General features: G+C 40.3%; 2 protein-coding genes across 2 annotated transcripts in view; one reads left to right on the top strand and one right to left on the bottom strand.

Annotated features, from left to right (window-relative positions):
• The window catches only part of LOC128687516 (uncharacterized), a 29,833-nt gene extending 24,940 nt beyond the window's left edge, over positions 1 to 4,893 (top strand). The window contains exon 5 of the mRNA XM_053774979.2: positions 4,620 to 4,893. The gene's annotated coding sequence lies outside the window, so the exon portion shown is untranslated. The remainder of the gene's footprint in view (positions 1 to 4,619) is intronic.
• Positions 4,894 to 14,707: 9,814 nt separating this feature from the next.
• LOC128687594 (uncharacterized) lies at positions 14,708 to 120,136 on the bottom strand. Its single transcript, XM_053775135.2, has 5 exons — positions 119,354 to 120,136; positions 63,581 to 64,334; positions 41,944 to 42,074; positions 29,053 to 29,229; positions 14,708 to 20,598 (listed from the first exon to the last, which is right to left on the bottom strand). Exons 1-5 carry the CDS (start codon positions 119,843 to 119,845, stop codon positions 20,407 to 20,409), a joined length of 1,746 nt encoding a protein of 581 aa, XP_053631110.2. The 5' UTR covers positions 119,846 to 120,136; the 3' UTR covers positions 14,708 to 20,406.
• Between the last annotated feature and the right edge of the window lie 14,231 nt (positions 120,137 to 134,367).

Genomic DNA, 134,367 nt, shown 5'->3' with positions numbered 1-134,367 from the left:
TATCTAATCCTTTTGCTGTCCTCGGCTCAGACGTCCCTACTTCAACGCCTCAGTCTAATCTCGCTTCTTCGAGTTCTCTCTTACAAGCCTCAGTATCGACGAGACCTCGTACGACACCTCTTCCCAATCGTCCCTCTACTTCTCAAAAGTCAAAAAAAGGTCCGGTAACACCTCCTACCCATCTTCCACCTCCTCATTTTACCCTCCCTGTCTCTGTCCCTAGTTCTTCCCCTCTCACTGGCTCAGTTACAAGTGCAGAGGTTCACCCTCCTCCTCGTAATGTACCTTCCTCCCCTGTTCCCTCCCAAGTTTCTTCCTCTTCTGCCACCTCCCAGGTTCCTGTCTCTTCTGTCCCCTGCCACGCTTCTCCAGTTCCCTCCACCCTTTCGCCCCCCCCTACCTTGGTACAGTCCAATACAGTTCCAATCTTTACTCATCCTCCCCCTACCATTCCCAATATTGTCTCCCATACGACATCTCTGAATTCTGAAACACTTGAAGCAATCTCTGAATATATTGCAGAGACCAAACCATCAATGGACACTGATCCACCTTCCGCTCTTTCTCTCTCCTCTGCTCCATCTGCGCAACTCCTTTCTTCACAGCGCACCGTTCCTTCGCTGCTTGAACATTTTCCACTGCCTCCGCATGTGGACTTTTCTAACCCTCCTAGTCCGTAGGAACCCTTACCTGCGGATTTCAAGTATCTTTATCATTGCCATTCATGGCCTTTTTACAGTGGAATATACATGGCCTCAGGGGTAATCGGGGTGAGCTTCAGATGTTACTCTCCCAGTTTGCCCCTGTTGGTGTTTGCTTACAGGAACCAAAATTACACTCTGCTGTTATTTCTCACATCTCAGGCTATAATTTATTGTATTCTTCAGATCCTTTTCCTGATGGGACCTTTAATGAAAGTGCCCTTCTTCTCCGCACTGATATTCCGTACCATCAGCTATTTGTTCATACTTCGCTGCATTACACAGCAGCCCGTATCCACTTACATAGGTGGTATACGCTCTGTTCTTTATATCTCTCTCCTTCTCGGGCATTATCTATTCCGGATTTTGCCTTCCTTGTTTCGTCATTACCGCCACCAATTCTGTTACTTGGTGATTTTAATGCCCACCATTTCCTCTGGGGAGGGTCTCACTGTGATTCCCGTGGAATTCAGTTAGAGGCTTTTCTTGCCACCCACCCCCTCCATGTTTTAAATACAGGTACTCACACCCATTTTGATCCTCGGACTCATACTCTCTCTTGCATCGATCTCTCAGTTTGCTCTTCCTCCGCCGCATTAGACTTTACTTGGTCTGTTCTCCCGGACTTACATGACAGTGATCATTTCCCAATCATTCTTACTTCCCCTTCATATTCGCCACCTCTTTGCACCCCACGCTGGCAATTTAATCGGGCAAATTGGAACCTTTACTCACACCTGACTGTTTTTAAAGAGGTTCCTTCTTCGTCCTCCATCGATGAGCTTTCACACCTCTTCTCATCCTCCGTTTTCACCGCAGCTTCTCATTCTATACCCCAAACTTCGAGCAGGCATTCTCAGAAATGCGTGCCTTGGTGGTCTCCTGCTTGTGCTCGTGCAGTACGTTTGAAACGCGCTGCATGGGGCAGGTACCGGTACAATAGAACCACAGAGCGACTCCTTGATTTTAAACAGAAGCGTGCGATCGCTCGCCGTGTCATCCGTGACGCTAAACGCACTTGCTGGCGAGATTATGTCTCCACCATCACCTCTGCTTCCTCTATGAGTGCAGTCTGGAAAAAAGTACGAAAACTGAGTGGTAAATATTCTCCTGACCCGGCTCCTGTTCTGCGGGTTGCCGGTGTTGATATAGCAAACCCACTAGATGTTGCCAATGAAATTGGCAATCATCTGGTCCGTATTTCTCAGGGACTCCATCTATGCCCCTCATTTCTTTCCTCAAAGTCTGCCAGAGAGTTAGCACCCTTGGACTTTTCTTCTCTCAGAGAAGAACAGTATAATGTGCCTTTTACACTTCAAGAACTGGAGGCAACACTCTCAGCTTGTCGATCATCGGCAGCTGGGCCCGACGACATTCATATTCGTATGCTACAACATTTACATCAGTCAGCCCTTGCAGTCCTATTACGCCTTTACAATCTTATTTGGTCACAAGGAGTTCTTCCACAGCTGTGGAAATCCGCCATTGTTCTCCCTTTCCGCAAACCAGGCACTACGGGACATGAAACCTCCCACTATCGTCCCATTGCTCTTACCAGTGCAGTTTGCAAAGTAATGGAACGTCTAGTAAATAGACGTTTAGTGTGGTATTTAGAGACACACAACAGTCTCTCCACTCGTCAATATGGCTTTCGTAAGGGACGTTCTACCATAGACCCCTTACTGTGCTTGGATACGTATGTTCGTAATGCCTTTGCGAATAACCACTCAGTTATTGCCATATTTTTTGATCTTGAGAAGGCATATGACACAACTTGGAGGTATAATATTTTAGCCCAAGCCCACTCCTTAGGCCTTCGAGGCAATCTACCATCCTTCCTTAAGAACTTTTTAACTGACAGGCATTTCCGTGTTCGGGTTAATAATGTGCTCTCCCCGGACTTTATCCAAGCTGAAGGTGTCCCCCAGGGATGTGTTCTGAGCACAACACTTTTTCTCCTTGCTATTAATGATTTGGCCTCTAGTCTTCCATCAAATATTTGGTCATCACTCTATGTTGATGACTTCGCTATTGCCTGTGCAGGCGCTGACTGTCACCTCCTTACAGTTTCTCTCCAGCATGCAGTCGACCGTGTTTCCAATTGGGCCACCACACATGGGTTTAAATTTTCCAGCACTAAAACCCACCAAATCACTTTCACTAGACGCTCTGTCATCTCTGATCATCCTTTGTACCTCTATGGCTCACGTATCCCTGAACGTGATACAGTCAAGTTTCTGGGCCTCCTCTTTGATCGTAGGTTATCCTGGAAACCTCACATTACCTCTCTGAAGGCAACTTGTCACAGCCGGCTGAACCTTCTTAAAACCCTTGCTCATCTTTCGTGGGGAGCTGATCGTCGAACCCTCCTTCACCTACATTCCACCCTTATTTTATCGAAACTTGATTATGGTGACCAGATCTATTCAGCGGCATCTCCTGCTACTCTCTCTAGCCTTAACCCCATTCATCACCAAGGATTACGTTTATGCCTTGGTGCTTTTCGCTCTTCCCCTGTCGAAAGCCTCTATGCAGAAGCGAACGTTCCATCCTTATCCGATCGCCGTGATGCCCATTGCCTGCGCTACTATGTACGCTCTCATGATCTCCGCAATCCTTCCATTTATAGAATGGTCACTGATATTAGTAGACATTCTTTATTTGTTCGCCGCCCCTGCTTACTCCGTCCCTTCTCTCTTCGCCTTCATTCGCTCTTGTCTTCTCTTCAACTACCACCTTTCTATGTACATGTAGCATCACACTTTTCCCTACCCCCCTGGGAAGTTCCAGCTGTTTGAGTCTGTTCTTTCTCCCTCCCTTGCTCGAAAGCCCAACTGTCTACGGTCGCTTCCCGCTCTCTTTTTCTTGACCACTTTCACTCTCATTCTCATGCCATTGCTGTGTACACAGATGGCTCTAAGTCTTCTGACGGCGTAGGATTCGCAGCAGTGTTTCCGGACAGCGTCGTACAAGGGCATTTACTATCTTCAGCTAGTATTTTTACTGCTGAATTATATGCCATCCTTACAGCACTTATCCGTATTGCATCTATGCCTGTGTCATCATTTGTGGTTGTCTCAGACTCCCTTAGTGCTTTACAGGCTATACAAAAATTTGATACACCTCACCCCTTAGTCCTCCGTATCCAACTTTGGCTACGCCGCATCTTTACTAAGCATAAAGATATTGTTTTTTGTTGGGTCCCTGGTCATGTTGACGTACAGGGCAATGAACAGGCAGACACTGCTGCGCGGTCAGCAGTACATGACCTACCAGTTTCTTATAGAGGTATTCCATGTACGGACTATTTTGCTGTAATATCTTCCCACCTTCACACCCGTTGGCAACAACGTTGGTCTACTATGCTCGGCAACAAACTTCAGTCTATTAAACCGAGTATAGGTTACTGGCCGTCTTCTTATCACCAGTGTCGAGGTTGGGAGACTACTCTCTCCCGTCTTCGCATTGGCCATACTCGTCTTACTCATGGATATCTCATGGAGAGGCGTCTTGCTCCTCTCTGTGAGAATTGCCAAGCTCCATTATCAGTCAGCCACATTCTGTTGGACTGCCCACTTTATCAACGAGCACGCAGAATTTACCTCTGTCGTCGTCTTCGCCCCGCTGCTCTCTCTTTACCTTCCCTTCTCGCTGATGGACCCACCTTTCATCCGGACTCTCTCATTGACTTTTTGACAACGACTGACTTACTCCACAAATTTTGATACTTTCAGCCCTTTCTACTTGTATCTCTTGCTACCCTCTACCCCCGTACTATCCCCTGCCCCGCTGTTTTCTGTAACCTGCTGATCATCCCCCCTCCCTTCTGCCATCCAATTCCCTTGCTTCCTTCCCTACCCTGCAGCGCTGTATAGCCCTTGTGGCTTAGCGCTTCTTTTTGATTATAATAATAATGAGGCAAGAAATGATGGCATCTTGTGTACCGAAAGAATACCACCTCGGTAAGAAAGCTAGTGTCAGCGAGGACTGTTGAATGTTACACTGTTATGAAGTTCAGTAGATGTTCCCTGTAGACTACACGAAGGTCACAACTTTTAATTGGTATACATGCACTAAAATGGAAAAAACAGTAATTTCATAGGTTTTTTTACCATAAAAAAAATGATACTCTCATATAGTGCCTGTCCTGACCTATGCCGTTTTTCAAAGTTGTCAATATGTATGTATGTATATGTATGTATATATATATATATATATATATATATATATATATATATATATATATATATATATATATATAATCTATAAATAAATATAATTATATATATGCATGTCTAAGTAACCTTTTTGTCTCATATACCTATAATATTAATTTGAAGAATTTATAAATGTTAAGATACTGCACTTGCTTAGTTTTCTTATTCCCGGTTTGCTTGGCGCCCTCAGACCCCTGTTGTGCAATCTGCCAGTCACCCCCGAGTGTCCAACCCTTGTACAGGCATTACCTGGAGTTTACCTGGAGAGGGGTTTCGGGGGTCAATGCCCCCGTGACTCGGTCTGAGACCAGGCCCTGTGGTGGATCAGGGTCTGATCAACCAGGCTGTTGCTGCTGGCTGCACGCAAACTGATGTATGAACCACAGCCCGGTTGGCCAGGTTATGACTTTAGGTGCCTGTCCAGTGCCTTCTTGAAGACAGGCAGGGGTCTATTGGTAATCCCCCCTTATGTATGCTGGGAGGCATTCTAGTTTCTAGGTAGGGGAAAGGGTACCATGGTCCACCCCATTCCATTGAGGTCCTTAGTGGTGTAGTTTGCTGTGGAATCTGGATCAACTGGGGATGTCCCATTCTCTCCCCAGTTCTCGGAAAGCGGCTTTGGGTGTCTTTCGGGTGACGGGTGTATTTCTGGAGGCTGCCTGTTGGATTCTGGGAGCTGGTGGCCGAAGGAGGTATGCTGTGGTGGGTATCTGGCCGCCCTCTCTCTCGTCTATTGAGGTGGCTTGGTACAGGCGAGGCTGCAATCCCAGATTGCTGGTTTACTGGCATGAAGGCACGGGTTCCATGCCACTTCTACACTACTTGCTGTTCCAGGGTCCTCTTGGGTGCGGAGGAGGATTTATGGCCCTTTCATTCTTCCTAGGAGCTCTCTCCATGTCCCCCCCCCTTTTTTTTTGTTTTCTAAATAAACAAAAAGAAAGAAATGGCAACCATGGAGTCCCAAAACCAGGGCCAAGCTCCTCCTGGGCTCCTTTCTACTACCGCATCCTGTTCCAACCCTATCTCGTTATTTGACCATTTTTCAGACCTTTCTAATGCCCCTGTACCTTCTGCTGGTGCCGTTTCATCGTCAGCTCCAGGTGCCGAGGTTCCACCTGACTCCTTCGATACATCCAACCTCTGCACTTCTTTGACCATGCTTCCGGCTTCTCCATCTACGGTACGACAATTCTTGGAGAGGGCTTCGGGGTCAACGCCCCTGAGGCTCGGTCTGAAACCAGGCCTCGTGGTGGATCAGGGTATGATCATCCAGGCTGTTACTGCTGGCCACAAGTAAACTGACGTACGAACCACAGCCCGGCTGGTCAGGTACTGACCTTAGGGGCCTGTCCAGTGCTTTCTTGAAGACAGCCAGAGATCTATCGGTAATCCCCCTTATGTACATATGCTGGGAGGCAGTTGAACAGTCTTGGGCCCCTGACACTTATTGTGTTCTATGTACTGACCACATCAACTCAAGGCTGAGGGACTGATTACCTCAAACTACTACTGTTCTTCATTCTCCTTTGTATGGACTGAAGCTGCCACTGTGTGGTGAAACATTTCCTCATTAAAGATACCCAAGTGTTGCACATGTCTAATTTATCACCTTGTCGGTTCTCTGAACCATTCATCTACACCACAAGTAGTGCAGATGTGGCATGGAACTCGTGCCATACCCTACCCTTCATGCCAATAAACCAGCAATCCAGGATAGCAACCTCACATGTACCGAGCCACCTCGGTGGATGAAAGAGAGGGCGGCTGGATACCCGCCACAAAGCATACCTCCTTTGGCCACTAACTCCCAGAATCTGAAAGGCAGTCTCCAGAAATACACCCGTCACCCAAAAGACACCCAAAGCCTCTCCGAGAACCAGAAGGGGACTGGGACATCCCCAGTTGATCCAGATTCCACAGCAAACTGCACCACCATCAAGGACCTCAACGGAATGGGTTGGACCACGGTACCCTTACCCCTACCTAGGAACTAGAATGCCTGCAAGAACCCCAAAGGTTGAAAACAGGAAAAGGGATAGGGGAGGGATAGGAAGGAATGGGGAGGGGAGGATGGGATAGGGAAAGGAGGATGCGGGGTAATTAGGTTTGGTCTGAGGAGAGAGGGGAGAGAGACGTATTTTCATCATGAGGAAGCACTAAACCCGTAGGATTATACAGCACCTGTTCAGGGGGAGGGGTGGAAGATATTCAGGCTTAATTCAGGGAACTGGAGCACAGATCCAATTCCCTAGATCAAGAGCCCCTCACCAGCATCAAGGAATCTCCCTTTAGGGGACACACACACACACACACATTTTTTAACAGTAACTGATTTTATTTTAATTTTTGTATTCTTACTCTACCCCTCGCCTATCCACACTCCTGACCCCTGACTTGTTCCTAACCTCAGCATATTCCTCCTTTAGCACATCCCTCCCTGCAACACTGTAAAAGACTTCCAGTCTAGAGCTCAGTCTGATTACTTACTTAATGCTGCCCACATCTGTACATGTAGGGGAGGCAATGTTGCTTATTGTATTCATGGTGAAGCACTAAACTCATATGGGTCATACAGTGCCTAGGGAAATGAGGGGTAGGGGATGGTTTGATTCATGGAAAGGGAAGCTGCTGTATCAAGGTTTTTTCCCTAAGGGAAGGAGAAAACAGTGTTGCAGTTGTGCCCACAAAGCCAATGTTAGCATGGCCCACAAAATGAATAACATGTACATTTATTTTGCAAAAGTAAGTAGGCCTGCACTCTTTGACTTGTGCACCTGCTGCTGTTTAATCCCTGCTTGTAGGGTAGTGCCCATTGGATATACTACTAGCCCTAAGCCTTTGGGTGACCCATCTGAGTTTGTTGCCACTGGCTTCTCCTCCTGTGCACTTGTGTAAGTCTCCATGCATGACAACAGCTACAGTAATATGGGAAGCCAGATCCACTTCTGCCCAAGACATCAACACAGACTAAAACTTGCACAATGCAGAAGAATTTTCTCAAGTATAGCTTTTCTTGTGAATACACTACTATAATCTTTCATTTTTAGTGGTAATTCCATATTGTATGTGATATACATTTGCTGTGGTTCCCAAAACTAAGATTCTCATTACAGCATATAGAAATAAGCCTGACTGAGCTTAGTACAGCTATCGTACTAAGCAAGGTAGATCTGTATGGGAAATTCAAGTATACTTTGTCATCTAAACTTCAAATTTCCCCCCCTCACAAGAAGAGTATTATAGCAGAGCAACAAATGAGAACTGTTGATAAGAACATCACTATGGGAAAATGGTTGCCTATAACAGTGCTTGTTTAGCACTTATGATTATAATCCTCTTTAAGGGGGGCTCCTTGGCGTGGTGAAGAGGCTCTTGGTCTGAGGAATTAGACCTGTCGGTCTTCTTCCTCAGACCGAACCTAATTACCCCCCAATCTCCCCTCCCCTATCCCATCCTCCCCTTTTTCCTTTCCTCCTCCTCCCTTTTGCCCTTCCTCTTTTTGGCCTTTGGGATTTCTCCCACAGGCGCGCTAGTTCCTAGGTAGGGGAAAGGATACCGGGGTCCATCCCATTCTGTTGAGGTTCTTGGCGGTGGCGTAGTTTGCCGTGGAATCTGGATCGCCTGGGGATGTCCCGATCCCTCTCCGGTATCCCGGAGTAGCTTTGGGTGTCTTTCGGGCGATGGGTGTATCTCTGGAAGCCACCTTTCGGATTCCGGGGGTGGTGGCTGAAGGAGGTATGCTTTGTGGTGGATATCCGGCCGCCCTCTCTTTTGTCCACTGAGGTAGCTCGGCATTGCTGGTTTACTGGCATGAAGGGTAGGGTATGGCACGGGTTCCATGCTGCATCTGCGCTACTAGTGGTGCTGAGGTCCTCTTGGGCGCAGAGGGAGATTTCCGGCCCTTTCATTCCTCCTGGGAATTATTCCTCCCCGCTCCCCCCTTTTTTTATTCTTTTTTTATTTTTCTTTTCTTTTCTTTTTCTTAAAAACAAAAAGCAAAGGAGTAACCTAACCATGGAGAACCCAATCCATGAACCCACTACCCCCGGGCCCCCTCTTGATACCGCACCCCATTCTGACCCTGCCTTTTTAGACCACTCTTCGAACACTCCTGATGCCCCTGTACCTCTTGCTGGTGCTGTTTCCTCACCCGCTTCAGGTACTGGGGCTTCGACTGACTCCTTCGATTTGTCTAAACTCCGCTCTCCTTTGACTATGCTTCCGGCTTCTCCCTCTAGGGTACGGCAATTTTCGAATCGCCCGCCCATTTCACGCCGGACCAACTCCGGTCCTACTCCTAAATGCCAATGTCAATCTCCTGATGATGCTCCTTCGTTACCTTCCCATTCTACTCGGAAAAGACTGACACGTCATGCACTCCCTCTCCACGCTCAGTTTCAGACCACACAATGAACTAAATTCTTTACTTTAAGACTGACTTCTGCCTACCTTTCTGACCATAGTATGGGCAAAGCGCTCCTGCGTCATGTTGGTAGAGATATTTCATTTCGTGCTCTCAAGAGCGGTATGCGCATCGTCACTGTCCAGAATGCTACCCAAGCTCATGATCTTTCTCTCCTTTCGCATATAGATACTACTCCTATCACTGTTGAAAAACATCTTTCTCTCAATTCTTGTAGTGGTACTGTCATTCTGCCCCATACCATAGTCCAACAGAATTTCCAGTCATGTGGCAATGACATTCTTAAACAGCTGGAATTCCAGGATCTCCCAATCCTCAAAGTAGACACTTATGTCCTTCCTGCCCGTGGGCAGAGACATTACCCTTGCAATGTAGCTCGTTTAACTTTTGACAGCCAAGAACTCACGTCCTCTGTATATGTCGCGGGACATCGGTTACAAGTTCGAAAGGTGATACCTACACCGCAACAGTGTAGAAATTGCTGGCGTTTTGGTCACCCAGCGAAATATTGCAGATCTATTTCGCCTCCAAGGGAGACTACCCCGTGTTTCTTATTCTCGTGTTTCAAAACATCCCCCCACTTCTGGGGTCCCATCTTCTGCAGCCTCCTCTGTTGTTACCCCTCCCATAGCCACTCCGGCATCTAATCCTTTTGCTGTCCTTGGCTCTGATGTCCCGACTACAACTCAGTCTGTTCTCACATCTTCGCGTCCTTCCTCACAAGCCCCAGTATCGACAAGACTTCATAGGGCACCTAATACCAATCGCCCCTCTACTTCTCAGAAGTCCAAAAAATCCACATTGCTCAAATCTTCTTTGCCCCTTCCTTCCCTTCTTCCACCTCCACACTTTACCTTTCCAGTCTCTGCCTAGTTCTTCCCCTCTCTCTGGCTCTATTACAAGTGTGGAGATTCACCCTCCTCCTCGTACTATGCCTTCCACCCCCGTCCCCTCCCAAGTTTCTCCCTCTTCTGCCACCTCCCAGGTTTCTGCCTCTTCTGTCCCCCCCCCACACTTCATCTCCAGTCCCTTACACTCTTTCCTCCCCCTCTACTTTGGTACAGTCCATTACTGTCCCAATCTTTACTCACCCTCCCCCTTCTATCTCCAATATGGTCTCCCATACATCTTTGAATTCAGAAACACTTGAAGCCATTTCAGAATATATTGCAGAGACTAAACCTTCAATGGACACTGATTCACTTCCTGTTCCTTCTCTTTCCTTTCCTCCATCTTCACAACCCCATTCTTCGCAACGCTCCGTTCCTTCGCTGCTTGAACGTCTTCCAATGCCACCACACGTTGACTTTTCTAACTCCTCTAGTCCATAGGTGCCTTTCCCTACGGATTCCTGGTATTTTCTTCATCGCCAATCATGGCCTATTTACAGTGGAATATCCGCGGCCTCAGGGGTAATCGGGGTGAGCTTCAGATGTTGCTTTCCAGGTTTTCCCCTGTTGGTGCTTGCTTACAAGAACCAAAATTACACTCGGCTGTTTTCTAACCTATCTCAGGCTATAATTTATTGTATTCTTCAGATCCTTTCTCAGATGGGACCTTTAATGAAAGTGCCCTTCTTCTACTCAATGATATTCTGTACTGTCAACTATTTGTCCATACCTCGCTGCATTACACTGCAGCCCGTATCCACTTGAATAAGTGGTTTACAGTATGTTCTTTATATCTCTCTCCTTCTCGAGCATTTTCTATCCCAGACTTTACCTTTCTTGTTTCATCCTTACCACCACCACTTCTGTTACTTGGTGATTTTAACGCCCACCATTTCCTCTGGGGGGGGGGTCTCATTGTGACTCGTGTGGCATCCAGTTGGAGGCTTTTCTCGCCTCTCACCCCCTCCATGTTTTAAATACGGGTACTCCCACCCATTTTGATCCTCGTACTCATACTCTCTCTTGCATCGATCTATCAGTCTGCTCTTCCTCCACTGCACTAGACTTCACCTGGTCTGTTCTACCGGACTTACACGACAGCGATCATTTTCCAATCATTCTTACTTCTCCTTCCTATTCACCACCTTTCCGTAGCCCTCGCTGGCAATTTGATCGGGCAAATTGGGATCTTTACTCGCAACTCGCTGCTTTTAGTGAGGTTCCTTCTTCATCCTCCATTGATGAGCTCCTACACCTCTTCTCGACGTCAGTTTATACCGCAGCTTCTCATTCTATACCCCAAACCTCAGGCAGGCATTCTCAGAAGTGCGTGCCTTGGTGGTCTCCTGCTTGTGCTCGTGCAGTACGTTTGAAACGTGCTGCATGGGGCAGGTACCGGTACAATAGAACCGCTGAGAGACTTCTTGATTTTAAGCAGAAGCGTGCGATCGCTCGCCGTGTCATCCGTTAAGCTAAATGCACTTGCTGGCGAGACTGTTTCCACCATCACCTCTGCTTCTTCTATGAGTGCAGTCTGGAAAAAAGTGAGGAAATTGAGTGGTAAATACTCTCCTGACCCGGCTCCTGTTCTACGGGTCGCTGGTGTTGATGTAGCAAACCCTCTCGACGTTGCCATTGAACTTGGCACACATCTGGTCCGTATTTCCCGGGGGCTCCATCTATGCCCCTCGTTTCTTTCCTCAAAGTCTGCCAGAGAGTTAGTACACTTGGACTTTTCTTCTCTCAGAGAAGAACAGTATAATGTGCCTTTTACACTTCAAGAACTGGAGGCAACGCTCTCAGCTTGCCGATCATCGGCAGCTGGGCCTGACGACATTCATATTCGTATGTTACAACATTTACATCGGTCAGCCCTTGTAGTCCTCTTACACCTCTTCAATCTTATTTGGGCACAAGGAGTTCTTCCCCAGCTGTGGAAATCTGCCATTGTTCTCCCTTTCCGCAAACCAGGTACTACAGGACATGATGCCTCCCACTATCGTCCCATCGCTCTTACTAGTGCAGTTTGCAAAGTGATGGAACGTCTCGTAAATCAACGTTTAATGTGGTATTTAGAGACACACAACAGTCTCTCCGCTAGTCAATATGGCTTTCGTAAGGGCCGTTCTACCATAGACCCCTTACTACGCTTGGATACGTATGTTCGTAATGCCTTTGCGAATAATCACTCGGTTATTGCCATATTTTTTGACCTTGAGAAGGCATATGACACAACTTGGAGGTATAATATTTTGGCCCAGGCCCACTCCTTAGGCCTCTGAGGCAATCTACCATCCTTCCTTAAGAACTTTTAACTGACAGATATTTCCGTGTTCGAGTCAATAATGTTCTTTCCCCAGACTTCGTCCAAGCTGAAGGTGTCCCTCAGGGATGTGTTCTAAGCACAACACTTTTTCTCCTTGCTATAAATGATTTGGCCTCTGTTCTTCCACCCAATATTTGGTCATCACTCTATGTTGATGACTTCGCTATTGCTTGTGCAGGCGCTGACTGCCATCTCATTGCAGTTTCTCTCCAGCATGCGGTCGACCGTGTTTCCACTTGGGCCACCACGCATGAGTTTAAATTTTCCAGTACCAAAACTCGCCAAATTATTTTCACTAGACGCTCTGTCATCTCCGATCATCCTTCGTATCTCTATGGCTCCCGTATCCCAGAACGTGATACAGTCGGGTTTCTAGGCCTTCTCTTTGACCGTAGGTTAACCTGGAAACCTCTCATTACCTCTCTGAAGGCAACTTGTCACAGCTGGCTAAACCTTCTTAAAACCCTTGCTCATCTTTCCTGGGGAGCTGATCGTCGAACTCTGCTTCGCCTATATTCAGCCCTCGTTTTATCGAAACTCGATTATGGTGACCAGATTTATTCAGCGGCCTCTCCTGCTACTCTCTCTAGCCTTAACCCCATCCATCACCAAGGATTACGTTTGTGCCTTGGTGCTTTTCGCTCTTCCCCTGTTGAGAGCCTCTATGCAGAAGCGAATGCTCCATCCTTGTCTGATCACCGTGATGCCCATTGCCTTCGCTACTATGTACGCTCTCCCGATCTCCACAATCCTTCCATTTATAGAATGGTCACCGATATTAGTAGACATTCTTTATTCGTTCGCCGCCCGTTTGCTCCGTCCCTTTTCTCTTCGCCTACATTCACTCTTGTCTTCCCTTCAGTTACCACCTTTATATGTTCATGTAGCATCTCACTTTTCCCTACCCCCCCCCTGGGAAGTTCCAGCTGTTGGGGTCTGTTCTTTCTCACTCCCGTGCTCAAAAGCTCAACTGCCTATGGTGCCTTCCCGCTCTCTTTTTCTTGATCATTTCCACTCCCATTCTCATGCCATCGCTGTGTACACAGATGGCTCAAAGTCTTCAGACGGCGCCGGATTCGCAGCAGTGTTTCCGGACAGCGTCGTGCAGGGGCATTTACTATCTTCGGCTAGCATTTTTACTGCTGAATTGTATGCCATTCTTGCAGCACTTATTCGTATCGCATCTATGCCTGTGTCATCATTTGTGGTAGTCTCAGACTCCCTTAGTGCTCTACAGGCTATACGAAAATTTGATACATCTCACCCCCTAGTTCTCCGTATCCAACTTTGGCTACGCCATATCTCTACCAAGCATGAAGATATTATTTTTTGTTGGGTCCCTGGTCATGTCGACGTACAGGGCAATGAACAGGCAGACACTGCTGCGCGGTCAGCAGTACATGACCTACCAATTTCCTATAGAGGTGTTCCATTTCTGGACTATTTTGCTGCAATAGCTACCCACCTTCACACCTGTTGGCAACAACGTTGGTCAACTCTGCTTGGTAACAAACTTCATTCTATTAAACCGAGCATAGGTTACTGGCCGTCTTCTTGTCATCAGTGCCGTGGTTGAGAGACCACTCTCTCCCGCCTTCGCATTGGCCACACTCGTCTTACTCACGGGTATCTCATGGAGAGGCACCCTGTTCCTCTCTGTGAGCAGTGTCAAGTTCCAGTATCGATTGGCCACATTCTGTTAGACTGCCCTCTCTATCAACGAGCACGCAGAATTTACCTCCGTTGTCTTCGTTCTACTACTCTCTCTTTACCTTCCCTTCTTGCTGATGGACCCTCCTTTAATCCTGACTCTCTCATTGACTTCTTGACAACGACTGATTTACTCCACAAACTCTGATGATACCTTACGCACTCCCCTCAGCCCTTTCTAGCTCAGTCTCTTGCTGCCCTTTACCCTTTCACCATCCACTGCCCCGCTGTTATCCGTAACCTATTACTCGTCCATCTTCCTTTTGCCACCTGATGCCCTCGCTTCCTTCCTGCCCTGCAGTGCTGTATAGTCCTTGTGGCTTAGCGCTTCTTTTTGATTATAATAATAATAATGTGATTATAATAGAAATACATCAATGCTCGCTATATCACAGTCCAATTATCATTCTGGACTAAATTATCAGGATAAAAAAAAAATATTCACTATAATATTTTAATACAGATTGTATACTTTTACATGAAACAGGTGAAAAAAATAAGAAATTAAATATCCTACAATAACTATATCATCATGATTAATCGAAAAAACAAAATATCTACACCTAGGAATGATGCCATGAAAGTGTGTCATTGCACTAAAAGCAACAATGACTTGCAACTAAATTATGTGCAAGAGAATACAGGAATGGAAGTGTGAGCCAACAAACTGGTGGCAGATATAGTACAGAAAATACAATTTTTTTTCATTCTATACAATAAAATGAATACATAATGCCTTGTATACCTCTTAGCATTTTTGTATACAGCATATTTATAATTAAAGGGACTTTAAAATGAAATAAACACAAGTACTGCATTTTCAATTTTTGTGAATGAAATGTAAGGGATAGGCAAGATTACTTTGGCAGTTATTTTCACTTGCCCCCTCTCTTATTGCTCTCACACTTCTCTTAAGTCTTATCAATGCTCAATGTATATTGATAAAAGCACATTTACATAGTATGGGATGAAGAATGAAATTCTCAATACCATGGCAGGAGCAATTCACAACCAACCCAATCTATCCTGATCCTTCAAGGGAGGCTCCTCCTGGTGAGAGGCACTCAATCCAAAGAATCAGACTTCCTCGTATCGAACTTGTCTCCCATTCCTCAGGCACTTTTTTCAAAATATAATATTAGATTGATTCAATAGTGGTCCAGGATGGACCAAAATGTCATCCACTTTCATCTTTAATTTTTGCTTTGTGAATATTATACACAATTACACATGCAAAAAAGTATTAAAGAATTTTGAGTATAAAATTGAAACTGGCTAGGTATATTTCACTATGTGAACCTTCTGCAAATTATTTTTTGAGTCATTCAACACCAGTCATTTAACTTTATTTCGCTTTCATTTAGTCTACATAAAATACTTTATTATGCTTTGTTCATTAAATGTTTAAAATTTTTAGAAGCCATGATGCTATTATGAAATCAATACTATGGGCCTATGACAATTCCAGATTTTTAAAGAACATGTGTATTATTCACTTCACACTCACATTATTATTATAATCAAAACCTAACACTAAACCTACTGGGGTCATACAACACAAGAAAGCCCTGAACCCTGATAATGTAGCCACCATATGAAATTTCCATTGTATCCCAGTTCATATATATATCAGTACTGTAATTTTTAAATACTGTTTTTATCATGGGATTTCCACACATTTTCATTATGTATTATAACATGGAGGAGTACTTAACTCATATGGGTCATACAGCACCTGGGATGAAAGAATTAGACTTGATCTTAAAAGTGCAGGTCCAGTTTCTTGAATAAAAATCCCTTCACTGATATCAAGGAACTACCCCTAAGGGGTCTTTACCAGGGAATAAAGAAGTCATCTGGACATATACTGACTGATTTGGGATTAGTGCCTATATGAAAAAAAAAATAGGCACTATAAAACCCCCATGGGTTTAACACTTTCCTGTGAATGTAATAATCCAGGTACAGGGAAATACAGTGGAACCCAGAGTTTTGGCCGCCCTGAGTATTGGCTGCTTTGAGTTTCAACCTCTTTTTTCGGCTAAATTTTGTCCCGAGTTTCGGCCTGTGCCCCGTGTTTTGGCTGGTGTACCAGGCCTGTCCGCTTGCCCGTGCAGGCATCGTGAGCCAGTCTAGCTTTGTTTATCCTCGAGTGAACATTACCTGTGTGCTCATCCAAACATTTCACAATAAATTCATTCTTTAGTACTTGTTTATTGATTGTGACTGTGAAATAAGCCACCATGGGCCCAAAGAAACTTCATAGTGGCAGCCCTTTGGTACTTTGCTACAATTTCTTTCAATTCTATCATGTTTCGCACTTTCTTTACCAGAGTGGAGGAGGAAGAGAGAGGGGAGAATGTGCCTTCTTCAGTGATTCTACGATATGTATGATACTAAAGCAGCACGAGTTGATAAAGGCTATAGCGCCAGCCAGCGACAAAGTGTAGCATTAACAGTGTAGCAAGTAAGTTAAGCAATTAATTGATAGAAAAAGGACAGCATGAACCTGACTCCTCCAATGTTGTTGGAGCTATATAGGGTGACTGACAACACTTCCGTCTCTGCTGAACCATCACCACCACTATGTAAGGCTTATCTTGCAGTGGCCCTTATACACCCAACAACAAACACAGCAACACTCGTCGGTTAGGGGGAGAGACACATGACATACTTTATTCATTCTAGAGTATATATCATGTTTATCTGTTATTAATATTGTTGATTATGTCATACTAGATGAATTGTGCTAGATAAATAAGCCATAGAGTTGATATTTGTGTCATATTGAAGGACTATCTTGTCCTGCCTCCAAGCACTCCTGCCTCTCATACACCAAGTCTTCAATAAAGGTAAAACTGATAAAAAAAAAAATAACTACATCTGGTTGCCAATTATCTTCATAACCATTTACCCAGTTCCTCCAAATAAAAAGTTTTGTAAAGGACAACAGAATAAAAGAAATGCACTTCATCATCTAAACAGCATTGCTTCAACTCTGGAAGTAGGTGAATTTGATTGACAGCATTATTCATAATGAAAAGGTATGTTGCCAATTATATATAGTCAATTTACTGAAAACTGCACATTTGGGTTAATAATCACACAATTTCCCATGCTAAAAAGCATGTACTATATAGTATGAAACATTTAAGAGGCTACTGCTATCAACAGTTCCCTGCATATTAAATATACTTTATAATATGCATCACATGAACCTTGGTTCTCAATTAGTGTGCCAAATCTAGAGTACAGTGATGGTGTTCCAAGACTGGCTCGTAAAGTATGTACATGAAGACCTATATCACTGGAAATGTATTACACAATGAAAATGTGTTTCTAACTTGCATAACTAGTTTAAACATTACTTCATGCAGACTTGTCATTCATTGATATAACCAAGTTTGGACAACACTCCCTGGAGACATTTAATAATCACATGTTGAAAAAATTTGAAAAAACTTAATAAGAATAGATATAATTTAAAAGAAAAAAAATTAATATATATACCTGATTCATGTGCATAGTTTACATTAAATATTCAAAGGATTATTGACATACTGAAAAGAATCTCAAGCATTAACTTTAATGAAGATTTCTTTTATTAGATTTTAGTACTGTTTATAATCTGAAATATACAATCGAGCTATAGTCAATGTATATAAAAATGATTTAAATCGGAGAATCTTATCAAAACAAACTGAATCTTTTATTTAACAGAGATAATGCTGAATGACCCCTAATGGTTTAGTGCTTCATTCTGAATGTAATAATACCGACCAGCAAGTTTCTGCAAACACTAAAATCTAGAAATAGCTTTTCAGGGAAGAGAAACTTATGAAAATTAATGTTTTTGAATGACATTTGCACAAAAGACATACACCCATCCCCCTACCCTTTTGGATATGGATAAACTTGACAAGGGATGGCCATCATGAAAAGCAACTCTATTCAAGCTTTTTATAACAATAACCCATGAACACTCACATTTACACACACAGCCTTTATATCTTCATAAACAAACTTTAACTAATAGGTAATATTTCACCTTGATACATCTAAGCATGAGTAAATTAAGTGCCATATCAATTCTCACAATTGTCAGTTGGGACACTTTAAAGATGCAATGAGATCTAATGCATGACATTAACATGCTAAGCATTATAAGAAGTTTGCTGAGTCTTGGCACCTTTCTGAGCCTAAACATCTCAGGAAACTAAAACAGTTTGCCAGGTACACTAATCAGAAATGTTGACATTTCTCACCTGCTCTGAATACAAGCCTAGAGGACGGAACTTCTACCACAAATAGTTACTTGGACAGATTTTGCTTCTGATTTAATATGTTTTATATAGAGATCCATAATATCCAAAATTAAAAAAATAAAGTAAAACTTAAGATATAATAGTTTTCTAATATTATTATTTTGGGAAATGAAGAGTACCACCACATCTTTGGTCACGGTGCATAATAGTATTATAACTTAGTATATTATTGCCAATTCAAAACTTTGACTTGTACACTTAAGTAACATCATGATAATTGAAAACCTTCTTCTGTAACCTTCCATTATTCATAGTTTTATATCCATAAATGCATCAGCAGACTGTGAAACATGTATATCCTCACTTATCTTCTGCAAGCTAGACTAGCTTGGAGATGATAAACGAGGCTATACATGCAGACATGATGCATGCTTAGCCACAGATATATTATTATTATTGTATATTAAGAAACAAGTACTGCTACTATAATGGATCAGTAAGATACATTTGTCATGTGTCAACATGCCACCCTGTGTTATAGTAATTTATTTATTTCTGTGTACTACAGTAATGCAAAAGTACAAAATCTTACTAGATGTGCTTTTTGCCATCTTTACTGTCATTGCAGTCTTACTTTCAACTGTGGCAGAAAAACAGAGAGGAAACAATAGGGAAAGGAGTAGGAAGCTAAGAAGTCATGCAACACACACTTAACATTCAAAAGATGAATAAGTGAAATACACTGCGTAATTTGGGTGAGCAAGTACTACACTATTATCCCCCCCTCTTCCCTCCCTCCCTCTCTCATTTTCATTTAGTTTTTTAAATGCCTGTATATTAAGATTTCAAAATAAAAAATAATTGGCTTGATACACTTAAATTAAGTAAGCCTTTATAACAAGATAAATATAAATTAATTTGGGAGAACAAGTAACCTTCCTTCCTCAACTTTAACATTTACTTTTCTTAAGTATAAATACATGCTTTGAAGTGATAATTTACATTTCTGTTAATGACCCATTTTGTACTACAACAGATCCATAATAGTGCAAGGTTAGATTACTACTGTAATGTACTACAATGGATACAGGGGTTACATAGGTCTGAAACACTTTTTTTTTTTCCTTATTCTCATTTTAATATAAATTAGGTAACTACAAGCTTCCCGAGGAATGTATCCCTCATGAATATTGGGAGATTACAGTACAGTATATGGTACTGAATTTTCATGTCATTCAATATTTACATAGTTTTAATACATTTATCATGCTTATATCCTCAGGCTGTATAAGCTAAACAAATAAACATTATGACTAGTGTAACTAATCACTAAGAACACAAATCTCAATGCATGATCACCATGAGCTGCTCACCAAGTGACCAAGAATTATTCTACAATTTATTTATCATAATATTTGGAGTCTGAACATCTCACATTTGTTTTGGCAATACCACTAGAAGATGTAATGGTAAAATGGGTGTTTATATACAATGCCAGTGAGGTTTGGATGTGCATGATTATGACAGAAGTGAATCTGAATCTTTATAAATTTATATTTGTAAAAGACTTAAATTAATAAGAGTCTGTCACCATAAGGAATTTTCCCAAACCAAATTTAACTAACATTATATTCATATCCTAATATCACTGAATCCTTAAATCCAGTTTAAGGAAGGAAAATTTAAAGATTTATACGAATACTTTCTAATGGTTATCATAAACAATACTGTATAATAATTCACCTGGTAACATTAAGGTGCATTACTTGTATTGCTATACTTCATGAGAAGAGGGTTCCTTGCACTGACAAACTCAAGTCCTTTTCAAGTTCCCTGATAAACAAAAGGTTTATGCATTGTGTACATGTAAAATGTTACAGACACAACTTGTCAATATTGAGAATTGCTACAGTTATGTTATCCTGTGACCCACGATAATAAGCATGAAGTGTTAGGGACTTGGCTCCATAATCAGGTTCATGAATATGATCACGGATGTATGCTACTGCTTCCTCATTTGTTAACACATCCCAGAGTCCATCTGTGGCTAAGATAACAAAATGTGCCTGGAGAGAAAAATAGTTAAAATAATAAGTACAGTGCCTGCACTCTGAAGGAGGGGTGTTAATGTTGCAGTTTAAAAACTGTAGTGTAAAGCACCCTTCTGGCAAGACAGTGATGGAGTGAATGATGGTGAAAGTTTTTCTTTTTCGGGCCACCCTGCCTTGGTGGGAATCGGCCAGTGTGATAATAAAAAAAAATAATAAATAAATAATATAATATTATATAATATGTTCAACAATACTACACGTATACAGCATTGTATTGTCCAGGAATCCTTTACTATATCTGGGTTCTTCACTTTTAAGCAATGCCTTATTTCTACTAGTAATTCACCATGTGCAATATAATTTCTCTCCTACACTATTAGTGCAATATGTAACGAAGGCCTATGTCTAATCTTAAATAGTCTGTAATAATTAGCATTAGTCTGCATGCTAGTGGCTTTCTTTGTGCTTAACAATATTTTATTACATGTAAACTACACTTCGTATACTACACAAAGAAATCAAGTTGTTTGTTTATATATAAAGAATTGCCATAAGTACTGATAACCTGATTGAGTTCATTGTTGCTACCATGGACCTGGAATGCATTTACTGCTTTATGCAGTAAATGCCATTCTTCTTATTTATAACTGCCACTTTGGTATCTCTTTATATTTATTTTCCTTGAGGGAGGTTACTTGATGCCAGCAAGGGGCTCTTGATCCAAAAAAAAATGGATCTGCCCTCCCTCTCCTGGGATTGAACCCGAATGCTTCCCATTTTCTCAAGTGCTATATGAGCCCTATGGGTTTAGTACTTCCCCTTCAATATACGTACATAATATTCATCTTCAATAAATTATCTAAGTTATTTATTAATAAAAATTTAAAGTTTTCTTAAAAAAATAGCAATATTTAACACACAAAACTACACTGTATTTCTAAGAATAGTACTGTGTATAAAGGTATCAAAACTAGGAAATAAATGTAGACAGGTGAGATACTAAAAAACAAGTAAAAAACGTGTAACTGCTGACTTCTACAGCCACAAGGAGAATCAACATAAACTTTGTCTTGTCACAAAAACTAATGAGAAAATTCCTGATGTAATTATATAAGAAGAAAACCATGACAGAATACTTAGCCACTTTATGGCTCCTGCTGATGAACTTATAAAAACGTAATGAAATAAATTAACCAGTAAACTGTCAGTGACGTAGATTTATGTCAGTGGGATCAGCGTTGGTGCCACAGACCTGCGCATAATTCAAAGCACCTTAAAATTGGCTAAGCAGAAAATTTTGACTTAAGACATCACTCAATGGAGGATTCTTAATGCCTATGAAGGGCTCTTGATCCAAGGAAATGAGTCTGCCACCCTCTTCCTCAGACTGAACCTGAATGTCTCCTATTCCTTCCCCAGGAGCTATATGACCCCTATGGGTTTAGTACTCCCCATGAATATAACTGACCTAGACATGAGAGACGGACTATGCAATGGGTGTACACTATATTAAAAAAAGTCCTGCTCTACATGGTACATAATGAGAATGTCTAACGTTTGACCCTGTATTAGGGTTAACCTTTTTAACTAGTCTGCTATAATAGTACATATAATTTTTTGTGCCTTCAGATGTGCCACCTGTCAGCAATTTTGACCTCAGTGTCTTGGCCTAGTATCTCCACACCACCTCCAGATTTCCACACTATGAATTCTCTGCATAATATTTATGCCACACATTGCCCTTAGACAGGACATCTCCAATGTCTCCAGCCACCTCCTCCCTGCAGCATTTACATCCCAAGCTTCACACCCATATAAGATTGTTGGTACCACTATACTTTATCCATAGAGGCAAAGAAGGGAATGTACTAATGTTTTTTGTCTCCACAGATACCTCAATGCCCCACTCACCTTTTTTCCTTGATCAATTCTATGGTGACCCTCATCCTTCATAAACCCATCTGCTGACAAGTCAACTCCCAAGTATCTCAAAACCTTCACTTCTTCCATACTTCTTCTCTTCAATGTGATATCCAATTTTTATCTAAATTGTTTGATATCCTCATCACCTTACTCTTACCTATATTCACTTTCAACTTTCTACCTTTACACACCCTCCCAAAATCATATACAGTGGACCCCCGCTTTACGATCAGCTCCCAATGCGACCAATTATGTAAGTGTAAGTGTATTTATGTAAGTGCGTTTGTACGTCTATGTTTGGGGGTCTGAAATGGACTAATCTAATTCACAATATTCCTTATGGGAACAAATTCGTTCAGTACTGGCACCTGAACATACTTCTGGAATGAAATATCGTAAACCGGGGGTCCACTGTACTACTAGCCTTCGTAACTTTTCTTTAGAATCTCTCAAAAGCACAGTATTGCCAGCAAAAAGTAACTGTGTCAACTCCCATTTTGTATCTGATTCTCCATAATTTAATCCCACCCCTCTCCCCAACACCCTTGCATTTACTCTTCTACAACCCCATCTATAAGTACTGTATATTAAACAACCACGGCAACATTACACATCCCTGTCTAAGACCTACTTTTCCTGGGAAGTAGTCTCCCTCTCTTCTACACACCCTAACCTGAGCCTCACTATCCTCATAAAACCTCTTCACAGCATTTAGTAACTTACTACCTATTCCATATACTGTACTTGCAACATCTGCCACACTGCTTCCCTATCTACTCTATCATATACCTTTTCTAAATCCATAAATGCAATGAAAACTTCCCTACCTTTATCTAAATACTGTTCACATATATGCTTCAATGTAAACATGATCTACACATCCCCTACCCACTCTAAAGCCTCCTTGCTCATCTGCAATCCTGCTCTCTGACTTACCTCTAATTCTTTCAATAATAACCCTACCATACACTTTACCTGGTATACTGGTAAATTACTTCTTCTATAATTTTTACAATCTCTTTTGTCCCCCTTCCTTTTATATAAAGGAATTATACACTCTCTGCCAATCCCTAGGTAACCTCCCCTCTTTCATACATTTATTAAACAAAAATATCAACCACTCCAACACTATCTCCCCCTGCTTTTAACATTTCTGTCACAATTCCATCCGTTCCAGCTGCTTTACCCCCTTTCATCCTGCATAATGCCTCACACATTTCACCCACACTCACATCCTGCTCTTCTTCACTCCTAAAGGATGTTATACCTCCCTGACCAGTGCATGAAATTACTGCCTCCCTTTCTTCATTGACATCTGAAAGTTCCTCAAAATATTCCCGCCATCTACCCAATACCTTCAGCTCCCCATCAACTAACTCCTCCTACTCTGTTTTTAACTGACAAATCCATTTGTTCCCTAGTCTTTCTTAACTTGTTTATCTCACTCCAAATTTTTTTCTTATTCTCAGCAAAATTTCTTGACAGTGCCTCTCTCTCACTATCATTTGCTCTCCTTTTGCACTCTCTCACACCACTCTCTTCACCTTTCTTTTACTCTCCATAAACTGTCCTTCTTATATCACTTCTGCTTAATTATGATAACTATGCTTATGTGCACCTGTACCTAAGTAAACATACATACTGTGCTAGCGTGCAGGTACACATTAAAATCAACAAGTGTCTTATGTCTCGAGGATGCCATATTAATAATGATGATAATAATACTCAATAATAATCACTCTGTAGGTAGTAAGTTGGTAGACAGCAACCATCCAGGGGGATACTACCATTCTGCCAAGCGAGTGTAAAATGAAAGCCTGTAATTGTTTTACATGATGGTAGGATTGCTGGTGTCTTTTGTCTGTCTCATAAATATACAAGATTACAGGTATGTCTTCCTACTTCTTCTTACACTTAGGTCACACTACACATACATGTACAAGCATATATATACACACCCCTCTGGGTTTTCTTCTATTTTCTTTCTAGTTCTTGTTCTTGTTTATTTCCTCTTATCTCCATGGGGAAGTGGAACAGAATTCTTCCTCCGTAAGCAAGGGGCTAGTAACCCCTTCTCCTGTATATACTATTACTAAATGTAAAAGGAGAAGCTTTTGTTTTTCCTTTAGGGCCACCCCGCCTCGGTGGGATATGGCCGGTGTGTTGAAAGAAGAATAATCACTCTAAGGCACATTATATGTTGTATATTACATTAATACAGTGGACCAACGATGGCATCGTAGAACGTTAAATCCGACTAGCGATACATCTTAACGCAAAAATTTTGCCTCAACTAGTGCTAAAAAACTCGACCAACACGATTCGTTCCGCTCGAGATGCGTCCACGTGTGGCCTGCGCAGTGTTTACAAGCCAGCCACCGCGGTCGCATCCAAACATACAATCGGAACATTTCATATTATCACAGCGTCACCATGGGCCCCAAGAAAGCTTCTAGTGCCATCCCTGTGATAAAAAGGGTGAGAATTAGTATGGAAATTAAGAAAGTTTGAAGGGTTTGGAGCTAACCCTGAGATGCCTATGCCAGTTGTGGAATCCATGGTGCCTACTTCAAAAATTAAGGAAATGTGTGCAAAGTGGGTTGAACTGCAAACCTTTATGGATGAAAATCACCCTAACACAGCTATTGCAAGCCGTGCTGGTGACTATTACAATGACAACGTTGTGGCCCATTTTAGACAAATCGTAAAATAACGGGAGGTACAGAGCTCTATGGACAGATATGTTGTGCGACAGAGGTCCAATGACTCTCAAGCTGGTCCTAGTGGCATTAAAAGAAGAAGTGAAGTAACCCTGGAAAAGGACTTAACACCTCAAGTCCTAATGGAAGGGGATTCCCCTTCTAAACACTAACACCATCCACACACTCCCCTCCTCCCATCCCATCAATCACCACCAGATCTTCAATAAAGGTAAGTGCCATGCAATTTTACATGTCTTCTTCAGTTTGTGTGTATTAAAATTAACATTTCATGTGGTAAATTTTTTTTTTTTCAATACTTTGGGGTGTCAGGAACGGATTAATTTGATTTCCATTATTTTTTATGGGGAAAATTAACTCGAATAACAATAATTTTGACTAACGATGAGCTCTCAGGAACGGATTAATGTCGTTGGTCGAGGGTCCACTGTATACACATTTTCATTAATCCACCTATGATATTTTTTCAAAATTATATAAACACACTATGTAATTTTTTTTTTTTAACCCTTTCAGGGTCCATCCCGTAGATCTATGGCTTTACGTTCAGGGTCCAAACCGTAGGTCTACGGCATGAGCTCAGCTCACTCTGATAAACTGTAAGTGGTACATTTGGGCCTAGATATGAGAGAATACATCTATGAGGTATGTGTGCATCACATAAAACAGATCCTGCAGCACACTGTGTATAATGAGAGAAAAAAACTGAAATCATGATTTTTCGATTAAAACAGCGACTTTGCAGTGTTTTTTCGTATGTTTTTTATAGTTGTATTTGCGATTTCTTGGTCTCATTTGATAGAATGGAAGACATATTACAGAAATAGAGATGATTTTGATTGGATTTAGCACTGGAAATGGCTTGAAACTGAGCTCAAAGTAGCAGAAATGTTAAATTTTTGCCGATATTCAAGAGTAAACAAACGACCTCACACGTCTAATACACACCAACTGGTGGGTCTAATATGCATTCACAAATATGGTGATGATATTTATACAATTATTACAGTATTGCATAACAGTAAATCTTCTATTTTTTGGTGTGAATAAAAATTCATTATGTGAATAAAAAATCGAAATGGAATTTATTTGTAAAGCCTCAAAATGTAACTAATGAACAGAGGAAATGTTAGTTTAGTTCCAGGAATGCCTACATTGTTTATTCTGGACCCTATTTTGAAATTGGAATATTTTGAACTTTGTGTTAAATTGGCCAAATTAACAATTTCCTATCACTTTAATTTGTAGTTGAAACAGTTGACTTGGCGATTTCTTGTGCTCAATCGATAGAATAGAAGTAATACTAGTGAAATAGCTAAGAATTTGGTTGACTGGAATAATGTAATTGGCCTAAAATGGGAGTCATAGCTGGCAAAATCGCTGATTCGTAAATATCGCTGACACATCAAAATTCGCGAGAGCATAATTTCGTCAATTTTCCATCAAATTTCATACTTTTTTTTTTTCACAGTTGCTCTTTGCTGATGACACTGTGCTCTTGGGAAATTCTTAAGAGAAGTTGCAAAGGTTGGTAGATGAATTTGGTAGGGTATGTAAAAAAAAAAAATTAAAAGTGAATACAGGAAAAAGTAAGGTTATGAGGATAACAAAAAGATTAGGTGATGAAAGATTGAATATCAGATTGGAGGGAGAGAGTATGGAGGAGGTGAATGTATTCAGATATTTGGGAGTGGACGTGTCAGCGGATGGGTCTATGAAAGATGAGGTGAATCATAGAATTGATGAGGGGAAAAGGGTAAGCGGTGCACTTAGGAGTCTGTGGAGACAAAGAACTTTGTCCTTGGAGGCAAAGAGGGGAATGTACGAGAGTATAGTTTTACCAACACTCTTATATGGGTGTGAAGCATGGGTGATGAATGTTGCAGCGAGGAGAAGGCTGGAGGCAGTGGAGATGTCATGTCTGAGGGCAATGTGTGGTGTGAATATAATGCAGAGAATTCGTAGTTTGGAAGTTAGGAGGAGGTGCGGGATTGCCAAAACTGTTGTCCAGAGGGCTGAGGAAGGGTTGTTGAGGTGGTTCGGACATGTAGAGAGAATGGAGCGAAACAGAATGACTTCAAGAGTGTATCAGTCTGTAGTGGAAGGAAGGCGGGGTAGGGGTCGGCCTAGGAAAGGTTGGAGGGAGGGGGTAAAGGAGGTTTTGTGTGTGAGGGGCTTGGACTTCCAGCAGGCATGTGTGAGCATGTTTGATAGGAGTGAATTGAGACAAATGGTTTTTAATACTTGACGTGCTGTTGGAGTGTGAGCAAAGTAACATTTATGAAGGGATTCAAGGAAACTGGCAGGCTGGACTTGAGTCCTGGAGATGGGAAGTATAGTGCCTGCACTCTGAAGGAGGGGTGCTAATGTTGCAGTTTAAAAACTGTAGTGTAAAGCATCCTTCTGGCAAGACAGTGATGGAGTGAATGATGGTGAAAGTTTTCTTTTTCAGGCCACCCTGCCTTGGTGGGAATCGGCCAGTGTGCTAATAAAAATATAAAAAAATATGAGATGCTTTTCCAACTGTCTTGTCAGAGTGTTGGAAAGAATAACGTTTTCTATAGTTCAACACCAATGAAAATGTGTATACAATAATATTACTGAGAGTAACTGTAGAAAATTATTCCTTTTGTATGCCTTCACTTTGAGCATCATTTCTTCTAAAAATGGTGTTACATGAGAATGGGAGTATGTATTGCTCTTTATTTATTCTATACCAATGTGGAGACAACTTGTACACAATGTAAAGTGTTTGTATTATGGTATAATGCAAACATGTATGAACCAAAACCAGATGTGTTCGTCTGTTTGTTTACACACTCCGCATCTCTGTCCTTTCATTTACTCATTCTCTCTCTCTCTCTCTCTCTCTCGTTTATTTGTTTTATCTTGTTTACTCACGTCTTGCTCTACATTAAGACTACAAATATTTTAAGGTAAGTAATGAGTGAACTGTATATGCATTTTATTGCTCCGGGATGTTCTAAATGTCGTAGTATAATACGTGTGGGTGGAGTGGCCTGGCCTGGCTACCATACCTACCACATCTGGCATCTTACAATAAATACTACTCATCTCAACCTACATTAAGACTACAAATATTTTAAGATAAGTAATGAGTGTACTATATGTGTATTTTACTTTTTTATTGTTTTTAATGCCTGGTTCTATTGCTAACTTAATAAATGTTAGTGTAAACTTAAAATCCAGCATTTATAAGTGGAAAAAAAGGGCACCCCATTTTATGGTGATGTCCACTTTACGGCAATAGCCTGGAACCTAACCTGCCATGTAAGTGGGGCCCTACTGTATAGTACACACATCACTTATCTTAAAATATTTTCATCCCTAGCTTATAGTGAGTGGCAAATATATTTAATGTAGAAAGTCTGAATAAATGAAGAATGGGTATAACTGAAAACTGCTGCATTAGCAAAATGCTGTAAAGCAGGGCCCACCTGTTTAGAGGTCTGGTGGTATACTGCAACTTCATATTCTCAATGAGAGCCCCTTTGCTGCAGCAAGAGCCCCCCCCCCCCTTGAAGGGGCGAGATCCTATAGAGAATATTCTTTCCTTGCCTTGTATAGATGTAATGATCAAGCACTGCAGTGAACAATAAGTGACAAACCCAGAATATAAGTTGCAATAAGTGACACCCAGAATATAAGATGGAGATGAACCTTTGATGAGCTGATAGTTTATTGAAGGCTGGAGGCTGAAACTCAAATTGTGTAAAATCCAGAGGTGTTATCAAATTAAAAAAGGTGTAGAAAGACCAAAGGAGTTTAACTTTATTAGTTTCTGTAGTGCTACATTTCAACTTACCTTATGGTCCCGCAGACTGAACGTCAGAACATCAGGCTCAGCTGTAATTAATTTTCGAGGCTCTTTGAGGGGAAAGTCCCCAAGTGCTCGTGAGGTAGCGAGAATTCCTGCAACTCGCCAAACCCCTGTGAACGTGATAAAACCACCAGCTTCCTTAATCCTCCGACGCTCTTTTAGCTGTAAGAAATGCAAAGATTGATTAACAGCAAAAGCACATAATATTTATATCCATTTTGTAAGCAAGTGTTTAATGCTTTTAGTAACTTTATAGACTCAAATCACTTGTTTACTTAATTAAACAATAAATCGGTTTTTATTACCCAAGATTTTCCCCCAGACATTCTTTTCACACAGCTTTATCTACAGTACACAATACAAAAAAAGAATATTTTTTTTATTACTTGTGCATCAATCAACACACAGCATAGAGACCATAATGGAAGTACAGGTACATGTATATATAATGGCATTGTTGGGATATTCTAGACTAATTCATCATCAAATGATACCTTTGTACAGTGGACCCTCGGCTAGCACCTGCATTGGCTAATGCCAAATTTGGCTAACACCTCGATTTGGCGTAAAAAAATTGGCTTGGCTAACGCCAAAAAACTTGGTTAAGAGCTTTCGTCCCAAACGTGTCGGCACGGTGCCTTGAGCGGGCCCAGCCACTCACTTTGTGTACCAGCCAGTGTGCCATTATTTACAAAGCCAGTGATGATTATTCCGCGCATACATGCGATATATTTTGTATTATTCCATTGTTTTTGGTGCTTTTAACTGCTAAATAAGCCACCATGGGCCCCAAGAAAGCTTCTAGTGCCAGCCCTATGGTAAAGAATGTGAGAAACGCATATAATTTGAGAAAAAGTTTGTAGAAAAATACGAAAGTGGTGGTGGTAGAGGGTGGTAGTGGTTGTGGTGGTAGAGGGTGGTAGTGATGGTGGTAGAGGGTTGTAGTGGTGGTGGTAGAGGGTGGTAGCGATTGTGATGGTGGTAGAGGGTGGTAGTGTGTGGCAGTGATGGTGGTAGTGTGTGGCAGCAATGGTGGTAGAGGGTGGTAGTGGTGGTGGTGGAAGAGGGCAGTAGTGGTTGTGATGGTGGTATGGTATGATAGGCATGGTGAGGCTGCCAGCTGACAGAAAAGCGGCTGAAAAATATGTGCAGGACTTTAACCCTTTGAGGGTTTCGGCTGTACTAGTACGGCTAACGACCCAGGGTTTTTGACATACTAGTACGCCTAAATTCTAGCGCCCTCAAATCTAGTGGGAGAAAGCTGGTAGGACTACATATGAAAGAATGGGTCTATGTGGTCAGTGTGCACAGTATAAAAAAAATCCTGCAGCACACAGTGCATAATGAGAAAAAAAAAAAGACCGTTTTTTTTGGAATAAAACAGCGACTTTGCACTGTATTTTCGTATGGTATTTATAGTTGTATTCTAGTTTTCTTGGTCTCATTTTATAGAATGGAAGACATATTACAGAAATTGAGATGATTTTGACTGGTTTTACAATGAAAAGTACCTTGAAATTGAGCTCAAAGTAGCAGAAATGTTCGATTTTTACCAAAGTTCAAAAGTAAACAAATCATGCCAAGCGTCCAATACACGTCAACTGGCGAGTCTAATATTCTTTCACAAGTGCGCCAATATTATTTATACCATTCTTTTACACTAATGCAGTAGTCTGCATAACAGTAAATCTTCTATTTTTTGTGAGAATAAAAATTCAAAGTGGAAAGCAAAAGAATGTAAGAGGGGCCTTGAGACGTGACTAATGAACAGAGGAAATGTCATTTTAGTGCCAGGAATGTCTTTCTTGTTTATTCTGGACCCTATTCAGAAATTGGCATTTTTTGAAATTTGTGTGAAATTGGCAAAATTGCTAAATTCTGACCACTGTACTGGATAGTTGAAATTGATAAATGGGTGGTTTCTTGCACTCATTCGATAGAAAAAATGGAGTTCTAGCGAAATATTCATGTTTTTTGTCGAATAGTACAGTGGAATTGGCCGAAAATGGGGCTCAAAGTGGACAAGATCGCCGATGCATAAACATCGCCGAGACCGCTAACTTCGCGAGAGCCTTAAGTTTTCCATCAAATTTCAAACTTTTGGTGTCATTATGATTGGGAAAAGATTCTCTATCTTTTCATAAGAGAAATTATTATTTTTTTTTTTTTAATTTGGCCAACCCTGAGAACAAGTCTCGGAGAGGGCCTGTCGACCCTCAAAGGGTTAAGTGGTACATAGAGGCTGAAAAATTAAAACCCCAACGAGTGTTCAATTGTGACGAGACAGGCCTGTTTAGGAAGAAAATGACAAACAGGACCTACATTACTCAGGAGGAAAAGGCACTCCCAAGACAAAAGCCAGAAAAGGACTCGTTACTGAAGTCTTTATGGAAGGGGATTCCCCTTCCAAACAATAGAACACCTTCATCCTCTGCCCTCCTCAAGTCTCATCACTCATCAACAAGTCCACAATAAAGGTAAGTGTGATGTTATTATTGTTTTATTCTTCATGTATCATTGTTTTCTGTGTAGGGAAATGTATATTTCATGTAAAAAATTATTTTGTTTAATACTTTTGGGTGTCTGGAACGGATTAACTGGATTTCCATTGTTATGGGGAAAATTAACCCTTAAATGGTCCAAACGTATATATACGTTCTTACGCGTAGTGCCCCAAATGTATATGTACGTTTTATTTTTTCTGCCTTCAAATTTGGCACGATTGGCCTGAGATGCCTTGTCAGCATAGAATGGGTTCTAACACTCAGTGTGTGTGGTATTAAAAAAATCTGGGACCACTTAATACCTTGTGGGAGCACCAGCTAGAGAAAACAGTGCGGCAAACACCAAGGATTCACTGATGTAATGTCATATTAACCCTTTGAGGGTCGACAGGCCCTCTCCGAAACTCGTTCTCAGGGTCGGCCAAATTTCAAAAAAAAAAAAAATTATTTTTTCTTATGAAAAAATAGAGTATTTTTTTCTAAACATTATAGGCTAAACAAAAAAATTTTAACGTCAATACTTACCGAGATATGGAGGTGTGAAATTTGCCAAAATTGAACAACATATGGTAACATCGCCGACTGCCGTCACCCGGTATTTTTCTATTTACTTTTTTATGTACTATTTTCAATTTTTTTTCAATTTTTCTTTTTCTGAGTAACTTTTATGGCCTCTGAGGCCAACATGATCAGTATTTTGTAAGTTATTTCTTTTTCAATACTACACAATAAGGGCGTAAACACTGTTGTCATTATTTTGTTTACAGAAAATATTTACACAAACAAACAATATGAAATGTTGTTTATTACTATTTTTCTATATTTTATATACACATATACAGTCACAGGACATGTTTCTAGAAGTTCTGCAGCCTGTGGAACTCTTTGAAACATGGTGTCATGCACAGTGGAGTTTTGCACTCCTCACACATAAAACGAGTGTCTCTGCGTTGTCGTGGGCGTTTTTTTGTATGTGAACAGACGTAACACCTCTTCTGAGCCTTTTTCTTCAAAGCAGTAGCAGGCAGTTTTACCAGGAAGTGATCACCATGCTTCAGACGAGCAGGTAGTTGTTGATAATTTGGTGGGCGGTCAATTGCAGGTGCATTTCCTTGGTACTTGAATACTATTTGTCTGATGACAGACAAACAGAATTCGCCGTACTGTGGTTTGTTTCTGGTGCTCATCTTATACATATTATAAGCATTGAGCATGGAAATGTCCAGAAGATGGAAAAACAGTTTGATGTACCACTTATAACTCTTGCGAACACAATCAGCAAACCCAATCTGCATATCACATTTGTCCACTGAACGCATGTTGAAGGTGTAATCAATCACAGCTGCAGGTTTTAGAATGGGTTCATTTCTCTCTCTATGCTGCCTGCCACTGTCTGCCATTTCATTAGGGTGAATTGATGACAACAGTGTGACATCTCGTTTGTCATGCCACCGAAATGCCATGATGTCATTGGCAGCAAACGCCTGCACCTCACCTCTGCGAGTGCCAGCATCAAACCTGGGCATATGTTTTCGATTTGCACGCACTGTGCCACACACATCTGTCATGTTCACTCGCAAAAAATCACTGAGTGAGGGGCTTGTGTACCAGTTATCTGTATATAATATATGCCCCTTACCAAGGTATGGTTCTATCATTGTTCGAACCACATCACCTGAGATGCCCAATAACTTCCTGGTATTTTGCAATGTATAACTTCCAGTGTACACAATAATATCCAATACCAGACCACTGTAACAATCACAAAGCACAAACAACTTTATACCAAAGCGTTTCCTCTTGCTTGGTATGTACTGCTTGAAAGAGAGTCTTCCTTTGAACAGAATCAAAGACTCGTCAATTACAAGCTTCCTGAAGGGATAAAAATGAGTACTGAATTTCTGTTTCAGATACACAAACACATTCCTAATCTTATATAACCTGTCAGTTCTGTCAGGCCTGGTTTTATCTGAGAAGTGAAGCATACGTAACATTAGCACAAATCGATTCACTGGCATTATATCACTGAAACCTGGTGTTGCAATCATGGGGTCTGTTGACCAGTATGATTTCACTTTGTGCTTATACACATGTGGCATAAGCATTATTGTGGCAAAGAAAAGATACATCTCAGCCACAGTTGCCTCCTTCCATTGGTGTAGACGTGATTTTGGTGAAAGTATTGTGTTTGCCATGGTGTACTCGTAGTATGTGTTGCTTTCCATGACAATACTTTTCATCAGTGGTTCGTCAAAGAATAACTCGAAACATTCCAGTTCAGTGGCATTGTTCCCAAGTGCACAAGATGGCCGTATTCCACTTTGGCTGCCATCAAACTGGTGGGGATTTGGAACAAAATTGACAGCTTCCTGCCAATCCCAGGTGCGGTCTGCTGGTGGGTACTGGACAATGACAGGTGGTTGTGGTTGTGGAGGTTGTGGTTGTGGAGGCTGGTGTGGTGGGGGAGTGGGGGATGGTGGCCTTTGTTCTAGATCAGCTGAGGCAGCGGCGTGGCTGGCAGCGTGGGTGGCAGCATGGCCCACTGCTGGTGCCTCACCGCCGGCACCACTACCACCACGCACATTTTCCATCCCAATTGCAACAGTATCTTCGTCATTTTCACTGTCTGTTCCTGTTGTACAGCCACGGGATGTACTCCGAGATACACTCCTTCCCCTTGGTATAAGATATGGCACACTTCCAGAGCGCATATATCGTTGTATATACTGACGCTTCACTGGGGAATATTGCACTTCACTATCACTACTGGAACTAGTTTGAAGAGCTTGTAGTTCATATTCACTATCACTATCATCACCCATGCTCTCATCTGAGTCTGGGATTTGGGAAAATAGAAGTTTCCTCTTGGGTTCTGGAACAACTGAACGTGAACACGAGGGCCCAGCACCAGAGGTGGAAGGCTGAGGGTCGTCTGGGTTTTCTTCACTATTACCGATATTATGGTCATTAGTTTCGGTCAAAACCTCACTAAAACCACGAAACTCATCTTCACTGGCACTTCCATCACTATTAGAACTGTCACTGGGGAACAAAAGTGTCCCAATTCGCCGAGGAGTGAGGAGCTTCTTACCGCGAGGCATGGTGGACATTGTTTACTAAGAGGGCATTCCCACAATGCACCACTGGGTCCCAGATTTTTTTTCTACCGCGCACACTGACCACGCAGACCCATTCTCTCACACCTAGGCCTATCAGCCTTTTCGCGCGAGATTTGAGGCCGCTAGAATTTATGCGTACTAGTACGTCAAAAACCCCTACGCGTAAGACGTACTAGTACGACGAAAACCCTCAAAGGGTTAACACTCCTCTTTTAAGAGGAAAGTGATGTTAGCCCCAAGTTTAGGGTCTGTCTATCTCTGTCTTCCTCTGTCTACCTCTATCTCTGTTTGTGTGTGTGTGTGTGTGTGTGTGTGTCAATCTGTCTGTCTCTGTCTTTGTCTGTCTCTGTATCTCTTTCAATCTGTCTCCCTCTGTCTGTCTATCTCTGTCTCACAGGTACATATAAATACAAGTATACATCATGTAAATTACCTAGGATAACCCAAAAAATCCAGACAAAGTGCTATACTCTGCTTGAAGATGTGAGTAGACGTGATGACGACGCAGTCTTGTGGCTCTCTCTGAGACAGACCTATACGGATAGACAGACAGGGAGCTTGACAGACAGACAAATAGATAGACACGTTTGTGTACCAGCGAAAACAAAGTGAGGGTGATGCTCATCAAATATCATCTCTAATCTTTTCTTATCAGCTGCACCCTTCCCCACCCTCATGTATGCTCATCAAACATCAGCTCTTATCAGTTATCTCATCTTATCATGTCACTGTCAGGGGTGGACTTTGTTTTTCATGCTTCTAGGGAACTTCTTATTACCTATTATTATTATTACATATTATTCTTCTCCTCCTCCTCCTCCTCCTCCTCCTCCTCCTCCTCCTTCTCCTTCTCCTCCTCCTCCTCCTCCTTCTCCTTCTCCTCCTCCTCTTCCTCCCCCTCCTCCTCCTCCTCCTCCTCCTCCTCCTCCTCCTCCTCCTTTTCCTCCTCCTCTTCCTCCTTCTTTTCCTCCTCCTCTTCTTCCTCCTCCTCCTCCTCCTCCACCTCCTCTTCCTCCTCCTCCTCCTCCTCTTTGTCTTTCTCTTCCTCCTCCTCCTCTTTTCCTCCTTCTCCTCATTGTTATTATATACTTCCACATATCCAAAACATTGCTGGGACATATAAATACTTTGTATATATTCCAAGACAATAGTATATGGCTAAGGCAGGTGTAAATCTCCACCTGTCACTGTGTTTGTGATAATTTGAGTACAATTTCAGTACCTAATACTAGTGTCAGAACAAAGATTGGTTATAAAATGACAAGAACTACTACAAATTGTAATTATCAGAACATAAAAATTACATAAAATATGAAAAATAGAAAAAAAGGTATATCGGCAACACTTCTGCAAGCGGCAGGACTCGATGTTACTGTCACATGAGCATTCAGTGCCAACTTCTCGGCCTCATATCTCGGTAAGTACTGACCCTAAATTTTTTTTTCTAAAATACTTAAAAAAAAAGGGGTCTTTTTTCTATATAAAAAAAGATTTTTTTTTTTTTTAAAAATATTCGGGGCGCTGTGCGAGTCAACGTATATATACGTTTGGACCGTTTAAGGGTTAATTCAGTTAAAGGGTAGCTCTCTGGAACGGATTAAAGGCGTTAGCCGAGGGTCCACTGTATATTCACACATTAATAAATTAAAATATTGTGATTGTTTTGATTTACATTGGGTTTGATTACTCACCCAGAATACAGGTTTCCCTCAACATTCGCGAGGGTTAGGGGATCAAGAGCCTCGCGAATGTTGAAAAACCGTGAATGTTTGGTGCCCCAATATATTGTAGGGAAATATATTACAATACTGCTTCCTTAACTTGTTGAACCATGAATAATCATAAAATACATGAAAACATCATAAATTGTACTAAATATATACATGTTATGCTTTAATAACGTATGTTATTTAATAACATGTATGTTAATAACATGTATGTTATTAAATACCACAGACTCCGCCACTGCGAGTCCCTACTACCCTCCCTCCAACCCCCACAACTGGCAGCCAGCCCTCCCACCACTCAGTGTGGCGAGTGTTTTGTTTGTTCATTATTTGCTATTAAACTACAGAATAAATAATGTAAACCCATTCATGACTGCATATTGGAATGGCTATTACGAAAGGTATTAGACGGTGACATCATGTGTTTACTCTTGAACACAGCAAAGAATCGAACATTTCTGCTATTGCTAATAATAACAATAGTAATAATAATAATAATAATAATAATAATAATAATAATAATAATAATAATAATAATAAATACGATATAATTGAAGAAGGAAATTGTACAAAAATACGAGGGAGTGGTTGACACATCGTCAGTGTGACTTTGTTTATGCTGGAGTAAACATTAGTCTCCCTGCTCTTCCAAACATTTCACAATAATTCAGCGGTTGAGGCAGTGGTATTTAATAACATATATGTTATAAATAATAAGAGTACATGTTATTATTAATAACATGTATTATTATTAACGTGTATGTATTTAATAACATATATGTTATAAATAATAATAGTACATATTATTAATAACATGTATTATTATTAACATGCATGTTATTAAATACCATTGCCTCAATCACTGCCTCTACCACTCCAGTCACACTCAATCTACAAGCACCAAACACAATGAATTATTGTGAAATGTTTGGAAGAGCAGGGAGACTAATGTTCACTCCAGCATAAACAAAGTCACACTGACGATGTGTCAGCCACTCCCTCGTATTTTTGTACAATTTCCTTCTTCAATTATATCATATTTATTATTATTATTATTATTACTATTGTTATTATTAACTGTAGCAGAAATGTTTAATTCTCTGCAGTGTTCAAGAGTAAACACATGATGTCACCGTCTAATACCTGTCCGAATAGCCATTCCAATATGCAGTCATGAATGGGTTTACATTATTTATACTGTAGTTTAATAGCAAATAATGAACAAACAAAACACTCACCACACTGAGTGGTGGGAGGGCTGGCTGCCAGTTGCAGGGGTCGGAGGGAGGGTAGTAGGGACTCGCAGGTGGCGGGAAACTTAAATATGATTTGGCGGCTGGGAATTTGGTGGCTGGGAATTTGGCGGTTGGGAATTCGCGAATGTGTGAAGCCCGTGAAAGTTGAAAGCGTGAATGTTGAAGGAGACCTGTACACTTGGCTCCTATAGTTTCTTCACACTACAGTCTCTTAAAATTTCTTGTGCTGTGACAAGTCATGAGTAATGGTTCCTAAATTTCTGAGGTATGATTATTATATTCATTGGGCTATTGAAACTCTTCAGCCCTACTCTAACAATGACACTTTTGCTTCTCAGTACAGGCTGGCCGTCACTAATCCGGCAATCAGTTTATCCGGTTCTATCAGTAATCCGGCACTAATTTTGGCTAGCATAATTTAAAATTTCATCATTAAACTGACTCAGAAATTGTGCAGATGGTCGTAAATCCACAGCAGCAAGCCAGTGGAGGAGAAAGCAGTGATGAAAATGAGGAAGATGTAGCAGAAAGTCTCTCTATTGATAGGTTAACCCTTTCAAGGTCCGTGCCGTAGATCTACGCCAAAATTCTAGCGGCGTCAAATTTAGCGTGAGAAGGCTGGTAGGCCTACATCTGAGAGAACGGGTCTCCATGGTGTGTGTGCGCCATAACCAAAAATTCTAGGTGCTTGCATGGCATTGTGGGAACGCCACCTCAGTTACCTTTGTTCACCATGCCTCGTCGCAAGGCAGCTCTCAATCCAAGGTGAATTAGGACTCTCCTCTTCGTAACTGATAGTTCTGACTCTGACGGAAGTGGAAATGAAGAAGAATTCTATGGCTTTGATCAATTAGTGACCGAAAGGAATGACCAGGATATCAAAAATAGTGCAGAAAATCCTGACGATCCTCAATCTTCTACCCCTGGTGTGGGCACGTCTTAGTCATGTTAAATTGTACCTCGTCGCAAGAGAAAACTAATATTTTCACGTGGCCAGGCTTCAGACTTCAGTAATGATGATGGTAGTGATGTGGACTGTGATTTTATTGCTCTTGACGATCATTCGAATAGTGATAGAGAGGAATCATATTCACCAGTGAAGCGTTGGTATATACGCCGCCGCATGCGCTCAGGTAGTGATCTCTATGCAGTGCCCAGGGGACGGAGTACATCCCGTGGCCCTACACCAGGAATAGACAGTGAAAGTGAGGATGATGTGGCTACACTTGGCATGGATAGCCCACAGGCATCAGCAGGTGGTGGTATTGGTGGTGATAGTGGTAGTGGTGATGGTTGTGCCATGGCCATGAATGACTCACCAGCCCAGGCTGGGACCCACGCCGCTGGCTCCTCAGCTCAGGGAAAAAGTGGAGCGTCAGCCACCACCCCACCACAACCACAACCAGCTTATGATGTCCAGTATCCACCAGCAAACTGTATCTGGGATTGGCAGCAAAATCCCAATTTTGTTCCCAAGCTCCACCAATTTGATGACTCGCAAAGTGGAATCCTACCAACTTGTTCCCTTGGAAACACTGCAAATGAACTGGAATTCTTTGAACTATTCTTTGACAAGCCCTTGATGGAAACTATTGTCAGGGAAAGTAACAAGTATTTTGAGTACACCATGGCAAATACGATCATATCACCACAGCCAAGACTACACCGGTGGAAAGAGACAACTGTGGCTGAAATGTATTTCTTTCTGCAACAATAATGCTTATGCCTCGTGTCTATAAGCATAATATAAAATCATACTGGTCCACAGATCGGCTAATTTGTACCACGGCCTTCAGTGAAATCATCCCAGTGAACAGGGTTATCTTACTGTTACGTATGTTGCACTTCTCTGACAAAACCAGGCCTGACAGAAGTGACAGGTTATACAAGATTAGAAATGTTTTTATGTATCTGAAACAAAAGTTCAACATGTACTTTCATCCATTCAAGAATCTTGTAATTGACGAGTCTTTGATTTTGTTCAAAGGTAGATTGTCATTCAAGCAGTATATATGAAGCAAGAGGAAACGCTTTGGTATAAAACTGTTTGTACTGTGACTGTGACAGTGGCCTGGTATTGGATGTTATTGTATACACAGGAAGTAAAACATTGAAAGATACCAGGATGTTATTGGGTATCTCAGGTGACGTAGTGAGAAGCACGATGGCACCTTATCTTGGTAAGGGGCATACATTATATACTGATAACTGGTACACAAGCCCTTTACTCATTGATTTCTTGTGAGTGAACATGACAGATGTGTGTGGCACAGTGCATTCTAATCGTAAACATATGCCCAGGTTCAACGTAGGCACTCGTGCTGGTGAGGTGCAGGTGTTTACTGCCAATGACATCATGGTATTACGGTGGCATGACAAACAAGATGTCACATTGTTGACAACCATTCACCCTAACAAAATGCAAGACAGTGGCAAAGTTGATAGAGTGACTAATGAACATGTTTGAAAACCAGTGACATTGATTGATTATACACAAAACATGTGTTTGGTTGACAAATGTGACATGCAGATAGGCTTTGTTGATTGTGTTCAGAAGGGTTACAAGCGGTACATGAAACTTTTCTTCCATCTCATGGACATTTCAATGCTCAATGCATATAATATGTACCAAATGAAGACCGGCAACAGACCACCATATAGTGAATTTTGTTTGTCTGTTGTCAGACAACTCATGATGAAGTACCAGGTAACAACACCTATACAAAACCGTCTTTGAACTCCTTAGGAAATACCCAAGCGTTTGAGGAGAGAAGGTGATCATTTCATAATACAGCTTCCTGCAACTAAGAAGAAATTTGTTCAGAAGAGATGTGTTGTCTGTGCACAAACAAAACGACGGCAACAAAGACGCAAAGACACTCGCTTTATGTGTGAGGAATGTAAGGTACCTCTGTGCATGGTACCTTGTTTCAAGGAATTCCACAAGCTGCAGCAGTTCTAGAAACATGTCCAGTGACTGTACATATGTAAATATATAATAGAACATTAGTATTATACAACATTTGTGCATGTTGTATAATATTATAATAATAACCTTAGTAAGGTTATTGTGTTCAATACAGTGAGTGTATATATATACATTATATACAGTATTGGCCTCACAGGCCACAAATGTTACTAGAAAAAGAAAAAAATTAGAAAAGAAAAGATAAAAGTATAAAAAACGCAAAATAAAGAAATGTGATTCTGTGGAAATTGCTGATGTTGCCGCCACCCGGTCATTTTGGGTCAACTTCCCGCCTCTATATCTTGGTAAGTACTGATCAGAATTTTTTTTTTTGTTTTATTACCTTCACAAAAATATAATCTTTAATTCTGTAAGATTTTTTTTTTTTTTTTCAAAATTTCTTGGACATTGGGGCACCCTTTCAGATTTTGCCTTAAAACCCTGAAAGGGTTAATTAAGTGCATTCTAACCTAACCACTCTGTAATCCGGCAAACTCACTAATCCGGCACACCATAGATCCCAATGATGTGGGATTATTGATGGGTGACCTGTACAACACTTTTTCACAAAGAAAAAGATTATTCCCATCTGTGATGCTGCTTATGCAACTGAGAGAGTTTTTACTTTTTATTACCCTGGAGGTAGTTTTCTTAGTTGTGCACTACAACTGAAAATACTGGGGAACCTTTCAAGGAATTTTAAGGATGCCCAAAGAATACTGATTTTGTAATACATGATACAGTGATACAGATTATTTGCATGTACTGTAATAACCTCTTATGTTATTGACCTGAAGAAATGCACATTATTTAGTTTAATAAGTTTAGTTTAGTAAGCTATTTGAGAAGAAAACAGGGGTGAAGGTGTGTTCACTGGTAAAATCTGAATTAAAGTTTAATTTTCAACAACCTTTGATATACCTTTGAAGGTAAATGTTAAATTTTAAAAACTAATACTGTACAAAAATTTTATTTTTAGCAAAGCTAATACTGCACAAATTAAGTTCGAGTAGAATCTCTACATACACCTGACACCTTCTAGTTATCAAACCCTACTAAGCATAGAAAAATTTGTCTTTGATGAAAGGAAAGGATTTTTTATGAAGTTTTCTAGGAGGGAAAGTCATCAGGCCCACCAAAAAACTCATTTACCTAGTCAAAGGTAAATATTCTGTGGATTCCTAATTTCTAATGCTGTACTGTACTGAATGTACTTTTAGCCCATTAGATATTATATTTAGTGTCATTTACTCACTTCAAAATAGTATCTTGTTTCTACATACGAGTGTCTTTAGTCCTTACTTGATTTGGCTTATGATCAAATGAAAGTGGAATAGTTGATCCCTTGAGGTCGCCCATGACAGCTCTCGAGTCTCCTACATTGCCGATGATCAACAGTTCTCCATCTAAGACGGCGATCACGGCTGTAGTTCCTGATGGGATAAAGTACACTAAAGTGTAACAGTCATCCTCAACGTTTATACCTCCCCCCACTCCTAACCTTTCATGTGTGGGGAAGCACTTTTAAGATAAGCACAGACAATTACTGGAGAAAAACAAAGGTGTCAAGATATTCATTGACACCAAACCTTTCATAGTGTCATACATTACAGAGAAGTTCAACTAACAAACAACATGTGATCCTGGTGATTCAACTTGTGAACAAGTTGTTTGCAACTTGAGACTTATTTTTCTATAATAAACATTCATAAGTGCACATTGGTATTTGTAAATCAATTACAGTGGTACCCTGAGTTTCGGTCATAATTCGTTCCAGAAGGCTGTTAGAGTGATGTTACCGAACGAATTTGTTCCCATAAGGAATAACGTTAATTAGATTAGTCCATTTCAGACCCTCAAAAATACACTTACAAAAGCACTTACAATAATACACTTACATAATTGTTCGAGTTGGGAGCTGTATGAAACTCTGGGTACCAGTGCAGTTTTATAGGCCTCGTCAAATAAGTGCAGATGTTCGTTACTGGGGAGTGCATAAAACGGGACCCTGCTATGCAGTACAGGTCATTTTCAACTTACAAATGCTCAGATACACAAACTTACAAACTAGGCACTTAAGCACCAATTAAAGTTTCACAACTGTTGAACCACAGAACAAATGTGGGAAGTACAACCATCCTGTACATACATCTTTTTCTACACAAACAACTCGAGTGTAAGTTAAAAATTCAAGAACACAAATAGTTTATGAGCTGAAAGCCTCCTGTAATATACTACACACAAGTAAAGGCCTCAATCTGTCTCGCCCACACACAAACTTGAACTAAATAAAAGATTTTCCGATACAGGTACAACAATGATTATCTGGTAATGTATGGGCCAGCAACCTCTTTTGTTCCAGACAAAATTACAAGACTAGTTTTTTGTCAGACTAATTTACTGGGTGGCCACAGATGGCATTATATATAGCACATATTCACTTAGGCTGTTTACACTAAAGTTGTTGGTGGTGATCCCTGGATTTTGTGCAATTCTTAGGGTATTTTGATTACAATTAACCCTAGCTATGGTTAGGGTTAACTAAGTGTCACAAAAGAATAACGTTCCTTATTTATAAGCTCTTGTTCTGACACAAAGGAACAACATTCCCATGTGTCAGAACAAGAGCTAATAAATTTTTATTTGATGTACAACAAATTATACAGAGACAGATCAAAGCACCTGAAATTACTTCACTTGGATAAAATATTTAACTCTTTCAGGGTTCCCAACGTACTAGTACGGCTTACGCACCAAGGATATTGACGTACTAGTATGCCTAAATTCTAGCGCCTTGAAATCTAGCGAGAGAAAGCTGGTAGGCCTACATATGAAAGAATGGGTCTATTTGGTCAGTGTGCACAGTATAAAAAAAATCCTGCAGCACACAGTGCATAATGAGAAAAAAAAAATCTCCGACTGTGTTTTTGGTTTAAAACAGCGACTTTGCAGTGTATTTTCGTATGATATTTATGGTTGTATTTTAGTTTTCCTGGTCTCATTTTATAGAATGGAAGACATATTACAGAAATTGAGATGATTTTGATTGGTTTCATAATGAAAAGTACCTTGAAATTGAGCTCTAAGTAGCAGAAATGTTCGATTTTTACCAAAGATCAAAAGTTAACATATCATGCCAAGCTTCCAATAAACGTCAACTGGTGAGTCTAATATTCTTTCACAAGTGCGCTGATATTATTTATACCATTTCTACACTAATGCAGTAGTCTGCATAACAGTAAATCTTCTATTTTTTGTGAGAATAAAAATTCAAAGTGGAAAGCTAAAGAGATGTAAGAGGGGGATGGGGACGTGACTAATGAACAGAGGAAATATTATTTTAGTGCCAGGAATGTCTGTCTTGTTTATTCTGGACCCTATTTGGAAATTGGCATCTTCTGAAATTTGTGTGAAATTGGCAAAATTGCCAATTTCTGACCACTTTATTAGATAGTTGAAATCGGTGAATGGGTGGTTTCTTGTACTCATTCGATAGAGAAAATAAAGTTCTAGTGAAATAGATATGATTTCTGTCGGCTAGTACACTGGAATTGGCCAAAAATAGGGCTCAAAGTGGGTGAAATTGCTGATGCGTAAACACCTTCGAGACCGCTAACTTCGCGAGAGCATAATTCCATAAGTTTTCCATCAAATTTCATACTTTTGGTGTCATTATGATCGGGAAAAGATTCTCTATCATTTCATAAGAAGAAAATTTTTTTCCGAAAAATTTTCGACCCTGAGAACGAGTTTAGAAGAGGGCCTCTCGACTCTGAAAGATTTAAAAAGATACCCACCCAAGAAAAATGTGTGCCACAGCAGTAGGTCTTCATTTGAAAATCCTATGGCTTCAAATTCACCCTTATTATTAACAAAACCTACTACATGTTTGGAAAGAGAGCTTCAAAACTCCAACTAAATACAGTGGACCCCCGCATAACGATCACCTCCGAATGCGACCAATTATGTAAGTGTATTTATGTAAGTGCATTTGTACGTGTATGTTTGGGGGTCTGAAATGGACTAATCTACTTCACAACATTCCTTATGGGAACAAATTCGGTCAGTACTGGCACCTGAACATACTTCTGGAGTGAAAAAATATCGTTAACCGGGGGTCCACTGTATAATGATTAATGGTTTTCCAACTGTAAGACACACCATGAGGAAATTTTTTAGGTCTACACTTTGACTGCAACTTGAAATTTAAAAGCCACATCCAACACCTAACTAAAAGGCCTCCAAAACAGTAGGCATCCTCTCCAAGATACATTACTGTGTACCTCAAACAACACTACTTATATTGTACTCTCTAATCTATCCTTAACTCATCTATGGTATTTGTGCTTAAGGATCTACTACACCAAATCGCCTAAACCCATTAATAACCCAACAAAAAGCCGCTGTGTGGACAATCACCCACTCTGGTGATAGACAACACACTCCCCTACTCTTCAAAATCTTGAACTCAATATACAAAATATGCACTCATTCTACTGTGCCTATTGTATATATAGGACAGTCAATTCCAATATAACTCTTTCTCTGAAACTTTACCTTGACAGATGCAACAAAACACAAAGGCATAACATATGGCATAAAAACCTCTTTGACAGCCTCCATGTCTGACTCAACCTGTGTAAAACCTCAATGCACATAAAAGGCCCTAAGATTTAGAAACCTCCCTGCCTGAAGCATCAAAAGACCCCTTATCTGTCAACAGATTCAGAACTAATGGAGGATTAACAATAGACCCCCGGCTGTCTTCAAGAAAGCACTGGACAGGCACCTAAAGTCAGTACCTGACCAGCCAGGCTGTGGTTCATATGTCAGTTCGCGTGCAGCCAGCAGTAACAGCCTGCTTAATTAGATCCTGATCCACCACGATGCCTGGTCTCAGACAGGGCCGTGGGGGTGTTGGCCCCCCAAAACCCTCTCCAGGTATACTCCAGGTTATCTCCTTAATGCAATACCCTATGTCAAACAAAATCAGCTTTTGTCCAAGTTTGTCCTGGTTTTTCTTCTAGCTTTCCCTCAGCTCCCATACATAACTGGTAACACATCTTGTCCTACTCTATTTCTATTGTAACTTGCTGTATCTTCATCTTTATTCAATCACTCCACAAAACTGAAGATCACTGAATCAGTTGTTTGAAATATGTAATTCTTTGATATTTGACCATCTGCCATTAGCTACCTTTCTTATTGTACTTATGATTGTAGCTAACTGTATACAAAGTCCTACTAATAGTCTGTCTAGTTCTGATTCCTCAAACTGTCCAAACATAGATCTACGTTCGCTCACGTAGTGCTCCGAACGTAGATCTACATTAAATTTTATATGCTTTCTTATGTAAAAAACCTAGATCTATGTTCGGAGTGCTGCGCGAGTGAACGTAGATATACGTTTGGACAGTTTAAGGGTTAGGTAACATTTAAGCCTTATTATTAGTTTGCCCAAATTGCATTGCCTAATTAGTGGCTTTTTTGCCTACCAATGTACTGCATAAAGAAATAAAAGTTGTATTTTATTGTACAGTACTGTGCTTTGGGAAAGACAGTACTGCAACATTCTTTGTAAGTACAGTAATTAATAAACCTGTTTTATTTATACTAATGTTTAATTCATGTTTCTAGAAGACCATGGTGGGTCAGAGGTTCATTGCTTAATTATCATTATTATTTGACCTCCGTTGATGCGGCAAAATCGATATCTGGAAAGGCCTAGGAACCAAGAGTGCCAAAAAAAATCAGTTTTGTACCTGTATCAGAAAATATACAAGCAAGCAACAATGCTACAAATCTTAATTCTGCTTGATAAGCTTTTAATACCACATAAGGGCATCCCAAATGCATCTGTTATCAGTGTAGTCTTGTCACTAGCTCATGAAGTATCATTAATTACCAACTTAATAAAACCTTATTCTATACTATTTCACTGCAATGACCTTTGAAATGAACTGCTGAAAGTGTTGCAAATTAAAAAAAAATCTACAGTGGTAGAGTATCTTTTTCTGAAGGTAATGACACTAAGTATACAAAACTTAATGAAAAAGTTACTGAATTACACATTCACGAAGTTGGATGTCTGGTCGCAATTAACACATCAGCAATTTCACCCAATTTAAAGCCTATTTTCAACCAATTCCTCTGCTCAATTATACCCAAATCCTTGTATCCCTTCTGGCCATTCAACTATCAGAATTACCCTATAAACTGCATAGAATTTTGTAATTTGGCAAATTTTACACAAAATTCAACAAATTCTATTTAAAAAAGTCCAAAATAAATACTGTAGTCATTACAAACACTAAAGCAACATTTCTTTTGCTCATTAATCACATCCCCTCAAGCCTCTTCTATATAACACTTGCCCTCCATTTTGAATCTATCATTGCACAAAAAAAAAAGTTTTATCTTATTTCTTGGCTAATAAAATATAACGATGAATGATTGGCCATCCCAATAATTGAAGCAGACCTAATAAAAACCCATAAACAGACCAGTTATAGGAGGCTCTACCCTTCCTCATAAAAACTATGCAAAAATCAAATATTTCCACCACTTTGAGGCATATTTCAAGACACTTCCGGTATATAACCAAGCAAAATCATCTCTATTTCACCAACATGTCTTCCACTTTATCAGGTGATACCAAGAAACAGCCAATAAGACAACAAACCACCCTAGAAAATGCCTCAAATTTGCAATTTTAAACCAATCACAAGAACAGAGAGGAGTTGTTCAAATAATTCAATGTGTGGGGCAGAACTTTTTTTTATTTACATCATGTGCACCCACTGCACAGACCTATTCTCTTGTGTCTAGGCCAAAACTTACCACTCAGCTTATTTGAGGGCTCTGTAATTAAGACAGATCTACATAAATATCACTAATATAGATCTACATGGAAGACAGTGAAAACGTTAAGCTCTGCCCATTATATGAGTACACGTACTTCAATAAGCTCTCTGATTAAATTTTAATTTTTCAAAAATCTTCACAAAATGCAATATTGTATTGCCTAGAAAGGAAATTAACAATCGGACCGGGCCGCGGGGGCGTTGACCCCCGAAACTCTCTCCAGGTAAACTCCAGGTAAACAGTAGGGCCCTGCTTTACTGTGTTCTGCTAATACAGACATTTCAACTTACAGTGGACCTTCGGGTAACGATGCCATCGTATACCAATGCGTTTTTGCGTAAAAATATTGGCTTGGCCAACGATAAAAAACTTAGTTAAGAACATTCATCCCGAACGTGTCCGAGCAGCCTGAGCCCATGTGCAAGGTAGTGTGCCATTGTTTACAAACCAGGGATGACGATTCCATGTGTACATGCGATATACAGTGGAACCTCTACTTACGAGTTTAATCCGTTCCATGACCTTGCTCGCAACTGGATTTGCTCATTTGCAGAGTCAATTTTCCTCACTTAAATTAATTGAAATGGAATTAATTCATTCCAGTGGAATTCCAGGCACGAGAAAATACTTCAATAATTTCTTTAATATCATCTTTACAGCTTATTTATCTATCACAATTCAAGTAATGACATAATAAACAATATTAATAACATAGAAACATGATACAGGTCCGCCATCACAAATCCGGCAATCAGTTATTCGGTTCCTTCAGCTATTCAGCACTAATTTTGGCTAGCATAATTTCAAATTTCCAGGGTTGCCACACCAACCTGCTGGTACTGTTTAGTGGCCCTACTTGCTGCATAAGTGATTCCAATATCAACAATACAGCTTATTGCCTATCATAATTTATCTAATATGACATAATAAACAATATAAATAACATAAAACATGTTAAATACTCCAGAATAAATAATATTTGGCATAACACCAAGCAGTTCAACAGAGGTATGAAGAAGATATGGTATACAAATACCATTCTCCTATCCCTGTCTTGGGGCTTATATTAGAGAAAACGGAGTATAGCACAGGGCCGTGATATACACTCGTACTTCACCATAAACCTGAAACAAAAAAGTTATTTTCTCTATAGAGATTATCACACATAGCAGCATATGTGTAGAGAACCTAGGATAACCCAAAAAAGTTAACATGGCTTATTTTTAGTACCTGGCTTGGGTTAGCCAAATATGATTTTTGGTAAATATTCGATTCCCAGCCAGGGTAGAAACATTAGGCGTGTTTCTTTACACCTGTTGTCTATGTTTACCCATCAGTAAATGGGTACCTGGGTGTTAGCCGACTGGTGTGGGTGTTATCCTGGGACAATGACCTAATTTTCTTGAAATACTCTGCATAACAAGCAGCTTTCTATACAGTAGTAAGTCACTGATGTCAGCTAGGCCTGTATACCTTGTACGTGTAGTAAATAAAGATATTATTATTATTATATTATTTTCTCAGTTGTTTGTTGGGTTATCTTATTGAAACTTGGGCAATGTATGATGGAAAGATACTTCTTAACGAACACCAAAAATGAAAGAAATCAGACCATAAATAGCGGAGTTCACTTCTCAGCCATTAGCGGCCACTTAGCGGTATATTTTTGCATGTTTTTTTTTTGGTTATATTCTCATTTTTTTGGTCTCATTTGATAGAATGAAAGATATATTACAGAAATAGATATGATTTTGATTGCTTTCATGATGAAAAGTACCTTGAAATTGTGTTCACAGTAGCAAAAATGTTCTATTCTTTAGCGAAGCTCAAGAGTAAACAAATGACGTCACCGTCCAATACCTGTCTGCCTGCCAGTCCAAATTCCAATACGGAGTCAAGAATGGGTTGACATTATTTATACAATTATTACAATAATGCAGCAGTCTGCAGAACAGTAAATCTTCTATTTTTTTGTGAATAGAAATTCCAAATGCTAAGCAAGAGTAATATAAGAGGGGCCTGTAGCTGTGACTAATTAACAGAGAAAATGTTATTTTAGTGCCAGGAATGTCTGCATTGTTTATTCTGGACCCTATTTTGAAATTGGCATCTGTTGAAATTTGTGTGAAATCGGCCAAATTGCCAATTTCTGACCACTTTATTGGGTAGTTGAAATAAGTGAATGGGTGATTTCTTGTACTCAGTTGACAGACTAGAAGTAAGTAAGTTTATTCAGGTATACACAAATACAGTTACATAGATTATCGTACATAGCAGCGTAAGTATAGAGAACCTAGGATAACCCAAAAAAAGTCAGAAAAAGTGACTTATTTCCAGTACCTGGCTTGGGCTTGCCATATATGATTTTTGGTAAATATTTTTTTTTCTCGGTTGTTTGTTGGGCTATCTCATTGAAACTTGGGCAATGTGTGATGGAAAGATGCTTCTTAACGTACAACAAAAATAAAAAAGATGGATGATAAATAAGGGAGTTCACTTCTCAGCCATTAGCCGCCTCTTTGCAGTATATTTTCGTATGGTTTTTATGGTTGTATTCTCATCTTTTTGGACTCGTTTGATAGAATGGAAGATATATTACAGAAATAGACATGATTTTGATTGCTTTCATGATGAAAAGTACCTTGAAATTGAGCTCAAAGTAGCGGAAATGTTCGATTTTTGCCGATGTTCAATGAACTTTGTGCAAGTTGGTTAATTTTATTAAGTGTATTCTAACCTAACCACTCTGCAATCCGGCAAACTCAGTAATCCGGCACACTACAGGTCCCAATGATGCCGGATTTGTGATGGAGGACCTGTATATACACTAGAATGAATAAGATACATGTCATTACGTATGTGGCTAGTGGTGGTGACAGCAGCCATTGTTGTTGTTGAGGTTCATAGGCCCACCACAGCAGCCATTCCTGCTCCTGACTACATGTGTAGAGAACCTAGGACAACCCAAAAAAGTCAGACAGAGTGGCTTATAAGTGTTTCACTCTTAATGCTTCACTGAACTGCTACACTCTTAATGCTACACTTTGCCACTGCTGCTTCATGTTGCCTGCCACTGCTAATGAACAGAGGATATGTTATCTTAGCACCAAGAATGCCTACACTGTTTATTCTGGACCCTATTTTGAAATTGGCATCTTTTTTATTTTGTGCAAAATTGGACAAATTGCCAATTTCTGACCACTTTATTGGGTAGTTCAGATCGGTAAATGGGCGGTTTCTTGTACTCAACTGATAGGAAAAATGGAGTTCTAAAGAAATAGCTACGAGTTTGGTTAACTGGAACAATGGAACTGGTCAAAAACAGGGCTCAAAGTCAGTGAAGTCGCCGATGCGTTTATGTCGCTGAGACCGCTGCTAAATTCACGGGAGCGCAATTCCGTGAGTTTTCGACCAAATTTCATACTTTTGGTGTCATTACCATCGGGAATAGATTCTCTATCATTTCATAAGAAAAATAATTTTTTTTTTCAAAAAATTTCAAGACAGAATGACAGTTTCAGAAAGGGGCTTGCGACAGTCAGAGCGTTAATCTGTTCCATGACCTTGTTTGTATCCTGATTTGTTCGTATGCTGAGTCAATTTTCCTCATTTAAATTAATTGAAATGCAATTAATCTGTTCCCGCCTCTCAGGAGGCATGACCAAAATAATGCTAATATCAACTCTACAGCTGAGTTATCTATCACAATTCATCTAATATGACATAATAAACAATATTAATAACATAGAACTATGATATATACTCTAGAATGAATAAAATAGGCCATAATATCGCAAGTGATGGCGACGGCGGCAACGGTAGAAAGCATTCACCATTTGCTCTCCCACTCTAGTATCTTCCCAGTCCATAACACCACACCTAGCTTGTGTTTATCTATGATTAGTGGCGAGGTTGTCACATAGGTAACCACAGGTGTGGTCAAGACAGATATACGTATATATAGGTGAAGACATTATCACTGTGGCCAGTGGTGGTGGTGGCAGTGGCGGCCACAGTGGTGGTGGTAGTGGTGGCGACGGCCACAGTGGTGGTGGTGGTGATGGCAGCCAGCTACATTCTTCGTTTCTCTAGCTTTTTTCATAGTTTCTAATCGCTTCCTGAGCGTCTTGCTGATTGTACGTGAATACTGTCTCTTTGGGCGAGGCATTGTGTAAGATATTTGTACAATATAAGACAAAATTACACATCCCAAAGGTCTGCTGTGGTCGCTCAGAGCAGTACACCACCTCTTCCTTTTGAACATTGGCTGGCACTGAGATAGCTGTGGTCTAGAAGTACCTACAGCCCAGAGGGCTACCAATTTGTATTTTGAAGCATTTGGCACAAAAATATGAAAAAAATTATGAAAAATGTCTAAAATTGACAACATATTATTATTATTACTATATGTATTGTATTATTATTATAATTATTATTATTCTTAGTACGTACATTTTTTTTTTATTATCACACTGGCCGATTCCCACCAAGGCAGGGTGGCCCGATAAAGAAAAACTTTCACCATCAGTCACTCCATCACTGTCTTGCCAGAAGGGTGCTTTACACTACAGTTTTTAAACTGCAACATAAACACCCCTCCTTCAGAGTGCAGGCACTGTACTTCCCATCTCCAGGGCTCAAGTCCGGCCTGCCGGTTTCCCTGAACCCCTTCATAAATGTTACTTTGATCACACTCCAACAGCACGTCAAGTATTAAAAAACCATTTGTCTCCATTCACTCCTATCAAACACGCTCACGCATGCCTGCTGGAAGTCCAAGCCCCTCGCACACAAAACCTCCTTTACCCCTTCCCTCCAACCTTTCCTAGGCTGACCCCTACCCCGCCTTCCTTCCACTACAGACTGATACACTCTTGAAGTCACTCTGTTTTGCTCCATTCTCTCTACATGTCTGAACCACCTCAACAACCCTTCCTCAGCCCTCTGGACAACAGTTTTGGTAATCCTGCACCTCCTCCTAACTTCCAAACTACAAATTCTCTGCATTATATTCACACCACACATTGCCCTTCCGACATGACATCTCCACTGCCTCCAGCCTTCTCCTCGCTGCAACATTCATCACCCATGCTTCACACCCATATAAGAGCGTTGGTAAAACTATACTCTCATACATTCCCCTCTTTGCCTCCAAGGACAAAGTTCTTTGTCTCCACAGACTCCTAAGTGCACACTCACCCTTTTCCCCTCATCAATTCTATGATTCACCTCATCTTTCATAGATCCATCCACTGACACGTCCACTCCTAAATATCTGAATACATTCACCTCCTCCATACTCTCTCCCTCCAATCTGATATCCAATCTTTCATCACCTAATCTTTTTGTTATCCTCATAACCTTACTCTTCCCTGTATTCACTTTTAATTTTCTTCTTTTGCACACCCTACCAAATTCATCCACCAATCTCTGCAACTTCTCTTCAGAATTTCCCAAGAGCACAGTGTCATCAGCAAAGAGCAACTGTGACAACTCCCACTTTATGTGCGATTCTTTATCTTTTAACTCCACGCCTCTTGCCAAGACCCTAGCATTTACGTACATATTATTATTATTAATATAGGGAACTGGAGCACAGACCCAATTCCCTAGATCAAGAGCCCATCACTATGTGCATACTACTACTACTAACAACAACAACAACAGTAAGGAGAAATTTCAAAAGGCTGCCAGTAGTTGGCACCACCATCAGCTAAACATTGGTAACCACTACTAGTACACTTTTCACCTGTCTAGACTTAAGGAGTCTATTAGTATTAGGTTAAGTCTGCCCGAAATGCCTTGGCATGATAGTGGCTGTCTTTGCTCCAATCATATTATATGTAAATACACACTGTTTTTTTTTTTTTTTTTTCAACAAGTTGGCCGTCTCCCACCGAGGCAGGGTGACCCAAAAAAGAAAGAAAATCCCCAAAAAGAAAATACTTTCATCATCATTCAACACTTTCACCACACTCGCACATTATCACTGTTTTTGCAGAGGTGCTCAGAATACAACAGTCTAGAAGCATACACATATAAAGATACACAACATATCCCTCCAAACTGCCAATATCCCAAACCCCTCCTTTAAAGTGCAGGCATTGTACTTCCCATTTCCAGGACTCAAGTCCGACTATATGAAAATAACCGGTTTCCCTGAATCCCTTCACTAAATATTACCCTGCTCACACTCCAACAGATCGTCAGGTCCCAAGTACCATTCGTCTCCATTCACTCCTATCTAACACGCTCACGCACGCTTGCTGGAAGTCCAAGCCCCTTACCCACAAAACCTCCTTTACCCCCTCTCTCCAACCCTTTCGAGGACGACCCCTACCCCGCCTTCCTTCCCCTATAGATTTATATGCTTTCCATGTCATTCTACTTTGATCCATTCTCTCTAAATGACCAAACCACCTCAACAACCCCTCTTCTGCCCTCTGACTAATACTTTTATTAACTCCACACCTTCTCCTAATTTCCACACTCCGAATTTTCTGCATAATATTTACACCACACATTGCCCTTAAACAGGACATCTCCACTGCCTCCAACCGTCTCCTCGCTGCTGCATTTACCACCCAAGCTTCACACCCATATAAGAGTGTTGGTACTACTATACTTTCATACATTCCCTTCTTTGCCTCCATAGATAACGTTTTTTGACTCCACATATACCTCAACGCACCACTCACCTTTTTTCCCTCATCAATTCTATGATTAACCTCATCCTTCATAAATCCATCCGCCGACACGTCAACTCCCAAGTATCTGAAAACATTCACTTCTTCCATACTCCTCCTCCCCAATTTGATATCCAATTTTTCTTTATCTAAATCATTTGACACCCTCATCACCTTACTCTTTTCTATGTTCACTTTCAACTTTCTACCTTTACACACATTCCCAAACTCATCTACTAACCTTTGCAATTTTTCTTTAGAATCTCCCATAAGCACAGTATCATCAGCAAAAAGTAACTGTGTCAATTCCCATTTTGAATTTGATTCCCCATAATTTAATCCCACCCCTCTCCCAAACACCCTAGCATTTACTTCCTTTACAACCCCATCTATAAATATATTAAACAACCATGGTGACATTACACATCTCTGTCTAAGACCTACTTTTACCGGGAAGTAGTCTCCCTCTCTTCTACACACCCTAACCTGAGCCTCACTATCCTCATAAAAACTCGTTACAGCATTTAATAACTTACCACCTATTCCATATACTTGCAACATCTGCCACATTGCTCCTCTATCCACTCTATCATATGCCTTTTCTAAATCCATAAATGCAATAAAAACTTCCCTATCTTTATCTAAATACTGTTCACATATATGCTTCAATGTAAACACCTGATCTACACATCCCCTACCCACTCTAAAACCTCCTTGCTCATCCGCAATCCTACATTCTGTCTTACCTCTAATTCTTTCAATTATAACCCTACCGTACACTTTTCCTGGTATACTCAGTAAGCTTATTCCTCTATAATTTTTACAGTCTCTTTTGTCCCCTTTCCCTTTATATAAAGGGACTATACATGCTCTCTGCCAATCCCTAGGTACCTTCCCCTCTTTCATACATTTATTAAACAAAAGTACCAACCACTCCAACACTATATCCCCCCCTGCTTTTAACATTTCTGTCATGATCCCATCAGTTCCAGCTGCTTTACCCCCTTTCATTTTACGTAATGCCTCACGTACCTCCCCCACACTTACATTCTGCTCTTCTTCACTCCTAAAAGATGGTATACCTCCCTGACCAGTGCATGAAATTACTGCCTCTGTTTCTTCCTTAACATTTAAAAGTTCCTCAAAATATTCTCGCCATCTACCCAATACCTCCATCTCCCCATCTACTAACTCCCCTACTCTGTTTTTAACTGACAAATCCATATTTTCCCTAGGCTTTCTTAACTTGTTTAACTCACTCCAAAATTTTTTCTTATTTTCATTAAAATTTCTTGACAGTGCCTCTCCCACTCTATCATCTGCTCTCCTTTTGCACTCTCTCACCACTCTCTTTACCTTTCTTTTACTCTCCATATACTCTGCTCTTCTTATAACACTTCTGCTTTGTAAAAACCTCTCATAAGCTACCTTTTTCTCTTTTATCACACCCTTTACTTCATCATTCCACCAATCACTCCTCTTTCCTCCTGCCCCCACCCTCCTATAACCACAAACTTCTGCCCCACATTCTAATACTGCATTTTTAAAACTATTCCAACCCTCTTCAACCCCCCCACTACTCATCTTTGCACTAGCCCACCTTTCTGCCAATAGTCGCTCATATCTCACCCGAACTTCCTCCTCCCTTAGTTTATACACTTTCACCTCCCTCTTACTTGTTGTTGCCACCTTCCTCTTTTCCCATCTACCTCTTACTCTAACTGTAGCTACAACTAAATAATGATCCGATATATCAGTTGCCCCTCTATAAACATGTACATCCTGGAGCCTACCCATCAACCTTTTATCCACCAATACATAATCTAATAAACTACTTTCATTACGTGCTACATCATACCTTGTATATTTATTTATCCTCTTTTTCATAAAATATGTATTACTTATTACCAAATTTCTTTCTACACATAGCTCAATTAAAGGCTCCCCATTTACATTTACCCCTGGCACCCCAAATTTACCTACTACTCCTTCCATAACATTTTTACCCACTTTAGCATTGAAATCCCCAACCACCATTACTCTCACACTTGATTCAAAACTCCCCACGCATTCACTCAACATTTCCCAATATCTCTCTCTCTCCTCTACACTTCTCTCTTCTCCAGGTGCATACACGCTTATTATAACCCACTTTTCACATCCAATCTTTATTTTACTCCACATAATCCTTGAATTAATACATTTATAGTCCCTCTTTTCCTGCCATAGCTTATCCTTCAACATTATTGCTACTCCTTCTTTAGCTCTAACTCTATTTGAAACCCCTGACCTAATCCCATTTATTCCTCTCCACTGAAACTCTCCCACCCCCTTCAGCTTTGTTTCACTTAAAGCCAGGACATCCAGCTTCTTCTCATTCATAACATCCACAATCATCTCTTTCTTATCATCTGCACAACATCCACGCACATTCAGACTTCCCACTTTGACAATTTTCTTCTTCTTATTCTTTTTAGTAATCTTTACAGGAAAAGGGGTTACTAGCCCATTGTTTATTCATTTTATCTCCTTTACTCACCTCTGACCCTACATTAAGACTACAAATGTTTTAAGGTAAATGATGTGCGAACTGTACAGTGGGCCCCTGGATTACGTTGTCATTGGAATTCGTAATACAGTGGACCCCCGCATACCGTTGGCATCACATAACGATTAATCCGCATACCGATGCATTTCATCGCTAAAATTTTGCCTCGCATACCGCTTAAAAACCCGCTCACCGCTGTTTGTCCGAGATGCGTCCAATGTGCGCCTTAGCCAGCCTCACATGTTCCGCCGGTGGCATTGTTTACCAGCCAGCCTCCGCGGTAGAATCCAAGCATACAATCGTAACATTTCGTATTATTACAGTGTTTTTGGTGATTTTATCTGGAAAATAAGTGACCATGGGCCCCAAGAAAGCTTCTAGTGCCAACCCTACAGCAATAAGGGTGAGAATTACTATAGAGATGAAGAAAAAGATCATTGATAAGTATGAAAGTGGAGTGCGTGTCTCCGAGCTGGCCAGGTTGTATAATAAACCCCAATCAACCATCGCTACTATTGGTGGTACAGCTGCTGCTGCTGCTGTAGCATCGTCTGCTGCTGCTGTAGCACTGTCAGCTGCTGCTGCTGCTGTAGCATCGTCTGCTGCTGCTGTAGCATCGTCTGCTGCTGCTGTAGCATCGTCTGCTGCTGCTGTAGCATCGTCTGCTGCTGCTGCTGCTGTAGCATCGTCTGCTGCTGCTGCTGCTGCTGCTGTAGCATCATCTGCTGCTGCTGTAGCATTGTCTGCTGCTGCTGCTGCTGTAGCATCGTCTGCTGCTGCTGTAGCATCGTCTGCTGCTGCTGTAGCACTGTTGTTGGTGTGGCTTATTGAGAATATACCAAGAAACAATTAACCCCAGAGGATTTGCCACCCAGGATAACCCAAAAAAGTCAGTGTCATCGAAGACTGTCTAACTTATTTCCATTGGGGTCCTTAATCTTGTCTCCCAGGATGCAACCCACACCAGTCGACTAACACCCAGGTGAACAGGGAAAAATGCCTGGAACTAGTGCTCATATTGGTGAATTTAAAGCCAGCAAAGGTTGGTTTGAGAGATTTAAGAATCGTAGTGACATACACAGTGTGATAAGGCATGTTCTGGAAGAAAATACCAAACAGGACCTACAGTACTCAGGAGGAAAAGGCACTCCCAGGACACAGTGTCTCATCAGTCATTGCTGCATCTTCAATAAAGGTAAGTGTCATTTATTCTTCATTTAGTAGACTAGTACATGCACAATATATACTGTGCATGTACTACTCTACTATTGTGCATGTATCCTTCTCTTTGTGTGTAGGAAAATGTATATTTCACGTGGTAAAAATTTTTTTTTCATACTTTTGGGTGTCTTGCACGGATTAATTTGATTTCCATTATTTCTTATGGGGAAAATTCATTCACATACCGATTATTTCGCATACCAATGAGCCCTCTTGCACGGATTAAAATCGGTATGCGGGGGTCCACTGTATTCAGAATAAGTAACGTTTTTTCGTCAAAAATGTTGGCTCGATGATCGTCATTAAACTCGGTATTAGTTATTTGTCCTGAGCTTGTCCGCACAACCCGAGTGGTCCGACACACCATTTACAGCCAGTGTGCCATTGTTTATCAGCCAGTGAGGACAATCCCACTCCATTCTTTTTAGTGCTTGCAACTGCTAAATAAGCCACTATGGGCCCAAAAAAAGCTTCTAGTGCCAGCCCTTTGGTAAAGAGGGTGAGAAACACAATAGAATTCAAGAAAGACATCACTGCAAAATATGAAAGTGGAGCATGTGTTGCAAAGCTGGCCAGGTTGTATAACAAACCCCATACAACCATCGCTTTTATCGTGGCCAAGAGAAAGGAAATCAAGGATGTTGTTGTTGTGAAAGATGCAAATATGCTTACAAAACAGAGATTGCAAATACTGGAAGATGTGGAGACTTTGTTGTTGGTGTGGATCAACAAGAAACAATTATCAGGAGATAGTGTTATGCAGTCAATAATTTGTGAAAGGGCAAGGCAGTTGCATGATGATTTTTTAAAGAAAATGCCTGGAACTAATGCTGATATTGGTGAATTTAAGGCCAGCAAAGGCTGGTTTGAGAGATTTAAGAATTGTAGTGGCATACAGTGTGATAAGGCATGGTGAGGCTGCCAGTTCTGACAAAAAAGCAGCTGAAAAATATGTTCAGGACTTAAAGGGGTACATAGAGGATGAAAAATTTAAACCCCAACAAGTATTCAATTGTGACAAAACAGGCCTCTTTTGGAAGAAAATGCCAAAGAGGACCTACATTACTCAGGAGGAAAAGGCACTCCCAGGACACAAGCCTATGAAAGACAAGCAAGTGGGGACTTCAAAAGTGAAGCCTTTACTCGTGTATCACTCTGAATATCCCAGAGTGTTCAAGAAAAACAGTGTCGTCAAGAGTAAATTGTGTGTGATGTGGGAGGCAAACAGTAAGGCATGGGTCACGAGGGACATTTCCCCTGATTGGTTTAATGACGTGTTTGGCCCCAGTGTGAAGATATACTTCCCGGAAAATAAATTGGAACTCGAGTGCCTCCTGGTAATGGACAATGCTTCTGCTCATCCTCCAGACTTGGAAGAGCAAGTGGTGCAGGAGTTTCACTTCATCGAAGTGAAGTTCTTGCCCCCTAATACCACTCCTCCAGCCCATGAACCAGCAGGTTATTTCAAATTTCAAAAAACTGTACACCAAAGCAGTGTTTCAAAAGTGCTTTCAAGTGACCCCAGACACTGAATTGACCCTAAGAGAGTTCTGGAAAGACCACTTCAATATCTTCCATTGCATAAACCTTATAGGTAAGGCTTGGGAGGAAGTGACTTCCAGGACTTTGAACTCTGCTTGGAGAAAACTGTGGCCACAATGTGTACAAGAGAGGGATTTTGAAGGGTTTGGGGCTGATCCTGAGGAGCCTATGCTAGTTGTGGAAAGTTCTGTGGCATTAGGGAATTCCATGGGGGTTGGATGCAAGTGTCGAGGATGTGGAAGAGTTGGTGGAGGACCATGATGAAGAGCTAACCACCACAGAGCTGCAAGAGCTTCATCTGCAACAGCAACAGACCACAGCTCAGGAAATTGCTTCAGAGGAGGAGGAGGAGAGACGGAGGAAGGTGCCTTCTTCAAAGATTAAGGAGATTTGTACAATGTGGACAAAGGTGCAAATATTTATGGATGAACATCACCCTGACAAAGCTGTTGCAGGCCGTGTTGACAACATGTACAATGACAATGTTGTGTCCCATTTTAGGGAAGTTTTAAAGAAATGCCAGATACAGACCTCTCTGGAACACTTTTTTGAGCAACAGGGGTCCAGTGAGACTCAAGCTGGTCCTAGTGGCATTAAAAAACAAAAAAGGAAAGTAACCCCGGAAAAAGACTTGGTATCTGAAGTCGTTATGGAAAGGGATTACCTTTCCAAACAATAGTACACCTGCATCCTCTACCCTCCTCCTGTCTCATCACTCATCAATAAGGGCAAGCGTCATTTTAGTATTGTTTTATTTTGCATGCCTGTTTTCTGTGTAGGGAAATGTATATTTAATGTAAAAAAGATATTTTGTTTTGTAATACTTTTGGGAACGGATTAATTGGATTTCCATTATTTATGGGAAAAATTAATTCGGAATTCGTCAGATTCGGGTTTAGTCACCCTCTCTGGAATGGATTAATTATGAAAACCGGGGGTCCTCTGTACAGATGACCCTCGACCAACGTTGGCATCGTTTAACTTTAAATCCGACTAGCGATACATTTTAACAAAAATTTTGCCTCGACTAGCGCAAAAAAACCCGACCAACGCTATTTGTTCCGTTCGAGACGCGTCCACTTTGGCCTGAGCGTGCCTCACTTGTCCCGTGGGTGCCAGTGTTTACAAGCCAGCCAGCCACCATGGTCTCATCCAAACATACAATCGGAACATTTCATATTATCACAGCGTTTGTAGTGATTGCACCTGCAAAATAAGTCACCATGGGCCCCAACAAAAGCTTCTAGTGCCAACCCTACAGCAAAAAGGGTGAGAATTACTATGGATATGAAGAAAGAGATCATCGTTAAGTATGAAAGTGGAGTGCGTGTCTCGGAGCTGGCCAGGTTGTACACAAAACCCCAATCAACCATCGCTACTATTGTGGGCAAGAAAACGGCAATCAAGGAAGCTGTTCTTACCAAAGGTGCAACTATGTTTTCGAAACTGAGATCGCAAGTACTCGAAGATGTTGAGAGACTGTTATTGGTGTGGATAAATGAAAAACAGATAGCAGGAGATAGCATCTCTCAAGCGATCATATGTGAAAAGGCTAGGAAGTTGCATGACGATTTAATTAAAAAAATGCCAGCAACTAGTGGTGATGTGAGTGAATTTAAGGCCAGCAAAGGTTGGTTTGAGAGATTTAAGAATAGTAGTGGCATTCATAGTGTGATAAGGCATGGCGAGGCTGCCAGTTCGGACCACAAAGCGGCTGAAAAATATGTGCAGGAATTCAAGGAGTACATAGACAGTGAAGGACTGAAACCTGTGAACAAGTGTTTAATTGTGATGAAACAGGCCTGTTTTGGAAGAAAATGCCAAGCAGGACCTACATTACTCAGGAGGAAAAGGCACTCCCAGGACATAAGCCTATGAAAGACAGGCTTACTCTTTTATTCTGTGCTAATGCTAGTGGTAATTGCAAAGTGAAGCCTTTATTGGTGTATCACTCTGAAACTCCCAGAGTGTTCAGGAAAAACAATGATCTCAAGGCTAATTTGTGTGTGCTGTGGAGGGCAAACAGTAAGGCATGGGCCACTAGGGACTTTTTCTATGACTGGTTACACCATGCATTTGCCCCCACTGTGAAAAATTACCTAACTGAAAAGAAATTAGACCTTAAGTGCCTCCTGGTATTAGACAATGCTCCTGGTCATCCTTCAGACTTGGCAGAGCGACTTTCTAGGGACATGAGCTTCATTAAGGTGAAGTTTTTGCCTCCTAATACCACTCCTCTCCTGCAGCCCATGGACCAGCAGGTCATTGCAAACTTCAAGAAACTGTACACAAAAGCTATGTTTGAAAGGTGCTTTGTAGTGACCTCAGAAACTCAATTGACTCTAAGAGAGTTTTGGAGAGATCACTTTAGCATCCTCAATTGTGTAAACATTATAGGTAAGGCTTGGGAGGAAGTGACTAAGAGGACCTTGAACTCTGCTTGGAAAAAAACTGTGGCCAGAATGTGTAGACAAAAGGTATTTTGAAGAGTTTGAGGCTAACCCTGAGAATCCTATGCCAGTTGAGGAATCCATTGTGCCATTGGGGAACTCCTTGGGGTTGGAGGTTAGTGGGGAGGATGTGGAAGAGTTGGTGGAGGAGGACAATGAAGAACTAACCACTGGTGAGCTCCTAGATCATCTTCAACAGCAAGAGGCCACACCTGAGGAAACTGCTTCGGAGGAGGGGATAGAGAAATTGAAGGAATTGCCTACTTCTAAGATTAAGGAAATGTGTGCAATGTGGCTTAAAGTGCAAACCTTTTTTGATGAAAATCACCCTGACACAGCTACTGCAAGCCGTGTTGGCAACCTGTACACTGACAATGTTGTGAAACACTTTAGAAATGTCATAAAGGAATGGGAGGTACAGGCGTCTATGGACAGATATGTTGTGCGACAGAGGTCCAGTGACTCTCAAGCTGGTCCTAGTGGCATTAAAAGAAGAAGGGAAGTAACCCATTAGGACTTGCCACCTCAAGTCCTAATGGAAGAGGATTCCCCTTCTAAACACTAAGACCATCAACACTCTCCCCTCCTCCCATCCCATCAATCATCACCAGATCTTCAATAAAGGTAAGTGTCATGTAACTGTGCATGTCTTCTTCAGTTTGTGTGTATTAAAATTAATATTTCATGTGGTAAAAACAATTTTTTTTTCATACTTTGGGGTGTCCTGCACGGATTAATTTGATTTCCATTATTTCTTATGGGAAAATTAACTTGACTAATGATGAGCTCTCATGAACGGATTAATAGCGTTAGTCGAGGGTCCACTGTATATGCATTTTAACAGTCTGGGACACTTTCTATGTCATGGAATATTATGTGTGGGTGGGATGGCCTGCTATGGTAGCCTGATTGGCTACCATACATACCACACTTGATTTCTTACAATAAATACTACTCATCTCACCCTACATTTTAAGGACTACAAATATTTTGAGGTAAGTAATGAGTGTACTGTACTATATGTGTAATGCCTAGTTCTACTGCTAACTTAATGTATGTTAGTGTAAACTTGTCATCTAGTATTTATATGCATTCATAAGAAAAAAAAAAAAAAAAAAAAAAAAAGGGGGTGTTCCACTTTATGGTGGTAGCCTGGAACCTAACCTGCCATATAAGCAGGGCCCTACTGTATTCATCAAAAATTCCATAATTTTATTAGACTATATAAAACTTGCACTGTTCCTTAATTACTATACAATACAACAAATTGCATCTCTGAAAAATATGCCACCACAAATGAACAAGTGCTTTAAAATACTAAAAAAATAAATTGCCATATTTTTAGTAAAATATTGACGAGATAACTATGCCACAAAATAGGTTACATTTTTACACAAGTGAACATTAAAAAAAATGTGCAGGATTTGTGAATTATTATTTTGAAGACATCTACTTTAGAGATCCCATGACTATTTTCAGCAAATACTCTTGTGCTTTACTTAACAACAAAAATATGTTTGCTTAGTTCCTAAACTTTTTATTTCATTACTGTACATTTAATTAAAATGTTGAATCAGTGGAATCATATACAAGATTTAACTGCAGGAACTATTTAAGTATTTACTAACCTGACATGTCTGTTCTGCTCTTGCATTTTTCCACCACCTGCTTATCAACAGCAATGATCTGGTCAGTCAGCAGGCGAGTGTAGTTGATGTTTTTGTAAGTGTCTATATACACAGAATCAAAGGTACCTGTAGTTTCTTCTTTCTTCTCTTTGCTAATACCTGTATTTGCACCACCACTATTGGTGATTGAGTTGCGTTTCACAAGATTAATATTGGTGTAGGTGTCATCTTTTTTCATTGGCACATCAGAATCGGGTGAACTGTGGCTACTACATTGAGTGATATTTTCAAGGCCACTTCCTTTCTGTGAAATATCTTTGGAATCTTCCTTGTCAGATTTCGAATTTTCACTCTGACTTGACTCTACAATGCATTTCTCTAGAACCTCTTTTTCCTTGTCTGATTTTTCCTGATGATAATCAGATTCACTAGTTTTGCCGAAACTGCTGCTACTTTGCAAATCCTTGTTTTGAATCTTTTCATCACTTACCATATTTTGTTTTTCTTTATTGGCTCCATTCATTTGAGTTTTATCTTGGGTAACTGATCTATACTTTTCTGACTTTTTTCCACTTGCAGTGACAGTGCACCCACCACCACCACCACTGTTCTTGCTATTGTTTCGTACCACATTATTGTTATTGCCGTTTTCAAATTTTCTTTCTTGATCATTTGATGATATTTGACTTCGAAGTTGTTTAATCTTCTCTATAGTGTTACGGAAGAGGTTGTCCTTGACATATTCAGCAGTGTACTGTAAGGAAATGAAAGGACATGAATAAAGAAACAGAATATAACTTCATCGTTAGAAAATCCTGTGATAATCCCTTCACAGCGTGTGTAAGAATTATAGAGAAACAAGCCTATTGAGTATACCAGGTAAAGTGTATGGTAAAGATGATATTGAAAGTATTATGAGTAACACAGAATTACAGAGGAAAAGTGGAGGTTTTAGGAATGGTAGGGAATGTGTAGAACAATTGCTTACACTGAAGCATACCAGCAAACAGTATTTAAATGAACAAGCAAGCAATTACACTGAAATGTTGAAATATACAAGTGAACAGTACTTTGAACAAATGTTTACTTAGAAGCATACAAGTACAAAGTACCTAGATGAACAAGTGTGGCAAGTGCTGAGTGTGTTACACTTCATTCGACGTTCGTCACACAATCATGCGTATGCCCACTCAACCAGCAAACTGCTGTTTTTGTTGTCCAGTTCAACTCAAGGTGATGTAACACCTGCCTGCCCGGCTGGAAGGCCAACTTTCGCCTGCTCTGGTTGAAATCACTCGTTGTTACAAAAAACGCGATTCTAAAAGCTTAGAGATCTCCAGTGAATACTAGAAAGGACTGCCCTTCTAGCATCCAGCCTGTTACTGGGTTTTCGTAACAAGTAGTCAGTATCCTTGTCCAATTATCCATTAGAAATCAGTAATATTCAATAGAGCTTCAGGATTACAACTGGTAGGCTACTAACTAGAGAAATTAAAATTTAATAAATTTATTAAGTCTAGAGGTATATTGTCAAATTAAATTAATCACAGCAATGAAAATAAAATCAATCTCTCGAGTTCAATATTATTGTGCTGAAAGCACATATCACATTTATAATTCTTAAGTACCGTCTGGTACATTAACATTTAATAAGATATTACAAATATGTACAAGTAAGTGTGTATGTGTGTAAGTGCTCTAAGTAGTTCACTATGTCTCAAGACTCGACTAGACTTAAACTAGTGACTGACAAAGTCCTCACATAAACTAACTTCTTGACCGACTGGCAACCAGAACAGTCTGCTTGAACAATGAAAAGAATGCTAAGCCCAATAGCCATATATCAAGCGACAGCGACACAATCAGGATCAAGGAGATAATATAACGACACTAAGCAGGGACCATCAGCAGATCCTCCACAAAAGTTACAAAACTCCCATACTACTGAATCTAAGTTCAGCATAGGAAAAACCTTGACTGTGACAATACACAGAAACCAGTACAAAATTAGGTCAGAAGCTATAGCTCGGGACCTGAGATGTTCAGAGTGTCTATGTGACACACAACCTCAGTACAACGTCGAAAATCACTAAGTTTATACAATGTTCTCTGAACAGAGTTCTACAGAACTAACAAGAATAATGAGACAGACAATCTGTCCAACCATCAAGTGAGTCTAGAGCAGACTGAATACTTCACGAGAGGTGAGGACACCCCCCCTCGATCACGTGATAGCCCCGTGGACAACACAGCTCAAAAGCCGGCAGTATAACGAGCGACAAGCGATAATTACAGTAGTTAGACAATCAAGACTTGAACTGAGCACATATTATGTACATCCTAACAACATAAGTCAAATAACAATATAACAGTCAAATAATAATATAAAGTCATACATTTACGATTTAGCTATTATCGCAAATATAAGCAATATAAAATTAAATGAAAAGGTAATATACATTATATATACATAATAATCATTGTAACCCATTCAGGGGTTGCAACACTTGTTGCCTTGAGAGACTCTTGGCTCTCTCATCATTATACGTATTGCTAACTTAATATCCTAACCTTGTAAATATTGTAAATAAGCGGTGAAGGATTACTTGGGTAAAGAAATCTACCCCTGATGTGTTTACCTTGCCCTATTCTTACCCAGTTCATTGCTATATACAGTGGACCCCCGTGTAACGTTGGCATCGCATAGCGTTAAATCCACATAGCGATACATTTTATCGCTAAAATTTTGCCTCGCATAGCGCTAAAAAATTCACTCAACGCGATTCGTCCAAGACGCGTCCATGCGGCCTGAGCCAGCCTCACTTGTTCTGCCAGTGGCATTGTTTACAAGCCAGCCTCCGCGGTAACATTCAAGCATACAATCGGAACACTTTGAATTATTACAGCCTTTTTATAGTGATTTCACCTGAAAAATAAGTGACCATGGGCCCCAAGAAAGCTTCTAGTGCCAACCCTACAGGAATAAGGGTGAGAATTACTATGGAGATGAAGAAAGAGATCATTGCTAAGTATGAAAGTGGAGTGCGTGTCTCCGAGCTGGCCAGGTTGTATAGTAAACCCCAATCAACCATCGCTACTATTGTGTCCGAGAGAACGGCAATCAAGGAAGCTGTTCTTGCCAAAGGTTTAACTGTGCTTTCGAAACAGAGATCGCAAGTGACAGAAGATGTTGAGAGACTGTTATTGGTGTGGATAAATGAAAAGGACTTGACACCTCAAGTCCCCTCCCCTCCTCCCATCCCATCAATCATCACCACATCTTCAATAAAGGTAAGTGTCATGTAACTGTGCAAGTTTTCTTAAGTTTGTGTGTATTAAAATTAATATTTCATGTGGTAAAAAAATTTTTTTTTTCATACTTTTGGGTGTCTTGCACGGATTAATTTGATTTCCATTATTTCTTATGGGGAAAATTAATTTGCATAACGATAATTTCGCATAACATTGAGCTCTCAGGAACGGATTAATAGCGTTATGCGGGGGTCCACTGTATTGCTGACTTTTGTTTATGGCCAGGTGCTACAGGCCTTAAATTGCTACTTGTGTTTGTAATAACAAGAGGCTCGCTGTAACATTGAAACCATACAAGTGAACACTACTTAGAAAGTGAACAGAACCTAGATAAAGGTAAGGAACACTTCACTGCATTTTTTTTTTAACAAGTCGGCCGTCTCCCACCGAGGCAGGGTGACCCAAGAAAGAAAGAAAATCTCCAAAAAGAAAATACTTTCTTCATTCAACACTTTCACCTCACTCACACATAATCACTGTTTTTTGCAGAGGTGCTCAGAACACAACAGTTTAGAAGCATATACGTATAAAGATACACAACATATCCCTCCAAACTGCTAATATCCTGAAACCCCTCCTTTAGAGTGCAGGTATTGTACTTCCCATTTCCAGGACTCAAGTCTAGCTACATAAAAATAACCAGTTTCCCTGAATCCCTTCACTAAATATTACCCTCCTCACACTCCAACAGATTGTCAGGTCCCAAATACAATTCGTCTCCATTCACTCCTATCGAACACGCTCATGCACACCTGCTGGAAGTCCAAGCCCCTCACCCACAAAACCTCCCTTACCCCTTCCTTCCAACCTTTTTGAGGACGACCCCTACCCCGCGTTCCTTCCCCTACAGATTTAAATGCTCTCCACGTCATTCTACTTTGATCCATTCTCTCTAAATGGCCAAACCACCTCAACAACCCCTCTTCAGCCCTCTGACTAATACTTTTATTAACTCCACACCTTCTCCTAATTTCCACACTCCGAATTTTCTGCATAATATTTACACCACACATTGCCCTTAGACAGGACATCTCCACTGCCTCCAACTGCCTCCTCACTGCTGCATTCACAACCCAACCTTCACACCCATATAAGAGTGTTGGTACTACTATACTTTCATACATTCCCTTCTTTGCCTGCATAGATAACGTTTTTTGACTCCACATATACCTCAACGTACCACTCACCTTTTTTCCCTCATCAATTCTATGACTAACCTCATCCTTCATAAATCCATCTGCTGACACGTCAACTCCCAAATAGTATCTGAAAACATTCACTTCTTCTATACTACTACTCCCCAATTTGATATCCAGTTTTTCTTTATCTAAATCATTTGATACCCTCATCACCTTACTCTTTTCTATGTTCACTTTCAACTTTCTACTTTTACACACACTGCCAAACTCATCCACTAACCTTCGCAATTTTTCTTTAGAATCTCCCATAAGCACAGTATCACCAGCAAAAAGCAACTGTGTCACTTCCCATTTTGTATTTGATTCCCCATAATTTAATTCCACCCCTCTCCCAAACACCCTAGCATTTACTTCTTTTACAACCTCATCTATAAATATATTAAACAACCATGGTGACATTACACATCCCTGTCTAAGACCTACTTTTACTGGGAAGCAGTCACCCTCTCTTCTACACACCCTAACCTGAGCCTCACTATCCTCATAAAAACTCTTTACAACATTTAGTAACTTACCCCCTATTCCATATACAGTACTTGCAACATCTGCCACATTGCTCCCCTATCTACTCTATCATATACCTTTTCTAAATCCATAAAAGCAATAAAAACTTCCCTACCTTTATCTAAATACTGTTCACATATATGCTTCAATGTAAACACTTGATCTACACATCCCCTACCCACTCTGAAACCTCCTTGCTCATCCACAATCCTACATTCTGTCTTACCTCTAATTCTTTCAATTATAACCCTACCGTACACTTTTCCTGGTATACTCAGTAAACTTATTTCTCTACAATTTTTACAATCTCTTTTGTCCCCCTTCGCTTTATATAAAGGGACTATACATGCTCTCCGTCAATCCCTAGGTACCTTCCCCTCTTTCATACATTAAACAAAAATACCAACCACTCAAACACTATATCCCCCCTGCTTTTAACATTTCTGTCATGATCCCATCAGTTCCAGCTGCTTTACCCCCTTTCATTCTATGTAATGCCTCATGCACCTCCCCCACACTCACATCCTGTTCTTCTTCACTCTTAAAAGATGGTGTACCTCCCTGGCCAGTGCATGAAACTACCGCTTACCTTTCTTCATCGACATTTAAAAGTTCCTCCAAATATTCTTGCCATCTACCCAAAACCTCCATCTCCCCATCTACTAACTCCCCTACCCTATTTTTAACTGACAAATCCATTCGTTCTCTAGGCTTTCTTAACTTGTTTAACTCACTCCAAAATTTTTTCCTATTTTCATTAAAATTTCTTGACAGTGCCTCTACCACTCTATCATCTGCTCTCCTTTTGCACTCTCTCACCACTCTCTTTACCTTTCTTTTACTCTCCATATACTCTACTCTTCTTATAACACTTCTGCTTTGTAAAAACCTCTCATAAACATTTATGGACTTAAATAAGGCATATGATAGGGTGGATAGGGAAGCAATGTGGCAGATGTTGCAAATGTATGGAATAAGTGATAAGTTACTTAAAGCAGTAAAGAGTGAATAGCAAGGCTCAACTTAAAGTATATACAAGAGAGGGAGATTATTTTCCAGTAAAAGTAATCTTAGACAGGGATGTGTGTATATTATCATGGTTATTTAACATATTTATAGATGGGGCTGTAAAAGAAGCAAATGCTATCCACTATACCTGGAGTTTACCTGGAGAGAGTTCTGGGAGTCAACGCTCCCGTGGCCCGGTCTGTGACCAGGCCTCCTGGTGGATCAGTGCCTATATACAGTGAGGCGTTTGTAAGTTAAGGACCTCCTGCCACTGAAAATAATCAGTCCATACCTATGTATATAGTAAATATAAATGAAGAAAAATTCAAAAATTAATTAGATAGTATTACTATTGTGCACATACTGATGGTTCCGTAGGTCATAGCCCCTCCATGGCTGGGTCCCAGACCAGAGCTAAGTTCATTATTAGTCAAGGTTTTTAGCTGATGAAAATCTTGATTGTGAATATCATGTGTCTAATGGTACCATGTGATGTGTCCATGGCCAGCCACAAGTAATTGGTTATGTTGAAGATTCTCAGTTAACCACTACCCTCTGATGAGTCATGAACTAGAGTACAGTATTCCCTCTGTATCTGCGGGGGATACATTCCAAGACCTACCGTGGATACCTGAAACCTTGGATAGTAGCAAACAACCCTGTACACAACCTTATACAATGGAACCTCGACTTACAAGTGCCCAACATACGAGCAGTCACTCAGTCGATTTTTTGCTCTGAATTATGAGCCAAAATCCGAGTTACGAGTGAGCTTCAGAGTGCAGCTACTAGTTGGCGCAGAGAACGCCACAACATCTACTCAGCAATGCACATGTTTACCCTTACCTTTAACACAGACTTACATAAGTTTCAAACATACTATACCAATAAAAGGCTAACTCCAAACAGTTGTCAACTAGTAAGTGTATCTCATGACTTTATTCAAAAAGAACTAAGCAGGTTAAACCCAACTAAGAGCACCGGCCCTGATAACATCCCGTCTAAGTTCCTAAAAGTTGGTGCTTCTGAATTGTCAATCCCTATTGCGTACATAATAAATTTGTCCATCACCACTAATACCGTACTGGAGGGGTTCAAGGAGGCCAGAGTTCCTCCTCTCTTCAAGAAAAACAGTAGGTCTGATGTAAGCAACTATAGGCCTGTTAGTATACTCAGCATAATATCCAAAATTCTAGAGAGGGCAGTGTAATGTCAAGTAGTTAAGTACCTTAATGACAACAACATTCTGCACAGCTATCAATCAGGCTTTAGATCTTACTCAACCGACACCTCCCTAATTAATCTGATGGATTACATGAGAACTGAAATGTCAATGGGGAACCTCATAGGTACGGTAACCTTAGACCTGCAAAAGGCCTTCGATACTGTCAACCACAATACATTATGTAAGAAACTTTAAGCTATCGGTATAGGTTCTGTAGACTGGTTTAAGTCCTACCTTAGCAACAGAGACAAACAGAGCCCCTGCTGATAGCATGTGGAGTTTCCTAAGGTAGTATTCTGGGCCCTTTATTATTTCTATGTTATGTAAATGACATGCCTATCAGTGTCAAGTGCAAACTCCTACTGTATGCAGATGACAGTGCTCTGTTAGTGTCAGGTAAAGACCCACAAGATATAGCTAATGTATTAACACTGGAACTGGAGTCCTGCAGCAAATGGTTAGTAGACAACAAACTATTATTACACCTTGGAAAAATTGAGGTCATTCTCTTTGGCATGAAACATAAACTGAGAAGGGTAAATAATTTTAATGTCCAGTGTAATGGGGAGCCCATCACTTCAGTTTCCTCAGTAAAAATCTTAGAATCCCCTTTGACTCATGCATGTCAGGAGATTTGATAAGGAACAGTGTAATAAAGAAAGCAAATGCCAGACTGAAATTCCTCTATAGACAAGCACAGTATCTACCTACTGAGGCTCTAGCCCTTATACAATGTCATATGGATTACGCTTGCTCTTCTTGGTACTCTGGCTTGACAAAAAAAACTGAAAGACCACAAATCACCCAGAACAAAGTGGTAAGATTAATCCTGGACCTGGGTCCAAGAGAGCATGTGGGCCAGGATGAATTACAGCAGTTGGATATGCTGAATGCTGAAGACAGAGTAAAACAACTGAAGCTAAATCAATCATAGTACTAGGGGAAGAGAGCACAACTTTATAGCACCCACAGTCAGTGGCCAAGCTTCAAACACCTTTTATTGAACAGCAATAAACGATTGGAACAGACTGCCCGCACATGTCCAAGCCAGTCACAGCATGAACTAGTTAAAGAAGAGAGCCAAAAGGTGTCTGATGAATGTAGCTACAGAAAGGGAGGGGAATGATTTTTTATTTTTTTAGCTAACATACGTGTAATTTTACCTTATCCCTAGTCATGACCCTCATATTGTAGAAAGTCTTAATGACCCTCGTATAGTAGATAGTATTAATAGTATGATAATAAGATGTTATCTCCATTATAGAATAATAATATTATCACCGTTATATTATAATAAGATAAAAGGACCCCAATGGAAATAAGTTACTGTCTGACTTTTTTGGGTTATCCTAGATACTTTACACATATGCTGCTATGTATGATAATCTATGTAACTGTATTTGTGTATACCTGATTTAAACAAACTTACTTACCTCGCTGTGGAAGCATTTCTCTTGTGTTGTGCTTGCATTTTGTGCAGTTATTTTGCCAAATTTCTTTTTTCTAACCATGGGTCCTAAGAAAGTAAGTGCAAAGGACAGTGCTGAGAAGAAAAGGAGGATGATGTCCATTGAATTAAAGAATGAGATCACAGATAAACACGACCAAGGTGTGCGGGTTGTGGACTTGGCCATGCAGTACCAGCGTAGCACTTCTACGATGTGTACGATACTAAAGTATAAGGAGTCAATAAAGGCTATAGCGCCAGCCAAGCAATAAAATGTAGCATTAAGAGTGTAGCAATTAAGTTCAGCGATAAAGTGTAGCATGTAGCATTAAGAGTGTAGCAATTAAGTTCAGTGATAAAGTGTAGCATTAACCCTTTGAGGGTCCAGAGGCCAAATCTCAGAGTGACAGCCAAGGTCCAAGAATTAAAAAAAAAAAAAAAAAAAAAAAAAATCTTACAAAATGGTAAAGGATATTTTTCTGAAGGAAATGAAACAAAAAGTATGAAATTTGATGGAAAATTACGAAATTACAGTGAACCCTCGACCAACGATATTAATTCGTTCCAGAGAGCTTGTCCTTAGCCGAATTTATCATTAGCTGAATTAATTTTCCCCATAAGAAATAATGGAAATCCAATTAATCCGTTCCAGACACCCAAAAGTATTAAAAAAAAAAAAAAAAATTTTCATGGAATATACATTTCCCTACAAAGAAAACAATGAGACATGCACAATAACTACATAAATATGTAAATGCTAAGATGACACTTACCTTTATTGAAGAGTATTGATGAATGATGAGACACTTTTTCTTGAACACTCTGGGATTTTCAGCGATACATGAGTAAAGGCTTCACTTTGCAATCCCCACTAGCATTACAACAAAACATGAGAGTTAGCCTCTCTTTCATAGGCTTGTGTCCTGGGAGTGCCTTTTCCTCCTGAGTAATGTAGGTCCTGTTTGGCATTTTCTTCCAGAACAGGCCTGTTTTGTCACAACTGAACACTTGTTGGGGTTGGAATTTTTCAGCTTCACCATGCCTTATCACAATGTGTATGCCACTACGATTCTTAAATCTCTCAAATCAACCTTTGCTGGCCTTAAATTCGCCAATATGAGCACTAGTTCCCAGCATCTTTTCCTGTTCATCATGGTGTTAAGTTGATTGGTGTGGGTCGCATCTTGGGGGGTGGGCAAGATTAACCCTTTCAGGGTTTCGGACGTACTAGTACGGCTTACGCACAAGGGTTTTTGACTTACTAGTACTCATGAATTCTAACGCCTTCAAATCTAGTGAGAGAAAGTTGGTAGGCCTACATATGAAAGAATGGGTCTATGTGGTCAGTGTGCGCAGTATAAAAAAAATCCTGCAGCACACAGTGCGTAATGAGAAAAAAAAAATTTGACCGTGTTTTTGGATTAAAACAGCGACTTTGCACTGTATTTTCGTATGGTATTTATTGTTGTATTCTAGTTTTACTGGTCTCATTTTATAGAATGGAAGACATTAGAGAAATTGAGATGATTTTGAATGGTTTTACAATGAAAAGTACCTTGAAATTGAGCTCAATGTAGTAGAAATGTTCGATTTTTACCAAAGTTCAAAAGTAAACAAATCATGCTAAGCGTCCAATACACGTCAACTGGAGAGTCTAATATTCTTTCACAAATGCACCGATATTATTTATACCATTTCTACGCTAATGCAGTAGTCTGCATAACAGTAAATCTTCTACTTTTTGTGAGAAAAATTCAAAGTGGAAAGCAAAAGAATGTAAGAGGGGCGTGGGGACGTGACTAATGAACAGAGGAAATGTTATTTTAGTGCCAGGAATGTCTTTCTTGTTTATTCTGGACCTTATTTGGAAATTGGCATCTTTTGAAATTTGTGTGAAATTGGCAAAATTGCTAAATTCTGACCACTGTATTGGATAGTTGAAATCGGTAAATGGGTGGTTTCTTGTACTCATTCGATAGAAAAAATGGAGTTCTAGCAAAATAGTTATGATTTTTGTCGACTAGTACACTGGAATTGGCCGAAAATAGGGCTCAAAGTGGGCAAAATCGCCAATGCGTAAACAACGTCGAGACCGCTAACTTCGCGAGAGCATAATTTCGTAAGTTTTCCATCAAATTTCATACTTTTGGTGTCATTATGATCATGAAAAGATTCTCTATCTTTTCACAAGAAAAAATAATTTTTTTTTTTAAATTTGGGCAACCCGGAGGACAAGTCTGGGAGAGGGCCTGGGGACCCTGAAAGGGTTAAGGACCCCAATGGAAGTAAGTTAGACAGTTCTTGATGATGCACTGACTTTCTTGGGTTATCCTGAGTGGCTAACCCTCTGGGGTTAATCGTTTCTAGTTAGGCCACACCAACAACACTCTCTCCACATCTTCAAGTAGTACAGCTGACCGTGGTCAGCTGATGGTGGTGCAACAGCAGCTGACCGTGGTACAGCAGCAGCTGACGGTGGTGCAGCAGCAGCTGACGGTGGTGCAGCAGCAGCTGACGGTGGTGCAGCAGCAGCTGATGGTGGTGGTGCAGCAGCAGCTGACAGTGGTGCAGCAGCAGCTGACAGTGGTGCAGCAGCAGCTGACAGTGGTGCAGCAGCAGCTGACAGTGGTGCAGCAGCAGCTGACAGTGGTGCAGCAGCAGCTGACAGTGGTGCAGCAGCAGCTGACAGTGGTGCAGCAGCAGCTGACAGTGGTGCAGCAGCAGCTGACAGTGGTGCAGCAGCAGCTGACAGTGGTGCAGCAGCAGCTGACAGTGGTGCAGCAGCAGCTGACCGTGGTACGATAGTATTTCGATAGTATTTCTCACCCTTTTTATCACAGGGTTGGCACTAGAAGCTTTCTTTGGGCCCATGTTGGCTTATTTAACAGTTACAAGCACTAAAAACAATGGAATAATACAAAATGCATCGCATATATGCAAGGAACTGTCCACCCTGGCTTGTAAACAATGGCACACTAGCTGAAGGCAGGGCAGCTGAGGCACTCAGGCTGGACGGACAGGCTGATGTGTTCAGGACGATTGTTGTTACCCGAGTTTTTCACCGTTGGTGGAGCCAGTACATGTATTTTTATGCAGAAACGCATCATTAGGTGATTTTATCGTTAGACGATGCCAGCGTTGGTCGAGGGTCCACTGTACGCTCTCGCGAATTTTGATATGCCAGCGATATTTACGCATTGGCAATTTTGCCGACTGACCCCATTTCAGGCCAATTACATTATTCCAGTCGGCCAAATTTCTAGCTATTTTGCTAATATTGCTTCTGTTTTATTGACTGAGCACAAGAAATCGGCCAGTCAACTGTTTCAACTACGTACCCAATAAAGTGATCAGAAATTGGTAATTTGGCCACTTAACACACAGTTCAAAATACAGTGGACCCCCGCTTAACGATCACCTCCAAATGCGACCAATTATGTAAGTGTATTTATGTAAGTGCGTTTGTACGTGTATGTTTGGGGGTCTGAAATGGACTAATCTACTTCACAATATTCCTTATGGGAAAAAATTCGGTCAGTACTGGCACCTGAACATACTACTGGAATGAAAAAAGTTCGTTAACCGGGGGTCCACTGTACAGTGGACCCCCAGTTAACGATATTTTTTCATTCCAGAAGTATGTTCAGGTGCCAGTACTGACCGAATTTGTTCCCATAAGGAATATTGTGAAGTAGATTAGTCCATTTCAGACCCCCAAACATACACGTACAAACGCACTTACATAAATACACTTACATAATTGGTTGCATTGGGAGGTGATCGTTAAGCGGGGGTCCACTGTATTTCAATTTCAAAATTGGGCCTAGAATAAACAATGCAGGCATTCCTGGCACTAAACTAACATTTCCTCTGTTCATTAATTATGTTTCCAGGTTTAACAAATGAATTTCATTTTGATTTTTTATTCACATAATGAATTTTTATTCACACCAAAAAATAGAGGATTTACTGTTATGCAATATGTAATAATTGTACAGTGGACCCTTGACCAGCGATGGCATTGATTAACGATAAATCTGACTAGCGATACATTTTATCGCAAAAATTTTGCCTCGATTAGTGCTAAAAAACTCGACCAACACTATTCCTTCCGTCTGAGACACGTCCACTTCTGGCCAGTGTTTACAAGCCAGCCAGCCACCGCGGTCGCTTCCAAGCATACAATCGGAACATTTCATATTATCACAGCCTTTTTAGTGATTGCACCTGCAAAATAAGTCACCATGGGCCCCAAGAAAGCTTCTAGTGCCAACCCTACAGCAAAAAGGGTGAGAATTACTATGGATATTAAGAAAGAGATCATTGCTAAGTATGAAAGTGGAGTGCATGTCTCCGAGCTGGCCAGGCTGTACACAAAACCCCAATCAACCATCGCTACTACTGTGGCCAAGAAAACGGCAATCAAGGAAGCTGTTCTTGCCAAAGGTGCAACTATGTTTTCGAAACTGAGATCACAAGTGATAGAAGATGTTGAGAGACTGTTATTGGTATGGATAAACGAAAAACAGATAGCAGGAGATAGCATCTCTCAAGCGAACATATGTAAAAAGGCTAGGAAGTTGCATGACGATTTAATTAGAAAAATGCCAGCAACAAGTGGTGATATGAGTGAATTTAAGGCCAGCAAAGGTTGGTTTGAGAGATTTAAGAATCGTAGTGGCATACATAGTGTGATAAGGCATGGTGAGGCTGCCAGTTTGGACCAAAAAGCAGCTGAAAAATATGTGCAGGAATTCAAGGAGTACATAGACAGTGAAGGACTGAAACCTGAACAAGTGTTTAATGGTGACACTGACAATGTTGTGAAACACTTTAGGAATGTCATAAAGGAACAGGAGGTACAGGCCTCTATGGGCAGATATGTTGTGCGACAGAGGTCCAGTGACTCTCAAGCTGGTCCTAGTGGCATTAAAAGAAGAAGGGAAGTAACCCCGAAAAAGGACTTGCCACCTCAAGTCCTAATGGAAGGGGATTCCCCTTCTAAACACTAAGACCATCAACACACTCCCCTCTTCCCATCCCATCAATCATCACCAGATCTTCAATAAAGGTAAGTGTCATGTAACTGTGCATGTCTTCTTCAGTTTGTGTGTATTAAAATTAATATTTCATGTGTTAAAATTATTTTTTTTTCAATACTTTTGGGTGTCTTGCACGGATTAATTTGATTTCCATTATTTCTTATGGGGAAAATTAACTTGACTAACAATTATTTTGACTAACGATGACCTCTCAGGAACGGATTAATAGCGTTAGTCGAGGGTCCACTGTATAAATAATATCAGCACATTCGTAACGTATATTAGACCCACCAGCTGACGCGTATTAGACACGTGATGTCATTTGTTTACTCTTGAACATCGGCAAAAATTGAACATTTCCGCTAATTTGAGCAATTTCAAGTCATTTTCAGTACCAAAACCAATCAAAATCTGTAATATTTCTGTAATATATCTTTCATTCTATCAAATGAGACCAAGAAATCACGAATACAACTGTAAAAAGCATACAAAAAAAAAAAAAAAAAAAAAAAAAAATCGCTGTTTTAATCCAAAATTATAGTTTTTTTTTTCTCATTATGCACTGCGTGCTGCAGGATTTGTTTTATGTAGTGCACACTTACCACACAGATGCATTCTCTCATATCTAGGCCCAAATTTACAGCTCACAACTTATCTGAGCTGAGCTGAGCTCATGGCTTGGACCCTGGCTTCAAAGCCGTAGATCTACAGGATGGACCCTGAAAGGGTTAAGAGTGTAGCAAGTAGCCTATCTTTTCCACCCTCCACCTCTGTGAGTATCTCCAAGGTAAATACGTACACTTTATAAAACCAGTTTATTTCTTTATATTCTTTATTATGTTTTTATACAATATTTCTTATTCATACAGTGGACCCCCGACCAACGAAGGCATCGTCTAACGATAAAATCCCCTAATGAAGCGTTTTAGCGTAAAATTTTTGGCCTGACCAATGATGAAAAACTCGACAACATTCGTCCCAAATGCGTCCAAGTGTCCGTCTGGCCTGAGCGCGCCTTAGCTGCCCTGTCTTCAGTTAGTGTGCTAGTGTTTACAAGCCAGTGTAGTCGCTTCCACGCATACATTTGGTACATTTTACATTATTCCAGTGTTTTTAGTGCTTGTAACTGTTAAATAAGCCACCATGGGCCCAAAGAAAGCTTCTAGTGCCAACCCTGTGATAAAAAGGGTGAGAATTACAATCGAAATGAAGGAGATAATCACAAAGTATGAAAGTGGAGTGCGTGTCTCTGAGCTGGCCAGGTTGTATAACAAACCCCAATCAACCATCGCTACTATCTTGACTAACAGAAAGGCAATCAAGGAAGCTGTTGTTGTGAAAGGTGCAAATATGTTTTCGAAACAGAGATCACAAGTACTCGAAGATGTTGAGAGACTGTTGTTGTTGTTGTGGATAAACAAAAAACAGATATCAGGAGATAGTATCTCTCTCTCTCTCTTTCTCAATCAATCATATGTGAAACGGCAAGGCAGTTGCATGATGATTTAATTAAAAAAAATGCCTGCAACTAGTGGTGATGTTATTGAATTTAAGGCCAGCAAAGGTTGGTTTGAGAGATTTAAGAATCGTAGTGGCATACACAGTGTGGTAAGGCATGGAGAGGCTGCCAGTTCAGACCAAAAAATGGCTGAAAAATATGTGCAGGAATTCAAGGATTACATACACTGAAAAATTAAAACCCCAACAAGTGTTTAATTGTGATGAAACAGGTCTGTTTTGGAAGAAAATGCCAAACAGGACCTACATTACACAGGAGGAAAAAGCACTGCCAGGACACAAGCCTATGAAAGACAGGGTAACTCTCATGTTATGTAGTAATGCTAGTGGGGATTGCAAAGTGAAGTCTCTACTCGTGTATCACTCTGAAACTCCCGGAGTGTTCAAGAAAAACAATGTTGTCAAGGCTAATTTGTGTGTGATGTGGAGGGCAAACAGTAAGGCATGGGTCACTAGGGACATTTTCTATGATTGGTTTTATCATGTGTTTGGCCCCACTGTGAAAAATTACCTCCTGGAAAATAAATTGGACTTCAAGTGCCTCCTGGTATTAGACAATGCTCCTGCTCCTTGCAGGGGAGTTGAGCTTTATTAAAGTCAAGTTTTTGCCTCCTAGTACCACTCCTCTCCTCCAGTCCATGGACAGGCAGGTCATTTCAAATTTCAAAAAACTGTACACCAAAGCAATGTTTCAAAAGTGCTTTAAAGTGACCTCAGACACTCGATTGACTCTAAGAGACTTTTGGAAAGATCACTTTAGTATCCTCAATTGCGTAAACGTTATAGGTAAGGCTTGGGAGGGAGTGACTAACAAGACCTTGAACTCTGCTTGGAGGAAACTGGCCAGAATGTGTACAAGAGAGGGATTTTGAAGGGTTTGGGGCTAACCGTCAGGAGCCTATGCCAGTTGTGGAATCTATTGTGGAATTGGGGAAGTCCATGGGGTTGGAGGTTAGTGGGGAGGATGTGGAAGAGTTGATGGAGGACGATGATGAAGAACTAACCGCTGATGAGCTGCAAGAGCATCTGCAACAGCAAGAGACCACAACTGAGGAAACTGCTTCAAAGGAGGGGAGAGAGAGAGATGGAGAAAGCTGCCTTCTTCAACGATCAAGGAAATTTGTGCAAAGTGGGTTGACGTGCACCTTTATGGATGAAAATCACCCTGACACAGCTATTGCAAGCAGTGCTGGTGACTTTTACAATGACAATGTTGTGGCCCATTTTAACCCTCTCAGGGTCCACAGGCCCTCTCAGAGACTTGTTCTCAGGGTCCCCCAAATTTCAAAAAAAAAAATTATTTTTTCTTGTGAAAAGATAGAGAATCTTTTCCCGATCATAATGACACCAAAAGTATGAAATTTGATGGAAAACTTACGGAATTATGCTCTCGCGAAGTTAGCGGTCTCGCTGATGTTTGCGCATCGGCGATTTTGCCCACTTTGAGCCCTATTTTTGGCCAATTCCAATGTACTAGTTGACAAAGGTCATAACTATTTTGCTAGAACTCCATTTTTTCTATCGAATGAGTACAAGAAACCACCAATTTACCTATTTCAGCTATCCAATACAGTGGTCAGAATTTAGCAATTTTGCCAATTTCACACAAATTTCAAAAGATGCCAATTTCCAAATAGGAGCCAGAATAAACAAAAAAGACATTCCTGACACTAAAATAACATTTCCTCTGTTCATCAGTCACGTCCCCATGCCCCACTTACATTCTTTTGCTTTCCATTTTGAATTTTTATTCTCACAAAAAATAGAAGATTTACTGTTATGCAGACTACTGCATTAGTGTAGAAATGGTATAAATAATATCGGCGCACTTGTGAAAGAATATTAGACTCACTAGTTGACGTGTATTGGATGCTTAGCATGATTTGTTTACTTTTGAACTTTGGTATAAATCGAACATTTCTGCTACTTTGAGCTCAATTTCAAGGTACTTTTCATTGCAAAACCAGTCAAAATCATCTCAATTTCTGTAATATGTCTTCCATTCTATACAATGAGACCAGGAAAACTAGAATACAACAATAAATACCATACGAAAATACAGTGCAAAGTCGCTGTTTTAATCCAAAAACATGGTCAAAGTTTTTTTTTTTCTCATTACGCACTGTGCCGCAGGATTTTTTTATACTGTGCACACTGACCACATAGACCCATTCTTTCATATGTAGGCCTACCAGTGTTCTCTCACTAGATTTGAAGGCGCTAGAATTTATGAGTACTAGTACATCAAGGACCCTGGTGTGTAAGCCGTACTAGTACGGCCGAAACCCTGAAAGGGTTAAGAAAATCTTTAAGGACCGCGAGGTACAAAGGTCTATGGACAGATTTTTGGTGCGACAGAGGTCCAGTGACTCTCAAGTTGTTCCCAGTGGCATTAAAAAAAGGGGAAGTAACCCCAGAAAAGGACTTGGTACCTAAAGTCCTTATGGAAGGGGATTCCCCCTTCCAAACAATAATACACCTCCATCTCCCCTCCTTCCATCTCATCACTCATCACTACATTTTCAATAAAGGTAAGTGTCATTTATTCTTCATTTAGTACAGTATTTATTGTGCATGTATCCTCATTTTTCTGTGTAGGAAAATGTATATTTCATGTGAATTTTTTTTTTTTCATACTTTTGGGTGTCTGGAACAAATTAACTGGATTTCCACTATTTCTCATGGGGAAAATTAATTCGACTAATGATGAATTTGCCTAAGGACAAGCTCTCTGGAACGGATTAATACCGTTGGTCGAGGGTCCACTGTAAATACATTGTCTCAGTATTTTCCTTATGAAACTAGTGATCTAGTGCAGTTAGCTTCACAAACACACTATTTTCAAAAGGGGAAGATAAGGTCAGAGTGGGAGTGGGGGTGGCTGTCACCACTCGTATTCTAGAGTACAGTGGAACCTCGGCTTTCATCTTTAATTCATTCCAGAGAGTCTGACAAAAACTGAATTTGACAAAAACTGAAGCAATATTTCCCATAAGAAATAATGTAAATCCAATTAATCCGTTCCAAACACCCAAAAATATTGACAAAAAACACATTTTGTTTTACATACAGAAAACAATGAGAAATAAAAGCACTAATGAAATGGATAAATGAACATTTAAATAAATTTTACCTTTATTGAAGACTCTTGTTGGCATATGGAAGACGGCAAGGAGGGGAGAGGGAGGTCATCTCTACCTCCATCACTACCATCCTCTACTACCATCACTACCACCCTCTACTACCATCACTACCATCCTCAACCACAATCACTACCACCCTCTACCACAATCACTACCACCCTCTACCACAATCACTACCACCCTCTACCACAATCACTACCACCCTCTACCACAATAACTACCACCATCTACCACCACCACTACCACCCTCTACCATTGAATTCTATCGTGTTTCTCGCCTTCTTTAAGTGTTAAGTAGTCTGTAAGCCAATAATGTTAAGTCAGCCCATAATGCCTAGGCATAATAGAGGCTCTCTTTGCACTGCAACCCATTATTGTAAATACAAAATCTCAATGTACTATTTGCAAAGACATAAATAAATAAATAAATAAACAAATAAATAAATAAATAAATTAATAAAGGGCTGGCATTTGGAACTTTCTTTGGCCTCATGGTGGCTTATTTAGCAATCGCACTCAATAAACAAGTACAAAAAAAAATGGATTATTATGAAATGTTTTGCATGAATGCACAGGGTAATGTTCACTTGATGAGAAACAAAGCCAGACTGACTCAGAATGTGTGCACGGGATGCTTTGTATGGGCGCGGGCAGACGGACACGTTCAGTACGGCAGACGAAAACAGAGGTGATAAATGAAAACGGACCATGTTTTGACAAAAAAAAGTACATAGTCGAAAACCGAATTCGACGAAAACCAGGGCAAACAAAAACAGAGGTTCCACTGTATATATCATGTTTCTATGTTATTTATATTGTTTATTATGTCATATTAGATCAACTGTGATAGATAAATAAGCCGTAGAGCTGACATCAGCATTACGTGTGTTGAAGTATTTTCTCCTTCCTCCCGAGAGCAGGAATTCTGCTGTAACGGATTAACGGCATTTCAATTAATTTCAATGAGGAAAATTGATTTGATATATGAGCAAACTGAGTTACGAGCTCAGTCATGGAACGGATTAAACTCTTAAGTCAAGGTACCACTGTATATGTAATTTTTCATTTATATACATACCTATGATAAAGTTTAATTGATAAATTATACACAATAAATTGACAATTAGTGCTTTCTCTGATGAGAAGCATTTCACAACTTTTCTTAGCTTTGAAAAACTGCCAGCATCACTACTTTTGAGCTTTGGGATCATTATTAAGCAAAATTAATTTTTTTTGAGCCACAGTAAACTGTGGATTTAAAGCAGCGGATACTGAATCCGTGGATACTGGGGTCCTACTATATTTGCTAGACACCAGAGCTGGCAGTGAAGATTGTGGAGTCTTTCATTTTGAATGTTTTTTGTCGTGACTTCAGCATTGGTTAGAATTCATATGATTTCCACACTACAGTGTTTAAAAGTAGCAATGAGTTGCGCTTGGTTATTATACATTTCTTGCCCAGTCTAAGACTGGGCCTTGGGGGTAACAGCCCCAAAATTAATTCTAGGTACCCTCCAGGTTACCAATGTGAAATTTTACTTTAGCTGTGTACTATGCCATTACAGTACTGTATAATGAAAACTCATGACAAAACAAATTTATATTCTCTCAGATGATTCTAAAGTTCATGACAAACTTCAAGGGTACGTGTCATTTAAGGTGTAGCTTTAAGTAAGCGGTACACTATCAGACCACTGAAAAGGTTAACAGTTTTCTTCCTCTTCCTCCTCCTCCCTCCTTGTCCTTTCCTCTTCCTTCTTGGTTGATCATGCCAGCAGCTGCAAGGCCTGATCTGGGATCAGGCTGTGAGGTTGACGATCACCGATATCATATACAGGTAACCATTCTTTTTCTCCTCCTCTACTTTTTTAAGAACATAAGAAAGGAGGAACACTGCAGGAGGCCTGTTGGCCCATACTAGGCAGGTCCTTTACAATTCATCCCACTAACAAAACATTTGCCCAACCCAATTTTCAATGCCACCCAAGAAATAAGCTCTGATGTGAAAGTCCCACTCAAATCCAACCCCTCCCACTCATGTACTTATCCAACCTAAATTTGAAACTACCCAAAGTCCCAGCCTCAATAACCCAACTAGGTAGACTGTTCCACTCATCAACTACCCTATTTCCAAACCAATACTTTCCTATGTCCTTTCTAAATCTAAACTTATCTAATTTAAATCCATTACTGCGGGTTCTCTCTTGGAGAGACATCCTCAAGACCTTATTAATATCCCCTTTATTAATACCTATCTTCCACTTGTACACTTCGATCAGGTCTCCCCTCATTCTTCGTCTAACAAGTGAATGTAACTTAAGAGTCTTCAATCTTTCTTCATAAGGAAGATTTCTAATGCTATGTATTAATTTAGTCATCCTACGCTTAATGTTTTCTAACGAATTTATGTCCATTCTGTAATATGGAGACCAGAACTGAGCTGCATAATCTAGGTGAGGCCTTACTAATGATGTATAAAGCTGCAATATGACCTCTGGACTTCTGTTGCTTACACTTCTTGATATAAATCCCAGTAATCTATTTGCCTTATTACGTATGCTTAGGCATTTTCTTCCCTCCCTCTTCCTCCTTTCCCCTTCTCCCCCTTTCTCCTCATCCCACTTTTTTCTTCCACTTGTATACTATCTCCAAACTATGTTGCCAGGTTTACTTTTGTCAAACAACCATTACTGTGATGTAGATAATATCAGTTAAGCAAACTTAATCTCCATAATGAGAAAATGGGATTGTGTTTGGCTGTTTGGAGTAGTTTTGCATGTTCTGCCATGCTAAGGTGGCCCATAGCTTAGTGGTGCATAGTGGGCCATAGCCTTTGTTGCATGTTTGAAGGGCCCAAGTTTGATCCTGGGGTGGGTGGAGATGTTGGATGTTTCCTTACATCTATTAACCATGTTCATTTAGCAGTATATAGATATCCATGTGTAAGTCAATTATTGTGGGTGGCATTTAGTAATGTACACCTTAGATAGGGTTGGATTTTTAAAAGTGCTGAGGGAGAATCAATTCTTACTGTAAATTAATTGGTTAAAAATAAAAAAATAATGAACACTGGTGAAGTGTATGATCTAGTGAAAGTGGATGTGCTTGCTATGATGACTAATCCATTATAAGTGTATGTACTTGACATTCTTCATATATCTACCTGTTCAAGGAAGGATACAAGATACTAAGGACAAACATAAGAAATGTGACACAGCTGTTGGCACCTTATTGGACCTCAAGCATGAGACAAAGGCAGAGGAGCTACCTGTGTTCACAAGCAGGAATGTGAATTTTGTGCCAACATTTGAGGACGACATAGTTGGTGCAATTTTACTATGGAATCAGGGCATTAGCATTAAAAATGAAACGGAGATGGAGTTGAAGGAACTGAAAAAAGAGGGAATGATGATGATGCCACTTAATGAGGGATAAGAAAACATAGTGATGAGATCAGGAGCTAATCGCAGAAAATTATGCTATAACTGGGTGAAAACACATACTGCACTTCCATGACATAGGACACCCTTAAAGAAGGATGTCTAGGTCTCCTGAATCAAGAAATCAGAATTACCCTCTTCATGAATATAATTTGCCAGATGACATACTGTACCTGTCCCTGGAGAGAGTTTCGGGGGTCAATGCCCCCGCAGCCTGGTCTGAGACCAGGCCTCATGGTGGATCAGGGTCTGATCAACCAGCCTGTTACAACTGGCCGCACGCAAACTGACCTACAAACCACAGCCAGGCTGGTCAGGTACTGACTTTATGTGTCTGTCCAGTGCCTTCTTGAAGACAGCCAGGGGTCTATTGGTAATTCCCCTTATGTATGCTGGGAGGCAGTTGAACAGTCTTGGGCTCCTGACACTTGTAGTGTTGTCTCTCGGTGTACTCGTGGCACCCCTGCTTTTCATTGGGGGAATGTTGCATCTCCTGCAGAGTCTTTTGCTTTCATAGGGAGTCATTTTCATGTGCAAGTTTGGTACTAATTCCTCTAGGATTTTCCAAGTATATATTATTATGTATTTCACCTGCATTCCAGGTAATACAAATCAAAGGACTTCAACTGCTCCCAGTAATTCAGGTGCTTTATCGTAATTGTGCGTGCTGTGAAAATCCTTTGTACACTCTCCAGATTAGCAATTTCGCCTGCCTTGAAGGGGGCAATTGGTGTGCAGCAGTATTCCAACCTAGAGAGAACAAGCAATTTGAAGAGAATCATTATGGGCTTGGCGTCCCTAGTTCTGAAGGTTCTCGTTATTCATCCTATCATTTTTCTAGCAGATGCGAATGATAGTGTTGTGGTCTTTGAAGGCGAGATCCTTTGACATCACTTCCAGGTCCTTCAAATTACTTTTTGGCTCAACTGCATGGTTAGAATTTGTTGTATACCCTGATAGAGTTTTAATTTCCTCAAGTTTTCCCATATCTGAGTAGTTGAAATTTCTCTTCATTGAACTTTATATTGCTTTGAATGGCCCATTTGAAGATATGGTTGATGTCAGCTTGGAGTCTTGCAGTGTCTTCGATGGAGGACACTCATGGCAATTTGGGTGTCATCCACAAAGGAAGACACGGAGCTATGGCTTACATCTCTGTCAGATATGAGGATGAGGAATGGGATGGGAGTGAGTACTGTGCCTTGTGGAACAGCGCTTTTCACTGTAACTGCCTCAGACTTTACTCTGTTTACTATTACTCTATGTTTTATTTGTTAGGAAGTTATAGATCCATCTACAAACTTTTCCTGTTATTCCTTTATCATGCATTTTGTGCACTATTACACGGTGGTTGCACCTGTCGAAGACTTTCGCAAAGTCTGTGTATACTACATTGGCATTTTGTTTATCCTCTACAGCATCCAGGACCTTGTCATAGTAGTCCAGTAGCTGGGACAGGCAGGAGTGACCTGCTCTAAACCTGTGTTGCCCTGGGTTGTGTAAATGATGGATATCTAGGTGGTTGGCGATCTTACTTCTTAGAGCCCTTTCAAAGATTTTTATGATATGGGATGTTAGTGCTATTGGTCTGTTGTTCCTTGCAATTCCTATACTGCCATCTACGTAGAATGGGGCTATGTCTGTTGTTTTCAGCGAGTGTTTGATGACCCATGTCCATGCTCCCTCTCCATAGAATGCTGAAGTCACATGACGGGCTTCTTGCAGTTCTTGATGAACAGAGTTCCACGAGTCTGGGGCCTGGGATAGAGTGCATGGGCATGTCATTTATTGACTTTTCAAAGTCTTGTGGTGTTAGGATATCAGAGATTTTTGAGATGACCAAAATTTGGGTCTCGGTCATAAAAATTCATCTAGATTGTCTACCTTTAGTTTGGGTAATGGCTCGCTGAACACTGAGTCATATTGCATCTCACTCATTTCTTTGCTGTGTAGGTCCCATCTCGCTTAAGCAGGGGCCCAATACTGGATGTTGTTTTACCCTTAGATTTGGCATAACGGAAGAAGTATTTTTTTCAGTTTCCTTAATGGGAGTCTTGTCTCCTGTAAGATTCCTTAAAGTAAAAGGACACAAGTGCAACTAATGTGACATTTATTGTGGCAACGTTTCGCTCTCCAGGAGCTTTATCAAGCCATTATCAAGCGTAATGGCTTGATAAAGCTCCTGGAGAGCGAAACGTTGCCACAATAAATGTCACATTAGTTGCACTTGTGTCCTTTTACTTTACATATTGTCGGTAATTCTACCAACTTTATTACAAGATTCCTTAAGCTTAAGTTCGATACAGTGGACCCCCAGATAACGTAATTAATCTGTTCCAGAGAGAGTGTCATACCGAATCTGACTTAATCCAAATTAGTTTTCCCCATAAGAAATACATGTAATGGAAATCCAATTAATCCATTCTGGATACCCAAAAGTATTAAACAAAATTTTTTTACGTGAACTATACATTTCCCTACACAGAAAACAACGGGACATGCAGAGTAAAACATTCGTAAAATGACACTTACCTTTATTGAAGACTTACTGATGAGTGATGAGAGGGGAGGAGGGGAGAGGATGGAGGTGTACTATTGTTTGGAAGGAGAATCCCCTTCCATAAAGACTTCAGGTACCAAGTCCTTTTCCAGAGTTACTTCCCTTCTTTGTTTTTTAATGCCACTAGGACCAGCTTGAGAGTCACTGCACACCTGTGGCACTAAATATCTGTCCAGAGAGCTCCGTTTCTGGCGTCTCTTTAAGATTTCCCTAAAATGGGACACAACACTGTCATTGTAGATATTGCCAGCATGGCCTGCAACAGCTGTGTCAGGGTGATGCTTATCCATAAATGTTTGCACATAAGAAAGCAGGAACACGGCAGCAGGGCTGTTGGCCCATACTAGGCAGGTCCTTCACAAACCATCCCACTAACAGAATCGGATTTGCTCAACCCAATTTCCAATGCTTCCCAAGTAATAAGCTTTGATAATTCTATTCACTCATGCGCAAGTCCCATTCAAATCAAATCATGTGTCTGGGTAAGTACCCTGGCTGGTATGTGGGGAAGGACCCTGGCTGGTGTGTGGGGAAGTACCCTGGCTGGTATGTGGGGAAGTACCCTGGCTGGTATGTGGGGAAGTACAATGGCTGGTATGTGGGGAAGTACCCTGGCTAGTGTGTGGGGAAGTACCCCAGCTGGTGTGTGGGGAAGTACCCTGGCTGGTATGTGGGGAAGGACCCTGACTGGTGTGTGGGGAAGGACCCTGACTGGTGTGTGGGGAAGTACCCTGACTGGTGTGTGGGGAAGTACCCCGGCTGGTGTGTGGGGAAGTACCCCGGCTGGTGTGTGGGGAAGTACCCTTTCTGGTGTGTGGGGGAGTACCCTGGTTGGTGTGTGGGAAAGTACCCTGGCTGGTATGTGGGGAAGTACCCTGGCTGGTGTGTGGGGAAGTACCCTGGCTGGTGTGTGGGGAAATACCCTGGCTGGTGTGTGGGGAAGTACCCTTTCTGGTGTGTGGGGAAGTATCCTGGTTGGTGTGTGGGAAAGTACCCTGGCTGGTGTGTGGGAAAGTACCCTGGCTGGTATGTGGGGAAGTACCCTGGCTGGTATGTGAGGAAGTACCCTGGCTGGTGTGTGGGGAAGTACCCTGGCTGGTGTGTGGGGAAGTACCCTGGCTGGTGTGTGGGGAAGTACCCTGGCTGGTGTGTGGGGAAGTACCCTGGCTGGTGTGTGGGGAAGTACCCTGACTGGTGTGTGGGGAAGTACCCTGGCTGGTGTGTGGGGAAGTACTCTGGCTGGTGTGTGGGGAAGTACCCTGGCTGGTGTGTGGGGAAGTACCCTGGCTGGTGTGTGGGGAAGTACCCTGGCTGGTGTGTGGGGAAGTACCCTGGCTGGTGTGTGGGGAAGTACCCTGACTGGTGTGTGGGGAAGTACCCTGGCTGGTATGTGGGGAAGTACCCTGGCTGGTGTGTGGGGAAGTACCCTGGCTGGTGTGTGGGGAAGTACCCTGGCTGGTGTGTGGGGAAGTACCCTGGCTGGTGTGTGGGGAAGTACCCTGGCTGGTATGTGGGGAAGTACCCTGGCTGGTGTGTGGGGAAGTACCCTGGCTGGTGTGTGGGGAAGTACCCTGGCTGGTGTGTGGGGAAGTACCCTGGCTGGTGTGTGTGGAAGTACCCTGGCTGGTGTGTGGGGAAGTACCCTGGCTGGTGTGTGGGGAAGTACCCTGGCTGGTGTGTGGGGAAGTACCCTGGCTGGTGTGTGGGGAAGTACCCTGGCTGGTGTGTGGGGAAGTACCCTGGCTGGTGTGTGGGGAAGTACCCTGGCTGGTATGTGGGGAAGTACCCTGGCTGGTGTGTGGGGAAGTACCCTGGCTGGTGTGTGGGGAAGTACCCTGGCTGGTGTGTGGGGAAGTACCCTGGCTGGTGTGTGGGGAAGTACCCTGGCTGGTATGTGGGGAAGTACCCTGGCTGGTGTGTGGGGAAGTACCCTGGCTGGTGTGTGGGGAAGTACCCTGGCTGGTGTGTGGGGAAGTACCCTGGCTGGTGTGTGGGGAAGTACCCTGGCTGGTGTGTGGGGAAGTACCCTGGCTGGTGTGTGGGGAAGTACCCTGGCTGGTGTGTGGGGAAGTACCCTGGCTGGTGTGTGGGGAAGTACCCTGGCTGGTGTGTGGGGAAGTACCCTGGCTGGTGTGTGGGGAAGTACCCTGGCTGGTGTGTGGGGAAGTACTCTGGCTGGTGTGTGGGGAAGTACCCTGGCTGGTGTGTGGGGAAGTACCCTGGCTGGTGTGTGGGGAAGTACCCTGGCTGGTGTGTGGGGAAGTACCCTGGCTGGTGTGTGGGGAAGTACCCTGGCTGGTGTGTGGGGAAGTACCCTGGCTGGTGTGTGGGGAAGTACCCTGGCTGGTGTACCACCATCACTACCACTCTCTACCACCACCACTTTCGTATCTTTATTTACTTATTTATTTATTTATTAATTTGAACATGATACAGAGAAGTACAAAAGAACACAGTTATTAAAGTGCAACATGCCAAAGCCCCTTGTATGTAGAGCATTATGGGCAGGCTTAAAATTAACTTAAGATTAACTAAGCAATGATATATTCAGTGGTAAAAACATTATTGTAAACAGATAACAATTTAGCACAAATGAGTATTACAAAGACAGGTCATATGGTCATTTACTGTGTTGCTGTGCATTCAGTAGAATGGAGTATTCTGTTAGATAATGTAATTAAAAAATAACAAAGTTTGATTGGGTCACAAGTTAGACATACAATAATGAGAATCATTTATGAGATACCATTTATGAGATAGTTATTCAGTACATGTACTTATTTAGTTGTGGGTAAGTGATTTTTGAGAAGAGACTTGAATTTATAAAGTGTTTCTTTTATATTCACAGGTAATGAATTCCAGATTTTAGGGCCTTTTAAGTGCATTGAGTTTTTGCATAGCGTGAGATGGACACGAGGAACATCAAAGAGTGATCTGTGCCTTGTGTTATGGTCATGTGTTCTGTTGAGGTTGGTAAGGAGATGATTGAGAGGAGGGTTTATATCAGAGTTAAGTGTTCTATGTATGTAGTAGGTGCAGTAATAAGTATGGATGTTTTGTATGGTGAGTAGGTTTAGAGTTGTGAATATTGGTGGAGTGTGCTGCCTGTAGTGGGAATTTATCATTCTGACTGCAGCCTTTTGTTGGGTAATTAGTGGTCTGAGGTGGTGTATTGTTGTTGAGCCCCATGCACAAATTCCATAGGTGAGATAGGGGTAAATAAGCGAGTGATATAGGGCCAGGAGGGCTGACTGTGGAACAGTTCCGTATCTTCGATAGTATGCCTACAGTCTTGGAAATTTTTTTGGAAATTTTTGTATATGTGTTTGAAATTTGAGTCTATTATCAAGGTGGATTCCTAAGAATTTTCCCTCTGTGAGTTTTGTGATAGGTGATCCGGTTATCATTATGTTAAGAGGGACATCTGTAGCTCTGTTACCAAACTGAATGAAGTAGGTTTTGTCAATGTTTAGAGTGAGTTTGTTAGTCCTCATCCAGGTAGATATTTTCCGTAATTCAGTATTTACAGAACATGTATTGGCTAGCGTGACTGGGCTCGGGTGAGAGAATTCGTATGTAGTGTCATCTGCAAATAGTGTGGGTTTGAGTAGTTGCGATGCATTTGATTGTCATTTATGTATATGAGAAAGAGAAGAGAGCCTAGGACACTTCCCTGTGGGACACCTTTCTACCCTCTTTACCAAAGGGCTGGCACTAGAAGCTTTCTTTGGGCCCATGGTGGCTTATTTTGCAGTTATAAGCACTAAAAGCAATGGAATAATACAAAATGTATCACATGTACGCATAGAATCATCCTCACTGGCTGGTAAACAATGGCACACTGGCTGTAAATGGAGTGTCGGGACGCTCGCGGCGCATGGACACATTCGGGATGAATGACTGAGTTCAGTGTCATTAACCGAGCCAATATTTTGACACAAAAACGTTACTTAATCCGATTATTACTTAATCTGATGATGCCTTTATCCAGGAGTCCACTGTACATGTGATTCGCTAGAAAATACACAGACAGACACATCACAGACACAGATTCTGCTTTTGACTCTCGCCCTGGCAGGTCATAGCAGCTCTCCTTACTTACTCTGTCTCCCTACGATCCCCGTTGGGGAGGGGAACCTTTACCAGCATCGTCTTCGCCTTGACTTGCATGATGAGCTATGCAAATCGTGTAAAGATCAAGCCAAAAAGTGGTACCGTTGATGATTCAACGAAGCTTGCTCTTGCCACTGTTGTGCAGAAAGCATTTCAAGTGAAATTCAATGCTATTTTATCACTGAAAGAAGCATTCGTTGTTGTATGTCACAATGATGCTGTAGCAGAGAAGTTACTCACCACAGAAGCCACCACTACTCTTACTGCTTAAGGATTTACTGTTACATCCTCTCCTGCCCTCACGGCAAGAAAATCAGTATTCCTAAAAAAAACTGGACAAGATTCTGACTTCTCAATCAATTGCTGAACTCAAGTCATCCATTGAAATGCAAAATACTTGGGCTACTGTTGATAGCATTACGAAAATCCCGAATGCACCGTCTATGCTCAAGGTCACCTTCACCGACATGAACATGGCTGCTACTGCTTTGAACGAAGGTTTGGCTGTCTACTACTACTACATCAGTCCCACCTACATTGAAGCAGAGAGATACCACTACATTCAACATTGCTGGAACTGTTATTCATACCATCACACCACCAAAGCATGTCCAGCAAAAGACAAGAAGTTCTGCACTACATGTGGTAGTGAGGGACACACCTTCAGTTCCTGCACCGCTGCTGCTCCAACACAACCAGCGTGTTTAAATTGCAAGAGTAATGATCACCATACACTAGCAGCAAAATGTCCTACAAGAAAGGATATTATGAAAAAAACACAAGATGCAGCAAAGAAAAAACCTACTAACAACACACCAACGTATGCAGCAATTGCAAAGTTACAAGCAGACACTACAAAATTACTTCAAGCATCTACTCAGTCCGCCTCCACCACCATCACTCCTACAACATGTGACGTAACGAAGATCCACTATTGTTTACTATACGCTCACATGCAGAACATGGCTGTACCTGGAACCTTTAATTCTACCATCAACGAGTTATTTGCATTAAATAACATGCCATCATTCATATTTCCAGCATCTCCACCTTCTGAAGAAATTCTAAAATTCACCAAGGACTTAATCAACACCTCAGCTACAGTAGCTCCAACACCACCAACTAGTGACGTCACTCCAACAATGTCCAATGAGAAGCCTTCACCACCACCACTCCTCATTGAAACTGACCAATCAGAAGCCTTATCACCAGAAACATCTTCCTATTCATCTACTGAAGATGACAACAAATATTCACTTCCTCCTTCAACAATACCTAACAAGAAAGGAAAAACAGTAAAAAAATCATCATCTCACAACTCTCGACATGATAAAGATGAAGATATTAAAAAATATACTTCATGGACCGGAATCAACTTCTACACTACAGAAAAATATCATCAAGACATGCCACTTCATGAGCTTTATTCTAACCTCATCGAAAAGACAGTCAAGTTTACCATCGATTCTTCCTGCTCAGCTGGAACTCTTCGTACAATTGAACTTTCTACTATTCTAAAGGCCATTGTAGACCAACTAGAAGATTCCAGCCAAAAACACTTGCCGACACGTATAAATCTGCTCCCTCTACAACGTTTTAAATATCTTGAAAACGGAACTGAATCGTAAAACGTCATGACTCCAGGTAAACCCCAAACCTCTATGAACTGACCAATCAACGATGAGTTCCTTCCATGTCGCCTGCAGCCGCCCAGCAAGATGCAGCCAGCACCTGCTGAGTTCCTGTTGCCTTCTACATCGTCTTCGTCAGTATTTCTGAAATACATCTCCATCTACGCCTCCAGTACTTCAGTACCACATGTCCCAAAGTGGTTGGGCCACTTGCCTTGATTCCTCCTCTTCCCCTCCTTTTCTAGTTATTTCCATCCTTCCTTATCCTTCTTCCTTCCCATCTTACGACAGCTCTTGTCGTCCTCGATTCGATTCGATTGTACATGTATTTGCTATTTCTCCGACCAGTGCCTCCCTTCGTATTTCAGATACAGCAGAACCTTTACTTGCGAGCTTAATCCGTTCCGTGACCTTGCCCGCAACTGGATTTGTTCATTTGCAGAGTCAATTTTCCTCATTTAAATTAATTGAAATGCAATTAATCCATTCCAGTGGAATTCTGTACTTCAATAATTTCCCTAATATCATTTATATGGCTAATTTATCTATCAAAATTAATCTAATATGACATAATAAACAATATAAATAACATAGAAACCTTATACAGTGGACCCCCGCATAACGATGGCATCGCATAGCGATTTTTCCGCATAACGATTACTTTTATCGCAAAATTTTTGCCCCGCATACCGATTAAAAACCCGCATACCGATTTTCGTCCGAGACGCGTCCAATGTGCCCTCACATGTGCCGGCCGTCCCATTGTTTACCAGCCAGCCTCCGCGGTAACATCCAAGCATACACTCGGAATATTTCGTATTATTACAGTGTTTTCGGTGGTGTTTCTGGAAAATAAGTGACCATGGGCCCCAAGAAAGCTTCTAGTGCCAACCCTGTGGTAAAAAGGGTGAGAATTAGTATGGAAATTAAGAAAGATTTTGAAGGGTTTGGGGCTAACCCTGAGAAGCCTATGCCAGTTGTGGAATCCATTGTGCCTACTTCAAAGATTAAGGAAATGTGTGCAGAGTGGTTTGAACTGCAAACCTTTATAGATGAAAATCACCCTGACACAGCTGTTGCAAGCCGTGCTTGTGACTATTTCAATGACAATGTTATGGCCCATTTTAGGAAAGTCTTGAAGAAACGGGAGGTACAGAGCTCTATGGACAGATTTGTTGTGCGACAGAGGTCCAGTGACTCTGAAGCTGGTCCTAGTGGCATTAAAAGAAGAAGGGAAGTAACCCCAGAAAAGGACTTGCTACCTCAAGTCCTAATGGAAGGGGATTCCCCTTCTAAACAGTAAGAAGATAATGCTCTCCCCTCCTCCCATCCCATCAATCATCACCAGATCTTCAATAAAAGTAAGTGTCATGTAATTGTGCATGCCTTTTTCAGTTTGTGTGTATTAAAATTAACATTTCATGTGGTAAAAAAAATTTTTTTTCATACTTTTGGGCGTCTTGCACGGATTAATTTTATTTCCATTATTTCTTATGGGGAAAATTAATTCGCATAACGATTTCGCATAACGATGAGCCCTCTTGCACGGATTAAAATCGTTAACCGGGGGTCCACTGTATATACTCTAGAATAAATAAAATATGTCATTATGTAACAGGTGGAGGCGACCACAACTGCTCCCTTTTTGTTGTGGTAAACACTGCCATCTAGTGACGGCCATTTGAAGCCGTGTATTATTATTATAATTATTATTATATAGTACATTATTATTATATATGTATTATTATTCTAGGTAGTAGGTTGGTAGACAGCAACCGCCCAGGGAGGTACTACCGTCCTGCCAAGTGAGTGTAAAACGTAAGCCTGTAATTGTTTTACACAATGGTAGGTTGGCTGGTGTTTTTTCTGTCTCATAAACATGCAAGGTTTCAGGTACGTCTTGCTACTTCTGCTTACACTTAGGTCACACTACACATACATGTACAAGCATATGTATACACACCCCTCTGGGTTTTCTTCTATTTTCTTACTAGCTCTTGTTCTTGTTTATTTCCTCTTATCTCCATGGGGAAGTGGAACAGAATTCTTCCTCCGTAAGCTATGCGTGTTGTAAGAGGCAACTAAAATGCCAGGAGCAAGGGGCTAGTAACCCCTTCTCCTGTATATATTACTAAATGTGAAAGGAGAAACCTTTGTTTTTCCTTTTGGGCCACCCCGCCTCGGTGGGATACGGCTGGTGTGTTGAAAGAAAGAAAGATGTATTATTATTATATGTATTATAATTATTATAATATACAGTGGACCCCCGGTTTACAATATTTCATTCCAGAAGTATGTTCAAGTGCCAGTGAGGACAGAATTTGTTCCCATAAGGAATATTGTGAATTAGATTAGTCCATTTCAGACCCCCAAACATACACATACAAACGCACTTACATAAATACACTTACATAATTGGTCGCATTGGGAGCTGATCTTAAACCAGGGGTCCACTGTACATGTACTATTATTATTATACGTATTATAATTATTATATTATACTATTATTATTATACATTATTATTATTATTATCACACTGGCCGATTCCCACCAAGGCAGGGTGGCCCGAAAAAGAAAAACTTTCACCATCATTCACTCCATCACGGTCTTGCCAGAAGGGTGCTTTACACTACAGTTTTTAAACTGCAACATTAACACCCCTCCTTCAGAGTGCAGGCACTATACTTCCCATCTCCAGGACTCGAGTCCAGCCTGCTGGTTTCCCTGAACCCCTTCATAAATGTTATTTTGCTCACACTCCAACAGCATGTCAAGTATTAAAAACCATTTGTCTCCATTCACTCCTATCAAACATGCTCACGCATGCCTGCTGGAAGTCCAAGCCCCTCGCACACAAAACCTCCTTTACCCCCTCCCTCCAACCTTTCCTAGGCCGACCCCTACCCCGCCTTCCTTCCACTACAGACTGATACACTCTTGAAGTTATTCTGTTTCGCTCCATTCTCTCCACATGTCCGAACCACCTCAACAACCCTTCCTCAGCCCTCTGGACAACAGTTTTGGTAATCCCGCACCTCCTCCTAACTTCCAAACTACGTATTATTATTATACACATTATTATTATTATTATTATTACAATTCAAATAAGTAGAGGTTCCACCGTATACTGGCTCCTCTCAGCAGCTCTGTGATTCTTTGTCTTTGTCTGTACAGGGAGCGTCTCTTTCTTTCTAGTTTACATCTTCTCTTTTTCTTAATGGAATGCGTCTTGAGCAGACCTCAAGTGCCACAGAGTTAATTTTTTCTAGGCAAAGGTTCGGATCCATGTTGATTAGGATATCTTATCAGGTTGTTTCATTAAGGCCATGGTTGACTTGTTTTGTTGTATGTTTTTGTTATTGAAGTTGAATTTTGTTAAGACACCCTCATGACTGATCACATTTTGCTCATCAGGAGCCCTGTGCATACATGTCTGTACCTCATTATGTTGTGATCTGAGTGTATTGTCTTTGATACATTTATATTTCGTATCAGATCATCGTTGTTAGTGACGATGAGGTCCAGCGTATTTTCTAGTCTTGTGGCCCTAACATTTGCTGGTTTAAAGTGAATTTGGTGCAGACTTAATAGCTCGCGTGTGTGTGAATTTTCATCTGAGCTGCCTCCTGGGGTGATCTCGGCTAAGATATTTTCTACACTCCTCCATTTTAGGTGTCTCAAGTTGAACTCCCCCAGTAGCCAAATGTTTGAGGCAGGACTTGGGAGATTTTCCAGACAATGGTCAATTTTCAAAAGCTGTTCCTGGAATTGCTGGGAAGTTGCATCTGGAGGCTTGTATACAACTACAATGACAAGGTTTTGGTTCTCAATCTTTACTGCCAAAACTTCAACTACATCATTTGAGGTGTTTAGTAATTCTGAGCAAATGAGGAACTCTGATGTACAAGCCAACCTCCTCCCCTTGTTGCCTGTTTAGTCTGTCACATCTAAATAGGTTTTAACATGAGATCCATATTTCATTGTCAAAATGATTCTTTATGTGGGTCTCTGTGAAAGCTGCAAACATTGCATCTGACTCTGTGAACAGTCCCTTGATGAAAGGAATTTTGTTGTTTGTTGATGGCTTTAAGGTATGGCTTTAGGTAGTAGGTTGGTAGACAGCAACCACCCAGGGAAGTACTACAGTCCTGCCAGATGACTGTGAAACAGAAACCTGTAACCGTTTTACATGATGGTAGGATTGCTGGTGTCTTTTTCTGTCTCATAAACAAGCTAGATAACAGGGATATCTTGCTACTCCTACTTACACTTAGGTCACACTTCACAGACACGCACATGCATATATATATATATATATATATATACATACACCTAGGTTTTTCTCCTTTTTCTAAATAGCTCTTGTTCTTCTTTATTTCTTCTATTGTCCATGGGGAAGTGGAAAAGAATCTTTCCTCCGTAAGCCATGCATGTCGTATGAAGCGACTAAAATGCCGGGAGCAATGGGCTAGTAACCCCTTCTCCTGTAAACATTTACTAAAAAAGAGAAGAAAAACTTTATAAAACTGGGATGCTTGAATGTGCGTGGATGTAGTGCACATTGACCACCCAGACCCATTCTCTCAGATGAAGGCCTACCAACCTTCTCGCGCTAAATTTGACGCCGCTAGAATTTTGGCGTAGATCTACGGTTTGGGCCCTGAATGTAAAGCCGTAGATCTATGGGACGGACCCTGAAAGGGTTAACAAACTGAGTCTGTCATAATGACATGACATAATAAAGCTGCTGCTTAAGTAATGTTAAATGCTTGGATGTGGTAAGAAGACATTCACTGTAAAGTTTATACAAAATGTAATGGCCTGTATCAATACCCTGGGTGTCACATTAACCCTTTCAGGGTTCAAGGCCAAATTTCAAAGTAGGCACCAGTGTCCAAGAATTTTCAAAAAATAATTTTATTTTTTTCTAATGAAATGGTAGAGAATCATTTTCTGAAGGTAATAAAACAAAAAGTATGAAATTTGGAGGAAAACTGACGAAATTATGCTCTCGGGAATTTTGATGTGTCAGTGACATTTAAGCATCGGCGATTTTGCCGACTTTGACTCCCATTTTAGGCCAATTACATTATTCCAGTCGACCAAATTCTTAGTTATTTCAGTAGTAGTACTTCTATTCTATCAATTGAGCACAAGAAATCACCAAATCAACTGTTTCTACTACAAAATAATGTGATCGGAAATTGGTAATTTGGCCAATTTAGTGCAAAGGTCAAAATATTCCAATTTCAAAACAGGGTCCAGAATAAACAATGCAGGCATTCCTGGCACTAAACTAACATTTCCTCTGTTCATTAGTTACGTTTTCAGGCTTTACAAATGAATTCCATTTTGATTTTTTGTTCACATAAATGAATTTTTATTCAAACCAAAAAATAGAAGATTTACTGTTATGCAATTTTGTAATAATTGCATAAATAATATCACCCCATTTGTGAACATATATTAAACCCACCAGCAGGCGTGTGTTAGACGTGTGAGGTCATTTCTTTACTCTTGAACATCGACAAAAATTTAACATTTTCACTACTTTGAGCTCAATTTCAAGCCATTTCCAATACTAAAACCAATAAAAACCATCTCTATTTCTGTAATATATCTTCCATTCTATCAAAGGAGGCCAAGAAATCACAAATACAACCATAAAAAACATACAAAAAACACTGCAAAGTCGCTGTTTTAATAAAAAATTATGGTCTAAGTTTTTTTCTCCCATTTTGCACTGTGTGCTGCAAGATTTGTTTTATGTGGTGCACACATACCACATAGATGTATTCTCTCATATCTAGGCCCAAATTTACTTCTCACAGCTTATCAGAGTGAGCTGAGCTCGTGGCGTAGATCTACAGTTTGGACCCTCACCGTAAAGCCGTAGATCTACGGCATGGACCCTGAAAGGGTTAAGCAATGTGTAATATTTCAAATACAGTAAAGAGAATAACAGAATACACTGTATGTGTGCTCTGACTATTCTTAATTCAAGCCAGAATTCTCATTAGTACCAGTTCCTAGTAACCAGTTACCAGTGTCATTAGTGACTCACTACCACCCGTCTGTGTGAATCACTTGTTATTCACTGTTGCAGCTGACCTAGGATGTTTTTGAACGCCGCTCACCCCTAGGAACCATCTCGTGAGTCAGTCTTAAGATAGAGTTAGCAGAGAGGCAGGCCAGGCGTGGTGCTCCCCATATATTCCTTCCAATATACGTACTTAACAGCCTACGTGAGTGTTTCTTACCCAATCCACGTTTCAAACCCCCACATGACAGTATTACTAACCACATAAATAACTCCTTTTATCTACAATATACGTATACAACTATATACATACAGTGGAACCTCTACTTATGAGTGCATCCACGTGCAAGGTTTTCCAGATATGAGCAGTCTCTCGGTCGATTTTTTGCTTCCAGACGCGAGCGAAATTTCCAGATGCAAGCAGGCCTCAAGGGATGCTGGCGAGGGGCTCTTGCTTTTGATCTAGGGAACTGGATCTCAGTTGTTTGTTGGACTATCTTATTGAAACTTGGGCAATGTATGATGGAAAGATGCTTCTTAACGTACACCAAAAATGAAAGAAATTGGACCATAAATAACGGAGTTCACTTCTCAACCATTAGCCTCCCTTTGGCGGTATATTTTCGTATGGCTTTTATGGTTGTATCCTCTTTTTTTGGTCTCATTTGATAGAATGGAAGATATACTACAGAAATAGATATGATTTTGATCAGTTTAAAGACAAAAATACCTTGAAACTGAACTCAAAGTAGCGGAAATGTTCGATTCTTTGGCGATGTTCAAGAGTAAACCAATGACATTACTGTCCAATACCTGTCCGATTGGCACTGCCACTCAACCTTCACATATTGGAAAGCTCTTCAACACGCTAGCAAAAGTGGGAGCAGACATCATGGGGTAGCAATGGCAGACAACATGAAGTAGCAGTGGCAGACAACATAAAGCAGCAGTGGCAGATGTGAAGCAGCAGTGGCAGACAACATGAGGTAGCAGTGGCAGACAACATGAAGCAGCAGTGGCAGACATCATGAAGCAGCAGTGGCAGACAACATGAAGCAGCAGTGGCAGACAATATGAAGCAGAAGTGGCAGACATCATGAAGCAACATCATGAAGCAGCAGTGGCAGACATCATGAAGCAACATCATGAAGCAGCAGTGGCAGACATCATGAAGCAACATCATGAAGCAGCAGTGGCAGACATCATGAAGCAGCAATGGCAGACATCATGAAGAAGCAGTGGCAGATAACATGAAGTAGCAGTGACAGACCTCGTTGTGCCCTATACTATAAGAGAGTTTCCAAACCCCACCACGAGATGGCAGTCCACTCCGCTCGTGGTGGAGGGAATTCTCGTGTTTTCCTTATGTTTTATGCAGTTACTTTAAAAAATTTCTTGTTTCTGACCAAAGCAAGTGCAAAGGACAGTGCTGAGAAGAAAAAGAGGATGATTTCCAAGGAATTAAAGCAGGAAATCATAGATAAACTAAGTGGAGGGTTAAGGACTTGGCCAGGCAGTACTTGCATACCACTGTACGATATGTACAATACTAAAGCAGGAGGAGTCAGTGACAAAGTGTAGCAATTAAATGTAGCATTAAGTCACACTGTCCGACTTTTTTTTGGGTTATCCTAGGTTCTCTACACATGTAGTCAGAAGCTGGAATGGCCGCTGTGGTGGCCCTATAAACCCCAACAACAACAATGGCCACTGTCACCATCACTAGCCACATATGTAATGACAGGTATTTTATTCATGTTTCTATGCTATAAATATTGTTTATTATGTCATATTAGATGAACTGTGATAGATAAATAAGTCGTAGAGTTGATATTTGGGAAATTATTGAAGTACAGTGGACCCCCGCATAACGATGGCATCGCATAGCGATTTTTCCGCATAACGATTACTTTTATCGCAAAATTTTTGCCGCGCATACCGATTAAAAACCCGCATACCGATTTTCGTCCGAGACGCGTCCAATGTGCCCTCAGCCAGCCTCACATGTGCCGCTCCGTCCCATTGTTTACAAGCCAGCCTCCGCGGTAACATCCAAGCATACACTCGGAATATTTCGTATTATTACAGTATTTTCGGTGCTGTTTCTGGAAAATAAGTGACCATGGGCCCCAAGAAAGCTTCTAGTGCCAACCCTGTGGTAAAAAGGGTGAGAATTAGTATGGAAATTAAGAAAGATTTTGAAGGGTTTGGGGCTAACCCTGAGAAGCCTATGCCAGTTGTGGAATCCATTGTGCCTACTTCAAAGATTAAGGAAATGTGTGCAGAGTGGGTTGAACTGCAAACCTTTATAGATGAAAATCACCCTGACACAGCTGTTGCAAGCCGTGCTTGTGACTATTTCAATGACAATGTTATGGCCCATTTTAGGAAAGTCTTGAAGGAACGGGAGGTACAGAGCTCTATGGACAGATTTGTTGTGCGACAGAGGTCCAGTGACTCTCAAGCTGGTCCTAGTGGCATTAAAAGAAGAAGGGAAGTAACCCCAGAAAAGGACTTGCTACCTCAAGTCCTAATGGAAGGGGATTCCCCTTCTAAACAGTAAGAAGATAATGCTCTCCCCTCCTCCCATCCCATCAATCATCACCAGATCTTCAATAAAAGTAAGTGTCATGTAATTGTGCATGCCTTTTTCAGTTTGTGTGTATTAAAATTAACATTTCATGTGGTAAAAAAAAATTTTTTTCATACTTTTGGGCGTCTTGCACGGATTAATTTTATTTCCATTATTTCTTATGGGGAAAATTCATTCGCATAACGATTATTTCGCATAACGATGAGCCCTCTTGCACGGATTAAAATCGTTAACCGGGGGTCCACTGTACAGTGGACCCCCGCCGTATGATATTAATCTGTTCCTGAGAGCTCATCGTAAGCCAAAATTATCGTTAGCCGAATTAATTTTCCCCATAAGAAATAATGGAAATCAAATTAATTCGTTCCTGACACCCCAAAGTATGAAAAAAAAAATTTTTTTACCACATGAAATATTAATTTTAATACATACAAACTGAAGAAGACATATACAATTACGTACTACTCTACTAAGAATAGAATACATGACACTTACCTTTATTGAAGATCTGGTGATGATTGATGGGATGGGAGGAGGGGTGAGCGTGGAAGTTATTGTTTAGAAGGGGAATCCCCTTTCATTAGGACTTGAGGTAGCAAGTCCTTTTCCGGGGTTACTTCCCTTCACTAGGACCAGCTTGAGAGTCACTGGATCTCTGTCACACAACAAATCTGTCCATAGAGCTCTGTACCTCCCATTCCTTTAACCCTTTCAGGGTCCACAGGCCCTCTCAGAGACTTGTTCTCAGGGTCCCCAAATTTAAAAAAAAAAAAAAAAAAAAAAAAATTCTTATGAAAAGACAGAGAATCTTTTCCTGATCATAATGACACCAAAAGTATGAAATTTGATGGAAAACTTAGGAATTATGCTCTTGCGAAGTTAGCAGTCTCGACGATGTTTACGCATCAGCGATTTTGTCCACTTTGAGCCCTATTTTCGGCCAATTCTAGTGTACTTGTTGACAAAAATCAAGACTATTTTGCTAGAACTCCATTTTTTCTATCGAATGAGTACAAGAAACCACCCATTTACCGATTTTAACTATCCAATACAGTGGTCAGAATTTAGCAATTTTGCCAATTTCACACAAATTTCAGAAGATGCCAATTTCCGAATAGAGTCCAGAATAAACAAGAAAGACATTCCTGGCACTAAAATAACATTTCCTCTGTTCATTAGTCACGTCCCCATGCCCCACTTACATTCTTTTCCTTTCCACTTTGAATTTTTCTCACAAAAAAATAGAAGATTTACTGTTATGCAGACTACTGCATTAGTGTAGAAATGGTATAAATAATATCGGCACATTTGTGAAAGAATATTCGACTCACTAGTTGATGTGTATTGGACACATAGCATGATTTGTTTACTTTTGAACTTTGGTAAAAATCGAACATTTCTGCTACTTTGAGCTCAATTTCAAGGCACTTTTCTTTATAAAACCAATCAAAATCATCTCAATTTCTGTAATATGTCTTCCATTCTATACAATGAGACCAGGAAAACTAGAATACAACAATAAATACCATTCGAAAATACAGTACAAAGTCGCTGTTTTAATCCAAAAACACTGTGCTGCAGGATTTTTTTATACCATGCACACTGACCACAGACCCATTCTTTCATATGTAGGCCTACCAGCTTTCTCTCACTAGATTTGAGGGTGCTAGAATTTAGGCGTACTAGTATGTCAAAAACCCTGGTGCGTAAGCCGTACTAGTATGGCCGAAACCCTGAAAGGGTTAAGACTTTCCTAAAATGGGCCATAACATTGTCATCGTACAGGTTGCCAACATGGCTTGCAGTAGCTGTGTAAGGGTGATTTTCATCTGTAAAGGTTTGCAGTTCAACTAACTCACTTTGCACACATTTCCTTAATCTCTTTTTTCAATTCCATACTAATTCTTGCCCTTTTTACCACAGGGATGGCACTAGAAGCTTTCTTGGGGTCCATGGTGATTTATTTTGCAGTTACAAGCACTAAAAACACTGGGATAATGTGAAATGTACCGAATGTATGCATAGATGCGACTGCACTGGCTGGCTTGTAAGCACTTACGCTGAGGCCATACGTGGGACGTGTCCCGGATGAATCACATAAAGCGAGTTTTTTATCGTGAGGAGAGGCAAAATTTTTGCGTTTAAATGCTTTGTATGGTGGATTTAACGTAAGGCGATGCGTTCGTAAGGCGGGGGTCATGCCTGGAATTCCACTGGAATGAATTATAATTCCATTTCAATTAATTTAAATGAGGAAAACTGACTCTGCAAATGAGCAAATCCAGATGCGAGCAAGGTCACGGAATGGATTAAACTCATAAATAGAGGTTTCACTGTATGTATGTATGCACATGTACACACACACACATACATATATATGTATCATATATAGTGTGTGTCTCTTGAACTGTTTTAAAATTAAATGCTATGTATGGTATTCTATATGTATGTTTTAATTATTTATGAAAGTCAACTGCATCTCAGTATAACATATGAACATGGATCTACAGTACAGTATTACTAATTCATTTTTTTTCCCATTAAGACTAAGAAACATATCCTTCCTGTACTAAAGCTACTAACACCTTGTTACTGTCTTCTAGTTTTCTCTCTCTCTTTTATGCAATATTTGAATAAAATTTATGTATTAATTGCCCTTTTTAGGACTGTTAATTAGTTTGTACAGCATTGTAATGCAATTGAAACACTATAGTAAAAGATGGAAAAATTGGACTCTGAAGTGTATAATTAATCACTCTGTAAACCAAAACAAACATCAGGCATTGTGCCAAACTCTTGTCATGATGCAGGCCTCTTGGCACTGCAGATTGGCTGAGAGCCAGACTACAGTACCAATTTTGATGCAGGCCTCCTTAGCACCACAAACCGGTTGTGTGTCAGACCACAATACCAAGTTTGATACAGATCTCCCAGCACTGCATTCTGGTTGTGTGCCAGAGTGCAGTATGTATAGTAAACTCTTTTTTAAAGCTCCTCTAAATAGTGCAATGTTTTATAAATGTGACTGAAAAAGTACATTCAAATTTTAATAGCACATGGACAGACCTTCACTGAACAGTGTGTTATTCAATTTTGAACTAACTTTTACAAATAATCACACTATATAGTGGAAGAGCTCTATAAGACTGCTTACTGTACCAAGCTTACTGTAGTCCTCCAGCACAACAGACTGGCTAGCAAGTTTGATGCCGGCCTTCTCCTACAACCACAGACTGACTGAGTCAGAACACACAATAAACTAAGAATATTGTGAACTAATGGTGGGGGGATACTCTCAGTGTGCTTTAAATCAGAATAATGTTAAAAAAAAGATGCAGAAAAAACACTACATACCCTACTGTACATCAATACAGTACTATGTACACAACTGACTACACCTACCATCTGACTTACGACCTTCTCGACATACGACCACTCGACTTACGACCATGTTTTTTATGTCAAATTCCTGGGAAATAAACAACTGTTTGTGTTGTACAGAGTGTTTATCCTAAACCTTACAGTACAAAATACAGTACTAACAGCATAAAAAGTAAAAAATGAAATACCAAAATAAAACGATAAAATAAAATCATTACAAGTGATGTTGATATTCAGTAGTAAGGTTCGACTTGCGTCCATTTTGACTTACGACCGGTTGGTCGGAACCAAGCTTGGTCGTAAGTCAGATGGTAATATGTACACTGCAATAAACACTGAAAATAAACAAATTAAAAGTACAATTTACTCAGTGGAGTGTGCCTATTTTTTTCAGAAATCTCTTGTATTAAGGTCCATTATATTGAGGGTTTACTGTACCAAGTTTGATGTATGTCTCCTAGCAGCACAAGCTGGCTGGCTGTCTGCCAGATCACAGTACCAAGTCTGATGTGTCTCCTAGCACCACAAGCTGGCTGTCTGCCAGACCACAGTACCAAGTTTGATGCATGTCTCCTAGCACCACAGACCATATGTTAAGCAGACCATAGTACCATAGAAAAACCTTAAATTGCTGGATCATAGCTCGTGGTTTAAATATGAGATTGAAATTTAGCTTTTCATTTCCATTAGAAGTAAACCCATTTCCATTAAGGCATGTGGGAGTTGAATTTGTTTCCACTGGTGGCATGCATTTCCATTAAGGAGTGCCATAGAAGGCAGGCAGGCAGGAAACCCATCACTATGTATTGAGCAACTCACTGCTATAAAATTGGCTACCAGAATGCTTTTATAGCTACAGTATGAACTGTTTAATACATACAAATTACAGTGGTACCTCGGGATACAAACTTAATTTGTTCCAGAAGGATGCTTGAGTGCGGATACTGAATAATGTAAATTAGATTTATCTGTTTCAGACCCCCAAAAATACACTTACAAAAGCACTTACATAATCGTTTGAGTTTTGAGCTGTTCGTATCCTGAGGTACCAATGTATATTTAAATAAAAAATTAGAATATAGTATCATTTCCCTTGCATCTTCAATAATAAGAGTTAAGAACAAGGAGCAGAGGGTGGGGGAGGGACAGACGAGCAGATGTAAACACTGCTGATACCTTCACATGTTCTTGTTTATCACAAAATACGAGTTTAACAACTAAATTGACACACATTGTGTGTATCAATTGGAACTGGAGGGAAACAGGATATACAGTGGACCCCCGCATAGCGATTTTAATCCGTGCAAGAGGGCTCATTGTTATGCGAAATGATCGGTATACGAATGAATTTTCCCCATAAGAAATAATGGAAATCAAATTAATCCGTGCAAGACACCCAAAAGTATGAAAAAAAAAATTTTACCACATGAAATATACATTTTCCTACACACAAAGAGAAGGATACATGCACAATAGTAGAGTAGTACATGCACAATATATATTGTGCATGTACTACTCTACTAAATGAAGAATAAATGACACTTACCTTTATTGAAGATGCAGCAATAACTGATGAGACACTGTGTCCTGGGAGTGCCTTTTCCTCCTGAGTACTGTAGGTCCTGTTTGGCATTTTCTTCCAGAACAGGCCTTATCACACTGTGTATGCCACTACGATTCTTAAATCTCTCAAACCAACCTTTGCTGGCTTTAATAACCCTTTCAGGGTCCGTCCCGTAGATCTACGGCTTTACGTTCAGGGTCCAAACCGTAGATCTACGCCATGAGCTCAGCTCACTCTGATAAACTGTGAGTGGTACATTTGGGCCTAGATATGAGAGAATACATCTATGTGGTATGTGTGCACCACATAAAACAGATCCTGCAGCACACTGTGTATAATGAGAGAAAAAAACTTAAATCATGATTTTTCGATTAAAACAGCAACTTTGCAGTGTTTTTTCGTATGTTTTTTATAGTTGTATTTGCGATTTCTTGGTCTCATTTGATAGAATGGAAGACATTTTACAGAAATAGAGATGATTTTGATTGGTTTTAGCACTGGAAATGGCTTGAAACTGAGCTCAAAGTAGCAGAAATGTTAAATTTTTGCCGATATTCAAGAGTAAACAAACGACCTCACACGTCTAATACACGTCAGCTGGTGGGTCTAATATACATTCACAAATATGGTGATGATATTTATACAATTATTACAGTATTGCATAACAATAAATCTTCTATTTTTTGGTGTGAATAAAAATTCATTATGTGAATAAAAAATCAAAATGGAATTTATTTGTAAAACCTCAAAACATAACTAATGAACAGAGGAAACGTTAGTTTAGTGCCAGGAATGCCTACATTGTTTATTCTAGACCCTATTTTGAAATTGGAATATTTTGAACTTTGTGTTAAATTGGCCAAATTAACAAATTCCGATCACTTTATTTTGTAGTTGAAACAGTTGACTTGACGATTTCTTGTGCTCAATCGATAGAATAGAAGTAATACTAGTGAAATAGCTAAGAATTTGGTTGATTGGAATAATGTAATTGGCCTAAAATGGGAGTCAAAGTCGGCAAAATCGCCAATTCGTAAATGTCGCTGACACATCAAAATTCGCGAGAGCATAATTTCGTCAATTTTCCACCAAATTTCGTACTTTTTGTTTTATTACCTTCACAAAAAGATTCTCTACGATTTCATAAGAAAAAATAACAAATTTTTTTTTTGAAAATTCTTGGACACTGGTGCGTGACTCCAGATTTGGGCCTTGGACCCTGAAAGGGTTAAATTCACCAATATGAGCACTAGTTCCAGGCATTTTTCCCTGTTCACCTGGGTGTTAGTCGACTGGTGTGGGTTGCATCCTGGGAGACAAGATTAAGGACCCCAATGGAAATAAGTTAGACAGTCTTCGATGACACTGACTTTTTTGGGTTATCCTGGGTGGCAAATCCTCTGGAGTTAATTGTTTCTTGGTATTCTCAATAAGCCACACCAACAACGGTGCTACAGCAGCAGCAGCAGCAGCAGCAGCAGCAGCAGCAGCTGACAGTGCTACAGCAGCAGCAGACGATGCTACAGCAGCAGCAGACGGTACTACAGCAGCAGCAGCAGCTGACGGTGGTACAGCAGCAGCAGCAGCTGTACCACCAATAGTAGCGATGGTTGATTGGGGTTTATTATACAACCTGGCCAGCTCGGAGACACGCACTCCACTTTCATACTTATCAATGATCTTTTTCATCTCTATAGTAATTCTCACCCTTATTGCTGTAGGGTTGGCACTAGAAGCTTTCTTGGGGCCCATGGTCACTTATTTTGCAGATAAAATCACCAAAAACACTGTAATAATACGAAATGTTCCGATTGTACGCTTGGATGTTACCGCGGAGGCTGGCTAGTAAACAATGCCACCGGCGGCACATGTGAGGCTGGCTAAGGGCGCACATTGGACGCGTCTCGGACGAACAGCGGTGAGCGGGTTTTTGAGCGGTATGCGAGGCAAAATTTTTGCGATAAAAGTGAGCGGTATGCGGATTAAACGTTATGTGATGCCGACGGTATGCGGGGGTCCACTGTACTATAAATAATGGTGGTAGTCTCTCATGGCCAAGTGCAGAACCTATGAGCCCAATATGTACGACTCATTTTTCACAACATAAAAGTTTAACAATCAAACTGATGGGCAATACATATACAATAAGACCCCTGAATCTGTGGGAATACGTTCCAAGGACCTGCCACAGATACTGAAATCACGGATACTAGCTAACCCTGTAAGTCCTATACATACCTATTATAAAGTTTAATTGATAAATTACACATAGTAAGTGGACAATTATCACTTTTTTGCTGATGAGAAGCACTTCACAGCTTTTCTTAGGCTTTGAAGAACTTCAACCATCATTACTTTAGCACTCTAAGGCCATTATTAAGCAAAATTAAGGGTTACTTTCGAAGCCCCGAATCCACAGATACCTGACCCTCGAATACACTAAATGTATATAGTATGTACATTAAAATTTGTTTTCTCTCTATAACCCTGATTATGCAAACAGAAGAAGGCAAACGATATCTAAATCTTGAGTCCCTCTTAATTTGTATATAAACATTATCTCCAGTAGTTTCACACTTTAGCCTTCATGATGAAAAGGAAATGAAAACACTGCATGATGTGACTGGTATGCAGGAAATAGACAACTTAATCACATCTGTTAATTAGACCTGTGACTGCCATGATAAACAATTCATTAATAAATGGTATATACTGTGGTGGTTCTATGAACTTCAAATACAAGATCATCCTTTCATTTTCTCAATTAACTAGTGTACTTTTCACACTTTACCAGTTACTATCATATTTAACATTTATATACACATATATACACCTAGGGTAAATGGCTGTAAAGGCACAATAATGAGTAGTTACTTTGGAATTATTGAAAACTAGCCTTCCTTTACTGCCTTTTAGCTATTTCCCCCCAAAATTTACTCCATGATAAATGATAAATATGGTGTTCTCATTGAAAATACCCTCCAATTTTTCAAAAAGTGTTAATAGATAGCAAGTTAATCAACGGTCTACTGTACTATATGTAAGTAAAAGGGTAACAGAAGATGACTTACTATGGTGATTACAAATGCATACCTGATCATGTTATATGCAGGTATGATAAAAATGCAAGTATTAATTCATCATCATATTCCTGGCTGGTAGCTCTGTACACAAGCGTATGGCTAAAGATCTATGCAGTTAGTGTAAGACTGGCAAGGCATGCAATTTTGTAATGCTGGTGATCCTTGGGTTTGACTTGTGATTTATACACAAATGTTGTTGATTCTGTTAATCTCTATCTGTTTAAACTAGACTACTGCTTATTGTACTAGTAATTTGTGACTTCAGCTTGGCAGAAGCAGGATGTGCTCTACAAATTTGATGTGCTGAGGAATGTTTTTATTATAAATCTCACTGCAACAAATATGCCCTTTAAAAACTCAAGTTAAGTTTCACTGTATAGTGCACCACCTTGTTAGCAGTACTTTATATAAACTTAGATTAGTAAGGCACCAGCTTATGAATAGTTGCTTCTATCACAGTATTACATACATTTTTATACCTTTATCAGTTAAAAGAATTAGAAGTCATAAAACTCTGGCTGGAACAATATACAAATAACCCACACTCGAGAGAGGAAACTTGTGACGATGTTGTGGTCTGTCTTCGACCATTGTCAACTCACAACTTGTGACTTGACAATGGTCCAGGTCAGACCAAAATGTCACCATAAATTTCAAACACACAAACAAATTTTATTTCTTTGTAGAGTATACAAAATGTAGTTAACATGTAATAAAATACAGTGGAATCTCTACTTGTGAGTGCATCCACGTGCAAGTTTTTCCAAATACGAGCAATCGATGGGTTGATTTTTTGCTTCCAAATGCAAGCAAAATTTCCATAAGCAAGCAGACCTCAAGGCAGGTTCCTTGATGCTGGTGAGGGACTTTTGCTCTTGATCTAGGGAATTGTATCTCATTTGTTTGTTGGACTATCTTATTGAAACTTGGGCAATGTATGATGGAAAGATGCTTCTTAACATACACCAAAAATGAAAGAAATCTAAGCATAAATAATGGAGTTCACTTCTCAGCAATTAGCCACCCCTTAGTGGTATTTTCTTATGGTTTTTATGGTTGCATTCTCATTTTTTTGGAATGAAAGACATATTACAGAAATATACATGATTTTGATTGCTTTCACGACAAAAAGTACCTTGAAATCGAGTTCAACGTAGGAGAAATGTTCGACTGTTTTGATTAAGTTCAAGTCGTGAATAGGTTGACATTATTTATAAAATTATTGCAATAAGGCATAACAGTAAATCTTATATTTTTTTGTGTGAATAAAAATTACAAATTATTTATATTGTAATAACAATAATAATATGTATAATAATATGTCTAATAATACAGTGGACCCCTGCTTTACGATCGCCTCCCAATGCGACCAAATTATGTAAGTGTATTTATGTAAGTGCGTTTGTACGTGTATGTTTGGGGTTCTGAAATGGACTAATCTAATCACAATATTCCTTATGGGAACAAATTCGTTCAGTACTGGCACCTGAACATACTTCTGGAATGAAATAATATCGTAAACCGGGGGTCCACTGTAGTATGATAATACAATAATAATAATAGTATAATACGTATAATACATATACTATAATAATAATGTACTACATAATAATTATAATAATAGATGGCTTCAAAAGGCCATCACTAGATGGCAGTGTTTACCACAACAAAGAGGGAGCGGTTGTGGCCACCTCCACCTGTTACATAATGACATGTTTTATTCATTCTAGAGTATATATCAGGTTTCTATGTTATTTATACTGTTTATTATTTCATATTAGATGAACTGTGATAGATAAATAAGCCACAGAGTTGATGATAGCGAAATATTCAAAAAGTGTTTTGCCCTGTCTCCAGACAAACACTTGTCGGCCGCCGCCGCCACATATATAATGACATTTTATTCATTCTAGAGCATATATCAGGTTTCTATGTTATTTATATTGTTTGTTATGTCATATTAGAAGTGAGATAGATAAATAAGCCATAGAGTTGATATTAGAAAACTTATTGAAGTACAGAATTCCACTGGAACGGATTAATTGCATTTCAATTAACTTAACCCTTTCAGGTTCCAAGGCCAAAATCTGAAGTGGTGCCCCAGTGTCCAAGAATTTTCAAAAAAAAATTTTTTTTTTATTTTTTCTTATGAAATGGTAGAGAATCTTTTTCTGAAGGTAATAAAACAAAAAGTATGAAATTTGATGGAAAATTGACGAAATTATGCTCTCGAAATTATGCTCGGCGATTTTGCCAACTTTGACTCCCATTTTAGGCCAATTACATTATTCCAGTCGACCAAATTCTTAGCTATTTCACTAGTATTACTTCTATTCTATCGATTGAGCACAAGAAATCGCCAAGTCAACTGTTTCAACTGCAAAATAAAGTGACCGAAAATTGTTAATTTGGCCAATTTAACACAAAGTTCAAAATATTCCAATTTCAAAATAGGGTCCAGAATAAACAATGTAGGTATTCCTGGCACTAAACTAACATTTCCTCTGTTCATTAGTTATGTTTTGAGGCTTTACAAATAAATTCCATTTTGATTTTTTATTCACATAATGAATTTTTATTCACACCAAAAAATAGAAGATTTACTGTTATGCAATATTGTAATAATTGTATAAATATCATCACCACATTTGTGAATGTATATTAGACCCACCAGCTGGCGTGTATTAGACGTGTGAGGTCGTTTGTTTACTCTTGAGCATCGGCAAAAATTTAACATTTCCGCCACTTTGAGCTCAGTTTCAAGCCATTTCCAATGCTAAGACCAATCAAAATTATCTCTATTTCTGTAATATGTCTTCCATTCTATCAAATGAGACCAAGAAATCACAAATACAACTATAAAAAAACATACAAAAAAACACTGCAAAGTCGCTGTTTTAATCGAAAATCACGGTCTCAGTTTTTTTCTCTCATTATACACAGTGTGCTGCAGGATTTGTTTTATGTGGTGCACACATACCACATAGATGTATTCTCTCATATCTAGGCCCAAATTTACCACTCACAGTTTATCAGAGTGAGCTGAGCTCATGACGTAGATCTACGGTTTGGACCCTGAACGTAAAGCCGTAAATCTACGAGACGGACCCTGAAAGGGTTAAATGAGGAAAATTGACTGCAAACGAGCAAATCCAGTTGTGGGCAAGGTCAAGGAACGGATTAACCCTTTGATTGCCGCAAGCCCTTTCTGAAACTGTCATTCTATATCGCAAAAGTTTTAGAAAAAAAAATTATTTTTTCTCATGAAATGATAGAGAATCTTTTCCCGATGGTAATGACACCAAAAGTACGAAATTTGGTCGAAAACTCACGGAATTACACTCCCGCGAAGTTAGCGGTCTCGGCGACATATATGCATCGGCAATTTCGCCGACTTTGAGCCCTGTTTTTGGCCAATTCTGTTGTTCCAGTTGACCAAACTCATAGCTATTTCTTTAGAACTCTATTTTTTCTATCAGTTGAGTACAAGAAACTGCCCATTTACCGATTTGAACGACCCAATAAAGTGGTCAGAAATTGGCAATTTGGCCAATTTCACGCAAATTAAAAAAGATGCCAATTTCAAAATAGGGTCCAGAATAAACAATGTAGACATTCTTGGCACTAAAATAACATATCCTCTGTTCATTAGTCACGTTTCTAGGCCCCTCTTATATTACTATTGCTTTCTATTTTGATTTTTTATTCATACAAAAAAATACAAAATTTACTGTTATGCAGACTACTGCATTATTGTAAAAATGGTATAAATAATGTCAGTGCACTAGTGAAAGAATATTAGACTCCCCAGTTGACGTGCATTGGACGTGTGGTGTAATTTGCTTACTCCTGAACATTGGTAAAAATCAAACATTTCCGCTAATTTGAGCTCAATTTCAAGGTCGTTTTCATCATGAAAGTAATGAAAATCATCTCTATTTCTGTAATATGTTTTCTATTTAATCACCTGAGACCATGAAAACGAGAATACAATGATAAATACTATACGAAAATACACCTCAAAGTTGGCATTTTAATAAAAAAAAAAAAAACGTTTTTTTTCTCATTATGCACTGCATGCTGCAGGATTTTTTTTATGTGGTGCACACTGTCCACACAGACCCATTCTCTCTCATGTGGGCCTACCAGCTTTCTCTTGCTTGATTTGAAGCTGCTAGAATTTATGCATTTAAATACGTCAGAAACAGTGGCACGTAAGACGTATATATACGATGTAAAGAGTCAACGGGTTAAACTCGCAAGTAGAGGTTCCCCTGTATTGTTAAGCACAAAGAAAGCCACTAGCATGCATATTCTTTTCAGGCAGACTAATCCTAATGCTTACAGACTACTTAAGACTAGACATAGTTTGAGTGGTAAATTTTAATTATGCATTATTGCAAAAATGAGAAGTAGCAAAAATATTACGATTAGCACAATTTACATAGTACAATATTGCAATTTTAATACTTTAAACTTATTTAGTAAGCTTTTTGATGTACAGTTATTCGTATAAAGCTTTAGTAATTGTTAATGAAATCATTTTAATATATATTAGCCTTATGAATAAAAGTTAAAATACTTCATAAGGTAGATCTACTTGTTTCCTGGAGTATGCCTGGAGAGAGCTCCGGGGGTCAACACCCTCACGGCCCGGTCTGTGACCAGGCCTCATGGTGAATCAAGGCCTGATCAACCAGGCTGTTACTGCTGGCCACACACAATCCAACGTACGAACCACAGCCTGGCTGGTCAGGTGCTGATTTTAAGTGCCAGTTTGCAGATGATTTAAGTCTATGTGTGCTCTTAGTCTTGTGCAGCCACTCACCCAACCACCCAATTCCCATGTCATTTCTTACAACAATTTTGGTGAAGTATTAATACTGTAGTTATATACATGCACCTATTTGCAGTTACAGGAGCAGCATAATGCTCTTGTGGTGTCCTGTTTTCTCTAATTTTATATACAGTGGTACTCCGAGTTTCATACAGCTCCCAACTCGAACAATTGTGTAAGTGTATTACTGTAAGTGCTTTTGTAAGTGTATTTTTGGGGGTCTGAAACGGACTAATCTAATTTACATTCCTTATGGGAACAAATTCGTTCGGTAACGGCACTCGAACAGCCTTCTGGAGCGAATTATGGCCGAAACTCAGGGTACCGCTGTATATTATTTTAAAGTTTCCAGTGGCTGTATTATGTATACCTTAGGTAAACCTTTTAAATAGTTCTGCTAATCAACTTATGAAGAATTTTCTAGTATCCCTTCAGCACCTCTTTTTAAGTTTATAGTTACTGTCTCTTGTTCTCACTATTGGTGCTAAGGAATCTTCTTCATCAATTATTTTGTATTCTTTGGTAATCCTGTTCTATAAGTCAGCCAGTGAGGGCATGTCTAATGCCTCCATTCTTTCTTTGTAACTCATGTCTTTTAGTTGTTTCAACCTATTTGTTGTTCATCTTTGAAACTAATATACAGTGGACCCCCGCATAACGATGGCATCACATAGCGATTTTTCCACATACCGATTACTTTTATCGCAAAATTTTTGCCGCGCATACCGATTAAAAACCCGCTTACCGATTTTCGTCCGAGACGCGTCCAATGTGCCCTCACATGTGCCGGCCGTCCCATTGTTTACCAGCCAGCCTCCGCGGTAACATCCAAGCATACACTCGGAATATTTCGTATTATTACAGTGTTTTCGGTGCTGTTTCTGGAAAATAAGTGACCATGGGCCCCAAGAAAGCTTCTAGTGCCAACCCTGTGGTAAAAAGGGTGAGAATTAGTATGGAAATTAAGAAAGATTTTGAAGGGTTTGGGGCTAACCCTGAGAAGCCTATGCCAGTTGTGGAATCCATTGTGCCTACTTCAAAGATTAAGGAAATGTGTGCACAGTGGGTTGAACTGCAAACCTTTATAGATGAAAATCACCCTGACACAGCTGTTGCAAGCCGTGCTGGTGACTATTTCAATGACAATGTTATGGCCCATTTTAGGAAAGTCTTGAAGGAACGGGAGGTACAGAGCTCTATGGACAGATTTGTTGTGCGACAGAGGTCCAGTGACTCTCAAGCTGGTCCTAGTGGCATTAAAAGAAGAAGGGAAGTAACCCCAGAAAAGGACTTGCTACCTCAAGTCCTAATGGAAGGGGATTCCCCTTCTAAACAGTAAGAAGATAATGCTCTCCCCTCCTCCCATCCCATCAATCATCACCAGATCTTCAATAAAAGTAAGTGTCATTTAATTGTGCATGCCTTTTTCAGTTTGTGTGTATTAAAATTAACATTTCATGTGGTAAAAAAAAATTTTTTTCATACTTTTGGGCGTCTTGCACGGATTAATTTTATTTCCATTATTTCTTATGGGGAAAATTCATTCGCATAACGATTATTTCGCATAACGATGAGCCCTCTTGCACGGATTAAAATCGTTAACCGGGGGTCCACTGTAACTTGTTCACATTTTATTTTCAAGTGTAGATAATAGACACTGTATGCCATGAGCGTTTCTCTCAGCATTCTCCAATCCATATACCTAAATGGCTATTTTAAAGTTGGCCAGTGACACACAAGAGATTCTCACTATTTTATTCTTGGGAGCTCCTGGTGACAAACTTTTGTCAGTGTTGACTCCAATGTCCCTCTTTGATGTTTTTTATTAGCTTATTAATCACTATGTGTACATGCATGTGCACAAATTCGTAAATATAGCATTATCACAATGTGAAAAGGATACAGAAGTAAAAGTAACATATTTATGTTCTCTTGGTCTTCAAGTGTAGACTAGTTCAGTTTCCTTTTCCTGGTAAGTCACATGTCACCCACAATACTTTAAGGCAGGTCACATGGCCTGGCAACATGTTCACTGGGATGTGTTGCGAGTTGCCTGGTGTGAGATGCCAGGTATGAGTTGAATGGTGAGATGCCAGGGCTCAGGTGTGGGAGTGCCAGATTTGTAGGCGAGACTGACCTTCACGAGAACGTACGAATGGATGACCACTGCAGTAGGCTTACTGGCCCTTACTTGCCAAGTACTTCTCTATCTTAATTCTTTTCACTCATACTTGTGTGCAACTTATTTTCAAAGCTACCAAAAGTGTTAGCCTCAATGATTACTTGACAAATTCTTCTACTAATCTAGTTCTACTGCTAACTCCCCACTTCCCCCCCCCCCCAGGGAGGTTCCTGGGTGCTAGCAAGGGGTTGAACCAAGGAATTTGACCTGCCCCCTTTTTTGGAATGAACCTGCTTGCCTCTTATTCCCTTAGGCACTGTGTGATGCCTACAAGTTTGACATTTCCCAAGAATGTGATAAAAACTATATGTATTTTGGTACCTGCACAATCCAAGAAAGGTATCCCTACATTGAAAAACCTCAAGCCCATACTTCAATGTATGCAACTGGAATAGTGCAGAGTGCAACATGAATTTGTAACAGTTAAATACAAGCATTAAAGTCCAAATCTAATTCAAACCTTCCATCGAGAAATGTCGGATTTGAAAATAAATTGAAAAGGTATTCTCTTATCTCTGCAAAACCAATATCCTAAAATGCACCAACACACTAGCTTGAAGCTCAGAAGTTACATTTATGAAATTATCAGCACTGGAGAATTAAAGCTAATCAGATGCAACATTCAGAAATTATTGCATTAAAAGCGTTATTTCAGTTTTCACACTTTAAAAAAGGGCCTACACAGGTCAAAATCAATCAAATTTTCTTCTAAGACTGATCAACTTTAAGTAAGCAATACGGCAAAATACAGTGATTAACTAAGCAACCAAGTAAGCTTTATTTAAGCTGAGTGCATAGCACCAATTTTTAAACAATGGTCTTGAGGGCACACAGATGTGTTTTTAGGCACATAAAAGTACATTATGCTGATTTAACCTAGGATAACCCAATAAAGTCAAACACCAACTTATTTCTAATCAGAAGAGATATTCTCAAATTATTTCATGGAAACTAATTTGATTAGTAGAAATGACACATTACCAAACAACTTACACAACCTAACATCAAGTGATAGCTTCCTTTAAGGAAATCACATCAGCACTAAATGATGATGAATTTTCCACTTATTGCATCGAATCCAAAATTTTCATCTAAACGACCTAAACCCAAGAAACGTTTTCAACAATTCAAGACTGATACCATTCTCAATTTTTTTTTTTAATCAAGAGGAAAGCACTATACCTGCTGGGGTCATACAGTTAGTCACCAAGGATAACAAAGAAGTCAGTGCATCATCAGGGACTAGTGATCTTAAAACACTGGGGTCCTTTAATCTCCTCCCCCACAATGCAACCCACAATATTCCACTAATTCCCAAGTACTTACTGCTAGGTGAAGAGGGGCAGCAAGTGTTTACCTGGAGAGAGTTCCGGGGGTCAACGCCCCCGCGGCCCGGTCTGTGACCCGGTCTGTGACCCGGTCTGTGACCCGCTCTGTGACCCGCTCTGTGACCAGGTCTGTGACCAGGTCTGTGACCAACGTTTCACTTATTCTGGGGTTTGATCCATGGTCCCTCAATTTGTAAGCTGAGGATACTATCAACTGAGCCACGAGCAATTAAATGATCCCAAGGTCTGGACCAATCATCCAATATCTGGTTACATTTTACACCAGCTGGATGAATGAACTGTTATTTGGTAAGACTGTAACCTGGTAAATGATTAAAGTTTGCAGAAATTTATTGAAATTGTGTCTACATACTGCATTAGGTAAATTAGCCAAATGATGAAACTGCAATACATGAAATTAATGCCTTTAAAATTGAACCTGCTCAGTGAGGTCTGACAAAGACCCAGTATGACCTCAGTAATCCTGTTCTTCTGGATTGTCATTCACAGAAAGAGGTTGTGGTGTGTAATCTAGCTACTCAGTCAGAACACAGTATATCTCGTCAGGTTAGGCCAAACATAATAATGATTTAAATTACCTGCATATTACTTTTAGTCTTACCTGACCTCCATGGCCATCGAATACTCCAAAGAAGGACATTTTCTTATCCCCGACATCCACGTCTTGAATTATGCAGTACCGATCTTCCATATTTCCCCGGCGGCCCTGCATGCCATACAGCCCCACAATCCCATCTTTTAATTCCCAGGTCACATTATCACTCCCCAGAGAACCAGACACCAGATCCAGGCCGCCAATGGTCTTAAAAGTGGTAATGGCGACAGAGTTGAGTCCCAGCACATACTGGGCTTTGACCAGCCAGTGTCGCATCAAGTGGCTGCTGCTCTGCAGGACCACACTAGCCACTATCACCAGGAACATGAGGAACATGAAGGGCCCAGGCTGGAAGATCTTGGTCTTGAGTGTCTCGCCAGGGCCAGGCACCAGGAACTCCACGATCCTGGAGGTGGTGACCCTAAGGTAGCGCAGGGTGATGTGGGCGTGGGCGGTGAACAGTTCGCACATTATCTCGTCTTCCATGACGTCGTCCATGGTGGTGGTGAGCAGAGACTGTCTTCAGTAACTCTCAGGGACCAACTGAGACCAAAATAACCAGTTGTGGGTTAAGCCAGCGTCTGCAAGCCGCCCTTAGTTAAAATTAACTCCACGGGTGCTATTAAGTCATCCTCTTCAGGGACTGTGCTCAACCAGACTGAGTTGTCTCCTCCCCACGCTCACTCAACGCTTCACCAGGGATTTAGGAAGAAATGTGAAAGTGTAATGAGGTGGTGTTAGGAGCAGCCAACATCACCGTCCTGCTGGGACACACATCACTGACGTCACTTGTTTACACCTCACAACACACCTCCCACAACAATTATTTTCTCTTAAATATATGATATATTTACCTTACCCTTTACTACATAATTATATATTTACTTATTTGAGTGTTGTGCTATATACTATATACATACAAGCCAAATCAATCACATAGGCAGCTCTAAGCCGAACTTTATCATAATAATAATAATAATAATAATAATAATAATAATAATAATAATAATAATAATAATAATAATAATAACAATAATAATCTTTACTTCTATAAGTACATTTACAACGTATACAGACTTATTCTTCTAGCTGACATCAGTGACAACACATTACCGCTGTATAGCCCTTGTGGCTTAGCGCTTCTTTTTGATTAAGTAAGTAAGTAAGTTTATTCAGGTATACACAAATACAGTTACATAGAATTATCATACATAGTAGCATGTGTGTAGAGAACCTGGGATAACCCAAAAAAGTCAGACAGAGTGACTTATTTCCCTTGGGGTCCTTTTACCTTATTATTATAATATAAAGGTTATAATATTTTCTTATTATTCTACAATGAAGATAACATCTTATTATCATACTAAAAAGACTATCTACTACACCAAGGTCATTAAGACTATCTACAATACGAGGGTCATTACTAGGAATAAGGTAGGCCCACTATATGTATCAACATATATTTTTGGAAGTTATTTTATGCATTGATGAGACATATTAACGTGAATTAACACGGCCTACACTTTTTTTTACCAAAACTAACATACAAACCAGACATAACAATTCTAAAATTAACGTAGTATAATATAGCTTAGTTGTAAGTGGCTCGTGGCCTGGTAGGCAAAGCTCTCGCTTCACACAGTGGGTCCATGGTTCGATTCCCGGTAAGGGTGACAACATTGGACGTTTCCTTACACCTGTTGTACCTGATCACCCAACAGTAAAATGGGTACCTGGGTGTGAGTCGTGTGGAATTTTTAAAATAATTTCCTAAATGTAGAACATATAAATGAATATAATAATTGTGTATTAAAATGATGCTATTTGGACCCTTCGAGAAATTTCGAATGAGGGGGGAGGATGGAGAACAGCTAGGGGAGTGATGCAGCAAAAAATACGCCATATTGAATTTAATGTGTGAACAGAGGACTGAATTGTGCAGTGTAATCAGGCGTTCTTGAAGGTCAATCGGGGTTTTTCGGCCTGAATTTGTAATAGGAACCCGTGTTAATGCCCCCTGCTGAAGAATTGGAAAATAGAGTACACCAATTCACCCAGGCACACCCCTCTGCTAAGTGACACTTACCCATAATGTACAGTAGTTTTTGCATTGAATATCGTAAATTCTAACTGCTAGGGTAAGGTTAGGGTGCTCCATCAGCAGGAGACATAAATAACTTACCACCTTTTATGTACCGAAAAGCTTCACAAGTACTGCCACCAATTATTGCAACTCTTTAACAAATCCATCGAATCCTCCACCTTCCCAGCAATTCCCAAAATAGCGAGGGTCACCCCGATCCACAAAAGAGGATTTGAATAACTATAGACCAATACACGTATCTAACTTACCTCTGCTCTCTAAAATCTTTGAAAAAAATATTTCATATACAGATCTATTCCTATGAAAAAATATTTCATATACAGATCTATTCCTACCTCGTCTCACACAACACACTAAACCCTGTCAGTTTGGATTCAGGACTAATAAAAGCACAAATGATGCTATTATACACATACTAGAACTAATATACACCGCTCTCGAGAAGAAAGAAGTCTCACTAGGACTCTTCACTGATTTATGTAAAGCTTTTGATACAGTTGACCATGATTTGCTGCACATTAAAGTAACACACTATGGTATACAAGGCACTCCCTCAACTACCTTAGTAACAGAAGCCAATATGTGTACACAAATGGAGCAAACTCTTCCACTCAATCAATCGCAGTCGGTGTCCCACAAGGAAGTGTCCTTGGCCCCCCACTCTTTCTCGTATACATCAATGACCTACCGAATGCATCACACCTACTCAAATACATATTATTTGCAGATGACACAACATATGTCTTCTCTCACCCAAACCCAGTCATACTCGCCAACACTGTTAATGCTGAATTGCAGAAAATATCTACCTGGGTGATGACTAATAAGCTTACCCTCAATATTGACAAAACCTATTTCATTCAGTTTGGAAACAGAGCTGCAAATGTTCCACTTAACATAACGCTAAACGAATCACCCATCACAAGACTCACACAGGGAAAATTCCTAGGAATCCACCTTGACTACAGCCTCAAATTCCAGACACATATACAACAAATAACCAAGAAAATCTCTAAGACAGTAGGCATACTATCAGAGATACGGTACTATGTTCCACAATCAGCTCTCCTTGTACTGTATCACTGCAGTCAGAATGATAACAAATTCCCACTCCCGACAGCATACTCCACCAATATTCAAAAGTCTAAAACTGCTCATCGTAAAGAACATCCATACTTATTAATGTACCTACTACATACATAGAACACTACACTCAAACATAAACCCTCCACTTAAACTTCTCCTCACCAATCTTAACAGGATACACTACCATAACACAATACACAGATCTCTTTTTGATGTACCCAGAGTCCATATCACACTATGTAAAAACTCTATACCCCAAAATTTGGAATTCATTACTAGTAACTACTAAAGTAACCCGGTCTGAACATCAATTTAAAACTCTTCTCATAAACCACTTTCTCACCCTAGACTAAATACTCAATATTTAACTTTACCAAAAAATCTCCCAATTACCTAAATCTTAAAACTTCAAAACTAAACGCCTAAAGTTCAATGTTATATTCCCATAATATAATTTCAACATTTATTATTGAAACTATTGTAATTTGAGTAAAATTACTGTCTACTATAAATAAAAGCAGATGTACAACTTAAACAAACTATGATCAATTTATTTAGTATTAAGTAGTGTAAAAATTTGTCTGGACTGCCTCCAAGTGAGTTGCCTACCCTGGCAAGCTCTGTTGACACCGAGCTCTGAGGTGGGTACCTCAGCCTCACAAGTGGCTTATAGGACAGATTTTCATAAATGACTGATGTTGCAAGAAATCTCGCCTGCATGCACGTTTAAAGGACTAACTTACTTGGTGATGTAGAATCTATTCTGGTCTTCCACCTCCCTAAGCTTAGCCCCTTTGGACTTACCCTCAGAAACCATGTGCAACTGGGAGCCTTAATTCCTGCAATATTCAATCATTATTAGTGACCTGCCTGCACCTCAGAAATTCCTATTTCCAAGGGGGAGGGGTGAATCCCCTAGAGTACTATGCAGAAAGTGACACTAGCTTCTAGGCTGACAAGAGATGCTGGTATGTACTAGGCATGAACTGCCAGCTGCACAAAGGCCTACAGCTCAACTCACTCGCAACTTTCCCCGGACACTGGCCAGAATCCTAAGAAAAAGTGGAGGTCTTGTCTTACTGTATGGGCCTGACGGAGGAGGTTATCTATGGTACATCGAGGTGCCTCCACCAGATTTCCCCAGGTCTAATATGTGAAGACACGTGGGGGCGCCGCCTGCTGATCACGGCACGTGTTGTTCAGATGGTGTCTAGTCTTAGAAGGAAGCTCTGGCATCTTCGAGACCCGCGCCTCGTAGTTCAAACTTGGGCTGCCAGTTCTCCCTAGCTAACTTATCCTAGTGTTTGCCTACATTTGACCTATTACTACCTATGTTAAGGTCTTAGGTCTACATTATTATTATCTACAGTTGCCTCAATAATCCTAATATTAGTGTACTAACAGTATAAACTACCTACTTCTTCCCTGAAGGGTAAATCTATCAATTAAGAAGTACCTTCCAACCACCTTCGCCAACCCGGGTGAGTGTGTTTGTGTTTTGGGTGGGTGTAAGGGCCCTCGAACGGTGTGTTTTTCCCTGTTGGGACTTCTCGGCCCGAATAAGTTCCAACATCCTCCCGCCGGCGAAGGTAGGTGCTAAGTCTAAATCAAGTTCACCTTCCCCAAGCCCCCACAGCGGACCCTAGACACGAGTGCCGTCCGGCCACTCTCATCGAGCAGACTCCGGTCTAACTTCAACCATCCAGTTTCCCCTGCGTGGACCTCTGGGGGTGTAAACTTGTTGATTCCGGTGGTCTTAGCACCCTTTCCTTTAACTTTAACATCTTTTGTATGTCTAGCCTTGACTGAATGGCTCCGTACTTTCCCACCCAGTGGCCCACATGCCCTGGTAGCCTTTCCTCCCACTGATACAAAGTTCCCTGGATTTAATGGCAATCTATCTCCCTCTTTACATACCCTGTAAAAGTGTTTTCCCAAGGTGGCAGAGTGTTCGTCACTCCCTACCTGGTTCAGCTTCCCTGGCGGTTCATCGTGTATACTGGTACTCGTTATCACTACTCCCCCAGCTATTATGGGGACAGCTTCTTCTCTATCTGGCATGGCAGGGAATTCAGGTGGAATCCTGCCGCCTATGATGTATCCTACTGGGGATCTGTATAAACCAATTCCTTCCCTAAAGGTCCATCGTGTAGACAGGAAGTCATCTATCTGATTGGCTCCCACCAGGATACCTACATTTCTGACTGTGTCAGTGGTAATTCCCTGGTCTGCCAGCTTCACGTCAAGGTCTTTCAATCGCTTAGCTGCTGCAGCAAGACCTCTCGCTCAATTGCCGTGGGTAACGTCTCTACCACCAAGGCTGTAATGTCTATGCGATGTCCACCTAATTTGACTGTGACATCCACCACATCATAAGATTTGGGTGGGGCCTGACTTATAGCCCCTCCCAACATCATACTAACTTTTCTTGTGGCCTTCAACGTTAATTTAGCCACCAACTTCTTTGTTATCAAGGATACTTGTGCTCCTGAGTCAAAGAATAATCGGATTGTTTCAGACCTGTGCCCATTCACAACCTTTGCCATGACTGTAGGTAGGGCAGCACCTCTGTGATTCTCACTCGGATTAGAGACTTCACTCCCACTCATCACGCTGGCTACCATTTCAGGCTCAGACTCACTTTCTATCTCTACCTGAGAGATATCCTACTAGCCTGGGGTTCCCTTAAATTATTGGGACATAGTGCAGTATGGTGCTTACCTTTGCAACAGACTCGACACTCACTGAGCTGGGTGCCACAGTCTCTCGCAAAGTGTTCCCCACAACACTTGAAGCAGAGTCTCAACTCCTTTAGTCTCTGTTGCCTACTGCTCAGTGTTGTATACTCCGGGCAACTCGTGCTAGCGTGTTCGCCTTCGCAGAACACGCATATTCTGGCATGAGTGCCTCTGAGGTTCTGCTTAGAGGTTCTTACCTTAGACACTTCTTTACCATAGTACACTCCAACGTTAGTCGTATGAGCTTTAGACTGATCTCTCGAGATCTTTGAGTAACTGTCTGGGTTTTTATGTGGTGATGGTGGTGACTCTTCTCTCACACCTATACTCAAATGAGAAACGAGATATCCCAACCCCTCAACAATTTGTTGTATCGTGAACCTATTAGTCCTATATTTTAAGTGTAACTCATGCACTGTAGTGCTAGCCAGTTTCCTCTGAAATACCTGGCTAAGGACCCATTCTGAATCATCCTTATCATGCAAATCTCTGAAACTATTTGTCAAGCTCATAATTTCAATATGGAACTTCTCTAGGCTTTGACGGTCATGTCGGCAAGCCTCTAGATCCAACAACCGATAGTGATACTGGTCCTGTGGGGAGCAGCAGCAGGATAATACTGCACCACCTCTTGGGGCCCTTAACAACAACAACAGTTTGGTGTGTGTCATGGGCGCCAACACATGGTGTGTGATTCTCTCCTACTATATCCATTTATCAGTGATGCAGATTACATGGTGAGTTTAAATATGTGGCCTGTAGTTATAACTTTTCTCTTGACATATGCAAGACATCACCATCCCTGTAGAAGCCATTATTAGATGTACTAGTTCAGCTATCAAAACTTTGGGGGCCCAGTCCCTGGACCCATTACGTACCTCTGTAATCTGTAAATACCTTTGTAACTTGTCATGATTGTGACCAGACTTACCTGGAGTTCATTACCTTTGTAAATTGTGAGTTCATTACCTTTGTAAATTGTGAGTTCATTACCTTTGTAAATTGTGAGTTCATTACCTCTGTAACTTGCTCAGCTGTCAAAACTTTGGAGTCCAGTCCCTGGACCAATTATGTACCTCTGTAATCTTTTGACTACCGCCCACAGGATGGGTATGGGGTGCATAATAAACATATTAAACTAACTAACTAACTAGTCATTATATTTTGTTGCAGAAGTACTATGAAGATTCTATGTTCAATAAAGCCTAGAGATAAGGCCTGTGTTTCTATCACAACAAGTATGGCCACTTTTATCTCTTCAGTGTTGCCAGACATGTCTTCTAACTGGTCTTTGGCATGTTGGTAATTAGTGTCAGTGATCTGGTAGTGCCAGACCAAGTCTAAGGCTTTACCCTTGAGCTGTGATCGCAAATACTGCAATTTGACGGCATCTGACAAATCGTTCCTGTCATCTATCTGGGCTTTAATTATTATTATAATCAAGGGGGAAACGCTAAACCCGGAGGATTATACAGTGCCTGGGGGGGGGGGATGTGGAAGGCATTCAGGCTTAATTCGGGGAACTGGAGCACAGATTAAACTGATCCTAGAAAGCAATGTACTCTGTTAGGGTTCCGTCAAATGTCGGTAAATTCAACTGGGGCAACCTGGCAACATATTGACAGGTGTGTGGCTATTTGGGGTACCTGCTGTGTTCGACACCACACTTAGAATACTAGCCTTTAATGTGCTTAACTTATCTTTGTACGTATTCATCTCCTGTTGACAATCTGCATCATCCTTAGTGAATTCGTCCTGAGCCTGCCGAAGACTATCCTGGGATTCACCATCCTCAATAGCCTGTAGCTCATATGCTGAGAATGCTTGTTCGTAGGCTTCCCATTTTTCCCCCAAACGCTTCAAGCAGTCTTGCAAATCATCGCAGTCTACTTTACTGCGTTGGCTAGTAGCCTTGCACCTGTTGCTCGTTCTGTTCAGATGCCCTTTGTATGCCGCCACTGATCGTTTTAATTTTGCTAACACTGAACCAGACTCTTCTGAACTCCCATCTGCCATTGTCGAGGTTTAATTAGGAGTGTGACCCTAATTGTACTTTACTCAGTCCACCCCACAGCACGTCACGGTGTTAGGTAAGAATGAACGAGTCTCAAGGCTCATCAACAAGTTTAACGATTCCCTTTGTTATATTGACTCTACTCTGACTTAAAATGTACACTGTTAGCTCTCAAATCCCAATCGAAATGTGTATCGATGTGAAAGCTTAACCTAGCAATTTCCTGTACAATGTCAGCAAATAATTACAGGACTTAACCTAGTCTGTGGTACAAGTCACAAATCCCACATTAAAATGAATCAAAGACAATGAAAATCACACAATAAAAATGCAGTATACATATTAAAAAATCACTTGGTTCGCACAAATAAATTCAACAATTCAACTTGTGAAACAGTAAATGAATAATGTATGTAAACAAGTTGGCCTAACTGTGCCCAGCTTATTTATTTATTTATTTATTTATTTATTTATTTCCAATTTGTGCACACATACAGAGGTACAAAAAAATACAGATAAGAGCAGTATGCCAAAGCCACTTATACTATGCATAGCATTACGGGCTGGCTTAAAATTAACTTAAGATTAACTAAGCAATGATTATTATTATTATTATAATCAAAAAGAAGCGCTAAGCCACAAGGACTATACAGCGCTGCTACTAAGCAATGATGAAATCAGTGATAAAACATTAATGTAAACAGATAACTATAAAGCACAAGTGAGTATTACAAAGACAGGTCATATGGTTGCATTCAGTTAGGTAGTGATTCTGTTAGGTAGTGTATTTAAAAAATAATAAGTTAGATTGGGTTTTAGGTTTAACATTTATGTGATATAATTGTGAGAAACATTTAAGATATACAATTTATAATGTTCAGTTATTCAGTATTTATTTGGTTTTGGGTGAGTAAGTAATCTTTGAGAAGAGACTTGAATTTATAAACAGGTTGTGTTTCTTTTATATTTACAGGTAATGAATTCCAGATTTTAGGGCCTTTTATGTGCATTGAGTTTTTGCATAGTGTGAGATGGACACGAGGAACATCAAAGAGTGATCTGTGCCTTGTGTTATGGTCATGTGTTCTGTTGAGGTTGGCAAGGAGATGTTTGAGGGGAGGGTTAATATCAGAGTTAAGTGTTCTATGTATGTAATAGGTGCAGTAATAAGTATGGATGTTTTGTATGGTGAGTAGGTTTAGTGTATTGAATATTGGTGGAGTGTGCTGCCTGTAGTGAGAATTTGTTATCATTCTAACTGCAGCCTTTTGTTGGGTAATTAGTGGTCTGAGATGGTTAATTGTTGTTGAGCCCCATGCACAAATTCCATAGGTGAGATAGGGGTAAATAAGAGAGTGATATAGGGCCAGGAGGGCTGACTGTGGAACATAGTACCGTATCTTCGATAGTATGCCTACAGTCTTGGAAATTTTCTTAGAAATTTGATGTATATGTGTATGAAATTTGAGTCTATTATCAAGGTGGATTCCTAAGAATTTTCCCTCTGTTAGTTTTGTGATAGGTGATCCATTTATCATTATGTTAAGAGGGACATCTGTAGCTCTGTTACCAAACTGAATGAAGTAGGTTTTGTCAATGTTTAGTGTAAGTTTGTTAGTCCTCATCCAGGTAGATATTTTCTGTAATTCGGTATTTACAGTATTGGCTAGCGTGACTGGGCTCGGGTGAGAGAAGACGTATGTAGTGTCATCTGCAAATAGTGTGGGTTTGAGTAATTGCGAAGCATTTGGAAGGTCATTTATGTATAGGAGAAAGAGAAGAGGGCCAAGGACACTTCCCTGTGGGACACCAACTGTAATTGGTTGTGCAGAAGAGTTTGCCCCATTTGCGTACACATATTGGCTTCTGTTGCTGAGGTAAGACTTGAGGTAGTTGAGGGAGTGCCCTCTTATACCATAGTGTGACAATTTTACGTGGAGCAAGTCATGGTCAACTGTATCAAAAGCTTTACGTAAGTCAATGAAGATCCCCAGTGGGACTTCTTTTTTCTCTATTGCAGTGTATATATGTTCTAGCATGTGTATAATAGCATCATTAGTATTTTTATTAGGCCTGAATCCAAATTGGCAGGGGTTGAGTATGTTTTGGGAGATAAGGTAGGAGTAGATTCGTTTATGAATTAATTTTTCGAAGATTTTTGAGAGAGGGTGTAAGTTGGATATTGGCCTATAGTTATTCAACTCTGTTTGGTCTCCTCCTTTGTGGATCGGGGTGACCCTTGCTATTTTGAGTACTGTAGGGAAGGTGGAGGATTCAATGGATTTGTTAAAGAGTGTTGCAATGATTGGTGATAGCACTTGTGACACTTTTTTGTATATAAGGGGTGGTAAGGTATTTAAATCTCCTGCCTTGTTTTTTAGTGCGTTGATAATAAGGGAGACTTCGTATGGGTTAGTCGGAGCTAGGAACAGTGTGTTCGGGTAGTTGCCGGTGAGGTAGTCATTTGGTGGGGTATCTGAGCTTGGGATTTTATTGGCAAGGTTTTGTCCTATAGTGGAGAAGAAATCATTGAGTCTGTTTGCTGTTTCTGTTGGTGGGATTTGGGGTTCATCTGTTTTTGCTAATTTTATTTCGCTATTTCGTGATATCTTTTTTGTTCCCAGAATTTCTGATAGGGTTTTCCAGGTCTTTTTTATATCACCTCGTAAGTTGGATAATCTGTTCTCATAATACAATTTTTTTGCCCTTCTTATCAGGCTGGTTAGGATTGACGAGTAACGTTTTGTTTGGTCTCTGGTTATGTGACCCATTCTGTACTGTTTTTCATATTGGTGTTTTGTATTTATGGATTTGAGAATGCTGGGTGTTAGCCAGGGACTGTTCAGTCTCTTTGCTGTCATCTGTTTAGTTTTTTTGGGGCAGTGCTTGTTATAGAGGTATTGGGTTTTTTTTAGAAAATTATTAATACATTCGTCAATATCTGTATAGGTTTCTAGCTCAGTGTGCCAATCAATGTTTGCTATTGCTGTTGTGAAGTTATTAATGGCTGCCTCATTGTGAAGTCTGAAGGTGACTTTAGTAGTGTCTTGGGGTAGTTTACCAAGAGTTGTTATGAGGAAAGTAGGGTAGTGGTCTGTGGTATTATCTGTAATTATGCCTGATTTTAAAGGGGATATGGTGTTGGTCCAGATGTGGTCAAGTAGGGAAACACTAGTCTCTGTAACTCTTGTAGGTTTTGTTACTGTTGGTAGTAACATACAGTTACTCATTGTGTTTGTGAATTCAGTAACGTGTGGGTCCTGGTCTTGCAGGAGATTTATATTGAAGTCACCTGAGAGTAGTAAGTGATCTTTGTTCATGCGTGCATCAGTTATCATACTTCCTAGATTTTGACTAAATTGGCTAATGTTTGACTGTGGAACTCTGTAGATGTTTATCAATGTGAGAGGTTTTTGTAGGTACTTTGATTTGAATTTAGCTATTATATATTCCCCATGTTCATCCCTTGTGCAAGTATTAGTGATACATTCTAGTTGGTCTGAGTAGTATATGGCTGTGCCACCCCCTTGTTGATCTGGCCTACAGTTGTGTATGGCTGTGTAACCAGGAATGGCATAGACATCTGTACTATCAGGCTTTAGCCAGGTTTCAGTTAGTGTAATGATGGACATATTGGCATGTAAGGAATTTAGTAATGCTATGAGGTCATCGTAATGCTTGCTTAAAGATCTGATATTGTAGTTAAATATAGTTATGTTGTTGTTGGCACTGAGAAGTGCCTTTGATTGTTCTGCAGTGTAGTAATTACAGTTACTGTTTGATTCATTTAAGTCATTAAATAAGAGGTTGGTATCAGGATCAATGCTTGTAATCATAAGATTTGTAGTGAATCTATAGTTTGAATTAAGTATAAAACAAAGTAAATAGTCTTAAGCTAAAAAATAGCACCTGGATTATTTAACAAATGTAAAATAATGAGCTAAGGGACTAATACAAATAAAGTGATGATCAAATAGTGGAGCTTGGGAGTATGATAGTAGGTAGTACTATAAAGGTAATTTTTTAAAGTTAGAATTATAGTATAAAATTATAATATAAAAGGGATGGATGGTTGGATAAGGTAAATCCTAACCTAACTAGTGTGCTTTAGCTTAACCTGGCTTAGAATTCACATAAAATAATAACTAGGTTAAATCAGTCCTAGCTACTATAACTGTTGTAAATATTGCACAAGCCTAGCCTAACTGTGGCTACGTTGCAAATCCACTGTAAGTAATTAACACACAAGTCTCCTACTCTGGTTTACTTGTAATCACTGTAAATAATTAAATTCATAAGCTTCACTAGCCTACCTGGCCTGCCTGTAAATTACTGCAAATAACAACTTCTGTGTATAGTCAGCTTGGCCTAGCCTCTGTGGAACTCTGGGCCTAGGTGTACTAACTTAACCTAACTCTGTTAAACTGGTTCCTGACTGTGGCCTAGCTATGTTAATTTTAACCTAGCTATTCCACATCACGGTTACGAAGGACCACTTGTGAAAATTTGTCTGGACTGCCTCCAAGTGAGTCGCCTACCCTGGCAAGCTCTGTTGACACCGAGCTCTGAGGTCGGTACCTCAGCCTCACAAGTGGCTTATAGGACAGATTTTCATAAATGACTGATGTTGCAAGAAATCTCGCCTGCATGCACGTTTGTGAATTCATTACCTCTGTAACTTGCTCAGCTATCAAAACTTTGAGGCCCAGTCCCTGGACCAATTATGTACCTCTGTAATCTTTTGACTACCGCCCACAGGATGGGTATGGGGTGCATAATAAACATATTAAACTAAAAAAACTAAATGCATGCACGTTTAAAGGACTAACTTACTTGGTGCTGTAGAATCTATTCTGGTCTTCCACCTTCCTAAGCTTAGCCCCTTTGGACTTCCCCTCAGAAACCACGTGCAACCGGGAGCCTTAATTCCTGCAATATTCAATCGTTATTAGTGACCTGCCTGCACCTCAGAAATTCCTATTTCCAAGGGAGGGGGTGAATCCCCTAGAATACTATGCAGAAAGTGACACTAGCTTCTAGGCTGACAAGAGATGCTGGTACATACTGGGCATGCACTGCCAGCTGCACAAAGGCCTACAGCTCAACTCACTCGCAACTTTCCCCAGATACTGGCCAGGATCCTAAGAAAAAGTGGAGGTCTTGTCTTACTGCTGATCATGGCACGTGTTGTTCAGATGGTGTCTAGTCTTAGAAGAAAGCTCTGGCATCTTCAAGACCCGCACCTCGTCGTTCAAACTTGGGCTGCCAGTTCTCCCTAGCTAACTTATCCTAGTGTTTGCCTACATTTGGCCTATTACTACCAATGTTAAGGTCTTAGGTCTACATTATTATTATCTACAGTTGCCTCAATAATCCTAATATTAGTGTACTAACAGTAAATGTATAAAAGGCATTCAGCATGAAGTTATAAATAAAGACAATAGATCAGGTCAGCAAACAAAGGGGGACAGCAGAGGGCAGCAAGGGACTAGCTCCCTTAAGGTTTACAATACTAATAGCAGGAGTGTAAGAAATAAGATAGATGAGCTAAGATTAATTGCAAGTGCAGGAAACATAGATATTATTGCTATAACAGAGACCTGGCTCAATCTGAAAGATAGAGATGCCCTCTGAATGTCACATACAAGGCTATAAATTATTCCACACTGACAGGGTCAACAGGAAAGGTGGTGGAGTAGCGATGTATGTCAGAGACAATTTAAATTGTTGTGTTAGACAAGATATTAAATTAGAAGCGTCAGCCACTGAATCTGTTTGGTTACAGCTTCTCGAGGGCCGAGAAAAACTAATTTTGGGTGTGATTTACAGGGCCCCAAATCTTGATAAGGAGTGCAGTAAACTTCTATGGGACGAAATTCGTAAGGCATCTACATACGAAAATGTTGTGCTATTGGGAGATTTCAACTATAGACAGATTGACTGGAGCAATTTGACAGGAAATTTAGAGTCAGGTGACTTTCTTGATACGATCCAGGATTGTTTTTTAAAACAGTTTGTGACAGAGCCAACTAGGGGAAATAACCTCCTTGACTTGGTTCTTGCCAGTAGGGAAACACTAATTAATAATCTTGAGGTTAATGATGAGCTTGGGGAAAGTGATCACAAATCACTCAGTTTTAATATATCATGGAATTCCCCTAATAATGGCAATCAAGTCTCCGTCCCTGACTTTCGCTTGGCTGATTTCATAGGACTGAAAAATTACTTAGGTGGGCAGAACTGGAATGACCTGACTAAGGGTCAGGTAGGTGGTGATGGTTGCCGATATGATGCTTTCCAGGGCATAATTCTAGCTGCTCAGTCAAATTATGTTCCAAATAGGGAAATCAGATCAAACAAAAATGATCCTAAATGGATGAACAATAGATTAAAATATCTGATTGGTCAAAAGAGAGGCATATATAGGCAAATCAAAAGAGGAGAGGGGCAATTGAGAAATCGATATATTCAGTTAAAGAGAGAAATAAAAAAGGGAATTAGAAAAGCAAAAAGAGATTATGAGGTTAAAGTTGCAAGAGAATCGAAGACTAACCCAAAAGGATTCTTTCAGGTATACAGAAGTAAGATCAGGGACAAGATAGGCCCACTCAAAAGTTCCTCGGGTCAACTCACTGACAGTGATAAGGAAATGTGTAGAATTTTTAACACATACTTCCTCTCAGTTTTTACACAGGAGGATACCAGCGATATTCCAGTAATGATAAATTATGTAGAACAGGACGATAATAAACTGTGCACTATTAGGGTCACAAGTGACATGGTCCTTAGGCAAATAGATAAATTAAAACCTAACAAATCCCCAGGCCCTGATGAACTGTATGCAAGGGTTCTAAAGGAATGTAAAGAGGAGCTTAGCACACCTTTGGCTAATCTTTTCAACATATCACTACAAACTGGCATGGTGCCAGATAAGTGGAAAATGGCAAATGTGATACCTATTTTCAAAACAGGTGACAGGTCCTTAGCTTCGAACTATAGACCAATAAGCCTAACCTCCATAGTGGGAAAATTTATGGAATCAATAATTGCCGAGGCAGTTCGTAGCCACCTTGAAAAG

Source organism: Cherax quadricarinatus, chromosome 11, assembly GCF_038502225.1.
Source record: "Cherax quadricarinatus isolate ZL_2023a chromosome 11, ASM3850222v1, whole genome shotgun sequence".
Classification (NCBI taxonomy): Eukaryota; Metazoa; Arthropoda; class Malacostraca; order Decapoda; family Parastacidae; genus Cherax; species Cherax quadricarinatus.
The sequence above is the reverse complement of the archived record's forward strand: the minus strand, read 5'-3'. Positions and strand labels throughout refer to the sequence as shown.

Bases quoted from the DNA above. Each gene is read 5' to 3' on its own strand.
- LOC128687594 (XM_053775135.2), bottom strand. From the start codon at position 119,845: ATGGACGACGTCATGGAAGACGAGATAATGTGCGAACTGTTCACCGCC. The intron at 64,335-119,353 runs GTAAGACTAAAA...ATTTCCTTACAG, and splicing joins TCGATGGCCATGGAGGTCAG to TACACTGCTGAATATGTCAA. The intron at 20,599-29,052 runs GTAAGTTGAAAT...TTTTCTCTCCAG, and splicing joins TCAGTCTGCGGGACCATAAG to GCACATTTTGTTATCTTAGC.